The sequence below is a fragment of the Heterodontus francisci genome, chromosome 8, assembly GCF_036365525.1.
Source record: "Heterodontus francisci isolate sHetFra1 chromosome 8, sHetFra1.hap1, whole genome shotgun sequence".
NCBI lineage: Eukaryota > Metazoa > Chordata > Chondrichthyes > Heterodontiformes > Heterodontidae > Heterodontus > Heterodontus francisci.
Genome location: NC_090378.1, coordinates 25,931,969 through 26,076,147, shown reverse-complemented (window position 1 = coordinate 26,076,147; position 144,179 = coordinate 25,931,969). Strand labels below are relative to the sequence as shown.

General features: G+C 42.6%; 2 protein-coding genes and 2 long non-coding RNA genes across 20 annotated transcripts; 1 reads left to right on the top strand and 3 right to left on the bottom strand.

Moving 5' to 3' along the window:
• Nucleotides 1-15,812: 15,812 nt before the first annotated feature.
• hccsb (holocytochrome c synthase b) lies at nucleotides 15,813-40,534 on the bottom strand. Of its 4 annotated transcripts, none has more exons than XM_068036850.1 (7): nucleotides 40,442-40,534; nucleotides 34,443-34,588; nucleotides 33,768-33,925; nucleotides 32,487-32,635; nucleotides 31,631-31,750; nucleotides 26,491-26,577; nucleotides 15,813-17,099 (listed from the first exon to the last, which is right to left on the bottom strand). In XM_068036850.1, exons 2-7 carry the CDS (start codon nucleotides 34,555-34,557, stop codon nucleotides 16,898-16,900), a joined length of 831 nt encoding a protein of 276 aa, XP_067892951.1. In that variant the 5' UTR covers nucleotides 34,558-34,588; nucleotides 40,442-40,534; the 3' UTR covers nucleotides 15,813-16,897. The 4 variants fall into 4 exon arrangements, with proteins under 4 accessions (XP_067892951.1, XP_067892952.1, XP_067892953.1 ...); XM_068036851.1 differs by having other exon boundaries at nucleotides 34,443-34,585; XM_068036852.1 differs by having other exon boundaries at nucleotides 40,448-40,534.
• An 18,281-nt stretch (nucleotides 40,535-58,815) lies between these two features.
• Nucleotides 58,816-127,379, bottom strand: tlcd4a (TLC domain containing 4a). Of its 13 annotated transcripts, none has more exons than XR_010975481.1 (11): nucleotides 127,013-127,224; nucleotides 126,499-126,580; nucleotides 124,767-124,855; nucleotides 124,318-124,463; nucleotides 111,743-111,904; nucleotides 108,939-109,028; nucleotides 107,182-107,240; nucleotides 93,898-93,992; nucleotides 72,503-72,576; nucleotides 62,281-62,738; nucleotides 58,816-62,173 (listed from the first exon to the last, which is right to left on the bottom strand). XR_010975481.1 is itself a non-coding variant. In XM_068036836.1 (11 exons), the coding sequence occupies exons 6-11, from the start codon at nucleotides 111,889-111,891 to the stop codon at nucleotides 62,423-62,425; spliced, it is 783 nt and encodes a 260-aa protein (XP_067892937.1). In that variant the 5' UTR covers nucleotides 111,892-111,904; nucleotides 124,318-124,463; nucleotides 124,767-124,855; nucleotides 126,499-126,580; nucleotides 127,013-127,128; nucleotides 127,232-127,379; the 3' UTR covers nucleotides 58,816-62,422. The 13 variants fall into 13 exon arrangements, 12 of the variants coding, with proteins under 12 accessions (XP_067892937.1, XP_067892943.1, XP_067892941.1 ...); XM_068036836.1 differs by adding an exon at nucleotides 127,232-127,379 and having other exon boundaries at nucleotides 58,816-62,738; nucleotides 127,013-127,128; XM_068036842.1 differs by lacking the exon at nucleotides 127,013-127,224 and adding an exon at nucleotides 127,232-127,379 and having other exon boundaries at nucleotides 58,816-62,738.
• On the bottom strand, nucleotides 72,584-93,891 carry LOC137372715 (uncharacterized). Its single transcript, XR_010975484.1, has 3 exons — nucleotides 86,242-93,891; nucleotides 85,452-85,984; nucleotides 72,584-73,126 (listed from the first exon to the last, which is right to left on the bottom strand). It is a non-coding gene; the product is annotated as an uncharacterized lncRNA (long non-coding RNA).
• Nucleotides 126,575-129,598, top strand: LOC137372714 (uncharacterized). 2 transcript variants are annotated; one of them, XR_010975482.1, is made up of 5 exons: nucleotides 126,575-126,646; nucleotides 127,016-127,145; nucleotides 127,297-127,352; nucleotides 127,560-127,641; nucleotides 128,851-129,598. It is a non-coding gene; the product is annotated as an uncharacterized lncRNA (long non-coding RNA). The 2 variants fall into 2 exon arrangements; XR_010975483.1 differs by lacking the exon at nucleotides 127,297-127,352.
• Nucleotides 129,599-144,179: the final 14,581 nt, after the last annotated feature.

Below are 144,179 nucleotides of genomic sequence, written 5' to 3'. Positions count from 1 at the left end.
AGTCAACCATGTAGGTGTGAAACTGGAATCGCATATAGGCCAGACCAGGTAAGGATGGCAGATTTCCTTCCTTAAGGGAACAAGTTGGGTTTTTACAACAATCCGGCATCATCATGGTCACTTTCAGTGATACCAGTTTTTTATTTCCAGATTTTTTAATTGAGTTTAAATCCTCAAACTGCCAGGGTGAGAATTTAATTGAATTTACTTTCTCTGGATCATAAATCCAGTAACATAATTCCTGCACCTGTGTACCAGTCAGAACAGGCATCTTTCCACCTGTCAAGGACTGATCATAGTCTAGGTGATGCAAACAACAACTTATAGTTATAGTGCACCTTTAGCATAATAAATCGTCCCAAGGAACGTTATAAAGTAAACTATATCACCAAGCCACATGAGGCAATATTAGGGCATATGGTCAAAGAGGTAGATTTTAAGGAGCGTTTTAAAGGAGGAGAGAGAGGCAGAGAGACGAGGGGGTTAGAGACGGAATTCCAGAACTTGGGGCCATGGCAGCTGAAGGCATGGCCACGAATGATGGAGCAATTAAAGTCAGGAATGCTCCAGAGGCCAGAATTAGACAGGCGCAGAAAACTCTGTGGGGCTGGAGGAGATTGCAGAAATAGGGAGAGGTGAGGCCATGGAAGGATTTGAAAACAAGGATGGGAATTTTAAAATTGAGGCATTGCTTTTGTGGGAGCCAGTGTAGATCAATGAGAACAGGAGTGATGGGTGAACGGGATTTGGTGCAAGTTAGGACACAGGCAACAAAAGGACAATTTTTTTTATTCATTCATGCGATGTGGGCATCGTTCTCTATGCCAGCATTTATTGCCCATCCCTAATTGCCCTTGAGAAGGCGGTGGTGAGCTGCCTTCTTGAACCGCTGCAGTCCAGCTTGGAGCTTGGAGGGGAACTTGCAAGTGGTGGTATTCCCATGCATCTGCTACCCTTGTCCTTCTAGGTGGTAGAGGTTGTGGGTTTGGAAGACGCTTTCTGAGGAGCCTTGGTGCATTACTGCAGTGCTTCTTGAAGATGGTACACACTGCTGCCACTGTGCATCGGTGGTGGAAGGAGTGAATGTTTGTAGATGAGGTGTCAGTCAAGTGGGCTACTTTGTCCTGGATGGTGTTGAGCTTCTTGAGTGTTGTTGGAGCTGCACCCATCCAGGCTAGTGGAGAGTATACCATCACACTCCTGACTTGTGCCTTGTAGATGGCTGACAGGCTTTGGGAAGTCAGGAGGTGAGTTACTCGCCACAGGATTCCTAGCCTCTGACCTGCTCTTGTAGCCATGGTATTTATATGGCTACTACAGTTCAGTTTCTAATCAATGGTAACTCCCAGGATGTTGATAGTGGGGGATTCAGCAATCGTAATGCCATTGAACGTCAAGGGGAGATGATTAGATTCTCTCTTGTTGGAGATAGTCATTGCCTGGCACTTGTGTGGCGCGAATGTTACTTGCCACTTATCAGCCCAAGCCTGAATATCACCCAGGTCTTGCTGCATTTCTACACGAACTGCTTCAGTATCTGAGGAGTCATGAATGGTGCTGAACATTGTGCAATCATCAGCAAACATCCCCACTTCTGACCTTATGATTGAAGGAAAGTCATAGATGAAGCAGCTGAAGATAGTTGGGCCTAGGACACTACCCTGAGGAACTCGCAGTAATGACCTGGAACTGAGGTGGTTGACCTCCAACAACCACAACCACCTTCCTTTGCACGAGGTATGACTCCAACCAGTGGTGTGTTTTCCCCCGATTCCCATTGACTCCAGTTTTGCTCGGGCTCCTCGATGCCATACTCGGTCAAATGCTGCCTTGATGTCAAGGGCAGTCACTCTCACCTCATCTCCTGAGTTCAGCTCTTTTGTCCATGTTTGAACCAAGGCTTTAAAGAGGTCAGGAGCTGAGTGGCCCTGCCGGAACCTAAACTGAGCGTCACTGAGCAGGTTGTTGCTAAGTGCTACTTGATAGCACCGTCGACGACACTTTCCATCACTTTATTGATGATTGAGAGTAGATTGATGGGGCGGTAATTGGCCGGGTTGGACTTGTCCTGCACATACCTGAGCAATTTTTCACATTGCCGGGTAATGCCAGTGGTGTGGCTGTACTGGAACAGCTTGGCTAATGGCACGACAAGTTCTGGAGCACAGGTTTTCAGTACTATTGCCGGAATATTGTCAGGGCCCCATAGCTTTTGCAGTATCCAATGCCTTTAGTAACCATTTTTGAGAACCCTTCAGGTTAAGGCCATACCTTGAATTTACACTGGAGCAACATGGTAAATCTTATGCATGTATTAAAAATATGTTTATATATTAACACCACGCTTGCTTCACAAAATTCATATAAAGGTATGGTACACTTTAGGAACCCTAGTTTTGATGAGACTACCATGAGCAGACAGTGGCTGCAACTCACACGGCCCGATGAAACTTTTGCTTGTGAGCATTGTAACAACCTCATGAGTACTACATGTGTTTGTTGTGTATTGATTTGATAAATAAAGGTATTGATCAGACAACTCTGTCTTTTGACTCCATGAGCCTGCATTAAAAGTCTGTCCTAACAATTGCTTACAAGTGCTGAGAAAAAGCTGTGCACATGACAATCTTGAGAAGAACCTCCATATAGATAACAGCCTCCAGAAGAAAGTAATATGCTACAAGACACAAGACAGTGCTTTCCTGGTCTTATAGCAACTGAGTTGCCAACATTTAACTGACAGCACAGAAAGCAGGCACTACTCACTAATTGTTAAATCAGAATCTGCTGCACGATACAGAGTAAATTAGAATTTACCTAATACCATTTTTTTTTATTCATTTATGGGATGTGGGCTTCGCTGGCTAGGCCAGCATTTATTGCCCATCCCTAATTTCCCTTGAGAAGGTGGTGCTGAGCTGCCTTCTTGAATCGCTGCAGTCCATGTGAGGTAGGTACACCCACAGTGCTGTTAGGAAGGGAGTTCAGGATTTTGACCCAGCGACAGTGAAGGAACGGCGACATAGTTCCAAGTCAGGACGGTGTGTGACTTGAAGGGGAACTTGCAGGTGGTGGTGTTCTCATGCATTTGCTGCCCTTGTCCTTCTAGGTGGTAGAAGGGTTTGGAAGGTGCTGTCTAAAGAGCCTTAGTGCGTTTCTGCAGTGCTTCTTGTAGATGATACACACTGCTACCACTCTGCATCGGTGGTGGAGGGAGTGAATGTTTGTAGATGGGGTGCCAATCAAGTAGACTGCTTTGTCCTGGATGGTGTCGAGCTTCTTGAGTGTTGTTGGAGCTGCACCCATCCAGGCAAGTGGAGAGTATTCCATCACACTCCTGACTTGTGCCTTATAGATGGTGGACAGGCTTTGAGGAGTCAGGAGGTGAGTTACTCACTGCAGGATTCCTAGCCTCTGACCTGCTCTTGTAGCCATGGTATTTATATGGCTTCTCCAGTTCAGTTTCTGGTCAATGGTAACCCCCAGGATGTTGATAGTGGGGGATTCAGCGATAGTAATGCCATTGAATGTCAAGGGGAGATGGTTAGATTCTCTCTTGTTGGAGATGGTCATTGCCTGGCATTTGTGTGGCGCGAATGTTACTTGCCACTTATCAGCCCAAGCCTGGATATTGTCCAGGTCTTGCTGCATTTCTACACAGACTGCTTCAGTATCTGAGGAGTCATGAATGGTACTGAACATTGTGCAATCATCAGAGAACATCCCCACTTCTGACCTTATGATTGAAGGAAGGTCATTGATGAAGCAGCTGAAGATGGTTGGGCCGAGGATACTACCCTGAGGAACTCCTGCAATGATGTCCTGGAGCTGAGATGATTGACCTCCAACAACCACAACCACAGTCCTTTGCGCTCGGTATGACTGCAACCAGCAGAGTGTTTTCCCCGATTCCCACTGACTCCAGTTTTGCTCGGGTTCCTTGATGCCATAATTGGTCAAATGCTGCCTTGATCTACATTCTCTACCACCTGTGCTACAGCTACTGGCTGACTGTGCTCACAGTCATAATACCTCTTCAGTACATTCACATGACATACCATTTGACTTTTCCATCCATCTGGGGTACTAAGCAAGTAGTTCACCTCACTGAGTTTTCTTTTGATACAGTACAGTCCACAAAACTGAAGTTTTCAATGGTTCACCAGGCAAAGGCAACAAAACTAACACCTTATCTCCGGGTTGAAAACCATGTACCTTAGCTATTCTATCCCCTTGGGTTTTCATCACTGGCTGAGAAATGTTAAGATGTTCTCTGGCCATCTCATAAGCTTTTGAGAGTCTTCCTTGGAACTCTGACACATGGTCTAACAGGGTAGTTTCCTCCTCAATAAGTTTAAAGGGACCCCTAACCTCATGTCCATAGACAAATTTGAATGGACTGAAACCGGTACTCACTTGGCCTGTCCCTGGTTGCAAACAGAAATGGGGATATTCAAAACAATAGGCCTTAATTTTACCCTTTAGGGGTTAGTGATACCTCTCTAAAGTACCGTGGGACTGAGTGTTAAGCGGGCAAACTGAGCTGCTTCATTCCCAAACTACACATGACCTCCTGAAATACACCTGACATGAAATTTGACCCCTGGTCAGACTGAATTTCTTCTGACAACCCATAATGAGTCAAAAATTGTACCAACTCCGCAATCACAACTTTCACTGTGACCTTTTTCAAGGGTATTGCCTCTGGAAATTGAGCGGATAAATTCATGATGGTCAGGTGATACTAATGACTCAACTTAGTCATAGGTAAGGGTCAAACACAATCCACGAGAACGGTACTAAACAGTTCGTCAAATGCAGGTATCGGTATTAATGGGGGCTGGCTTAATTTAAGGCTGTGGCTTCCAACCATCTGACATGTCTTACAGAAGTCAACCACATCCCTGTGCAGTTTCGGCCAATAAAAATGCATCTTTACCCTAGCCTGAGTGTTCAGAATACCCAGATGACCTGCAACTAGAATCTAATGGGCAATTCTCACAATTTCACAGCAGTAGCAAGGAGGGACAACAATTTTATGAACTACAGCCCAATCCTCATCTGCAGGCCTCTGGGCGGGCTCCACTTCCTCATCAAAGTGTCATTCTTACCTTAATAACACTCTGGGACCTTTTCAGCCTCTGCCTCAAAACACACCATCAGAGACAAGCTTCTTAAGTCAGGGTCTGCCTGTTGTGCCTCAATCAAAGAGGATCTGTAAACAATTCACCATTGTTAGCCTTGGAATTTTTATTACCAACTTCCCCATACAAATCCTTGAAAAAGGTTTCAGCCAACGAAGCACACGAATTGTTCTCCACAACAACTGATTCCTTCGCATCTTGTTTAACCCTCTGGGTTAAAGTCTGGGATCTTGTCACAACACAGTCTGGGAATATTCTGGGAAATTCCTCCTGCAAAACCTCAGTTCCAGCAACCTCAACTGGCTTTTCCGAAACTACTGGAGACGCCACTACCTTATCTCCAGGCAAGTCATTTCCGAGCAGAAAATCTATACCCTCAATAGGCAAACTAGGAACGACACTGACAATAACAGGACCAGTGAGCAACTCACGTTTTAAATTAACCCCATATAAGGGAACGGATAAATGGGTTTCATCTGTCCCTTGGATTAACACTTTCACATTCAGCAAACTACTGGAGAAAAAGGTTATGTCACCTGCCAACATCAGTAACTGTGCCGCCTCTGTATCTCTAAGGATAACAATTGGTTTGCCTGCCTCACCAGACAACTGTGGAGATACTTTACCCTTAAACAGAAAACTTCTATAGTTTTCTGAAACCTGATTCACTGTATCAGTGAACGTGGGAGAAACTACCTGCTTATCATGAAGGTTACCCATCAAGCAAGTAAATCCTGGGGAACACCCTTTGACTGTACACATGCAACGGGCTTGTTTTTCCACTTCCAACACTCAGACTTCACATGTTCTTTCTTATGACAGAAATAGTATGCTGGCCACCTCGAACAAAACTTTTCCTCCTGGATTTCTCTCTTTTTAACCTGAGGTGTGTCTGTCTCTTTACCTTTGCCCTCTTTCTCAATAGAATCAGATCTTTTCTCCTTATCAAATTTGCTATCAAACTGGGGCCTGTGACTGCTGCTTTTGTGGGTTAATTCGTAATCATCTGCCATTATTTTACCAACTTTATGTTCTTCCAGGTGGGACCTTATTCCTGAAGGAATACTATTTTTTAATTTTTCCATCAGAATTGCTTCCCTAAGGTTCTCAAAATCTTGTGAAATCTTCATCAATCTATATCACCTATCAAACACCATTTCCTTCGCTCCAGTAAATTCCATATCTATTTGTCCCTTTTTTAATTCATAAAATGTTATCTGTAGGCCTCTGGTACCAATTCATAGGCATTGAGAACAGCAGTCTTTACTCTGTCATAGGCTCATGAGTGTTCATCTGAAAGAGAAGAGTATATCTCCAAAGCTTTCCCTACAAAAACACTCTGTAGGACTATTTGCCAAGATGATTTAGGCCAATCCGGATTCATGACTATTTTCTCAAATGACACAAAGAACATTTCTACTCCCTCTTCACTAAATTTAGGTACCAAATCTATATTCTTTGCCAAATCAGAACTACAAGGAGTTTCGTCTGGGTCATCCTCATCTTTCACTTCCAATTCACGACCCTGGCTTTGAGCCTTTCCATTTTCAATTCATGGTCTAATGCCCATTTTCACACTTCTTGTTCTCTTTCTTTGTCTTTCTCTCCCTATCCCTTTCTCTTCTGAATTCAAGTTTTCTCATTTCAAATTGTCTTTCTTTTTCTTCTTCCCTTTTTGCTCTGCCTTTTTCTCTTTTTCTTTCCACTCTTAGCTTCTCTAGTTCAAATTGCCTCCTTTCCCTTTCTTTTTCTGATTCAATTTTGGCTATTTCTACTTGAATACTAGCAGAAACATCCTTTTCTTCCTCAAGCTTCAATGAGGAACCAGTTCTTGGATCATCTCTGCTTTCCTAGACCCTGTTTTTAAGCTGACCCTTAGGTTCCTGCTGTAGCCTTCAGATTTTCTTTTGTCAACTGTTTCAAGGCACTAAGAGACAAATCCCCTTTCTTCACAAAGGCCTGAGCATCAAAGGTACTCATGTTGAATTCCCACTGAGCACAGCCAAAGTAAGTGTGAAATCTTGTTCATTAAAACTCCAGAATATTCCAGCAAAACCCCCATTTCACAGCCAAATCAATCAGATCCCGGACAAGCCCCCAATTTTGTTATGATCTCCATAGAGACAACCAACAAACCAAAATAATCAAATCCACCAACTGACCCCAATTTAGGAAACAAAAACCAAACAGACAAGATCTCACTTTTGTAAATTTAATTTTAACACCCAAACCAAAACCAACATATATTAAACAAAAACAAGAAATGCTGGAATCACTCAGCAGGTCTGGCAGCATCTGTGGAAAGAGAAGCAGAGTTAACGTTTCAGGTCAGTGACCCTTCTTCGGAACTGACAAATATATATATTAAACCTGAACTAACGGTTAAATCATAGTGGATATCTTAAAGGTTACACGTTAATTATCAGATGCAACAGGGATCTATCTCACAAGTCATTTGGCAGTCCTATCAGCAGGATGATGCCAAACCAACATAAAGTCTTTCAGGTATTTGAATTTTTCAAGTAGATCTCAGATTCTGTCTCTCAAGATGCAAACACCAGTTTCCATTCGATGGCAGTTTCTCTGCAATCCAAACCCCACTGATACCATCTCCACTAGAACTGCGCACCCTCTGGAACTTCCATAATTTTGCTCACAACAATCCTGGTGTTGTAGCTTCACTGGTCACACCTTACGTAACTCTTTAAGGCATCGAAAACAACGTTGACAACTTGTATTTTCCAAGGGTCAACTTCCAGAAAACAGGTTCCAATTCAAAGAGCTTGTTCTTTTCTTAAAACCAACAGCTCCCAGCTTGTTTCAGTTCAGCAGCTCTAGGAAACTTTTAAATACAGTTCCCAGCTTTTCAGCTAGCTTCCACCCTCCAGAGTCTTCTCATAAAACTGAAGCCTAAGCTCCAATCACATGTCTCTGATTTTAAAAAAAAACTATTTGGTTAACCTGGTTCTGCTGAAAGGTCATCAATCTGAAACATTAACTCTATTTTTCTCTCCACAGATGCTACCTGACTTGCTGAGTATTTCCAGCATTTTCTGTTTTTGTTTGTTTTGTTAACCTGGTTCTGACCTCCCAGAATATTGAAGGTTTTAGTTTCATTTTCATCTCAGGATCTGTCTTAAAAACACACTTTGAATCCAAAGTCATAGCACCCAACAGGTCAGCTGCACAGAACACAGTCTGTACACGTGGATTCCAGCATAAATGACAGTGGCAAAATATAGTAAACAGAATTGACTTCAACAATTCATTATAGCCTCGGAAATGCTAATGACAAGCAGCAGGTTAAGTTTCAAAAAAAGTATAAAGTGTTGGAATATTATGCGCCACTGCTTTTTTTTTTGTTTCCAAATGGAAAATTTTAAAAACAAACCTTTGTTATTTGTCAGAGAAAATGTTCCTTTTAATTGCTTCCCTGCCACCTATGCAATGTCAGCTGTGGCTCAGTTGGTAACACTTCTGCCTCTAAGTCTCTGGGTTCAAGTCCCACTTCACGACCTGAGTACAAAAATCAAGGCTGACACTCTGGTGAGGGAGTGCTGCACTGCTGGAGGTGCGGTCTTTTGGATAAAACGTTAAACCAAGGCCCCATTTGCCCTCTCACGTGTATGTAAAAGATCCCCTGGCACTATTTCGAAGAAGAACAGGAGAGTTATCCCTGGTGTTCTGGTCAATATTTATCCCTCAATCAACATCACAAAACCAGATTATCTGATCATTACCACACTGCTGTTGTGGGAGTTTGCTGTGTGCAAATTGGCTGCCACATTTCCAACATTACAACAATGACTACACTTCAAAAAATACTTCATTGGCTGTAAAGTGCTTTGAAATATCCGGTGATCGTGAAAAGCATTATATAAATGCAAGTCTTTCTTTTCTTTTTGTTGAGACCTGACCTTTCAGATTGGGAAGTGATCAGCTGGCATCAGTCACAGGCTGAGTAAATGAGAAGTTTTTGTTGAATAATTACTCAAAACTCCTTTTTACGCTCAACCTGTACTTAATTTTCAAAATAACTGCCAGCTTCAGGTCTGAAAAGGATGACCTTGTCTGAGCTGCCCTCTGCTGAGTTCCCAAATGTCAGGTCTTCACAAGGGTATAACGAAAGCAATTAAAAATAATGATTTAAGTGGGTGAGGTTTAACTTTTAGATGGAAGACCTAAAAGATAGGAATGGGCATAATCCAACCGTGATGTTCTTCTTTAGGTTAAAATCAGGACCACCTCAGTGAAACTGGAACCATGAAACATGCCTTTCCTCTCATTTACAGAAATCATGCAGCTCGTCATTTACAGAAAGGTTTTTAATGACTTTACTGCCATCTAGAGTTTGAATGTTTGCCTAATTTATTTCCAACCATGAGGTTTCAGCTCCCCCTGCTGATCTAGTGGATAATTGCACCTAATTATATGATACAGCCCAGGAAGGTCACATGTTGAATCCCTGGCCTTTGCTAATAAGTTTTTCAGTCACATTTAGGGTATTACAGTTGGCTTCAACATTTCTGAGATAAGAGAGAAAATAAAATCAAGTATAGCTCCTGCTGCTGTACATTAATCAGTAACCCCTATTGGAAGAGCATGTAAATTCAAGATTGGGCTCAGATGTGATGACCCCCATGGTAGAGCAGTTTGGCTATGCTCGCTTTCACACAAAAGCACACAAAGCAGCTATTTAGACAATGTACACAAGCAAGATACTGCAGATGCTGGAAATCTGTAATAAAAACAAAAGGTCATTGACCTGAAACGTTAACTCTGTTTCTCTCTCCACAGATGGTTTCCTGAACCGCTGAGTATTTCCAGCATTTTCTTTTTTTATTTAGACGACATATTGGACACTTAGTAATGCTTATGGATTTATTTACATGAGTCCCCAAATTGTGGAAGGAAGAATAAGGGATAATTTTTTAAAATTCACAGCAGAGGCTGATCGCTCACTGATTGTGGCCTCTATGTTTGTAACAGTTCCAAAGCTAAATTCTGCATTCTATCAATTAATCTCAGTTCCAAACACCTCCCAAGTTACTCCATTGAAAAGTCAGGGTACAGCCTTAACCTGAAGGCCTCTCAAAAATATTTCACCTGTCCTTTTCACACAAGCTATGTGATGCTTTAAGGAACTCAGGCAGCCTAGTCCACCTTCCACTCCCAAGCTGTAAATTAGGTTGACAGGTGGAAAATAGATCTGTTCTGAGGCCTTTGGCAAGATACTAGGTGAGAGAGCAAATGCTGGTATACTCACCTTCACCTCTGGGAAAGGACCTCTCTTCCCCCAAGAGTTTCTTGTGAAATGAAACCAGTTATGGCCCATTACCAGCTCAAAAATTGTTTTCATTATGTGGCATTTGAGGAGGCTGTCCAGTCCAGCACCAGCATGTCATACCGTTTCTGTTCAAAGATCTATACAACTTTTTAAAACAACTGTAGGATGTGTGGCTATTTGTTGATGATCAATGGCAGGTGCACCTCATGCATCTTCACTGCAGCTAGCTCTATTGCTGAGAAATGAAAATTTTACATGACAAAATTGCATTAACAAAAGGAAGCAACTGTTACAGTATATATTTTAAAAATGCTGTCATTTTTAACATAGCAAAATGATTAAGTGATAGCACCCTTCAATACCAACTAAGTATTTTATCAGATTGAATGGAATTAATTATGTAGACTAATGTCTCACTTTCCATTTGATCTGATATTTATAATGTTAAATTACCTAAGGTGGGTAAGGTCTTGTCAGTTATCGCCACATACAAATAGAGTTTTCCATCATCCCGTCAGTGGGAAGGGAAAAATCACCCAGGAAGAAAGAATGTGATGCTTTAAGGAACTCAGGCAGCCTAGTCCACCTTCCACTCCCAAGCTGTAAATTAGGCCTTAAGCTGGTATTGATTCTTTCCACTTTGACCAAAAGAAACAGCACTGAAACATAGACAACAAACATTGGGTCAGAAGGAAAAACAAAGTGTAGGCTAGGTGGGAACTTGATTTGTGGAAGCTGAATTACATGCAAAGCATGAAGAGAAAAGCCAAAGTAGCAAAACAAATGTTCTTCCCCACTGAATGAAATAGTATTGCAGGAGCTGGCAGTGAGCTACTGAAGATCTGAACTTGAAACAAAGTAATACTTTCTTCCAATGGAATAAACATGAGGAGATAGATTTTTTAAAAATTGGTACTGTAAGAGCCTGTCAGAGGTTTGTGATTTCAAGCTCCTTTACAGATCACGAGCATAGTCTAGGCTGACTGAGGGGCTGCTTTATTGTTAGAGCTGGTGTCCTTTAGATGAGAGGTTAAAAGTAAGGTCTGGTTCCACTGGTTTAGGTTTATGTTTAAAGATCCCTGGACAATATCTAATGAAGAACTGGGAGTTCCTCAACAACAACAACTTGTATAGCACCTTTAATGTAAGAAAACATCCCAACACATTTCACAGGAGCATTATAAAGCAAAATGTGACACCGATCCAAAAAAGGCGATATTAGGTCAAATGGTCAAAAGCTTGGTCAAAGAGATAATTTTTAAGGAGTGACTTTAAATAAGAAAGAGAGGAAGAGAGACAGAGAGGTTTACAGATGGAATTTACACAGGAGTTTTGGATTTTTTTTATTTGTTTCATGGGATCTGGGCATCGCTGTTTAGGCCAACATTTGTTGCCCATCCCTAATTGCCCTTGAGAAGGTGGTGGTGAGCTGTCTTCTTGAACTGTTGCAGTTCATCTGATGTGGAACACCCACAGTGCCGTTAGGGAGGGAGCTCCAGGATTTTGATCCAGTGACAGTGAAGGAATCGCGATAAATGTCTAAGTCAGGACGATGTGTGGCTTAGAGGAGAACTTGCAGATGGAAGTGCTCCCATGCGTGTGTTGCCCTCGTCCTTCTAGGTGGAACAGGTCATGGGTTTGAAAGGTGCTGTCGAAGGAGGCGAGGTGAGTTGCTGTAGTGCATCTTGTACATAGTACACACTGCTGCCACTGTGCATCAATAGTGGAGGGAAAGAATGTTGAAGGTGGTGGACGTGGTGCCAATTAAGCAGGCTGCTTTGTCCTGGATAGTGTCGAACTTCCTGAGTGTTGGAGTCGCACTCATCAAGGCAAGTGGAGAGTATTCCATCACACTCCTGACTTGTAGCTTGTAGATGGTGGACAGGCTTTGGGGAGTCAGGAGGTGACTTACTCATCACAGAGTTCCAAGCCTCTGACCTGGCTACTCCAGTTCAGTTTCTGGTCAATGGTGACCACCAGAATGTTGATAGTGGGGGAATCAGCAATAGTAATGCCATTGCACATCAAGGGGAGATGGTTAGATTCTCTTTTGTTTGAGATGGTCATTGTCTGACACTTGTGTGGTGCGAATATTCCTTGCTACTTATCAGCCCAAGCCTGGATGTAGTCCAGGTCTTGCTGCATATGGACACAGGCTGCTTCAGTATCAGAGGAGTCGCAAATGGTGCTGAAAATTGTGCAATCATCAGCGATGACCTTATGATGGAGGGAAGGTCATTGATGAAGCAGCTGAAGATAGTTGGGCCTAGGACACTACCCTGAGAAACTCCTGCAATGATGTTCTGGGACTGAGATGATTGACCTCCAACAACCACAACCTTTGCACAAGGTATGAATATTGTCAGGGCCCATAGCCTTTGCTGTATCCAGTGCCTTCAACCCTTTCTTGATATCACATGGAGTGAATTAGATTGACTGAAGACTGGCATCTTTGATACTGGGGTCCTCAGGAGGAGGCCAAGATGGGTCATCCACAGCACTTCTGGCTGAAGATGGATGCAAATGCTTCGGCTTTGTTTTTTGCACTGATGTGCTGGGCTTCCCCATTGTTGAGGAGCCTCCTCCTCCTGTCAGTTGTTTAATTGGCCACCGCCATTCACAACTGGGTGTGGCAGCACAGCTTAGATCTGATCTGTTGATGTTGGGATCGCATAGCCCTATTGCATGCTCCTTCCGCTGTTTGGCATGTTAGTCCTGTGTTGTAGCTTCATTTTGAGGTATGCCTGGTGCTGTTCCTGGCATGCCCTCCTGCACTCTTCATCGAGCCAGGGTTGGTCCCCTGGCTTGATGGTAATGGTAGAGCAGGAGATCTGCCAGGCCATGAAGTTACAGATTATGGTTGAATATAGTTCTGCTGCTGCTAATGGCCCACAGCACCTCATGGATGCCGTTTTGAATTTCTAGATCTGTTCAAAATCTATCCCATTTAGCAGTGGTAGTGCCACACACAATGGTGCATACCCTCAGTGTGAAGACAGAACTTCGTTTCGACAAAGACTGTGCAGTCACTCCTACCAATACTGTCATGGACAGATGCATCTTTGACAGGTAGATTGGTGAAGATGAGGTCAAGTAGGTTTTCCCTCTTGGTTCCCTCACCACCTGCCGCAGACCCAGTCCTTACCTGGTCTGGGACACAGGTGACTCCAAACCCACAGCATCGTACTTGACACTGGAACACAAACAAGAAATGTTGGAAATACATCAGCAGGTCTGGCAGCATCTGTGGAGAGAGAAACAGAGTTAACGTTTCAGCTCAGTGACCCTTCATCAGAACTGGCAGGTATTAGAAATGTAAAAGGCTTTAAGCAAGTGGGGGTGGGGCAAGAGATAACAAAAGAGGTGTCGATAGGATAAGGTCACAGAATAACTGACCAGAACATCATGGAGCAAAAGTAAATAGTATGTTAATAGTGTGCTGGAAGACAAAGCATTAGTACAGAGGGTGTTAATGGACAGAAAATTGAGCAGCCTGGCCCCAAGCACAAAAATGAAAAAAACTGGGTAGGCACATTAGAAACAAAGTAAACAAACTAAAATAAAATAAACACAAACAAGAAAAAAATAACTAAAAATAAAAAAGGGGGGGGGGTCTGTTATGCTCTGAAATTATTGAACTCAATGTTCGGTCTAGCAGGCCAAATCGGTAAGGGAGGTGCAGTTCCTCAAGCTTACGTTGATGTTCACTGGAACACTGCAGCAATCCCAGGACAGAGATGTGAGCACGAGGGAAAGTGTTGAGATGGCCAGCAACTGGAAGCTCGGGGTTATGCTTTCGGGCTGAGCAGAGGTGTTCTGCAAAGCAGTCACCCAGTCTGCATTTGTACACTGAAATGGATCAGCAAGCACGTAGTTCAAGGGTAATTAGGGGTGGGCAACAAATACTGGCCTGGAGCGACACTCACATCCCCCATGAAAGAATAAAAACAAAATGACTACACCATGATGCCAAAAGAGGCCAGCAATAACTGAGAAAAAATTTAATTCAAAAACTCATTACGTTAGATCAAATACAAATCTCCACTACGAACAGAGGATAGGACAGTCACACTTTCTTAAATTTCACAAAAGCAGAGTATACAAATAAGTTGTTCTCCACCAGCCATCCCAAGAAGCTGGTGATAGTAAGAAATAGCTGATCAATGAAAAGAGGTTTCTGCTCTGGCACCCCCTGACTTCTATCTAGGATAATTGCTAGAGTTAACAAAGGTTGCACTTGTGGAATAAGAGAATATTTTTTATTAAGATCGTCAGGGTCGCCCATCTATAAGTGCCTTTACACCAGGTGTATTGCCTGCAAGACCATCAAGTTAAGGATCATGAACTCAGATTATCTTCTGAAACTAGGATGGTGTGCTGATTACATTGAGCTATAGAAGTTTACTGTACTGGAGGCAATATTCCCTTGAATTGCTCTTTGGCCCATATGCTCCACTGCGCAGTCCCTTTAAGATTGCTACGCATGCACGCATCTTAAAGGGAACAGTGTTTGTCTTCTGCATGGTAGTCTCCTGCATGATGCATTCCAAATTGCTGCGTGGCCGCACATCCATGCAGCTTTGAGGGAATATTGGCTGGAGGCTATTCAGCCAATCATGTCTGCATTAATACAATCAGTAATAAAAGATTGGTGGAGAGAGATTAAATAGTAATTTTCTACAGGGAATTGGATACATACTTGAAAAGGGAAAATTTGCATTCTGCAGGGAAAGAGCAGGGTAGTGGAACCCAGGGTCTCCTTTCAGAATTGTCCTTCAACTGGATAGCAGAGGTAAAAGACAATTGTCACATGTCCAATTTTTAAAAGTCTATGCAATTTTGAAAGAAATCAAAATTATGAATCAGGCAAAACCCTGGCCTGTGCTCATGTACTATGCAATTTTACATCAAAATGCAAGCACACAGATGTGGGTGTGTGGTTAGCAGGCCATAAGAGATTACAGTTCTAGACATTGTAAGGTGGAAAAAAAAGAGGCTGGTTAAGTTTGTTTGCCAGTACCATTTATTGCAAAGACTCAAACCTCAGGAGTTGACGGCACTCGAGTAAACATACTTTGAAAGCATTCAAGCCAAACTGCTGAGGAACCGACCTAGGTAAAATTTCTGTATGCTCAATATGAATTGCACGCGCTTTTTCTCCACAAGGTCACACCCACTTACTCAAGCCTAGAGCACTCGGAAGTTGGCAGTGAAGGCTTAGGCCAAACCCCAGTATGCATCTTTCTGGCTCAGATATCCAGAATCTCCATAACTGACTGAAGGATAGGATAACGATTAAATGCCAGTACTTTAATCTTAAACTCAGTGGGAAGAACTCATGAAAGTTTTCATGGAGAATGCACATATAATCATTACAGTACTTCAGAAAAAAAAGGCTTTTATTTCAGCTGTACAAGTTTGTTACACAACTCAAATCGGGATTGCCAACACTCCAGAACATGAATCCCCCAGCAAATAAATTTGGGCAATAATGAAAAGTAAAAACTTCAGCATAATTACAATCTCGACAGATTGCTGACAGAATGTTGATGGTGTACGGAATGCAAAAATTAGAACTTTGGCTATCACCTCATGCTTTTGACTAGTTTGGGCCCAGATTCTAGTTCAGACTAGTTACCCTCCCATCCTGTAACCTCTACAATAGCCACCATAGTTAAACAAGTCATGAGAAAATCTATTAAAGAGATACCAAGTCTGCCATTAAGATGATACTGAGAATTCCAAAAAGATTACAACACATCAATGAAGAATAACAAAGTAGTTTTTTGGAACAGTTAATGCGTATCTCCCAATCTAATGGGGAAGCTAATGTAAGATCTAGCTATTGTATCTTTTATTTTCAGAGCTCATTCAGCTCTCTGGTACATCAGGAAAATTACACTAATTAGTCCATTCCCCACTTCATTTTAGAGTGCTGCAGCTCAGCTATGAAGTCAAGAGAAAACACGGGGCTCACACCTAGCATTGCACCATAATTTTCAAACACTATTCCACTCAAAGCACAAGAACAGTCTAATGGCTGCAATCATCCCAGTATTCCATCTAGCCACTCAGACTCAAAAAAAATTAAATACAGTCAAGTTGAACAGTTTTTGAAACTAATAAATTGGATCATTTAGAAGTAAGGTCTCATGAAAGTAATTCCCTGGATGTGTTTTCAATATCTTCACAATAAATGATTGATTATTACTAATCAGCAATTATAAGTACTAAATGTATCAAATACAGCACATGAATAATACAAGCCAAATACCTGGTATTATATCAAACTGTATGCACAAATGATCAGAATTATTTTAAATAGTCAAGAACTTTTAACCATGTGATGTCTGGTCAATGGCATTGCCAGTTGCTATTTACAGGTAATTCAGTTTTAATTTTAAAATATTTAAAGATATGATAACTATAAGTTCGTGTGCAGTAAATACTGCACTTCAAATAGAGTTTATGAAGTCCAGCGCCACCATGCCACTTTCATTCTGTCCAAAACTGCAGTAAAGGAATCCAGAGCTGGACGCACATCTAGAGCAGTGAACTGGTATGTTGACTTGTCAACTTCGCCTCCATCATAGTAATCAATGACATATCGTACTTCTCTTCCACAACGGTTTACAATCCAGTCATGTCGATCAAAAGGAAGTTCATATCTAGTGGGGTTTTAAAATAATCAACTGAGATACATCGGTCACCTTACAAAACCAAGTTAATTTTAAATACATCCACATTTCAACAATTTAAATTTTGTCACTAGGCTCAAGTAGAGGTGTCCAGACTCTCTCTTCGTGGCTCACTTATCTGCATGCCATAGGTCCTCAATATAAAACACAAATTCATGGTACACTTCAAAACATTAAGTCAAATGCATAATAAAAGCAAAATAGTGCAGATGCTGAAAATCTGAAATAAAAACACTGCTGGAAACACTCAGCAGGTCAGGCAGCATCTGTGGAGCGAGAAGCAGAGTTAACTTTTCAGGTCTGTAACCTTTCATCAAAACTGGCAAAGGTTAGAAAATAATTAAGTTTTAAGTAAGTGAAGGGGATGGGTGGGGGTGGGAAAGAGAACAAAAGGGGAGGTGTGTGATATGGCAGAGCACAGGAGAGATTAAATAACAAAGCTGTCTTGGGACAAAGGCAAAGAGTGTGTTAATGCATATGGTGAAAGACAAAGCATCAGCCCAGAGAGAGCATCAATAGCAGAATAATGAGCAGCTCTGACTACATGAAAAACAGGCACATGGTGAAAAATAAAATAAAAATGTTTTTAAAAAGGCCAGTCATGCTCTGAAGTTATTGAATTCAGTTAGGTCAAAAGCATGTATTTTGGTTAATTTCTTCTCATTTTCTAGAAGAATTGCTCAGTCATTTATATTAAGTTGTTCCTTTTTGGCAGCAATCCTTAGTTTTCTACTTCGTCATACAAAGCAAAAAACTAAGATTTTATATACCACCTTTCACAACCATCGGATATCCCAAAGCTTTACAGCAAATGAAGTATTTTTGAAGTGTAGTCACGGTTGTAATGTAGGAAATGCGGTAGCCAAGTTGCACACAGCAATCTACCACAAACAGCAATGTGATAACGACCAGATAATCTGTTTTTGTGATGTTGATTGAGGGATAACTACTGAACAGGAATTCAGGGATAACTCCCCTGCTCTTCTTTGAAAGAGTGCCATGGGATCTTTAAGATCAACCAGAAAAGGCAGGCGGAGCCTCAGTTTAAATTCTCATCTGAAAGACATCACCTCTGACAATGCAGCAATCTCTCAGTACTGCACTGGAGTGCCAAGATTGTTGTGCTCAAGTTTTGGAGTGGGACCCAAACCCACAACCTCAGACTCAAGAGACGGGAGTTCTACCAACTGAGTCATGGCCGAAACATAATAGCATTATACAAATATACATACTTACTGATATATTCAAGATCATTTCCAAACATTCCTTAATGCTAAAACTGCTATGCTGCCTCCTCCCCCTCCTTGTAGTACTCTCCCTCTTTAATGTACTGATCCATAAGAACATGAAAAATAGGAGCAGGAGTAGACCATACGGCCCGTCGAGCCTGCTCTGCTATTCAATATGGTCAAGGCTGATCTCGGACTTCAACTCCACTTTCCCGCCCAGCCTTAAATATATTCAATGATGGCGCATCCACAACCATCTGGGGTAGAGAACTCCAAAGATTCACAACCTTTTGAGTGAAGAACTTTTTCCTCATCTCAGTCCTAAATGATCAGCCCCTTATCTTGAAACTGTGCCCCTTTGTTCTAGATTCCCCAGCCAGGGGAAACAATACATCAGTATCTACCCTATCAAGCCCCTTCATAATTTGAAGGTTTCAATGAGATCACCTCTCATTCTTCTAAACTCCAGAGAATATAGACCCAATTTACTCAGCCTCTCATCATAGGACAACCCTCTCATCCCAGGGACCAATCTAGTGAACTTTCACTGTACTGCCTCCAGTGCAAGCATCTCCTTCCTTAAATATGGAGACCAAAATTGCACACAGTATTCCAGGCGTGGTCTCACCCCATACAATTGTAGCAAGACTTCCTTATTCCTGAATTCCAAACCCCTTGCAAGTAAGGCCAATATGCCATTTGCTTTCCCAATTGCTTGCTGTACCTGCATGCTTTTTGTGTTCCTTGTACGAGTACACCCATCTCTCCCTGAAAGTCATAATTTACAAGTTTCATGCCTTTTAAAAAATATTCTGCTTTTCTATTCTTACAGCCAGTGAAAAACCTCACATTTCCCCACATTATACTTCACCTGCCACCTTGTTGTCCACTCACTTCTGTGTCCTCCTCACAGCTTGCATTCCCACCTAGCTTTGTTTAGTCAGAAAACTTAGATACGTTACTCTCTGCCTCTTCGTCTAAGTCATTAATATAGATTGCAAATAGCTGAAGGCCCAGCAATGATCCCTGTGGCACTCTACTAGTCACAGTCAGCCAACATGCAAACGCCCCATTTATCCTTACTCTCTACTTCCTGTCTGTTAGCAAATCCTCTATCCATGCTAATCTATCACCCCCAACTCCATGAGCCTTTATCTTGTGTATTCTTGTGTGTGCGTATTGGAAATCGTTTCACTTTATCTACCCAACTAGTCACATCCTCAAAATTTTAACAAACTTGTCTAGCAGGATTTTCCTTTCATAAAACCATGTTGATTTGTTCTAATCATACTATGCTTTTCTAAATGCATTGTTCCTTATTAATAGATTCCAGCATTTTCCCAATGATTGTTGTCAGGCTAACTGGCCCATAGTTCCCTGTTTTCTCCTTTATTGAATAGCAGTGTTATATTTACTAACTTAAATTCACTGGAGTTCAGAAGGGTGAGGGGGATCTCATAGAAACCCAAACAATTCTAACAGGAATTGACAGGGTAGATGCAGGAAGGATCTTCCCAATGGTAGGGGAGTCCAGAATCAGGGGTCCTAGTCTAAGGATACAGGGTAAACCTTTCAGGACTGAGATGAGAAGAAAATACTTCACCCAGCGTGGCGAGCCTGTGGAATTTGCTACCACAGAAAGCAGGTGAGGCCAAAACATAGTAAGTTTTCAAGAAGGAGTTAGATATAGCTCTTGGGGCAAAAGGGATCAAAAGGATATGGGGAGAAAGCAGGAACAGGTTACTGAGTTGGATGATCAGCCATGATCATGATGAATGGCAGGGCAGGCTCAATGGGCAGAATGGCCTACGCCTATTCCTATTTTTTATGTTTCTATGTTAACTTCCAACCTGCTGGGACCGTTACAGAATCTAGGGAATTTTGCAAAATCATAGCCAGCGCATCTGCTACCTCTGCAGCTATCTCTTTTAGAGCCCTAGGATATAGGCCATCAGGTCCTGGGGATTTGTTGGACTTTAGTCCCTTGAGTTTCTCCAATACTTTTTCTCTGCTGATATTAATTACCTTAAGTTCCTTACTCTTATTAACCCTTAGGTTAGTCTCCATTTCTCATCTGCAACTTGTGTCTTCTACTATGAAAATAGCCACAAATTATTTGTTCAATGACTCTGCCAATTCCTTATTCCCATGATAATTTCTCCTGTCTCCGCTTGCAAAGGGCCAATGTTTACTTTAGCTACTTTCTTCCTTTTTATATACATCTAAAAGCTCTTACAATCGGTTTTTATATTCCTGGCTAGTTTACTGTCGTATCTATTTTTTCCCTTCTAATCAACTTTTTGGTGGCCCTTTGATGATTTCTAAAAGACACTCCCAACCCTAAGGCTTACTCCTATTCTTTGCAACATTATAAGCCTTTTCTTTGATTTACTCACCCTCTCTGATTTGCCAACTTCTACTCAGCCTCTCTGGATGCATCAGTCTCTGAACTGTTCCTAGGACCTCAACTATTTACTATCTATACCACTGACTTGGAGGGAGGGACAGAGTGTAGAGTATCCAAATTTGCTGACAATACTAAAATAGGTGGGAAGGCATATTGTGATGAGGACACAAAGAATCTGCAAAGGGATCTTCTTTGGCCTCCTTATCTCGAGAGACAATGGATAAGCGCCTGGAGGTGGTCAGTGGTTTGTGAAGCAGCGCCTGGAGTGGCTATAAAGGCCAATTCTAGAGGGACAGGCTGTTCCACAGGTGCTGCAGAGAAATCTGTTTGTCGGGGCTGTTACACAGTTGGCTCTCCCCTTGCGCCTCTGTCTTTTTTCCTGCCAACTACTAAGTCTCTTCGACTCGCCACATTTTAACCCCGTCTTTATGGCTGCCGGCCAGCTCTGGCGAACACTGGCAACTGACTCCCACGACTTGTGATCAATGTCGCAGGATTTCATGTTGCGTTTGCAGACGTCTTTAAAGCGGAGACATGGACGGCCGGTGGGTTTGATACCAGTGGCGAGTTCACTGTACAATGTGTCTTTGGGGATCCTGCCATCTTCCATGCGGCTCACATGGCCAAGCCATTTCAAGCGCCGCTGACTCAGTAGTGTGTATAAGCTGGGGATGTTGGCCGCCTCGAGGACTTCTGTGTTGGAGATACGGTCCTGCCACCTGATGCCAAGTATTCTCCGGAGGCAGCGAAGATGGAATGAATTGAGACGTCGCTCTTGGCTGACATACGTTGTCTAGGCCTCGCTGCCATAGAGCAAGGTACCAAGGACACAGGCCTGATACACTCGGACTTTTGTGTTCCGTGTCAGTGCGCCATTTTCCCACACTCTCTTGGCCAGTCTGGACATAGCAGTGGAAGCCTTTCCCACGCGCTTGTTGATTTCTGCATCTAGAGACAGGTTACTGCAAAGGGATATAGGTAGGTTAAGTGAGTGAGCAAAAGCTTGGCAGATGGAGTTCAATGTGGGAAAGTGTGAGGTCATCCACTTTGGTAGGAAGAATAAAAACAGATTATTTAGGTGGAGAAAACCTGCAAAATACTGCAGTAGAGGGATCTGGGTGTTCTTGTACATGAAACACAAAAAGTTAGCATGCAGGTGCAGCAAGTAATTAGGAAAGCAAATGGAATTTTGGCCTTTACTGTTTGGGGTTGGAGTTTAAAAAAAGGAAATCTTGTTACAACTGTACAGGGTGTCGGTGAAGCTGCACCTGGAGTACTGCATAGAGTTTTGGTCCACGTACTTAAGGAAGGATATACTAGCATTGGAGGCAGTTCAGAAAAGGTTCACTAGGCTGATTCCTGGGATGAAGGGGTTGTCTTATCAAGAACGGCTAAACCGGTTAGGCCTTTATTCATTCGAGTTTAGAAAAATGAGAGATGATCTTATTGAAACATAAGATTCTAAGGCTTGACAGGATAGATGTTGAGAATGTTTCCACTGGTGGAGGAATCTCAAACTAGGGGACATAGCTACAGAATAAGGGGGCACACATTCAAAACAGAGATGCAAAGGAATTTCTTTTGTCAGAGGGTGGTGAATCTCTGAAATTCTCTACCTCAGAGTTGTGGAGGCTAGGTCACTAAATGTATTTAAAGGAGGAGGTAGATAGATTTTTGAAATCTCGGGAGGTCAAGGGGTATGTAGAGCAGGCCCGAAAGGGGAGTTGAGGCCTGGGACAGATCATCCATGATCTTACTGAATGGCAGGGCAGGCTTGAGGGGCTGAATGGCCTGCTCCTGCTCCTATTTCTTGTGTTCTCCCCCTATGATGTGCAGCTCCCAATCTGCCAGTTTCTGATCTGTTTCCCATTCTCCTTGATTTACTCATCCAATCAAATTGCTTTCTTCATTTTGAAAGCCATATTTTTGGTCAGACCCAACTGATACAAGCCACAGTTTCAAAGGCAAAATGTACTCGCTCGCCTGGTTCCCATCCAAATGTTTCCGGCTTATATCTCTTGTTCTGCTAGTTTCTACTGCCAGAGTTACCCAAGTCTGGTGGTTGGGAAAGGATTTTTCAGCAGTGCTCAGTCATAGGTGGACATAATACATTACCATTGAACAAACAGCATTTAAGAAGGCCTTTGCAAACCACAAAGCCTGTGAAATTGAAAGGGGAGAAAAATGCTTCATTAAAAAATAAAATAGAAAATGTGGTCTGGGGGCATATGAGGTCATGGTTTAGATACCACTTCGCAATGATGTATCACATCTTTTGATGCCAGAATTTCTTATCTGACATCTGATGAAATTAAGCCAGTTTTGCAATTTGATTCAATGCTTTATCAAATTATATGTAAACTAACACAAAATTAACTACTGTAAATAGCAGCCACTGATTAGATCTGATTTTATTTTTAAATGTAGACAGCCCATATTTTGCTGTCAATGGTGAAGTGATGGGACTCATCGCTGACTTCAAAGAAAGCTGCCCACAAAGATTTAGCAATCTATGTGGCGTGGATTTCCCCTTTCCCGATGTTAATTTGAATCTAGCAACAGGTTAAGGGGATCTCCAGCAACAATGACGTCTTCAAGCAAGGCAAGCAGCTATTCACATTGAAGAATTCTCAGATAGAAAACGAGGAAGTAAAATAAAGGAAGTTCATCCTTTACATTTTAATTACAGAGAGCGAAATAAAGATTGGATATACCTACAGGATGAAGGTACAAGTTAAAATATCAAACATTGAAAAAAATTTACATGTGGAATTTATCATAATGGAGAAATCTGACCTTTCACAAATATATTAGTTTTATTTAGGGCTAGAAAGGCAGTTCAACAGTAATTATAAACTTGGTATGCTGCTAAAAACAGTTACACCTCATTCAGCAAGACAACCTTTTCAAAGGTTTTTACAGGGAGACTAATAGCATAAAAGTGGAAGTTCTCATCAGGTCAGTGATTTCTAATTGATTGCAGTCTGTGGGGTCTTAACAGTGCATCCGATGGAGAAGCAGAGATTCACTAACAGCAACTCCCAGATTTCCATGTTTAAATGCGCATGCTTGGTCTCCAGGAGCTGCCGTCAGTTTCAGAGTAATGACAGTGAACGTTGATAGTTTTGCAGTCAATATTACCGCAAATTCCAGGCTAATATAAATATATCTTTCAATGCCAATATAATGCCATTTTTAACAATCGTAAGTGGTGAAGCAACAGTCACTGCAACTCCCCCCTCCCTTAAACCCTTTTGTCTTTCCACCTTTCTCCTTTTAAAACCTTCTCAAAGCCAGTTCTTCAACCAGACTTTTGTTCACTTTGCTAATCTATTCCTCTATAGTTCAGTGTCCATTTCCCTATTTTTCATTTGCAAAGTGCCTTGTGGACTTTTTGTGTTATAAAGGAGCTACATAGAAACAGAAAATGCTGGAATACTCAGCAGGTCTGGCAGTATCCGTGAAGAGAGAAGCAGAGTTAACGTTTCAGGTCTGATGAAAGGTCACAACCTAAAACGTTAACTCTCTTTCTCTTGCCACAAATGCTGCATGACCTGCTGCGTATTTCCAGCATCCACAGTATTTTGCTTTTCTGCAAGTTGTTCTTGAAGTATGTAAAATAATGCAAACTTGCATTAATTTAAGAATATATGCAATCATTTTTGCAGTGAAATGCAAAAAATATTGGCATGAAAGGACAGTTCTATTAAGTTTTCAAAAACTTTTCCCCAATGCAGTGTATTCAGAATTCCAGCAGATGGTAGTCACTGCATATTGAAAGGGAGGAATCGGTTAGATTAAAAAAACTGCACAGTGTACCTGATTCCCAGGCCTTTAGCTCACTCACATTTACTATAACATGATCAAATTAGGTTGATGAATGTTCTACAATGGTCATACATGTCCCACACAATGGTAAAACAATGGTTTATGTATACTATACCCTCAGACCTCGTCAGCAGACGTGGTCTCTTCAGACTACTAGAAAAGATCGGATGTCCACCAAAGCTACTAAGTATCATCACCTCATTCCATGACAATATGAAAGGCACAATTCAACATGGTGGCTCCTCATCAGAGCCCTTTCCTATCCTGAGTGGTGTGAAACAGGGCTGTGTTCTCGCACCCACACTTTTTGGGATTTTCTTCTCCCTGCTGCTTTCACATGCGTTCAAATCCTCTGAAGAAGGAATTTTCCTCCACACAAGATCAGGGGGCAGGTTGTTCAACCTTGCCCGTCTAAGAGCGAAGTCCAAAGTACGGAAAGTCCTCATCAGAGAACTCCTCTTTGCTGACGATGCTGCTTTAACATCTCACACTGAAGAATGCCTGCAGAGTCTCATCGACAGGTTTGCGTCTGCCTGCAATGAATTTGGCCTAACCATCAGCCTCAAGAAAACGAACATCATGGGGCAGGATGTCAGAAATGCTCCATCCATCAATATTGGCGACCACGCTCTGGAAGTGGTTCAAGAGTTCACCTACCTAGGCTCAACTATCACCAGTAACCTGTCTCTAGATGCAGAAATCAACAAGCGCATGGGTAAGGCTTCCACTGCTATGTTCAGACTGGCCAAGAGAGTGTGGGAAAATGGCGCACTGACACGGAACACAAAAGTCCGAGTGTATCAGGCCTGTGTCCTCAGTACCTTGCTCTACGGCAGCGAGGCCTGGACAACGTATGCCAGCCAAGAGCGACGTCTCAATTCATTCCATCTTCGCTGCCTTCGGAGAATACTTGGCATCAGGTGGCAGGACTATATCTCCAACACAGAAGTCCTTGAAGCGGCCAACATCCCCAGCTTATACACACTACTGAGTCAGCGGCGCTTGAGATGGCTTGGCCATGTGAGCCGCATGGAAGATGGCAGGATCCCCAAAGACACATTGTACAGCGAGCTCGCCACTGGTATCAGACCCACCGGCCGTCCATGTCTCCGTTATAAAGACGTCTGCAAACGCGACATGAAATCGTGTGACATTGATCACAAGTCGTGGGAGTCAGTTGCCAGCATTCGCCAGAGCTGGCGGGCAGCCATAAAGACAGGGCTAAATTGTGGCGAGTCGAAGAGACTTAGTAGTTGGCAGGAAAAAAGACAGAGGCGCAAGGGGAGAGCCAACTGTGCAACAGCCCCAACAAACAAATTTCTCTGCAGCACCTGTGGAAGAGCCTGTCACTCCAGAATTGGCCTTTATAGCCACTCCAGGCGCTGCTTCACAAACCACTGACCACCTCCAGGCGCGTATCCATTGTCTCTCGAGATAAGGAGGCCCAAAAGAAAAAAGAAACCCTCAGACTCAGAGTTCTTAACCACAGAGTCTAATTCAGAGGAGTCACAGGCAGATTAAAAAGGTCACCAGCCAGATCTATGGTATCACTGGTGGAGGACTAGGGACAGCATTTGAGCAAGTATAACTGGCAGTGCAACTGGTCTGAATTCAAGGAAATTGACTTTGAACTATACTGCAGCATGAAGGGATTTAGACCAGTTAGTTACCAGTTCTCTTTCGCTTGCATGCCTTCTCTTCTGCACCCCCACACACAAAGCATTTAGGATGGCCTTTTTTCTCCCAAAAAACCATGGCACAATTTTACATCCTCAAAAAGAGCATGCAGTCTATGACAATCTGACAGTTTTTTAAAAAAGTATTCAATACATCGAATGAGGCAAAATAAAATGTGCTGCATTACATTAATACTTTCAAAGAAGAGTTCAATACATACCCCATTAAAGAACGAATCCGAGCTCTTGGCGAATATTCCTTAGCTTTTCCCCCAAAGCGGATTAGTGAAGGCCCACAGGGACATTCCCTAAAATACCAAAAGCAAAGGTGCATCGAATATCTTTAATGTATCTCAATTGGCATTTAAGCCCAATACTGATCCTATAGCTTTATTATGTAAGTGTGACTGAATTCATGCTTTGTGAACCTGAAGTTTATTGTATATGAAGATTTCACATTAGAGACAAAACCACGAGGAAGAACACCAGACAGTTAAAGGAGACAACAAAGATAAAGACTGGAGTATATTTTAAAGATGTGAAAAGTTAATATTGGAGCTCCTCCCCATATGACACCACCATGTATTGCAATGCACCACAAATTCAGCCAAACAATTGGTTTTAAAAGATGACAAGTAGCGTAAAGGAGCTATGAAAATTCAGGAAGTCTACAGATCAGAAGTGGGGATGTTCACTGATGATTGCCCAGTGTTCAGTCCCATTCGTAACTCCTCAGATAATGAAGCAATCCATGGCCACATGCAGCAAGGCTCAGACAAAATTTAGGCCTGGGCTGAACTGATGAGTTCTGCAAAAGGTCATCGACCTGAAACTTTAACACTCTCTCCACTGATGCTGCCAGACCTGCTGAGTATTTACAATTTTTATTTCAAATTTCTTGCATCTGCATATTTCAATCTTAAATATTCAACAATTCAATCTAAAAAGATCCAAGATATGAAAGTTCGCAGACAACACGAAAACTGGTGGTGTCGTAAATAGTGAGGTGGAAAACAGGACGACATGCAGGAACACTCACGACATTCAAGTAGTATTTGGATGAGCACTTGAAACACCATAACATACAAGGCTACGGGCCAAGTGCGGGGAAATGGGATTAGTTAGGATGGGTGCTTGATGGTCAGCGCAGGCGCATTGGGCCAAAGGGCCTGCTTCTGTGCTGTAATACTCTATGACTCTAAAGTATCGAAGCAATTATTTGTAAATATTAAAAACTAGATTCAAAAATGAAAACCCAATCTAACATAAAATGCTGTGCCTTAGATCAGATGAAGTGAATGAATGGAAAGTGCTTTGGTATTGGCAAATGATATCCAGGTCTAGCATGATTTACATCATAGTGACTGTATGTGGGAAAATCTATTTACATAGATTGGGACAGACAAAACAGCCTATGTATTTTTAAAGTTGCTGGACAGAGGTGCAAACTACTACTACAAGCGATATGGACAGGTTATATGGACAGGTTAAATGGATGGGCAAGAACAATGCAAATGGAATATAATGTGGGGAAGCGTGAAGTTATCCACTTTGGTAGGAAAAACAGAAAAGCGTTTTTTTTTAATAAATGGAGCACGTCTGGGAAATGTTTGTATTCAGAGGGATCTGGCTGTCTTCATACATGAATCGTAGAAAGTAAACATGCAGCTACAGCAAGGAATTAGGAAAGCAAACAGTACGTTATACTCCAATCCCTTTGTAATAAAGGCTAAGTGTGAAGAAGTCTTACTGCAATTATATAGGGCCTTGGTGAGAACACACCTGGAGAACTGTGTACAGTTTTGGTCTCCTTACCCAAGGTAGGATATACTTGTCTTAGAGGATGTGCAGCAAAGGTTTGCTAAACTGATTCTTCAGATGAGGGGATTGTCCTATGAGTAGTCAAAGTTTATATTCCCTAGAATTTGGAAGACTAGGAGGTGATCTCATTGAAACGTATAGAATTTTTAAGGGGCTTGATAGGTTAGATGCTTGGAGGATGTTTCCCCCAACTGGGGAGCATAGAGCTAGGGGTCATAATCTCAGAATAAGGAGTCAGCCATTTAGGACTGAGATGAGGAGAAATTTCTTCAAAGGGTTGTGGGTCTTTGGATTTCTCTACCCCAGAGAGCTGTAAATGCTCAGAGTATATTCATGAAGGAGACTGCTAGATTTTTAGATACTAAGGGAATTGAAGGATTCGGGGATAGTGCAGGAAAGTGGAGTTGAGACAGATCAACCATGATCATATTGAACGGAGGAGCACACTCGAAGGGCCAAATGGTCTACTCCTGCTCCTATTTTTTAATGTTATGACACAATAAGTAGTAACAGTATATCTTGGAATGAGTATTACAAATGAATCTTTCGATTGCAGTACTAAATTTGTAAGTATTTATGGTTTTGAATAATTTGACACTACCAATGTTGCAAACACTGCAAAGGCATTTGAAGAAACTATTACATTGGATCCTGTTTAAATAAGTAAGCCATTTGTCAGCAAAATGGATTAAGACTATGTTCTTCCCATTTTTATTTTGCTTCTACTACCCAAATTATTTTACACCAGCAATTTTCAACATCACAACTGACTAAAGTGTACCTGGGTAGCTGGAAAAGAGCAAGATGAATAAATCGAGTGTGGGATGAATGCGTGCCTGCAGAACATAGTTGACATAGTTGACTGGAAAACCAATTTCAGTCTTTGCCAAGATTGTAGCTTCCAGACAGGATTCAATAGCTCAACTGAATTACAGACGGTAGTATTTTAGTTCACTTAAAATATTCTGGAAAACAGAGGCAATCATATAAGAATTGCTGCATGGAGAATTCACTCAAAGCAGCAAGGGAAATATCAAGGCTCTAAAGCAGAGCAGCGTTTTGAGTAAAATTAAGCAGAGTGGTTCTAGAAGAGACAGAGATAGTAACTAAGGTAACAGGGCACTGTTACTTAGACACTAGTGGTTAAAGCGATGTCAGGGAAAATTAGGAAAAAGTCAGAGCTAAAGGAACTAAAACTGAATGAGCGAAGCATTTGCAACTAGTTGAATGAATAGGTTTGATGTAAGCCATTAGGGAGAGGTCGTTAAAAGGTGAGCAAGGTTGTGAACTAAATATTCCAGGGTACTTAACTTTTAGAAGAGATGGGCAAAAAAAGGAGTAGCCCTGATAATGATGGATTTGATAAAGACAAGAGAGAAGATCTTCGCTCAGCAAATCACAAAGTAGCATCAGTTTGGGTGGAGCGAAGAAACAGCAAGGGGCAGAAAACATTGGTGGGGGTTGTTTATAGACCCCCCCCTAACAGTAGCTGTAGTGTAGGGCACAGTATAAACCAGAACATTACAGGCACCTGTAACAAGAGTAATACAGTAATCATGGGGGCCTTTACTCTACATATAGATTGGGCAAACCAAATTTGTAGTAGTATGGAGGACGAGTTCATAGAATGTATACAAGATAGTTTTCTAGATCAGTAGGTCAAGGAACCAACTAGAGAACAGGTTATTTTGGATCTCGTATTGTGCAATGAGCAATTATTAATTAATAACCTTGTCGTAAAGGGGCCTCTAGGTAACAGTAGCCCTAATATAATAGAATTTTAGGGGGAAAAGAAAAAATGGGAGCTACAGGGCAGACAAAATGCTAGAGTCTATTAGGGACATGGTAACAGGGCACTTAGAAAATCATAACATGATTAAGCAGAGTCAACACGGATTTATGAAAGAGAAATCACGTTTGACAAATGTTAGTTTTTTGAGGATGTAACTAGGATAGATAAGGGGGAAACCAGGAGTGTAGTTTATTTGGATTTTCAAAAAGCATTTGCTAAGGTGCCACGTAAGAGGTTATAACACAAAATTAGGACTCATGGAATTGGGGGTAATATATTAGTATGAAATGAGGATTGGTTAATGGACAGAAAATTGAGTACGGATAAACTGGACATTTTCGGGTTGGCAGGTTGTAACGAGCAGGGTACCACAAGGATCACAGCCTGGGCCACAGCTATTTACAACTGATATTAAATGACTTAGATGAGGAGACTGAGTGTCACATTTCAAAGTAGGGCTGTGTGGGGGGGGGAAAAAAGAGAAGCAAGACGGGAAACACCAAACAAAGTTGCGGGGGGGAGCAAGCGGTGAGGAGGACACAAAGAGGGATACAGACAGGTTGGAGGAGTGGGCAAAAACACGGCAGATGTGGAAAAATGTAAAGTTATCCACTTTGGTAGGAAAAATAAAAATGAAAAATATTTTTTGAATGGCGAGATACTGGGAAAAGTTTGTCTTCAGAGGGACCTGGGTACACTTGTACATGATGCAGCTCCAGCCAACAATTATGAAGGCAAATGTCCATTAGCTTTTGTTACAAAGGAATTGGCGTCTAAGATTAAAGAAGTCTTACTACAATTGTACAGGGTATTGTTAAGGCCACACTTGGAGTACTGTGTATAGTTTTGGTCTCTTTACCCAAGGAAGGACATACTTTCCCAAGAGGGAGGGCAACAAAGGTTCATTAGACTGATTTCTGGGATGAGTGGATTGTCCTAGGAGGAATGAATAGACCAAACCTATATTCCCTGGAGTTTAAAAGAATGAGCGGTGATCCAATTGAAACATTTAAAATTCTTGAGGCTTGACAGTGTAGATGCTGAGAAAATGTTTCCCCTAGCTGGGGAATCTAGAACACAGGGTCACAGTCTCAGCAGAAGGGGTTAGCTATCCAGGACTAAGATAAAGGGAATTTTTTTCACTCAAAGGTTGCGAATCTTGGGAATTCACTACCCCAGAGAACTGTGGATGCTCAGTCATTGAGCATATTCAAGACAGGGATCAATAGATTTTTGGGTACTAAGGGATATGGGGGTAATGCAGAAAGGAGGAATTGAGACACAAGATCAGCCACCATTTTGTTGAATGGCACAGCAGGCTCGAAGGGCCAAATGGCCTACTCCAGCTCCTTTCCCCATGTTCTTATGTGGTCAATTCAATCATGCAGCCTCCACCGTACTGACATTAGTATCACTGTCTTGTCCACAAAATGAAATTCTACAGATTTTATGTAAGTTCCCTGTACTAATGCTTCAAAGAAGAAATTAAATATCTTATTACAGGCGAGTGGGAGTAATTAACAAGCACAGAATTTGTATGAACTTTCAAAACCAAAAATACCGCAAACCTTCTGATGAGATCGGTGTATATTTAGCCTTCGAAGTGTTCATTTTAATTAAATGAAAGAGCAATGCAATAAATCAGAACTTAATACATTACAAGGTCAATTTCATTTCATAACCCTAGCAACAGACAGCCCCCATTGTGCTGTTCAATAGATGCATCTGCTTTCAGTAGTTGAACTAACTTGGCATGGAGCGCTTCCCATTTGAGTATTTCATTCCAGGCCTGTTCATTGTTCTGATTATGGATCTTAATAATGTTTGACATATCATTAGCTGTAATGTCTTCAGTCCGCCAGCGCCACCTGTAAAATTATAGAACTATAATTAGAATTATAGGAATATAACTTTAAACCAAGGCACTGAATGCATTGTCACTGCTCAAATTATCCATTTTCTTGAGCAAAAGACAAATAATCATACTGAGTGAAATGAATGTTGAACTACGGAATATTCAATATTCAACTAAACATTGGTATTTGAGACATCTTAGCAATGGTTAGTAATGGTACAAAGAAAACGGTTTTCATTTATTTATAACAAAAAAATCATATTTCCATTTTTTTTTTTTAATTTTCCTTTCTGAAAGTCCGGCTGGGGTACAGTACTCAGAGTGCCAGCAATCTTCAGTAACTTGCTTCTGACAGTACAGACAATGATTGTCAAGAGACTATTGCCCACGAAGGCATCGCAGCTCAGCCCAATCCCGTCTTCACAGCTCCACCTCCTAGCAGAGATAACTGGATGGCAATCAAGAACAGGAATCTTGCTGTTGCCCCATACTGTGTCAGATTTAATCCTTCCATCAGCATTCTCTTCCTTTAGAGTTCTTCAGAGAAACTACAAATCTTTTTTTATTTAAATAATTTATGCATCTGCATGATTCAAACTAGAGAGAATCAGAATTTAACCTACAAGCATCAATGACCGAGCAGCAATTGTTTGTTTCACCCACGCCTGATAGGAATGGAGTCCAGTACTCAAGTTCCATAACTTTATACTACTGGTGCCTATGGTAACAATAGGTCTTCATCTGCTTACCCTTTCCTGACCATTGCATTCCAAAACATTTGTTCAGATGGGTATACCCAATGCTTGTCTGAATGAGTCCTTGGAATGGAAGACTCCTCCCGGACTAGAGAAAGGGGGTATGGCTGATTTGGTGATGGCTTCTGGTTAGGTGGTGGCATCTACAAAACAAAGTTGTAAGACTTTTATACATACAAATACCAACTCTGCCCACCCTCAAAAAATAAAGTTACAGGATATCATATAGCTTTTTCTAAAGAGGTAAATACAGCTCCGTCAAAACAATTGATTTCACGGCACTGAATCTTAGAAGGGAAAATTTTGAAACCACTGCCTACACTTTGTTTTAATGTTAATTTTAGTTGAAATGAAACTTATTTTCCCGAAAACACAAACTGTTTCAGTACAGCTAAGTTACGCAGTCTACCTTCGCTGTAACATGTGGCAAGCATTCTATTACTTCATTTCCAAGAAAGACATACAAGAAATAATTTATTAGAAGGAACAACATGCTGCATTCATAAATAAATAAAATTAAGTAAAATAAAATGTAACATCCCTTTGATATGCCTAGCAAGGCCAAATATCTTGGGTTCAAGCTTCAACTACTCAACCAATACAGTTGGAGTACTGCGTACAGTTCTGGTCACCACATTATAGAAAAGGACATAATTGCTCTGGAGAGTGCACAGAGGAGATTTACAAGAACGTTGCCAGGGCTCGAAAGTTGCAGCTATGAAGACAGATCGGATAGGCTAGGGTTGTTTTCTTTAGAATAAGGAGGCTGAGAGGTGACTTAATTGAGGTGTACAAATTTTATGAGGGGCCTAGATACAGTAGACAGGAAGGACCTGTTTCCTCTAGCGGAGAGGTCAAATCCCAGGGGGCACAGATTTAAGGTGATGGGGAGAAGGATTAGAGGGGATATGAGGAAAAACCTTTTTATCCAGAGTGTGGTGGGTGTCTGGAATTCACTGCCAGGAATGGTGGTGGAGGCAGAAACCCTCAATTCTTTTAAAAGGTACCTGAACATGCATCTGAAGTGCTGTAACCTGCAAGGCTATGGACCAGGTGCTGGAAGGTGGAATTAGATCGCGTGGCTAGTTTCTTTTTTTTCTTCGCAGCCAGCATGGACACGATAGGCTGAACAGCTTCCTTTTGTGCCGTAATTTTTGTCTGGTTCTATGGTTCTAACTTAGTAAGGATAGCTGTAAAACACACTGATTTACAAAGTGGAAAAAACCCAGAAGACGTTAGCATTTGAAAGATTAAGGTGAATCCTGTCCTACTTACCATATTACTGGGATCAATATCATCTCCTGTTTGAGGTCTGTCAGCTGCTTTCATAGGACACTCCACATATTCATATGCCCTCTCCTGGTGTGTTGGCACAGGATAAGATGCATTCTCTATTGAAGTAGAGGTTACATTTGCCTGATGCATTGGACAACCTGATGGAATGTAGGTTGCAAGAAGATGAACAATTCACATAAATTAATTAACTATATCAATGATATTTTGCAGCGACAGCCTTGAAATTCTGTTGTTTTGTGTTTTGAGTATAATCACTAAATTCCTTTGTTAGGTTAAAAGAGCCACAAAAACAGCAAAGTAACAAAAACATTAAGCCCATGTACACCAATATTCACAGTGTAACCGAGGCCAGTAAGTTTAAAATACTTGTTCGTGTATGATTCAAATAGTCACATTTCTAAAATACCCCCACAGAGAACATCAGTACCTTCTAATGTGCTAAACTTTGGAGCAACTAAATTAGCTGCCGCCATTCTGAAGGGACTCTACAGTGAACCAAGGCATACCTTAAACTTCTCAATAATGATGAGATCTTTTATCCTCAAAACTTGCTCAATATAAAATACAGTTTTTACTAGCTGCCTGCAGAGCACATTCCTATGCTTCAGGTAAAGCACACCAGGATTCAGGGTCCAACAATTTTAAAATGTTTACCTTCTTTCTTGGCTTGATGCATCGGGCATTCTGACACCGGGGATGTTGCCTGTGGTGTAGCAGTAGCAGAAGCTGTTTGCACATTGTTGGGTAGCGTTGATGTGGATGTTCCCATCCTTTGAATGACTTAAGGCCTCAAGTATCTGCTGTGGAAAATGGCAAGCCCTTTAAACTTATAACAAGGGCAACAATCCTATTACAGGCTGAATGCCATTCTAGTTCTACAGTAATGGCAATGTTTAAAGCATCAAAATGTCAACACTTACACAATTCGGGGCTATAATTAATAAACACACAAACCAGACCATCTGGTCATGTGCAAATTCAGAAGAACATGTAATTAAGAGGAAATAAACCTAACAAGATTCCAACCTTTTTTGTTAAACAATTCCCATACTTAAATTCTTGTGTTTTTATATTCAACAGGTGACAAATAAATATGCAAATAGACATCAGTTCCCATTAGCTTAAATAATTATAGCTTCCACAATCTCAGTAGGCATCTAATAGTTAAGTCGTCAGCCTACACTCAGTGCTATGTCGTTAGCCTCTATCAGAAGCCAGTGCGTTCAAGCCCCATTCCAGATTTGAGCAATCTAGGCAAACATTGCAGTGCAGTGAGGGAATGCTGCATTGTCAAAGGTGTCATCTTTCCAATGAGCTGTTAAATTGAGGCCTCATTTGGCCCAAGTGGACATAAAATATCCATAGATATATCTGAACAGCAGGTGAGTTCCCCCTTTGGCATGACCAACATTTATCCTTCAATCAACAGCAGTAAATACAGATTATCCAGTCATTTATATCAGCACGGGACCTTGCTGTATGCAAGCTAGAAACCACATCTGTTGACATTACAACAGTGAGGTCAGTGAAATGTACATCAGTGGCTTTGGGACATCCCGAGGACATAAAAGGTGCTGGATGAATGCAAGTTCTTTCTTACATAATCATGATTCAGTGGGAAGATTTCAGTCACTGCATAGCAACTTGCAACTGCACAGACCATTGTAAATTTTAAAAAGTGCAAAAGTTCTAACTCATGGGATTAGTTCTTCCAGTAAATCTTGGTCACAATTAAAATTTACATTCTCCAGGCATTAAGAAATAGTCATTCTAACCCTGTTGAATACAACAACTTTCAACTGGATACTGCAAGGCTATGGGCCCTGACAATATTCCGGCAATAGTACTGAAGACCTGTGCTCCAGAACTTGCCGTGCCCCTAGCCAAGCTGTTGCAGTACAGCTACAACACTGGCATCTAGCCTGCAATGTGGAAAATTGCCCAGGTATGTCCTGTACACAAAAAGCAGGACAAATCAAACCCGGCCAACTACCGCCTCATCAGCCTACTCTCAATCATCAGTAAAGTGATGGAAGCTGTCATCAACAGTGCCATCAAGCGGCACTTGCTTAGCAATAACCTGCTCAGTGACGCTCAGCTTGGGTTCCGCCAAGTCCACTCAGCTCCTGACCTCATTACAGCTTTGGTTCAAACATGGACAAAAGAGCTGAACTCAAGAGGTGAGGTGAGAGTGACTGCCCTTGACATCAAGGCAGCATTTGACCGAGTATGGCATCAAGGAGCCCTCGCAAAACTGAGGTCAATGGGAATCAGGGGGAAAAGCCTCCGCTTGCTGGAGTCATACCTATCACAAAGGAAGATGGTTGTGGTGGTTGGAGGTCAATCATCTGAGCTCCAGGACATCACTGCAGGAGTTCCTCAGGGTAGAGTCCTAGGCCCAACTATCTTCAGCTGCTTCATCAATGACATTCCTTCAATCATAAGGTCAGAAATGGGGATGTTCGCTGATGATTGCACAATGTTCAGCACCATTCGTGACTCCTCAGTTACTGAAGCAGACCATGTAGAAATGCAGCAAGAGCTGGACAATATCCAGGCTTGGGCTGAGAAGTGGCAAGTAACATTCACGCCACACAAGTGCCAGGCAATGACCATCTCCAACAAGAGAGAATCTAACCATCTCCTCTTGACATTCAACGGCATTACCATCGCTGAATCCCTCACTAACAACATCCTCGGGGCTACCATTGACCAGAAACTGAACTGGAGTAGCCATATAAATCCCGTGGCTACAAGAGCAGGTCAGAGGCTAGGAATCCTGAGGCGAGTAACTCACCTCCTGACTCCCCAAAGCCTGTCCACCATCTACAAGGCACAAATCAGGAGTGTGATGGAATACTCTCCACTTGCCTGGATGGGTGCAGCTCCAACAACACTCAAGACGCTCGCCACCATCCAGGGCAAAGCAGCCCACTTGATTGGCCCCCCATCTACAAACATTCACTCCCTCAGTCACCGACACACAGTGGCAGCAGTATGTACCATCTACAAGATGCACTGCAGCAATGCACCAAGGCTCCTTAGACGGCACCTTCCAAACCCGCGACCTCTACCAACTAGAAGGACGAGGGCAGCAAATATATGGGAATACCACCACCTGCAAGTTCCTCTCCAAGTCACACACCATCCTGATTTGGAACTATATCGCCGTTCCTTCAAAATTCTGGAACTCCCTTCCTAACAGCACTGTGGGTATACCTACCCCAAATGGACTGCAGTGGTTCAAGAAGGCAACTCACCACCACCTTCTCAAGGGCAATTAGGGATGGACAATAAACGCTGGCCTGGCCAGTGACACCCACATCCCATGAATGAATTTTTAAAAAAAATTTATCAGTGCGTCATTAACAAAAACACATAAGGTGCTTCAATAACCAAATGGCAGTCTTGGTGCTAATGCCGTAAGTGTGAGGGGAGCCTAATCTTTCAGCACATCATAAATAATGTCAACTATTGAATAAAAAAGGCTGTTGAAATTATCCAAGAATCATACAGCTTCCAAAGCCTTATTGGTTAACTAATTATACAACTTTTAAACACAGTCTACATTTGCGTTTGGGGGCGATGGGGGGGAGGAGAAAGAGAGAAGATCCACTTCATCATGAATAAGTGCAGAAAAGTAATAGTCCCTGAAATGACTGAGTATAAAACTCCAAACCAAAGTAAACTGCCCCACCCCATTTATGCAAGAGTGAATTGTTTTGCATATTTAAACCAAATCTAAAGTAATTACATATTTCAGCCACTTGTACCAGATGGTAAAGGCAAATAGCCTGCAATACATGTAACTTGAGATATATTTATTGCAATTTACATGTGTTGAACAGTTTGCGATATCAGCATCTACAGATGAGAGCATAATGTATTCCAAGAATATCAACATGTGGGTCACGAGTGTTTTCTCAATGTCAGAAGAGACAGCTTTCACTCCCGGGGTGGGGGGGGGGGGGGGGGAAGGATGAGGGAGGGAGGGAGGGAGGGGGGAGAAGGATGAGGGAGAAGTGGGGGGGGGGGGGAGAAGGATGAGGGAGAAGTGGGGGGGGGGGGGAGAAGGATGAGGGAGAAGTGGGGGGGGGGGGGGAGAAGGATGAGGGAGAAGTGGGGGGGGGGGGGAGAAGGATGAGGGAGAAGTGGGGGGGGGGGGGGGAGAAGGATGAGGGAGAAGTGGGGGGGGGGAAGGATGAGGGAGAAGTGGGGGGGGGGGAAGGATGAGGGAGAAGTGGGGGGGGGGGGAAGGATGAGGGAGAAGTGGGGGGGGGGAAGGATGAGGGAGAAGTGGGGGGGGGGGAAGGATGAGGGAGAAGTGGGGGGGGGGGGAAGGATGAGGGAGAAGTGGGGGGGGGGGGAAGGATGAGGGAGAAGTGGGGGGGGGGGGAAGGATGAGGGAGAAGTGGGGGGGGGGGAAGGATGAGGGAGAAGTGGGGGGGGGGGGAAGGATGAGGGAGAAGTGGGGGGGGGGGGAAGGATGAGGGAGAAGTGGGGGGGGGGGGAAGGATGAGGGAGAAGTGGGGGGGGGGAAGGATGAGGGAGAAGTGGGGGGGGGGGGAAGGATGAGGGAGAAGTGGGGGGGGGGGGAAGGATGAGGGAGAAGTGGGGGGGGGGGAAGGATGAGGGAGAAGTGGGGGGGGGGGAAGGATGAGGGAGAAGTGGGGGGGGGGGAAGGATGAGGGAGAAGTGGGGGGGGGAAGGATGAGGGAGAAGTGGGGGGGGAAGGATGAGGGAGAAGTGGGGGGGAAGGATGAGGGAGAAGTGGGGGGGGAAGGATGAGGGAGAAGTGGGGGGGGAAGGATGAGGGAGAAGTGGGGGGGGAAGGATGAGGGAGAAGTGGGGGGGGAAGGATGAGGGAGAAGTGGGGGGGGGAAGGATGAGGGAGAAGTGGGGGGGGGAAGGATGAGGGAGAAGTGGGGGGGGGAAGGATGAGGGAGAAGTGGGGGGGGGAAGGATGAGGGAGAAGTGGGGGGGGGAAGGATGAGGGAGAAGTGGGGGGGGGAAGGATGAGGGAGAAGTGGGGGGGGGAAGGATGAGGGAGAAGTGGGGGGGGAAGGATGAGGGAGAAGTGGGGGGGGAAGGATGAGGGAGAAGTGGGGGGGGAAGGATGAGGGAGAAGTGGGGGGGGAAGGATGAGGGAGAAGTGGGGGGGGGGGGGAGAAGGATGAGGGAGAAGTGGGGGGGGGGGGGAGAAGGATGAGGGAGAAGTGGGGGGGGGGGAGAAGGATGAGGGAGAAGTGGGGGGGGGAGAAGGATGAGGGAGAAGTGGGGGGGGGGAGAAGGATGAGGGAGAAGTGGGGGGGGGGGAAGGATGAGGGAGAAGTGGGGGGGGGGAGAAGGATGAGGGAGAAGTGGGGGGGGGGGAAGGATGAGGGAGAAGTGGGGGGGGGGAGAAGGATGAGGGAGAAGTGGGGGGGGGGGAGAAGGATGAGGGAGAAGTGGGGGGGGGGGAAGGATGAGGGAGAAGTGGGGGGGGGGAAGGATGAGGGAGAAGTGGGGGGGGGGAAGGATGAGGGAGAAGTGGGGGGGGGGAAGGATGAGGGAGAAGTGGGGGGGGGGAAGGATGAGGGAGAAGTGGGGGGGGGGAAGGATGAGGGAGAAGTGGGGGGGGGAAGGATGAGGGAGAAGTGGGGGGGGGAAGGATGAGGGAGAAGTGGGGGGGGGGGAAGGATGAGGGAGAAGTGGGGGGGGGGAAGGATGAGGGAGAAGTGGGGGGGGGGAAGGATGAGGGAGAAGTGGGGGGGGGGAAGGATGAGGGAGAAGTGGGGGGGGGGAAGGATGAGGGAGAAGTGGGGGGGGGGAAGGATGAGGGAGAAGTGGGGGGGGGAAGGATGAGGGAGAAGTGGGGGGGGGAAGGATGAGGGAGAAGTGGGGGGGGGGGGAAGGATGAGGGAGAAGTGGGGGGGGGGGAAGGATGAGGGAGAAGTGGGGGGGGGGGAAGGATGAGGGAGAAGTGGGGGGGGGGGAAGGATGAGGGAGAAGTGGGGGGGGGAAGGATGAGGGAGAAGTGGGGGGGGGAAGGATGAGGGAGAAGTGGGGGGGGAAGGATGAGGGAGAAGTGGGGGGGGGAAGGATGAGGGAGAAGTGGGGGGGGGGGAAGGATGAGGGAGAAGTGGGGGGGGGGGAAGGATGAGGGAGAAGTGGGGGGGGGGGAAGGATGAGGGAGAAGTGGGGGGGGGGGAAGGATGAGGGAGAAGTGGGGGGGGGGGAAGGATGAGGGAGAAGTGGGGGGGGGGGGAAGGATGAGGGAGAAGTGGGGGGGGGGGAAGGATGAGGGAGAAGTGGGGGGGGGGGAAGGATGAGGGAGAAGTGGGGGGGGGAAGGATGAGGGAGAAGTGGGGGGGGGGGAGGATGAGGGAGAAGTGGGGGGGGGGGAGGATGAGGGAGAAGTGGGGGGGGGAAGGATGAGGGAGAAGTGGGGGGGGGGGAAGGATGAGGGAGAAGTGGGGGGGGGGGGAAGGATGAGGGAGAAGTGGGGGGGGGGGCCTCCTCTCCTTGGCCCTGATGGCCAGTCCACACAGCCCAGGGAGGAGGCCTAATAGCGGCCGCGGGACCCAAGCCGCTGTAACCCATGAGGAAGGGAAAAGTGAAAGCCGCCTTACTCCACGAAATAAAGACTCCAACCAGCCCCACTACACTCTCACCTTTACCTCCTCCTGCGCTGCTTCTCGAACTCTCTTCAAGGATAAACACAACGTCGCCCCCACAAACCCCCGCGCCAACCTCGTTGCTTCAATAGACCGCTCTCCTCTGACGTCACTTCCTGACCACAGACCACGCCTCTTTTCATGGAAGAACAGTTCTGAAGAAGGGTCACTGACCTGAAACGTTAACTCTGTTTCTCTCTGCACGTATTCTGCCAGACCTGCTGAGTATTTCCAGTATTTGCTGCTTTTATTCTCTTTTAATGTCACAGCCTCCAGCCTTGGGGAGAGGGAGAGGGAGAGGGACAGGCACAAGGTAGCACCAAGCAATTGCTCTTGTTTAGTGTGACCCTTCTCCGCCACTATCCACGCAACTTCATAACGATAGAAAAAGTAATTGTCCTGAAAGATACGAGATATGCATTTATATAGCGCACTTCCCGACCTCAGGAGGTCCCAAAGCGCTTTAAAGCCAATGAAGTACTTTGGAAATAGAAGCAAACACTGCGGATGCTGAAAATGTGGGAAAAAAACACTGTTGGAAATCCGCAGCAGATCTGGCAGCATCTCTGGAGAGAGAAACAGCCTTTTGAAGTACTTTTAAAATGGAGTCACTGATGCAATGTAGGAAACACAGCAGATAATCTGTTTTTGTGATGTTAGTTGAGGGATAAATATTGGCCAGGACACTGATTTTCTTCAAAATAATGCCATGCTATCTTTTAGGCCCACTTGAGACGGCAGGTGGAGCCTTGGTTTAGTGTGTCATCCAAAAGATGGCACCTCTGACAGTGCAGCACTCCATTGAGTGTCAGCCTTGATTTTTGTGCTGAAATCCTGGAGTGGGACTTGGGCGCAGAGCCTTCTAATGTCGAGATGAGAGTACTATCATCTGAGCCACAGCTGACACACAAATGTTAATGTTTCAAATCACTCTGCAGATACAACACTGGGATTTTATTGGGCCCCCAACGTTGGGCTGCGTATTGCGAGGTGCCAGTAGATGGTTCTGGCAGAGGCCCGCCATGAAGCACGATGCCAGGAGGGCCAGGCCTGATCCTCCCGGCGGCAGCAAGGCACCTTGACAGACACCCTGCTGCTGGGCGATGGGGCCTGCACCTACATATGTAAATGAAAAAAATAAATACATTTAAATACACTCACTTTGAATCTCCTGGGCCCACCACAATCTTCAGAGTGGCAGCCAGCACTCCAGCCCCTTCACTTCCCCATCTAGGGAAAGCAGGCATGACACTGGGTTGTGGGGGGGTGGGGGGAGGATGTTAAGATTTTTAGTGCCGGGGAGACGAAGAATGGAGTTAAATAGTTATAATGAGTGTAGGGGAAGGTGGAAAGGGGTGAACTTTAAACTTTGTACAGTCTGGCGGGGGGAAGGTCATATTTCAAAAGTAAGTGTTTTGGGCGGGGTATGGGTAAATACTTAATATAATTGTTATTGTGGGGGTAGGAAAGGGGCGTTAGAATTTTATTTTGTACATTTTGCAGGGTGGGGGGGGATGTCTCTTTAAAAATTTAAGTTTTCCGGCAGGGCTGGCTGCCCTTTAAAAAGGGCGCCAGCACCTGTGCACAGGCAGCTGATGCCATTGCCGGCGTTGGTCAGCCCGCTCCCTCCATGTAATTGTGGTGGGGGGGGTGCAGCCAATACAGCTATTTAAATGAGCCGCCACATGGAAGATGGTGGCGGCTCTGCACCATGCGGGCCACCATTTTTTCTGCCCGCTTCCAGGACCAGCTCTGAAAATCCAGCCCTTTGTGTGGAGAGTTCCAAATTTTCTCTACCCTTTGTGTGATAAAGTGCTTTCTGATTTCATTCCTAAATAACAGTTCTAATTTTAAGATTGATCTGAATTCCCCTACAAGGGGAAATAGTGGGGTGAATTTTACAGCCCCCCCCCCACCCCCCAATGTCGGGGGCCATGGCATGGGGGGGGGGCGCCAGAAAATTCCTCCGGCAAAACCCCGCCACCAGCCTCGACGCCGGGAAGGCCCAGCCTGATATTGCCAGTGGCAGCGAGGCCTCGTGGTGGCACCCCCGCCACTTGGTGATGGGAGCCCCATTTCAATATTTAAATGTATTTAAATAATTGAATTGATTACTTACCCGCTCCCGACATCTGTCCCGGAGCGATATAGGTGCTGGTGGCAGGCACTCCTGCACCTTTGGATCCCCATCCGGGATCCGAGGTGGAACATTGGTGGGGAGGGGGAAGCAGATAAGTTTTTCAGTGCAGGAGGGTGGAGGGAGCAGGCTCAGAGTAATATCATTGGTCTAGGGGGTGGTGGCAAGGGGTAAAGTTTATGAACTTTGGGGGAGGAAGAGGGCAAGTAATGCATTTTATGGTTATTGTGAGGTGTGGGAGAGGGGCAATTTACATGGATTTAAATTTTTTCATTCTCTTTTCTTTGGCCTCCTTGTCTCGGGAGACAATGGGTAAGTGCCTGGAGGTGGTCAGTGGTTTGTGAAGCAGCGCCTGGAGCGGCTATAAAGGCCAATTCTAGAGTGACAGACTCTTCCACAGGTGCTACAGATAAGATTGGTTGTTGGGGCTGTTACACAGTTGGCTCTCCCCTTATGCTTCTGTCTTTTTTCCTGCCAACTGCTAAGTCTCTTTGACTCGCCACACTTTAGCCCCGCCTTTATGGCTGCCTGCCAGCTCTGGCGATCGCTGGCAACTGACTCCCACGACTTGAGATCAATGTCACAGGACTTCATGTCGTGTTTGCAGACGTCTTTAAAGCGGAGACATGGACGGCCGGTGGGTCTGATACCAGTGACGAGCTCGCTGCACAATGTGTCTTTGGGGATCCTGCCATCTTCCATGCGGCTCACATGGCCAAGCCATCTCAAGCGCCGCTGGTTCAGTAGGGTGTATATGCTGGGGATGTTGGCCGCCTCGAGGGCTTCTTTGTTGGAGATACGGTCCTGCCACCTGATGCCAAGGATTCTCCGGAGGCAGCGAAGATGGAATGAATTGAAACGTCGCTCTTGGCTGGCATACGTTGTCCAGGCCTCGCTGCCGTAGAGCAAGGTACTCATTACAGCTTCCTTAAAATAGTTAAATTGCAAGTTGGGGCTCGAAGCCCTTTAAAAATGACATCAGCGCATACACAGCAGCTGCTGACGCCATTGCCGGGGACGGACCGCCCGCTCCATCCATGTCATCAGGTTAGGGGTGGGGGGGACGTCCACCCTGGCCATTTGAATGAGCCACAGCATTGCGGCAGCTCTGTGATGTGCAGTCCATGCGGGCGGACCGCCTTTGGTTATGTCTGCCGCCAAAATCGATGGTGGAAATGTAAAATGCAGCCCAGTTTTTTTACATACCCCACTGAATCCATTTATCATTTTAAATGCTTTAATTAGGTTACCCTTCAACCTCCTAAACTCAAGGGAATCCAACTGAACTTGGAACTGGCTATGAATTGTGGAAGAGATGGATTTGGATGTCTGTGCACACAAATAGCTACTATCTAATGAGATAACTAAAAATAATCAAAAAGGCTAATGCAAGGTTGGTCTTTTTCTCAAAGCAGCTGGGATATAGAGGAATGCTTGCTCCCATTGTACAGTGCATTGGTCAGACCCTATTCAGAGTACTGCACTCAGTTTTCGACACTGAACTTCATGAACAATATATTGGTCTTGGTGGGAGTACAGTGCAGACTCACTAGAACGACACTCGTTCTTAGAGTCACAGAGCCATTTACAGCACAGGAGCAGGCTATTCAGCCTATTAAGTCCATGCCGGTTCTCCATGGACCAGGGTAACCAGGGAAAGGGTTGGCCCACTCAAGGACAGAGATGGGAATCTATGTGTGGAGCCAGAGGAAATGGGCGAGGAACTAAATGAATACATTGCATCAGTATTCGCCAAAGAGAAGGACTTGGTGGATGATGAGCCTCGGGAAGGGAGTGCAGATAGTCTCAGTTATCTCATTATCAAAAAGGAGGAGGTGTTGGGTGTCTTGCAAAGCATTAAGGTAGATAAGTCCCCAGGGCCTGATGGGATCTACCCTAGAATACTGAGGGAGGCAAGGGAAGAAATTGTTGGGGCCTTGACAGAAATCTTTGCATCCTCATTGGCTACAGGTGAGGTCCCAGAGGACTGGAGAATAACCAATGTTGTGCCTTTGTTTAAGAAGGGTGGCAAGGATAATCCAGGAAATTATAGGCCGGTGAGCCTTACGTCAGTGGTAGGGAAACTATTAGAGAGGATTATTCGGGACAGGATTTACTCCCATTTGGAAACAAACGAACTTATTAGCGAGAGACAGCATGGTTTTGTGAAGGGGAGGTCGTGTCTTACTAATTTGATTGAGTTTTTTGATGAAGTGACGAAGATGATTGATGAAGGAAGGGCAGTGGATGTTATCTATATGGACTTTAGTAAAGCCTTTGACAAGGTCCCGCATGGCAGACTGGTACAAAACATGAAGTCACACGGGATTACAGGTGAGCGGGCAAGATGGATACAGAACTGGCTCAGTCATAGAAGACAGAAGGTATCAGTGGATGGGTGTTTTTCTGAATGGAGGGATGTGACTAGTGGTGTTCCGCAGGGATCAGTGCTGGGACCTTTGCTCTTTGTAGTTTATATAAATGATTTGGAGGAAAATGTAGTTGGTCTGATTAGTAAGTTTGCGGACGACACTAAAGTTGGTGGAGTTGCGGATAATGATGAGGATTGTCAGAGGATACAGCAGGATATAGATCGGTTGGAGACTTGGGCGGAGAAATGGCAGATGGAGTTTAATCCGGACAAATGTGAGGTAATGCATTTTGGAAGGTACAATGCAGGTGGGAGGTATACAGTAAATGGCAGAACCCTTAGGAGTATTGACAGGCAGAGAGATCTAGGCGTACAGGTCCACAGGTCACTGAAAGTGGCAACGCAGGTGGATAAGGTAGTCAAGAAGGCATACGGCATGCTTGCCTTCATCAGTCGGGGCATAGAGTATAAAAATTGGCAAGTCATGTTGCAGCTGTACAGAACCTTAGTTAGACCACACTTAGAATATTGCGTGCAATTCTGGTCGCCACACTACCAGAAGGACGTGGAGGCTTTGGAGAGGGTACAGAGGAGGTTTACCAGGACGTTGCCTGGTCTGGAGGGCATTAGCTATGAGGAGAGGTTGGAAAAACTCGGATTGTTTTCACTGGTACGACGGAGGTGGAGGGGCGACATGATAGAGGTTTACAAAGTTATGAGTGGCATGGACAGAGTGGATAGTCAGAAGCTTTTTCCCAGGGTGGAAGAGTCAGTTACTAGGGGACATAGGTTTAAGGTGCGAGGGGCAAAGTTTAGATGGGATGCGCAAGGCAAGTTTTTTACGCAGAGGGTGGTGAGTGCCTGGAACTTGCTGCCAGGGGAGGTGGTGGAAGCAGATACGATAGCGACGTTTAAGAGACATCTTGACAAATATATGAATAGGAAGGGAATAGAGGGATATGGGCCCCGGAAGTGCAGAAGCTGTTAGTTTAGGCAGGCATCAAGATCGGCGCAGGCTTGGAGGGCCGAATGGCCTGTTCCTGTGCTGTACTGTTCTTTGACCTATTCAGTCAGTCCCTTCATCGTTACAGTATGGGAGGCCATTTGACCCATCATGTCCATGCTGGCTCTCCTAAGGAGCAATTCATGTACTGCCACTCGCTTGCCCTCGCCCCACATCCCTGCACATTCCTCCTCTTCAGATATTTAGAACATTTAGAGAATATAGAAAAATTTATGGCACCGAAAGAGGCCACTCTGCCCATTGTGTCTGTGCCTACCAGAAAACGAACAACCCAGCCTAATCCCATTTTCCAGCACTTGGTCCGTATCTCTGAAGGTTACCGGACTTCAGGTACATATCCAGACACTTTTTAAATGAGTTGAGGGTTTCTACCTCTACTACCATTTCAGGCAGTGAGTTCCAGACCCCTACCACCCAATGGGTGAAAAAAGTTTTCCTCAACTCCCCTCTAATCTTTCTAATAATTACTTTAAATCTGTGGCCCCCTAGTCACTGACCCCTCTATCCAGGCCCCTCACAACCTTGTTCACCTCAATCAAATCTCCTCTCAGCCTCCTCTGTTCTCAGGAGAACAACCCCAACCTATCCAATCTTTCCTCATAGCTGCAGTTTTCCAGTCCTGGCAACATTCTCGTAAATCTCCTCTGCACTCTCTAGTGCAATTACTTCCTTTCTGTAACGAGGTGACCAGAACTGCATGCTGCAGTTAAGTTGTGGTCTAACTATGCCCCCTACATTTAAGTCAAAATCATTAATATATACCACAAAAAGCAGAGGGCCTAGTACTGGGCCCTGCAGAACCCCACTGCAAAAAACCACTTCCAGTCACAAAAATACCTGTCAACCATTACCCTTTGTTTCCTGCCACTGAACCAATTTTTTATCCAGCTTGCTACATTCCCCTGGATCCCATGGGATTTTATTTTTTTAACCAGTCTGCCATGTGGGTCCTTGTCAAAAGCCTTGCTAAAATCCATGTAGACCATATTAACTGCACTACTCTCATCAATCTTCATTGTTACCCTCAAAAAATTCAACCAAATTGGTCAGACACAATCTTCCCTTTACAAATCCATGCCGACTGCTCCCACTCCCCTACTTGATCCCTGTAGCCCTGAAAGTCTATTTTCTTCAAGTGGCCATCCAACTTCCTTTTGAAGTCATTGATTGTCTCCGTTTCCACCACCCTTGTGGGCAGCAAGTTCTAGGTCAGTACCACCCACTGCCATAAAATAGCTCTTCCTCATATTCCCCCTGCATCTCTTGCCTAAAACCTTCAATCTCGGTCCCCTAGTCCTTGTACCATTAGTTAATGGTGTCCTAAGAGTTTTGTTTTTCTTCAAAAACCTTTGAGACTGATAAATAAGACTTTCTGTGAATAATAACTGCAGCGGCTTACTGTTTGAAAAGTGCAGGCTGCAGGGCAATTTATATCCAAGCAACTTGAAGATTTTATGATTGTCTTGTGAATTTTGGTTGCTGATTGAAAAGCTAGTCACTTTTGGGTTGTTCAGTTACTGATGGAGACTGGCCAGGAATACAGCCCAGAGAAAACTTTCTCTTGAAAAATAATTCCTGTATAAAGTAAAATTCTAAACTCTTCATGAAGTCAAAATAACTTTGAAGGAGTTGTAAATCTAATGTATAAAACCCTTGTTGCTGTTTATGCCTGAAGAGAGGAAGAGACCCAGAGAAAAGAGGAATTACAATACACTGTGGAGAAACACAGCTTTGCAGAAAGGGAGTCTGTGTTTCGGGTGTGGCAGGTTGCTGTTGCCTCCAGTCAAGAAGCTCTGCCTGAAGAGTGAGTTCTGTAGTTGCTGTGCTCTGTGGAGAAGGCTCCTTTGTTGAGAGTAAGCCATGTTGACTTTTGTGTTTTGGAAGTTCCTGAACTCTCAAGAAAGTTTCTACTGATAGACTGCTACTTTAAAATTTAAATAGACCCGTTGCTACAAACTGTTGCTGAAAGATCTGTGTGACACCTGCTGCAGATGATCTACCTTGAACACAGACTGTACATTAATTTCACCTGGAGACTTTGAGTGGCATCTGACTATTTGACTTTGGGACACCGAACCAGAAAATACGACCAGAGGTTACAACACAGTTATTTTATTATTCCTAAGAAACTGCCATAAAGTCAATATTCCCATTTTCCCCCAGTTAACCGTTGGTAATTGAATGTATGTATGTGCATGAGGGCTAGGAAGATTAAGGAGTTGTAAAATCTTATCATAATTTCATGCAGGCCCCCACCTGCCAAAAATGAGGCACATTGGTTTTGTCATTTGAACATTGATTTTTAACTGTTGCTGGAGTGAGGAAATGACTTGTTGAACTTATTAGCCGTGACTGGAAAAAACATTTGTATACAAACAGAGGGTGCTTGTGTAGACAAAGGATCATTCCCTGACACATTTAACCCACAATGGATGTTGATCACTGAACAATGAAGGGGTAGGAAAGTGCATTCCAGGGCCTGCTGGGGTGATGCAATCCACAGGGGCCAGGACTGGTTGGACCAGCTGGTCACATGACTAACTGGCTGTTCCAGGGGTTTTTTGAACTAGCCACAGAGAGTTTGAATGCAGAAAGATTGTTTGCTGCTGGACTGCAAAGATCTCTCCTGTCTGCTCCACATCTCTTTCTCACAGGCCTCTGAATCCACTGAAGCCACATGAACCCAAAGAGAGAAAAGTCTCCGACAGTGAACAAGGTTTAGGAAGAATACTGGGCCCCAACGAAAAGCAAGATCTACCGACAATCAAGGACTCTACAGTGAGCTCGAAGAACCATAACAACAACTCTTCAGATATTGCCTCAAACTTTTCACTTAATTTTTTCCTTCTGCTCTTTTCTGTCTCTATTTGCATATGTGCATCGCATATACATGCTAGTGTGGGCACCTCGTGTATCTGTAGGCGTTAACCGAATTAGAGTTTAAGTTTAAGTTTAATAAATTCCAATCTTTCTTCTTTAACCCTAAGAAAGCCTGTTTGTGCTGGTTTATTTGCTTTATAATTGGAAAGCGGTGAACGAGGATTCACCAAGGTGGAGCTAAAAACATAGTGTTTTTAAAATTAAACCCTGTTACGGTATGACCAGGTGAAGGCTGAGAGGGAACCCTAGACAGCTTTCTCATCTGGTCGTAACAATACATATAGATTCATCTCATCATTTAAACCTTGGTTTATTAATAAATAGTTAATTTTGTTGTTTAAAGAAACCTGGTTTGGCATGTTTTATTCTGAGGATAAATAAAGTGATTAGTTGGGCTATTTTTTCCAGTAGGTGGGAATCTTTACTAATATGCTGTGACCTGTGGAGTAATGGGACTGAATTAACAGTGCATTACTCCTGCCACGGTTGTAACAGTGGGAAGTTTTTTCCTTGTCTTCCTTATCTAAGCCTGTCATAATCTTGTACATTTCTATTAAATCTCCCCTCAATCTCCTTAGTTCTAAGGAGAACATCCCCAGTTTTTCCAACCTAACCTTGTAACTAAAATCCCTCATCCCTGGAGTCATTCTGGTTAATCTCCTCTGCATTCTCTCAAGGACCCTCACATCCTTCCTAAAGTGTGGTGACCAGAAGTGGAAGCAATACTCCAGTTGGGGCCTAACCAGAGCGTTATAAAGGTTCAGCATAACTTCCCTGCTTTTGTACTCAATGCCTCTGTTTATGAAGCCTACGATCCCAAATGCTTTGCTAACCACACTCTCAACATGTCCTGCCACCTTCAAAGATTGATGCACATGTACCCCAAGTCCCTCTGTTCCTGCACTCTCTTTTGAACTGTCATTAAGTATATATTGCCTCTCCCTATTCCTTATGCCAAAATGCATCACCTCGCACTTGTATCTGCCACCCCTCTGCCCATTCCGCGAGCCTATCTATGTCCTGTTTCAGGCGATTCATATCATTCTCACTGTTTGCCACACCTCCAAGTTTGGTGTCATTGGCAAATTTTGAGATTCTGCTCTGTATTCTAAGATCCAAGTCATTTATATATAGCAAAAAACACAGTGGTCCCAGCACTGACCCTTGGGGCATATGACTGTCTACAATCCTCCAATCTGAAAACAACCATATACTACAACTCGTTGTTTTCTGTCCTTAAGCCAATTTTCTATCCAGTTAGACACTGAACCTCCTATTAATGAGCCTCAATTTTGTTAACCAGCCTTTTATGTGATACCTTATCAAATGCTTTCTTAAAATCCATATAAACAACATCCACCGCATTCCTTCATTCCTTCTCTGATACTTCATCAAAAAATTCAATTAGATTACTCAAGCATGATCTGCCTTTTACAAATCCATGCTGGCTATCCTTAGTTAACCTGAATCTTTCCAAGCATGTGTTGATTTTTTCCCCTGATTATTGTTTCTAAAACCTTACCCACCACTGATGTTAAACTAACTGGCCTGTGGTTGCTAGGACTGTCCTTACACCCTTTCTTGAATAAGGGTATTTCACATTTGCCATTCTCCAATTCTCTGGCACCTCCCCCATATCCAGGGAAGATTGAAAGAATATGGCGAGCCCGTCTGCTATCTCCATCCCCACTTCCTTTAGTAACCTGGGATGCAAGGCATCCAGACTAGATGACTTTTCTACCTTAAGCATAGCCAGCCTTTTTAGTACCTCCCCCCTCTCAATTTTTACCCTATCCATTGCCTTTACTTTCTCCGCTTCTACCGATATTTTGTCAGATTCCATTTCCTCAGTGAACACTGATACAAAGTACTCATTAAATATATTAGCCTTCCCCTGCACCTCCAAGCATATATTACCCTCTTTGTCCGTAATAGGCCCCACTCCACCTCTTATTACCATCTTATTATTTACATGCCAGTAGAAGATTTTTGGGTTCCCTTTTATGTTGACTGCTATTCTATTCCCATATTCTCTCTTTTCCAGTCTAATTTTCCTCTTCACCTTCCCTCTCAACTTATTGTAAATGGCCTGGTTCTCATTTGAACAATTCACCTGATATGCATCATACACCCTCTATTTTTGTTTCATCATAATCTCTATCTCCCTCATCATCCAAGCCCTGTTATTGGTTCCCCTACCTTTCGCCTTTGTTGGAATGTTACTAGCCTGTACCTGAGACATCTCTTCCTTAAAGATAACCTATTGTTCCAAAACAGCTCTTCCTGTCAGTCTTCGGTTCCATTCTACCGTGGCTGGATCCCTTCTCATCGCATTGAAATCAACCCCCATCCAATCTACCTTATTTTGTTCCTTGCTTTTCTGCATAACGCATCTAAATCTAATAATAAAATGATCACTCTTACCCATGTGCTCTCCACAGATGCCTGGTTCACTTGGCCCACCTCATTTCCCAGCACCAGATCCAGCAATGCCTCCTTTCTAATTGGGCTGAGAACATACTGATTGAGGAAGTTCTCCTGAACACATTTTAGAAATTCCTCCCCCTCTTTACCCTTCACTCTAGAATTATCCCAATAAATATTTGGATAAATAAATAAATAAACAAATCTTTGAGAATTCTTCGAGGATGTAACTAGTAGAGTTGATGAGGGGGAACCAGTGGATGTGGTTTATTTAGACTCTCAGAAGGCTTTCAACAAAGACCCACATAAGAGATTAGCCTGTAGAATTAAAGCGCATGGGATTGGGCTAGTGTATTGCGATGGATAGAAAATTGGTTGGCAGACAGGAAACAAACAGTAGGAATAAACAGGTCTTTTTCCAAATGGCAGGTAGTAACTAGTGGGGTACCGCAGGGATCAGTGCTAGGACCCCAGCTATTCACAATATACATTAATGATTTAGATGAGGTAACTAAATGTAATATCTCCAAATTTGCAGATAATACAAAACTGGGTGGGAGGATGAGTTGTGAGGAGGATGCAGAGAGGCTTCAGGATGATTTGGACAAATTGGGTGAGTGGGCTAATGCATGGCAGATGCAGTATAATGTGAATAAATGTGAGGTTATCCACTTTGATAGCAAAAACAGGAAGGCAGATTATTATCTGAACGGCTATAAACTGAGAGAGGGGAATATGCAACGAGACCTGGGTGTTCTCGTACACCAGTCGCTGAAGGTTTACATGCAGGTGCAACAGGCGGTAAAAAAGACAAATGGTATGTTGGGCTTCATAGCAAAAGGATTCGAGTACAGGAGCAGGGATGTCTTGCTGCAATTATACAGGGCTTTGGTGAGGCCACACCTGAAATATTGTGCAGTTTTGGTCTCCTTATCTGAGGAAGGATGTTCTTGCTATAGAGGGAGTGCAGCGAAGGTTTGCCAGACTGATTCCTGGGATGGCGGGACTGACGTATGAGGAGAGATTGAGTCAGTTAGGATTATATTCGCTGGAGAGTGAGGGGGTGGGGGGAGGATCTCATAGAAACCTATAAAATTCTAACATGACTTAACAGGGTAGATGCAGGAAGGATGTTCCCAGTGGTGGGGGAGTCCAGAACCAGGGGTCTAGGTCTAAGGATACGGGGTAAACCTTTCAGGACTGAGATGAGGATAAATGTCTTCACCCAGAGAGTGGTGAACCTGTGGAATTCACTACCACAGAAAGCAGTTGAGGCCAAAACATTGTATGTTTTCAAGGAGTTAGATATAGCTCTTGGGGCGAAAGGGATCAAAGGATATGGGGGGAAAGCAGGAGCAGGTTACTGAGTTGGATGATCAGCCATGATCATAATGAATGGTGGAGCAGGCTTGAAGAGCCGAATGGCCTACTCCTGCTCCTATTTTTTATGTTTCTATGTAACTAAAGTCTCCCAATATCACCGCTCTATAGTTCTTGCACATCTCTGTGATTTCCCTGCAGATTTGCTCACCTATCTCTCTCTCACTATTTGGAAGCCTCTTGAATATCCCTAGTAACGTGGTCACACCCATTTTGCTTCTCAACTCTAACCAAATGGATTCTGTCCTTGCTACCTCCGAACTTGTCTATTCCAATGCTTTGCTGACCAGTCTTCTACCTTGTGACCACTCTAAACTGGAGCTCATCCAAAACTCTGGTGTGTATCCTAACATGCACAAAGTCCCATTCACCCATCACCCCTGTGCTGCCTGATGTACATTGTCTCCCAGTCCGGCAATGCCTTGACTTTAAAATTCTCATCCTTGTTTTCAAATCCCTCTATGGCCTCACCTCTTTCCATCTCTGTAACCACCTCTAGTCCTACAACGCTCCAAAATCTCTGTGTTCCTTCAATTCAGCCACTTGTACACCGCCGATCTTCTTTTCCCCACTGTTTGCAGTCGTAGCTTCAGCTTCCTGGGCCCCAAGCTCTGGAATTCCAAACCCCACTACCTCTCCACCTTTAAGATGCTCCTTAAAACCTACCTCTTTGACCAAGCTTTTGGTCACCTGTCCTAATATCTCCTTGTGTGGCTTAGTGTCAAATATTGTTTGATAATTGTTCCTTTGAAACACCTCAGGGTGATGATGCTATATAAATATAAGTTGTTATTGTTAACCAGTCCCAACAAAAAAGATATATAAACTGACGATTTATCTCATTGCACTGCAGAATAACTGTCGCCTATCTGCAAAGCATAGTTATTGTACACTAAAAGTATTGTGTGAAGCACTGAGGTGCTTTAACAGAATAAGGCACAATATAAATGATGCATATGTTTATTTTTAATTCATTCACAGGATGTGGGCATCGCTGGCAAGCCCAGCATTCATTGTCCATTCCTAATTGCCCTTTAGAAGGCGCTGGTGAGCCACCTTCTTAAACTACTGCAGTCCATTTGGTGAATGTACTCCCACAGTGCTGCTCGGCAGGGAGTTCCAGGATTTTGACCGAGTGACAATGAAGGAATGATATATTTCCAAGCGGTGGTGTTCTCATGCACCTGCCGCCCTTGTCCTTCTTAGTGGTAGAGGTGTGGGAGGTGCTGTCAAAGACGCCTTGGTGGGTTTAGTTTAGTTTAGTTTAGAGATACAGCACTGAAACAGGCCCTTCGGCCCACCGAGTCTGTGCCGACCATCAACCACCCAGTTATACTAATCCTACACTAATCCCATATTCCTACCACATCCCCACCTGTCCCTATATTTACCTACCACCTACCTATACTAGGGGCAATTTATAATGGCCAATTTACCTACCAACCTGCAAGTCTTTTGGCTGTGGGAGGAAACCGGAGCACCCGGAGAAAACCCACGCAGACACAGGGAGAACTTGCAAACTCCACACAGGCAGTACCCAGAATTGAACCCGGGTCGCTGGAGCTGTGAGGCTGCGGTGCTAACCACTGCGCCACTGTGCAATGCAATCCTGTGGAAGGCATCCTGCAGCGGTGGTGGTCAGTGAATGTTAAAGGTGGCACTTTGTCCTAGATGATGCTGAGCTTCTTGAGTGTAGCTAGAACTGCACTCATACAGACAAGTGCAAAATAGTCACACCCCTGATGTGTCTGGTAGATAATTGAAAGGCTTTGGGTGTCAGCTGGTGTCACGGTGCAGAATACCCAGCCTCTGACCTGCTCTTGTAGCCAGGTTATTTCTATGGCTGCTCCAGTTAAGTATCTGGTCAATAGTGACACCCAGGATGTTGATGGTGGGAGATTCAACAATGATAATGCCTTTGAATGTAGAGGGGAGATGGTCAGATTCTCTTGTTGAAAATAGTCATTGCTTGGCACTTGTGTGGCATAAATGTTACTTGCCCCTTATCACCCCAAGATTGAGTGCTGTCCAGGTCTTGCTGCATGCAAGCATGGACTGTTTCATTATCTGAGGAGTTACAAATGGTACTGAACACTGTTCAACCATCCCAGCACTACCACTTCAGATCATATAATGGAGCCAAGGTTATTGTTTAAGCAGCTGAAGATGGTTAGGCCCAGAACAGTGACCTGTGGTACTTTTTTTTTTGGGGGGGGGGGGAGGGGGGTCGGGGGGAGTGCAGAGGGAGATTTACTCTGGATCTAACTCATTTTTTCAAAGGTGGCCTTTATATCCAGGCCACTTTATTTTTGTCAAGGGGGCCTTTATATGTATCTTAAATAAATAACTATTAAAATCAAATAGATACAACAAAAACTCAAATTAAAATGCCATTTTTGGCACTTGAGGTACTCTTGCATTGATGTCCTGGGGCTGGATGATTGGCCACCAACCATCCTCTTTTGAGCTAGTTATGACTCCAGCCAGCAATGAGTTTTCCATCTTATTCCTATTGCTGTCAATTTTGCTAGGGCTCCTTGATAGCACATAGAATGAAATGCTGTTCTGATGTAACAGGCAGTAACTCTTACATCACATTTTCTAAATGATTAACTATTCATAAAGTTACATAAGTAAAATTATCTCATGTATGGTTGTAAATAAATTGTATTTCCCAAGAAAAGTGTATGTCATAAATGTGCAATAAATAATGTACTACTTGTGATGAGAACATAAAAGTAGGCCATACGGCCCCTCAAGCCTAGTCTGCCATTTAATATCATGGCTGATGTATATAACTCCACTTTCTCACCATATCCCTGGATTTCATTAGTGGTTAAAAGTCGACTGCTCTTAATCTGAGGTAGCCAATTCCAAAGATTAGTCTGTCCTGTTTACTCAGCTTTAAATTTATGAAAGGACAAAAAAAATCTAAAAAAATAATGCATTCAGAAAGTATTCATGGGTTAATGTTCCATCCAATCAAATACTGTACTGAGCTTTGTAAACCAGAAGGTTCCAGCTTTGATTCTTGTTTGTGTCGAGTCAGGACAACAGTTGCAGGCCACTGTAATCTTGGACTGGGCAGAAAAAAACACTCCCAATCAGAATGCAGTAAACCTTCCCCCTGCCCCCCCCACAGGTGTATATGCATGGATGTTCGGTGAGAACAGAATGAGACACACCCCATCACGCACCATCTAGGCTTGCATATAAACGAAAGTGGACAAGGAATGCCAGGGCTGAGAAGATGGGAAAGATAAACTTATGGAAAACCAAAGTACTCTTCAGCAAAGTCAATGACCAGAACACATGCTTTATTGTCATTTTTAATATGATCTTTCAGCAAACTGTCCAAGTTCTAAGCAAAAGCCTCTTGGCATCTGTGGACATGGTTGGATACTTTTAGTTAGAAAAAAATTGCAAACAAGTTGATCTAGCACAGCATCAAAAGCTTCCAATGCATAGGTATACTTTTCAGCAGCATGAGAAATGCAAAATTTGATGTACAGTGATATTTATATGACATTTGATTCATGTAACTTGAACTTGTACTTATTAATGGCATTGTGTGAACATCCAATTTTCAATGTAAAACCCTCTGCTATATCAGAAAAGGCCATTTGGCCAATTGTGTCAGCTCTTTGGATGGTTCTTTCAATCAGTTCCGCTCCCTTGTTCTTTTCCTATTTCCCTACAAATGTTTCCCTTTAAATTATTTATCTAATTCCCTTTTGAAAGTTACTATCAAATCCATTTTCACCATGCTGTCAGACAGTGCATTCCAGATCATAACTTGATGTATGTTTTTTTCCTCTCATGTTGCTTTTGGTCCTTTTGCCAATTAACTTAAATCTGTGTCCTCTGGTTACCGATCCTTCTGGCACTGGAAACAGTTTCTCCTTAATTACTCAGTCAAAACCCTTTTATAACAATTTAATAAATTGTTATGGATTTAAAATAGCAAACAAATTGATTCTATCATATTGTGTTATGAAATGGATAAAAGATTATATAATTATATAACTAATTCACGAATGTTCTCTGCAGGCAGTTTTGCCTATTATATTAATTTTCCTCAGGATCCTTTCGTCGTTTTGCTACACTGCAAAAACTATTGACAATCGTGCTGGGAATCTGAGTGCAACCTTAACTCTCCTTCAAAACATCACATGTTAAAAACAATAAGTGATTAAGGGTCATATAAAATTAAATCATCACTTAAAATAATTCACAAAGAAACAACCTTCAGATTCACGAACTAAACATTTATAGGTAATACAGGTGAAAAGCAAAAAAAAAAATGCACAAATACACCTACAACAATCCCTTCTAAAAATTATTTTTCAAGTAAAATTGAGTCAATTTTATAATATTTTAAGGCCAAATGAATTTACATCCTAGCATGTATAAACACAATATACATATTAAATAAAAATATTGCTTCATGTAAAAAGAATATCTTATATATGATACTATATCTGTAGCAGCCAGCAGACAAGCTTTCCACACACTTAGAAATTACCTTGGAAGTTTGGAAAATTCAGAGTCTGCTTGCATAACTAACGTAATTTTTTTAAAGCAATTATCTGCATCATGAAGATGCTGACTCTTGCTAGGGTACAGTTATAAATGGTAAAAGGTAGCACCCAGTACCTCACATCAGTAGTAATTCTCCATGAGCTTAAGACAGCGAATCTCAACTGGCAATTTGACCACAGAGGACATCACAGCCAAGTCTGATACTGCCATCCCCAGACATCCACATATGGACACTTCTCAGTAGAGGACACCAGTTAGGAATAGGAACTCTTATAGGTTTTTTCCTTCCTCATTGGGAGGGGAGGGGGTCGGGGTTGGTAGAGGGGTGCTGAAACCAAATCTAATAACCCAATTGCTGCACCTGGCTGGGATTAATGAACTCACAGAATAGGAATCAAACCTGGTACCTTCTGGGTCAAATGAATTAGTGCTACACCAGTCTTTACTGTATCCCAGTAAGCATCAACAGCTTCAGGGAACCCCCAAGATCTTCTTACATTTGCACTAAATTTCAATTTGAAAATCAATGGAAAAGTAAAATGGATGGAATGTAAAACACACTATCACCAAGATTAATTTCTATCCTTAAATATCCATCACCAAGACTAACATAAAACAAGAGATAAATTAACTATAAAATATTGCAAAAAACCAAGTCAGTTTTTCCCAAGCTCAAATTTCTCTATTTGATCTATAACTTTTATAATTACCATAAAAATGTTATAAGTATGCACACACAACCCCACAGCTAAGTTTAAATAATTAACTACAAAATAGGATATTTATTGTGGAACTCAAGAATTCCTAGTTAAGTATTGCTGAAAATAGAGATATGTTGTCGAAGCTTTTCGTCTTGCACTCATCAGGACAATCTGCAAGAATACCAATGTAAGGGAAAGCAACAACTTTTCTGGTATGAGAAGAGAGTGCTGATTGGTTGGCAAGTGTACTCTGATTGGTAGAGGCGTTGCCATGGAGAATGCACCAGTTTAACTGCCAAGCTTTGTTTGAAATTTAAACCAGGCAGCTTGACTGATTCCTCAGGGCAATGCCTTGACCAATGAACCAGCAAATGGCTGTCACTTATTTTGTTTAGCTGAAACAAACACAGTGTGCGTACATGTTCTTTCTGTCTGCATAGAACAGGGCCCTGTGTATTAATATATTAGCTTCCAGTATGCGCAAATGTACCACACTGTGAGCCCTACTGACAATCTTAAATTGGTTGTCAGCATAATTCTTAGCACACTAAGCATTTGCGTGTACTGGAAGTTACATATGTTAATATACAGGGCCCTGTTCTATGCAGACAGAAAGAACATGTACACATATTATGCCTGTTTCAGCTAAACAAAATAAGTGACAGCCATTTGCTGGTTCATTCCTCAGAGTAATGCTTTGACCAGAGTCAAGCTCCCTGGTTAAAATTCAAACAAAGCTTGGCAGTTAACTGTCAGTCACCATAAACTGGTGCATTCTCCATGGCAATGCCTCTACCAAAGTTCACCTGCCAACCAATCAGCACTCTCTTCTCATACAGTATAAAGTTGTTGCTGCCCCTTACATTGGTATTCTTGCAGATTGTCCTGATGAGTGCAAGATGAAAAGCTTCGACAACATGTCTCTATTTTCAGCAATACTCAAGTTCTGTACTACCAAACGACCATTTGAATTCCTAGTTAATTTGACAGATAATTATGGTAACATATACGCACAATATAGGAAAGCCTTATGCTGTTTTATATGATTACAACTTATTAGTTTCGCTATAAAGAGATTTGGATTTTGGTATAAACTAATCGAAACTAAAATGGCCTTCTATACTAAGTATTTTATTCATGCCATTAGGAATAAGATAAAAAATATAATTTAAGTTTAAAACATTTCTATTAACGGCACAATAGTTAGGGCATGCTTTTTCAAAAATACAAAGACAGCCAAATTACACACATGAAACAGCAGGTATTTGCATTTACTGGATAATATAACTGTGGCTCAGCAGCTTTAAATGATGTAGTTCATCTACAATGCTCTCAACTCACTAATACACAATTATAACTGCAATAAACATGAGCTTCCAATATATATTAAGATTTTATACAAATTTTGGCCTTTATTTCTCCTACTGTGTTAAAATAGAGTGTATTGTATTCAATAAATAACAACATAAAGCATAGTTTAATGATAGTAAATGTTAAGGCAATTCATCCCTCCGAATGGCTTATATATGAGATCATGGTGAAAAATATACTTATAAGATATACAAACACATGCCACTGATGACTGCACAATGTTGAGCACCATTCGCGACTCTTTAGATACTGAAGCAGTCCGTATAGAAATGCAGCACAACCTGGACAACATTCAGACTTGGGCTGATAAGTGGCAAGTAACATTCGCACCACACAAGTGCCAGGCAATGACCATCTCCAACAAGACAGAATCTAACCATCTCCCCTTGACGTTCAACAGCATTACGATCGCTGAATCCACCACTATCAACATCCTGGGGGCTTACCATTGAGCACAAACTAAGCTGAGGAAGCCCTATAAATAACGTGGCAACAAGAGCAGGTCAGAGGCTAGGAATCCTATGGCGAGTAACTCACCTCCTGACTCCCCAAAGCCTGTCCACCATCTACAAGGCACAAATCAGGAGTGTGATGGAATACTCTCCACTTCTCTGGATGGGTGCAGCTCCAACAACACTCAAAAACCAGGACAAAGCAGCCCGCTTGATTGGCATTCACAAACAAACATTCACTCCCTCCACCACCGATGCAGTGGCAGCAGTGTGTACCATCTACAAGATGCACTGCAGCAATGCACCAAGGCTACTCAGGCAGCATCTTCCAAACCCGCGACCTCTACCATCTAGAAGGGCAAGGGCAGATGTATGGGAACACCACCACGTGAAAATTCCCCTCCAAGCCACACATCATCCCGAATTGGAACTATATTGCCGTTCCTTCACTGTCGCTGGGTCAAAATCCTGGAATTCTCTTCCTATTAGCACTGTGGGTGTACCTACCCCACATGGACTGCAGCAGTTCAAGAAGGCAGCTCACCACCACCTTCTCATGGGTAATTAGGGATAGGCAATAAATGCTGGCCTGGCCTGCAACGCCCACATCCCATGAAACGAATTTTTAAAAAATGCCAAATAACTGGATGTGTAGGAAAAATACTTTAGTTAAGAGTTTTTAGAAACCTTTATCTCATTAATAGTTTAAAGATACATGTCACAGGAGTGAGTTTGGAATTGGTGTGCAGGTGATTAAGCAAACTCAGTAGGTTTGAACAACAGGCTGGATCAATTGTCTGAAATTTGTTTTAGCTTAGACTAGAGAACTTAGAGACAAGTACAATATAGCTACCCTATTTTAGTACTTAAGTGCTTCATATGACCACCATACAGCGTAGCAGAACCATTGATAAGCATGTAATAATGCATATAAAATACAAATAAAACAATTCCATAAACATTATCTACCCATGTGGTTAAGTGGTGATTTGACTCAGGCATTAATGAAGCATTCCAGGACTCGCAACTTTAGCTGCTCACTTAGCTCTGTATATTCAATCTTTTCACCTCGGTGATCTAATGAAGTATAACTGAGGTACAACGTGAACTCAGATTTTCAGATAGGTACTTAATCGAGGAATATGTACTGATTTTAACCAACTTCCTGCACAGAACTTCTATTCAAACAATTAAACTTGAATAAGAAAGTACCATTGGATGTTGCCATTCAGGAACACAACTGCTAACAGAATAGGGTTTTTGACATCATGTGATCTACTATTGTTGGGACAGTTCAACCAACCAATTTTCCAATCCTACGTGACTATGTAACAACCATTGCACAAGAGGCCTGCAAAGTTTCAAATGAACCTGCACAATGAAGAAGTATTACAGCAGAGAAAATCTCATGATCAATTCCTTATTGTAAACATGGAAATAACATTGCATTGGAGGGCTTTAAGGTCATGATGTAAGGAGTGTTGGACAACACTAAATGTGAGCACTACAAGACCAATAAAGACCATACATTGGATGTTATTGCTAATACTCAAAAAATCAAACCATTATAGCTTCATTTTATCTCGAATGAATTAAGATCTTAATGGCTGTTACTTGTTGCTACAAGATACAGAATTCACTAGTCTATTAAAATCTACAATATATTTTCTACACAAGTACATATTCAGTCTAAAATACTCAAAACCAGAAATAAAAGATATGACAAGTAGCTGTATGCAACCCCCTTCATCATTAATTATTCTACAAGACTGAATTATAAAATTACATAGCATTGATTGCTCACTGCAAGTCTTGTGAATATGAGCTATAGAACTATATTTTTAGGTTCAACAGAAAAAGTTTTCCTATTGTCTACATGCCTAGTAGTTAATAATTCCTAAAACAGCAAAGGTCAGGCAACCTCTTTCATACAGTAACTTATGTCCTGGGCAGTCAACAGATCACATTATCTGACTTCTCATAATGAAACCTCTTAATATTTATGCATTTTAAAAACACTACTGATGAATTTTGATAGTAAAATTCAGATAAAAGATATTTAAAAAGTCTGCTTATACATGCAGATAGACAGGTTGGTCCTCCAGTCCTACAGGAACATGACCCTCACAGCTGTTCCTTGGAACTTTTTCCTATGTTAAAGGCACTATATGAATGCAAGTTATTCTTGCTAGTATCCAGTGAAGAAGAATTTGTTGGACATGGTTGATGTGAACATCCTTGAAGCCGCTGTTTCCAAGTATTCTAAAAATAACTTCCCTCATGGCAAGAAAAGGTCTTGTTGCATGCATACAATTAGCTTGCAATGTTCAAAGCATTACAATGTGTTCCAAAATAAATACTACAAACCTAGAACAGTGCTTAATGGAGAAGATTCCTCAGAGTTGGATGTAACTGGCATGCAGTTTGAGTGCTTCCACTTATTACTTCTAAATATGAAAAAGCAAGTGACAGTTATTCAGTGCATACTCGATTTGTACGCTTTACCATTGCAAATTCATAAATGTTATAGGTTTATAAGTTCCAAAATGGTCACCTGCATTAGTGCAAACAGTTCTTTGAAGTGATAACAGTACATTGTTGGTTTATACAACTAAGCTCCACCAGTGTACAAAACACCAGTTAGAAATGCTCTCATCCAAAAAAATTTTTAAAATCACTCCAAGCAAAGTATATCTCTACTGTCGTTTTCCGTTTTCCTGAATGTCTGCTTGTTTCTTCTTGCAGGCAAGCAAAACTTTGTAGCATCCCTTTCCAATCTTATACATCCACATTATATTCATAACATCTAAGCAAATGCTGGCAACGATCCAAGCAAATTGTGCTCGTAGTCCAAGCTTGTAAAAAGCCTCCGTTCCAAATGTGGAAATCATTTTGTGATAATATGGAGGCATGACGGCAATTCTAACCAGGAAGAATACAATCATCATCAGAAGCCCATTAATAATGTTTGGCATGGAAGTTTTTGGATAACCTAATGCTTCAAAAAACCACCTGAAAAGCAAAGGGCAGTAATGAGAAACACTTCCAATGCAATACCACAATGAAAATACCATTTATGTACTTGCATTCTAATCTGTGGCAATTTAAACATAAATTGACAACCAGATTATATGACAATTCTGATGACCAAGAGGGTTTTAACAAAATTAAAAGTGCACTTGCCTCAGTCTCAAGTTCAACCGTCTCCTCCCCAGCCATGTCAGAAGTTAAAACTTCTGAAAGTTCAAATCTCATGTAAAGATGAGTAAATGCATTATTAAAGATGGATACCTCAAATTTGACTTTGTTGGCTGCTGGAAACACAAATATTCTTGTACTGGGGTATCAGCCAGAATACCCATCTTTTCCAATTTTACTTTCAAACTTTTACATGCAAGAGGCAGAATTTTGGATTACTGGGAGAGTGTTCCAGAGACCAAGACAATCGGCGTGGAAAGCATAATTGCTGGCAATACATGCAGCTTTTTTTTTTTAAAGAATCAATACAGAATTCTAATATCAAACTAGAACAGCTGGCATAAATATGGAATCACAAGGTCCTACACAATTTTGTCACAATCTTCCTGATGTTATTGAGGGTGGAATCGGATATGCTATTAACAGTGATTAGCGACAAGCTTTGAGGATCCCCACAGATTTTACCATGTTCTTCATCACCATGGATCTAGTTAGAAACCCACAGAGCTTATAAATGCTTATAAATAAAAAAGACTGGTTTCTTTACAGATTAGAGACTAGTAAGCAACATCACAGCCAATCTTTCTTCGTAGTTTTTAGGCAATATTTAAAAAACTGCACAATTTGACATCCAATTATGTCTACAATTGCTTGCACTGATTTGGTTGCTGCTCATTTTTCAGATGGAGCATTAAGCACCCTATAGAAAATGACCTTGATATTTAACATCATTCAATTCTGATTACATCCAGTAGGGCATTAAAGAGACAAACAACTAATTGTTATAACCCTTTTTTTTTGGAAAAAAAGGTCATTATGGATGAAGAAGGTCATTTGCCCTGCCTTAGTTCATCCATCGATAAAGACTCTACAATCCCCCCTAATGTGGCATCCACTTGTTTTTCTTTTTAATTATCTGAGGGAGTCAAACATCCAGAGCAACATCTATCAAAATCAGCCAGATCATGGGTACTGCTGTCAGCTGTGGCTCAGTTGGTAGCACTCTATTTTTTCAACTCATTCATGGGATGTGGGCATCGCTGGCTAGGCCAGCATTTATTGCACATCCCTAATTGCCCTACAGAAGGTGGTGGTGAGCTGCCTTCTTGAACCGCTGCAGTCCTTGGGGTGTAGATACACCCACAGTGCTGTTGGGAAGGGAATTCCAGGTTTTTGACCCAGCGACAGTGAAGGAACAGCGATATAGTTCCAGGTTAGGATGGTGTGTGGCTTGAAGGGGAACTTGCAGGTGGCGGTGTTCCCATGCATCTGCTGCCCTTGTCCTTCTAGGTGGTAGAGGTCGTGGGTTTGGAAGGTGCTGTCTAAGCAGCCTTGGTGCGTTGCTGCAGTGCATCCTGTAGATGGTACACACTGCTGCCACTGTGCGTCAGTGGTGGAGGGAGTGAATGTTGAAGGTGGTAGATGGGGTGCCAATCAAGCAGGCTGCTTTGTCCTGAATGGTGTCAAGCTTCTTGAGTGTTGTTGGAACTGCACCCATCCAGGCAAGTGGAGAGCATTCCATCACACTCCTGACTTGTGCCTTGTAGATGGTGGATAGGCTTTGGGGAGTCAGGAGGTGAGTTACTCGCCGCAGGATTCCTAGCCTCTGACATGCTCATGTAGCTATGCTATTTATGTGGCAACTCCAGTTTAGTTTCTGGTCAATGGTAAGCCCTAGGATGCTGATAGTGGGGGATTTATCAACCATAATGCCATTGAATGTCAAGGGGAGATGGTTAGATTCTCTCTTGTTTTGAGTTGGTCATTGCCTGGCACTTGTGTGGCGCAAATGTTACTCACCACTTATCAGCCCAAGCCTGGATGTTGTCCAGGTCTTACTGCATATGGACATGGGCTGCTTCAGTACCTGAGGAGTCACGAATGGTGCTGAACATTGTGCAAACATTAGCAAATATCCCCACTTCTGACCTTACGATTGAAGGAAGATCATTGATGTAGCAGCTGAAGATGGTTGGGCCTAGGACACTAACCTGTGGAACTCGTGCAGTGATGTCCTGCAGCTGAGATGATTGAACTCCAACACTACAACCATCTTCCTTTGCACTAGGTATGACTCCAACCAGCAGAGTGTTTTCCCCGATTCCCATTTACTCCAATTTTGCTCGGGCTCCTTGATGCCATACTAGGTCAAATGCTGCCTTGATGTCAAGGGCAGTCACTCTCACCTCACCTCTTGAGTTCAGCTTTTTTGTCCATGTTTGAACCAAGGCTGTGATGAGGTCAGGAGCTGAGTGGGCCTGGCAGAACTCAAACTGAGCGTCACTGAGCAGGTTATTGCTAAGCAAGTGCCACTTGATAGCACTGTCGACAACACCTTCCATCACTTTACTGATGATCAGGAGTAGACTGATGGGATGGTAATTGGCCAGGTTGGATTTGTCCTGCTTTGTGTACAGGACATACCTGAGCAATTTTCCAATTTGCCCGGTAGATGCCAGTGTTGTAGCGGTACTGGAACACTTGGCTGGACCGTGGCTCATTCTGGAGCACAAGTCTGCAGTACTATTGTTGGAATGTTGTCAGGGCCCAAACCCTTTGCAGTATCCAGTGCCTTCGGTCGTTTCTCGTTATCACGTGGAGTGAATCGGATTGGCTGAAGACTGGCATCTGTGATGCTCGGGGACTTCAGAAGGAGGCCGAGGTGGATCATCCACTCAGCACTTATGGCTGAAAATTGTTGCAAATGCTTCACCCTTGTCTTTTGTACTGATGTGCTGGACTCCCCCATCATTGAGGATGGGGTTATTTGTGGAGCCACCTCCTCCAGTTAGTTGTTTAATTGTCCACCACCATTCACAGCTGGATGTGGCAGGACAGCAGAGCTTAGGTCTGATCTGTTGCTTGTGGGATTGCTTAGCTCTGTCTATTGCTTCCTGCTTACACTGTTTGGCAAGGAAGTAGTCCTGGGTTGTAGCTTCACCAGGTTGACACCTCATTTTGAGATATGCCTGGTGCTGCTACTGGCATGCCCTCTTGCACTCTTCATTGAAGCAGGGCAGATCCCTCTTACCACGAAATCACAAGGTTATGGGTTCAAGACCCACTCCAGGACACAAAAATCAAGGCTGCCACTCTAGTGCAGTACTGAGGAAATGCTGCACTGTTGGAGGTGCCATCTTGCAGATGAGATATTAAACCAAGACCCTGCTTCTCTTCTTAGGTAGATGTAAAAGATCCCAAAAAATAGATTATCTGGTTTGTGGGAGCTTGCATTGCACAAATTGGCTGCTATAATACAACAGTGTCTACACTTCAAAGTAATTTTTTGGCTGTAAGGTGCTTTGAGATGCGAAAGTGCTGGATAAATTCAAGTCTTTCTTTGCTCAGAGGCCAATATGAGTCTGAGGGAAATTCAGGAACACTGCTCTAACTTTGTGATGGTAATTGACAGAGGTGGACCAATTTACAACTGAGCTTTTTTTTTCTTTCATGGGATGTGGGTGTCAATGGCAAGGACAGCATTTGTTGCTAATCCCTAATTGTCCTTGACAACTGAGTGGCTTGCTAGGCCATTTCAGAGGGAAGTTAAGAGTCAACCATGTTGCTGTGGGTATCAGGTCCCATGTCGGCCAGACCAGGAAAGGTCATTAAGGAACCAGATGGGTTATACAACAATCAATGATAGTTTCATAGCATCATTACTGAGACTACCTTTCAATTCCAGATTTATGAATTTATTGAATACTCAAAGAGCAGGCTCATGTGATTCAGATGTAGAAATAACTTCCTAATCACAATAGATTCCTTGAGTTTTACACAACTGGTTTGTCATTAATTGACCCTCACTCTTTTTTGTCACCACGTATGGCATCCTATTTAGATGAAAAACAGCAAACCCTTGCTATAGGTAGCAAATAGATGAAATAGTCAAGTGCAATAATTGATTTCATTAAAGTTATTTTCCTGTTGTTACTTGGTCTTCATTTTTTCATTCATCACCTCCCCATTCTTCAGCAAGTATCCACCGTTCTCTGCTGTGGTCCTTGTGGCGATGGTGCTCCTACAATGGTGTTAGGCAGGGAATTCCAGGATATTGACCAAATAATAATGAACTGTGACATATGTTCAAGTGGAGATGCTGTGTGATGGTGTCACCAATATATTACTGCTCTTGTCCTTTTCAATGGTAGAGGTCACAAAACTGGGTGAATTGTTGCAATGCAGCCTGGGGGAGACAGTAGTGTAGTGGTTATGGTACTGAACTAGTAGGCAAGAGGTCCAAGCTAATGCCCCAGAGACATGGGGCTGGATTTTAAGGAGCCCTTGACGTCAGGATCCGTGGCAGGAGTGGCCTGGAAATGGTCCCAGATGAAGCCCGCCACGGACCTCGACGCCAACAGGGCCTGGCCCGATCCTGTCATGGCGGAAGCCCCACTGCTGGGTTAGGGGACCAGAATTTGAATAATCAATGAAAATAATTAATTTAAATAGACTCACACCTCATCTTGTTGACCCGCCACGATCTTCGGCCATGCTGCTGGCACTGCTGCGCCTTTGGATCCCCGTCCGGGGAAACAAGGCACAACACTGGTGAGGAGGAGGGGGGGGAAGGTAAGTTTATCAGTGTGGGGGGGTGGTGGGGGGGGGGGGGGGGAGGAAGACGGTTTCAAATTATCATGGGTGTAGGGAAAGGATTGTAGTTTAAAGTTTGTGCAGTTCGGAGGGGGGGGCGGGATTGTAAAGTTAAGTTTTTTTGGGGGGGGGGGGATAGGGCAAATAATTAAATTAATTGTTATTGGGGGGGGTGGGAGAGGGGCAAAAGAATGTACTTATTTAATTTAATTAAATCTATCTTAAATATTTAAATAAGCCGGTAGGGCTAACAGCCCTTTAGAAATGGCATCAGCGCCTGCGCACAGGCAGCTGACGCCATTGCCGCAGATGGACAGCCCACCCCCTCCCTCCACATGATCGTGGGGGGGGGTGGGGGGGGGAGGGGAGTGGCCCTCCCCAACTATTTAAATGAACTGTCGCACTGCGGCGGCACTTCTGGTGTGTGGCCCGCGCGGGCGGGCTGCTATTTTTGAAGCTCGCCGCCACATCCAGCCGATGGGTTCAAATCCCACCACAGCAGCTAGTAGAACTTAAGATTCAATTATTTAATAAACATCTGGAATTGAAAACTAGTCTCAGTAATGTTGACCATGAAACTATCACCAATTGTCGTAAAAACCCATCTGGTTCACTAATGTCCTTTTTAGGGAAGGAAATCTGCCATCCTTATCTGGTCTGGCCTACATGTGACTCCAAACCCACAGCGCTGACTCTTATTTGCCCTCTGAAACTGCCTTGGAAGCCACTCAGTTGTCAAGGGCAATTAGAGCCGGGCAACAAATGCTGGCCTGCCAGTGACGCCCACATCCCATGAAAGAATATTAAAAAAATAGTGCTCACTGCAGCTACAGCATGCCAGTGATGTAAGCAGTGGATATTGAATGCAGTCGCAAGAGCACAAAAGAAGATGATGGTTTTCTCCTCAACAATGTCATGCTTCCCAAGTGTTGTTGCAGCGACATCCATTCAGTCCTGTGCTGAGTACTCCATCACATTCCTGACTTTATGCTTACAGATGGTGAAGAGGCTTTCAAGGGTCAGGGGGTGAGTCACTCATTGCAAATTACTCAGCCACTGCCCTGACCTATTAGCCATGGCTCATCCAATTGAGCTTCTGGTCAATGGTGGCCTCGGAATGTTGATTGTGGGAGACTCAGCGATAGCAGTGTCATTAAAGGTCAAAGAACAAAAAGAACAAAGAACAAAGAAAATTACAGCACAGGAACAGGCCCTTCGGCCCTCCAAGCCTACGCCAATCCAAATCCTCTATCTAAACCTGTCGCCTATTTTCTAAGGGTCTGTATCTCTTTACTTCCTGCCCATTCATGTATCTGTCTAGATACATCTTAAAAGACGCTATCGTGCCCGCATCTACCACCTCCGCTGGTAATGCGTTCCATGCACCGACCACCCTCTGCGTAAAGAACTTTCCACGCATATCCCCCCTAAACTTTTCCCCTTTCACTTTGAACTCGTGTCCCCTTGTAATTGAATCCCCCACTCTGGGAAAAAGCTTCTTGCTATCCACCCTGTCTATACCTCTCATGATTTTGTACACCTCAATCAGGTCCCCCCTCAACCTCCGTCTTTCTAATGAAAATAATCCTAATCTACTCAACCTCTCTTCATAGCTAGCGCCCTCCATACCAGGCAACATCCTGGTGAACCTCCTCTGCACCCTCTCCAAAGCATCCACATCCTTTTGGTAATGTGGTCAAGTGGAGGTGGTCCTCCCTGGTGCCTATGTAGTGCAAAATATTGTCAACTGAAAGTAATTAGTATCAATAAAGAGGTAGTACTCGAAAAATTAATTGGATTGAAAGTTGATAAATCCCCTGGACCAGACGAGCAACATCCTAGAGTATTGAAGGAGGTGGCTATAGAGATAGTAGATGCATTGATGGTTATCTTTCAAAATTCTACAGAATCTGGAAGGGTTCCTGCAGACTGGCAAGTAACAAACGTTTTAGAAGGGAGCGAGAGAGAAAACGGAGAACTAAAGACCTGTTAGTTTGACGTCAGTAGTAGGTAAAATGTTAGAATCTATTATAAATGATGAGATAACTGGACACTCGGAAAATAATGATATAATTGGGCAGAATCAACATGGATTTGTGAAATGGAAATCATGTATGACAAACCTGTTGGAGTTTTTTGAGAATGTTACTTGTAGCATAGATAAAGGAGAACCAATGGATGTGGTGTATTTGAATTTTCAGAAGACTTTTGATAAGGTCCCACACAGGAGGTTAGTAAACAAAATTAGAGAACATGGGATTGGGGGTAATATACTGCAATGGATTGAGAATTGGTTAACAGACAGAAAGGAATTAATGGGTCATTCTCAGGATGGCAGGCTGTTACTAGTGGGGTACCGCAAGGATCAGTGCTTGGGCCACAGCTGTTAACAATCTACATAAATGATTTGGATATGGGGACCAATTGTAACATTTCCAAATTTGCTGATGACTCAAAACTAGGAGGGAATGTACCTTGTGAGGAGGATGCAAGGAGGCTTCAAGTGGATTTGGACAGGATAAGTGAATGGGCAAGAACATGGCAGATGGAATATAATGTGAATATGTGTGTAGTGATCCACTTAGGTAGAAAAAACAGAAAGGCAGAGTGTTTCTTAAATGGTGAGAGGTTGGGAAGTGTTGATGCCCAAATAGATCAGGGTGTCCTTGTTCATGAGTCATTAAAAGCTAGTATTCAGGTGCAGCAAGCAATTAAGAAGGCAAATAGTATGCTGGCCTTCATTGCAAGGGAGTAATGATGTATTGCTTCAATTGTATAAAGCGTTGGTGAGACCGCACCTGGAGTATTGTGCACAGTTTTGGTCTCCTTATCTGAGGAATGATATACTTGCCACAGAGGGAGTGCAACGGAGGTTCTCCAGACTGATCCCTAGGATAGCGGGATTGTGCTATGAGGAGAGGTTGCAGAAACTGGGCCTGTATTCTTGAGTCTCGAAGAATGAGAGGTGATCTCATTGAAATTTACAAAATTCTTATCGGGCGTGACAGGGTGGATGTGGATGTTTCCTCTGGCTGGGGAGTTTAGAACAAGGGGACACAGTCTCAGAATAGGGGGCAGGCCATTAAGACTGAGATGAGGAGGAATTTCTTTACTCAGTGGGTAGTGAATCTGTGGAAATTTCTACCCCAGAGGGCTGTGGAAGCTCAATCATTGAACATGTTCAAAACAGAAATCGATAGATTTCTGAATACTAACATCATCAAGGAATTTGGGGATAGTGGGGAAAAATGGCGCAGAGGTAGATACCAGCCATGATCTGTTTGAATGGTGGAGCAGGCTCAACAGGCCGAATGGCCTACTCCTGCTCCTATTTCCTATGAAGTTGTCAGCCCAAGCCTAGATGTCATACAGATCCCAGCATAATATGTTTCATAGGATATACAGCACAGAAGCAGGCCATTCGGCCCAACCAATCCATGCCAGTGCTTATGCTCCACTCAAGCCTCCTTCCATATTGTTCTCATCTAACTATCAGCATAATCCTTCATTCCCATCTCCCTCATATGCTTATCCTCCTCTTAAATACATCAATACTATTTGCTTCATTATCAAGAGTTAGGAATGGAAGTGAACACTATGGAATCGTGCCACGAGGGTGTTTGATCATTCACTCATTACTGACTATAGATAGAAACAGTTTGCATCATTCATACATATCAAATTTCTATTAGCGTGACCGCTGCCCATTCTGCTCTCTGCCAGTCTTTCCTCTGACTCAAACACCAGGAAAAAACCCAACGCTTCCAATTGGAAAGCTGGAGCTGGCCCAGTCACCATTTGGAATGATGCAGGGGCAAGACCTGGCATCTTGGTCAGTTTGCACCCTGGCCAGGTGCTTGCACAGTCAATTAGCTACTACAGACAAGATGCAAGATCATTACGACAACTGGCAGAGAACAGAAATAGAGGGCAGCAGGAGAGAAACAAAAGAAAAAAAATTACACAGGACCACATAGTTAACCTGAACAATTAAACCAGCTCCTAGCAAGTCTAAATGTAAAATATTGAATAAATTATGATATTTAGCATTAACTTTTGGTTTTAACTTTTCCTCAAAGGCAAACTGGATAGCTTTGAAACACATAAGCCCAGATTTTGCTGGAGTGGGACATGTCACAGCGTGCCCCATTAGTTAAGACTTTTTCCTCTCAGCCTTTAGCTCAAATTTTTTTGCCCTGTAAGTTGCTGGAAGTACGAGCTGATAATGGCAAGATGAGGGCAAGGGATCATCTGAGACCTTGATGAATCATAGAATAGAATAGAATTGATTAATAAAATAGAATAAAATAAAATGAATGACAGGACTAACAGTATGTCTTCTTAACCAATGAGATTTAAGGATCGAGAATGAAACAGGGAAACAACAAAAAAGGAAATAGAGTGAATTAGTCAAATCAGGTACAGAAAAAAGGGATTGAAAGTTTGGACTAAGAGAAAAAGGAAACAAAGGAAAAGCAAGAAAAACACAATTAAATAATCTAACAATATACTGCATGTTGGAATGAGACTGCAGTTTAAATTGTTCCCTTTCTGGGCCTGTCAATCACCTTATTAAAAAAAGTAGTTGCAGTGTTAAATAGCAGCCCTAACCTTCTATGGTGAGTTTAATTGGAAATTAAAGTGAAAATGCAGCAATTCCTTGAAATACACTGGGAGATGCCTCTCCCCACCCACACCAGGCCTAATGGCAGAGCAGCAAAAACGGTCCAGCCATTTGGCGATTCTCAATTCACTGAGTATCTCTTCCTCATCACAAGTCTCTGGATGATTTACACACAAATAACAGCATCCGCATTAAACTCAGCATTATTTTGGCAGCAAAAGCTGTGGGTTTTTTTTTAAGACTGTAACCAGATTTCAAAACCAAGTGAGGAAGAACTAAAGAAGAAGAGCTATTTCTTTGTCACCCCCAAAATCTTACAGATTACATCTGTCGGTTTGTTCATAAATACTAATATACCTACCGCTGGTTAACAAAAGGAGTTGAAAATTCCGCAACCAGACGGAAGTTAGCAAAATAAGGCAGCATTCCTTGGCCCTAAAAGAGTAAGTTAAAAATTCAATGTTTACCTATCATCCATATCAAACAAATCTCTCAGCAAAAATGAATAGGGTTGCCCAAAGCATCATTGTGTTGAGAAACTATAAAATTGATTAAAAAAGATACTTTGGTCATTTATTTTCCACCAATAATTGACAGTAATAACCATGCTTGGGGGCATAAACAGAATAAAATACAGATAGTATATTGTGCTATATATTGTGCAAGTGTGAAGGTTAATTCTAAAGATAAACAAAACTGTTAATGCACGTATTACATTAAGTTTGAATATTTGTATCAAATACCAACCAGGACCTAACTTAAAAAAAAATAGCTGCACATTTAAATTCATTGCACAAACACACTTAGCTCACAGGTTATTCCACCTGCATGTTCTATCCAGCCATATCGAATACAGCACGTTGACCAACGTCCTTATGAAGACCTGCTTATTTTCAGGATAAAGAACTCCAGAATTAAGTGTGGAAAATGGAACTCCATTTCTGTTCTTTCATTTTTGATCATAAACCCTTTAAGAATTGTTGAACTATAGAGAAAATGGGAAGAGGACACATTTATTTTCATGCGATATATAGATAAAGAATTTACATAGTTAGAGGATAATGAATGTTCACCCATTCCAGTCCTTAATAACGAACTAGCTTACACAACACAGTTGAAATGCAAGATTACAAGTCTTTAGTGGAAAATAGTAAGCAATATGTTGCATTGTTGTTTTTATAATTCTGAACATTTAATCCAGTGTAAAAATATGGACTTGGCAGTTCAATTGTATATTACTTCACAAGTTCCAATCTGTTGAGGCCCAAAGTATAAAAAAAGCCATTAACTTACAAATTGGGCCATGCATATAGTGCAGAATTTATATTATTCTGTCCTTATTCACAAGAAATCACTGCAGTGAAAATAAAAATAATTCACTCTCATGTAAATTCCTACTCCGTAAGCTACAATTAGGGTTCCACCACCCTCAAAAAGGAAACCTTTTTCTCTCCATCTTTAAACCCCTTTTTTCCATTTCAAGATCCTGATCAAGCTGCAGGCGACATCAGACATCTACTAATGCCAGTCTGACTAGTTGCAAAATGATGATAACTAGTGCTGACAAACTTTCAAATAAAGCTTCCAGAAATTATAGGTTTCATCAAGACAACTATTGGCACTAACTCGAAAATTAAAAAAGAAATGGGATTTATTTGTCTGCTATTCTGTTCAACAAAATAAATGTGGAAATGCATTTAGGGGGACAAAAATATAGAAACTTTTTTTTAAAAACTTCAGTTAAACAATGGGGAAATTGTTTAAAAATATCAAAGGAAGTCAAAATTCTTTCAATATGTGTTACATATTCAGTGACATCATCCAAAAAAAATGTCAGGTTCCATATCCACCTGTATCTTATCAGGCTTCTTGTCAGACATCCAGTACTGGATAAGCAGAATTTTCCTCCAATTAAACATTGGGAGGACCAAAGCTACTGGCTGCAATCCCACCACAAACTCCCATTCCCTGGCCACCAATTCCATCATGCTCTGCGGCCACTGTCTCAGACTAAAACAGACTTTGCAACAGCAACATTCTATTTGACCCACAGCTCAGCGTCCACTCCAAATAGTCTCCTCCACCAAGTCCTGCTACTCTCACTTCTGTAATATCAGCCATCTCTACCCCTGCCTCAGCCCATCTTCTGCCTACAACCCCAAGAGCTCTGCATTCCTCTAATTCTGAGTTCTTGTGCATCCTGGATTTCCTTCACCTCACCGTTGGCGGTTGTGCCTTCAGCTGTCCAGGTCCAAAGCTCTGTAACTGCTTCCCTAAACACCTCTGCCTTTCTACCCACTCTCCTCCTTTTCAGAAGGTCCTTAAAGCCTACCTCTTCGATCAAGTTTTTGATCACCTGTCATAATATCTCCTATGCAGCTAGGTATCAAAGTTTGTCCTGTTATTCTCCTGTGGAGCGCTTTGTGTTTTACCATGTAAAGGCACTGATAAATGCAAGTTGCTGCTGTTGATAACCAATAAACTGTAAACATGGAAGTAAAGTGTACACAACAATCAAAAGACACTAGCATGCTCTACTTTTCATCTTATTTTACCAAACATACACCTTGTAAGTTTGAGTTTTGAATTCACATGCCCAATGACGGTGTCTTTCTCAATTTTTAAATTTAGGAACATTGGACTTAGGAGCAGGAGTAGGCCATTCAGCCCTTCGAGCCTGCTCTGCCATTTGATAAGATTATGGCTGATCTGGTTGTGATCTCAACTCCACTTTCCTGTCTGCCCCCTTAACCCCTCGACTCCCTTGTCTATCAAAAATCTATCTAACTCAGTCTTAAATAAATTCAATGACCCAGCCTCCACTGCTTTCTGGGAAAGAGAATTCCAAAGACTAATGACCCTCAGAGAAAAAATTTCTCACCTCCGTCTTAATAGGGAGACCTCTTATTTTTCAAGTGTCCCCTAGTTCTAGTCTCAAGAGGAAACATCTTCCCGGTATCCACTCTATCAAGTCCCCTCAGGATCTTATATATGTTTCAATATGCATCATTCTTCTAAACCCCAATGGGTATAGGCCCAACCTGCTCAACCTTTCTTCATAAGATAAGCCCTTTGTCCCCAGAATGAGTCACATGAACCTTTTCTAAACTGCTTCTAATGCAATTATATCCTTTTTCAAATAAGGAGACCAAAACTGTACACTGTACTCTAGATGTGGTCTCACCAAAGCCCTGTACAGCTGCAGTAAAACTTGCCTACTTTTATACTCCATTCCCCTTGCAATAAACACCAACATTCCATTTGCCTTCCTAATCACTTACTGAACCTGCATACTAATCTTTTGTGATTCATGTACCAGGACACCCAGATCCCTCTGTACCACTGAGTTCTGCAATCTCTCTCCTTTCAAATAGTATACAGCTTTCTATTCTTCCTGCCAAAGTGGACAAGTTCACATTTCCCACATTATACTCCATGTGCCAAAGTTTTGCCCACTCAACCTATCTATAATTTACTAATCAAAATGGTAATCATCTGCCTCTGGGCTGCCAAAAAGCCACATGTGGTTAATGCATTGGACAATTATGCTTGACACTTGCATGTTGAATTCTATCTGCTACCTCTTCGCCCATTGATCTGGCCTTTTGTATTATTGCAAATTGGTTGGTATTAACCAGGGTTGTCCAACATTTGGCCCGCGGGCCAGGATCTGGCCGGCCAAAAGTTTCCATCAGGCCCGCGGATATATTTCAAAGATGAGAAATTTTCCATTGTCTTCTTCTTTCAGACCGGCTTTTAAAAAAAATTCATGCTGTCAGTTTCACAGCCGACAGATGCTCAGAGCGGGAACAGCAGTTTCTGAACTTTGGACAGATTGGGGGTTTTCCGGTGGGTTCCAACTTTTTTTTTTAAAAAGCCTGCCGGAAAATCCTGAATCGGTCCAAAGTTCTGAAACCTCTGTCCCCTAAGTCAGCTGTAAAATGGACAGTGTGATGATATAAAAATCTGACCAATCACAAAGCTGCTGTGTGAAATGCTCCCTCTTCCTGCAACTAGCAGAGAGAGAGAGGTGGGGGGGGGGGGGGGGGGGGGTGGTGGCGTGGAGATAGACGGCCAGAGAGACCGAGTGAGACAGAGAGAGAGACAGAGAGAGAAAGAGAGAGGAGACGACGACGACACGGGGAAGGGAAGGGGAAGGACACGAGGGAAGGGAAGGGGAAGGACACGAGGGAGGGGAAGGACACGGGGGAGGGGAAGGACACGGGGGAGGGGAAGGACACGGGGGAGGGGAAGGACACGGGGGAGGGGAAGGGAAACCACTTAGGGCAGAGATAAGGAGTAATTTATTTCTCAGAGTATGGTGAATCTTTGGAATTCTCTACACAGAGGGCTGTGGAAACTCATTCATAGAGAATGTTTAAAGCAGAGATTGACAGATTTCTAAATACCAATGACAAAGGGATATGGGGATAGTGTGGGGAAAAGGCATTGAAGTGGATGATCAGCCATGATCATATTGAATGGCGGAGCAGGCTCAATGGGCTGAATGGCCTACTCCTACTCCTATGTTCCATTGTTCAAGTCGAATAAAAGTGAAAAACAGCATCTCCAGCAACAACCCCTGAAAGATTCCAATGGCAGTACATTTCCATTTGGATATCTTTCCACACACCATCGCCCTTTACAGTCCACCTTCCAGCCATCTATCTCATGTGTATGAATCTCTGAAAATCAGTCAATTATGTGGGACAGTGTCAACTCCTCAGTCAACTTGGCTAGCACCCTGGATTGAACTTCTCACAGCCATTAGCCTTGGTCACCTTAAGCTTCCTAATCCCTTCTAATTTTACTTCTCAATAAGATACTGAAAGGTCAAATCTGTTCTCTCCTTTATATTTACCCCTCTAGTCAGCCATATCTTCCTTCTTTCAATGGTAAATATCTCATGGGTACAGTAGTGTAGTGGTTATGGTACTAGGCTAGTAATCCAGAGGCTTGAATTAAAAGTCTAGGGAACACAAGTTCAAATCCCAGCAAGAAGGTTTGAGATTTTGAATTGAAATGTAAAACAAAAAAGGAAATAAGAAATCAGTAAAAGTGACACCTAAACAGTTGGATTGTTATAAAAGCCCACCTGGATCACCAATGTTACTTAAGGAAGTTCTGGCCTGTGTGTGGCTCCAATACCATACCAAGCTGATTAACTGTCCTTTGAAGTGGTTAGCAAGTCACTCAGTTATATCAAGCGCCTACAAGAAAAAGGCCCAACAGCACTTTTTCAGGGCATTTAGGGTTGGTCAGTACATCCAAAGAATGAATTTTCAAGAAGTCACAAAACGATTTAGTAATTCAGTCTTTTTCCTGTCCTCAGACACCATCACTGCCACTGTACCCTTCTCTCACTCCAAATATACTTAAAGAGCACATTGTTATCATTCTTTATACTTTTCACTATATTCCATTCAAGTTCCTTCTTTGCCGTTCATTAGTTTCTTGACATCACAGTTCTTCCTATTCTGTTCTTTCCTTGTAGATTTCACAATGTTATACAACCCTAATTTCTCTCTACTGACTTCCCTAATAATCTATTACAACTGAAGCTTTTGCACAAATCAGTATGACCTTCCAAAAGCAGAGCCTCCACTTTTTTTGTTCTGGGGTGGCCTGTAATACATTCCTATAGGGAAATTTTTCCCCTTTTTAAATTTCAGATGCACCCATAAATTCTCTGCCAGTTTTTCTCCCCCCCCACCCTCCCCCCACTCAGCAACGTATGAACCTTCCTTGATAAAATATACCACATGACCTCCTTTCTCACACTCATCTTCCTTTAGCCAAGTTTCAGCAACTCCCATATTTGAAATAATACATAACATTATTGACACAAGGTAAACATATAACACACCTTACTGATACAAGATATAGATCTCACTTGTATATTTGTAATACTATTGATAATTTTGGTCTGGTTACGCTCACATGAAGCACCTTGAGATGTTTTCCTATATTAAAGCTGCCTTATCAATGCAAGTTGTTGATTGCTTTACGAAACTAGGTTAAGATGCAAGAAAAACAACCAGAAGAGTCTGCAGTCATTCTAGGCTGACCCCAAAAATTAACATCCCTCAATCATCCACCAATCATCTATGACACACTCCTTTAAATTGTCCATAACTTAGGTAGATAACCAAGTAACCTGGTTTATTCTTTTCGCTGTAAAACAACTTATTCACAATTATTTAATCATAATGATGCATGGGCCAAGTGTCCACATTTTGTGCTGTTAGCATTCTATAATTCTATGATTTGCAGTACTCGATTAAGATGCAAGTAGTTCCCTCCTTTCCCAATACATCCTTCACTCCCACTTCCCCTGAAGATGCGTGAATATAATTCTCTCTCCACTCCACCATGTTCAGTTTTCAATGAACGCGGCTACTGGAATAGGAGGGTATTTGCTGTGATCCAGCCCTGACCAGCATCCGCCATAATATCAGAGCTCAGTAACAAACCGCCTCTTGAACATCCCCTCCTCGGCAAAATGTAAAAAAAAAAGAAAAAAATTAAATCTAATTAAATTTGGCACATATACTCTACAATTGTTTATATATTTTCTGCCAAATGACATAGGTTGTCATGGAGTTTTATAGGTATCAGTTACAGAGCAGGAGAATGAAAACAACAATTTCCATAATGTATTTCTCTCACACCTTCCGAAAATGTCAACAAGAGCTATAAATTCCTATTCCCAGGTAAAATGGCCAATTCAGAATGAGGCAGGACTCAATCCTGGATTGCAGAGAGAAGAGACGATCTGTGCCTGGAGAACTTGCAGAGAGTTTGAATATTGAATGTTAATTATGGGTAATTTTAGTGATGTTTTTCATAATTGTGCTGTTCTTGCTTGCATGTGATTATTTTAGCTGTATCTATACTAGTTTGTGAGATGGGAAATGTTGGTAAAAAGCAACTTGAATTAAATACTTATACAACATCACAGTATTTATAAAGAGACTTGTATGTTTCAACTCAATGTATAAAAAAGTTTTTTTTTAGTAAAGTCCATCCCACTTGCAAAATAGTCATAATTAATAACTATTTTCCTCACAAATGAAAGAAACTTGATACTTCATTGTTCTTTATATATTTGGCTTCTACAACAGATATGGGGACAATTTCATTTGAAGTCGGTCAAAAGAAAGTGGGTTACAGGAGATTAGTCTGCAACACCCTCCAGGGTTATAAATTAGAACAGTGTCCATTTCAATTGATAGTATTGCACCCACATTCTAAAAAATTCTACATTTTCATGTCTCTTTGGTTGCATCAATCATTTACACTAATTCCTGGTCCACACCAAAACTAAACAACTTGGTCTTGATTCTGAAGCAAACAGAGTGAGACTTCCTCTTTCGGAGAATCACACACCACTTCACTTTGGAGTTAAGTATGGTCCTGACTCTAGATTAACGTTAACCTTCACTGATGTTCCACTCCACATATACAGCCCAGTTACAGCATAAATTCAGCCTTAAAAGAAAGTGTTGTTCAGTGAGTTGACATCTAACTACATGTGGCTCACTGGCATCCAGATGTGGCTAATTACATTTTTGATAAATAATTAAAAATGAGTAATAGATCCATTGGGTATATGATCCCAATGCTCATTTACATGTCATATGCATTTGTGTGCATTGTTCATAAACTGTTCAGACAAAAAGCAGAGTATGGACATTTTTTTTGATCATTGTGAATACTTCACTTTCTTGGTAACTGCTTAAATTGCATGCAACAAGGATGAAAACACTAGACTTCTGCATCATGAAAATACTAATTACATGGACAGGGAAGTGGTTATCATGTTCAACGTGACCAATCAGAATAACCGTTCCAGGCCAGTAGTAGCAAGCCCAACCAATAACGAGTACTGTTTTCTTTAAGCTCCATCAAGAAGCATCTTAGCAAAGGACATGCAGCTTCCAACCACATTCTGGATGGAGAGCAGGGACAAGTCATTGCTGAGAATGTGGACTCGCACAATCACTCTGATGAAGTCGAAGTGCTGCTCACAACTGCTGAATAAAATGCAGTGTCTGATAATTTCATGCTAGAATTCCAAACTGACAAGTTCTGCAACTCTGAAAGCAGTTTTCAACTTGTTTACCATACAGGAAGGTGTAAAGGAGACTGCATCATCCAGATTAGAAGTCAACTACCACAAGAGCAACGTTAACAATTTAAAGAGCATAATAGATTGCAAACACCAGACTAGAATCACAATGTTCAAACACTGGCAATCTCACAAGTGTAGTGACAGCATTGATCAAATAAAGCCAGTACCTGGACTTCATTTTTATTTAAATATTATTCTGCAATGTGGAATGATATTTATTTTCAATACAATAAAATATGCCTTTGACAAGATCAAAAGAAAATAGGTTAAAATTACCATTGGTATTAATATGGGAAACTCAACATGTTTGTACAATATTCCTCAGCCCACCATTTTAACAGAATGAATGGATTAAAATCACAATTAAATACAGTGGATGAAGGAAGGTGATAACACCTGGTTAAGCATTTGGCTGCAATTACTCTTGTGTTTTAAAGCTTTAAAAACAGTTTAACATTTTGATTTACACAGCAAGGTGATCGGCACTTAAGAAAAGAATTGATCAGTTTAATGTTTTAGTATCAACCCTGCATTAGGACTCAATCGAAGATTTTGTTTTGATAATATTGACTCACCCTTAACCCTGTTGAAGTGATTTAAAAGTTTATTTGTAATAGTAAAATCTGCTTGCCCTCAATCCAGCTAATTCCCAGCCTGCCTCTGGGCTGCCAGGGTGTCTGGGACAGGCAGCCAGTTTTGTCTAATAAATGTGGAATATACAGCTGGTTGGAACAGCTGATTATTCTGATAGAGGAGGGGTATTGTAAAAGATTTCAGTGCATGATTTAATATGATTCTGGGGTTAGATTCCAAGTAAAGTAGCTGAACCCTCTGATGTCCACAGAATACTTCCATCTGCAAATTTAAAATATGTGTAGCCTTTCCAGGGTAAATTATTTTTAAAATTAGGGCAAATAAGAGTGGGAGTGGACATTTCCCAGACACCGCTAGGAAATAAACCTTCTCTTTCAGTAATTTCTAAATCCACAATCACTACAAATATCATTCCTTTGTATTTCATATTTGACCCCTTCCAAGAAAGCTATTTCTGCAACTTAAGTTTAATAAGTCTGTGCCGCACTGCACTTTAAGTTTAATTCTGTCTTTGTGTGCTTCAGGCCTATAAATCAGGGCTGTTTTGCTTTCTCAGAACTTTCATTATACTGATATGTAAAAAACATTTAGAAATGACAATCTCAGCAAATTGAGCTACAAGTACAATTAGAAGTCTTGTAACTTGGCAGGCATGGCATGTAACTTCTTAACCCCGTTCAAAATATGAACCTTTAATTTCACAAATCAACTGAGTGTTGTGCATAATTCACTCAATTAGCTGCAGCAGCTACTGATGTACTGCAATGGGCATTGGTTGGGGTGAAGATTGAAAACTCAGTGTGCTCTCCATTGCTATCTAGTGACCCCTCTATTGATCTTATGTTTAAAATTACCAGAAGGGAAAAGAAGGACCTCAAGACTATTGGCACCATTATGCTCTTGCCCACCAGAAAGAATCTTACTCATATCTCTAATGGTTCCAAAATCAGCTGTTCGGTCCAGGAGGGAAACCTTGTAATGAAGCAGAAATTTCTGTTCTAACCATTCCATAGGACCAGTCATGTCTATGCTGGCTCTTTGACAAAAGAAATCCCACTGGCCTGCTCTCTCCCCATTGCCCTGAATTTTCCTCTGCTTTGATTATGATTGGACTGTTTATCTGCAGTTGTAATTTGTACAAAACCTAGCTTAAAGAAATCATTACTTAACTCTTGTACTCTGTCTCTATTTATAACACCAAATACACGGTGCACTTTTTATGGCTTTCTCTACTTACACTCATACTTGCAGCGAATTATGAGAACTCCTAAGTTCTTTGAATATCTTTCCATTCCTTGTTTTGCCAACCCGAAAACTCCCTCATCAAGAGGAGAATATTAAATTCACCTTGGATACAACCACTACTACACACACCAACAAATTATACTCCGGCAATTGAATTGTCTTTAGCAGATCCAAGTTTGATACAGCTGCCATGATGTGCCTAAGAATAATAGATTTGCTCTCATAGTCTGATGAGGTTAGGGTAATGTTGCAATTCTGGGCCTATATAGGAGAACAGTATCCATCACAAAGTTCGACAGACAGACAAAAGAGAAAACATATCCTCTGACTTACTGTGATCAATGCCACTGGAGAACCACTAATAAATCCGAATAAAAATCACTGGACAGGGTCCCAAAACACCTTTTTAACAAAGATATACCTCATCCAGTTCACTGAGACAGCAGGTCATTTTCCAGGTGGGGAAGTACTGAAAACCAAGATCTCCTAGGCCTGCACAATCCAACTGGAAACATATCAATTTGTTTCCACTTGCACTTGCTATCACTTGGAAAACAGTACAAAATATATAAAAGTTTCTTTTACCAGGGGCAGTACCTATCTAGACTGAATTTATGGAGCAAAAAGATCAAATAAGACACTCACTCAGGACAAATAGTTCTACTCATCTATTATTTTGTACTTGATTTTCCATGAATCCCAGGTGGTGAACAATCAGATTAACCTCATGCTTTCTACATTTATCTTTAGCTATCTGAGCAAAAGGTCTTTGACAGTAATTGTCCGTAGCACGCACGCACACACACACGCACACCTCTCAGAATATGAGTAATGCCATGGTCAGTTGATTCCACTATCAGGTTAAACCATTTTCAAACTCAGTCCAATACATTCTATTTTTGTCTGTAATCATGCAGATTGTTGCTCAAGTCTCTCTGAAAGGCAACAGCTTCCCTCAACAGAGTGAATACCAGCAAAATGATAAATTTTGTTGATGACATTTGCTATTTATTCACGAGGACGAGGGACAGATTGGAGGAGGGCACATTTCGTAGAAAGCCTGACATAATGATAAATACAGCTGCCTATTTAGCAGGATCCAATGTTTACAACTCTTTAAAGAAACAACATAGCATTTCATTAAATAGATCAAAATAGATCAAGATTCGGGCTTTCTCATTTCCAACCTCCTCAGATAAATGTGACAGAAGAGAAAAAAAGAGACTTTCAATGAGGACGGGGTAAGAACGCAAAACATCTCAAAACCTTAACCTAGGTGGATGAAACCATCAGTGGATATGGTTATATGCATTGACATTTATTTTATCAAGAAACTCAATAAGGCTCCTTTGGTTATTTTCCCTTTTCCATGATAGTATTCCACTTCTACCTGTTCTAATTTGGCAGAGGTGGGAACTGGGGCTGGTTTTTTAATGAATCCACAATAGCCGTCGAAAGGGATGCACACCCAATGGTTCAAAATTAATTTGACGGTGATCTGTCATCAGTATTGCCCAGTAATGGGTTCAAAGACAAGGTGGATCCTAATCCCACTGTACAGAAAAATTGAGGCATTTTCGGGTTGTGTGGTGGTGTCAGAATTTTTGTGCGCTTCAAGAAGTAATGGCAAATATTTTTTCTGAAAGAAAATAATCAAGCAGTACCTTTTGTCGATAAATACTCTCTTTTTAAAAAAAAAAAATCATAATGGCTCGAGAGGAATGATTGCCCATTTTCCAGTGACAAAGCTGCCTACTGAAGACTTGGCACAACTAGCCTCCCAACCAAAAAAGATCTGCTCAAGTAACATGCACAGCGCCGAATGTCCTTAATACTGACCCCAACATTCCAGCACGATTCTAAAGTTCAGTAAAAAAGCAAAGTTTGAAGTGACAACTTAAAAGGCAGAGCGCTGCCTCCAAAAGCCTTTTCTTTTTAGCCTCTAAAAAGTCAAACTGTCGAGGATAAGCCACAGGAAGAGGAAAATTTACAAACTAACCAATTGTTTGGTCTGCTTTAAGAGGTTTCTTTCTCCAAATTGGCATCCAATATTTTAGTGTTAATAACTGAATTCAAGGTGTGTCATCTGTAACTTCTGCTGATTATGCTCAAGGGAAGGTACAGTAGATGAAGGAATGGCAACTACTGGTGGGAAAGGGTTTTTGGAACTTTAGGAAAGGATAAAGACTAGCATGCTGCAAAATTCAAATACTGGAACTACGAAAATAAATGTAAACCTCCACCTAGAATACACATGTTAACACTCTCTCTGGACTAATGCTTTATCATTTACCCACCATTAACATGCTCTTTGCCTTTGTCCCATGACATCTTTGTTATTTAATCTCTCCTGCCCTTTGCCCCATCACACACCTTCCTTTTTGTTCCCTTCCCTGCCACCACCATCCCCCCGCCACCCCCCCACTTGCTTAAAACCGAATACTTTCTTACCTTTGCCAGTTCTGATGAAAGGTCACAGACCTGAAACATTAACTCTGTTTCTCTCTCCAGATGCTGCCCGACCTGCACTTTCTATTTTAATACACACTGTGTGCTACTGGTTGAGAAAAGGTAATTCAGATAATTGGAGTATATGGATTCCAATGATGGGGAAAAGATTTGAAAATATCTTTCTGCAGATGTACTTAAATTCAGAAGATAAATGGTCTAGTCTAGAATTCTTAAAAAGATCAGCATGCCAGTTATATTGCCAATAGCTTTGGCAAACTTATGAAATGTACAGTGTTAGAAATAAGTAATTATCACTTTTCTAATGCTACTAACCACATTTTAATCATATTAAAATAGCTAGGAAACATTTAAGAATTACGATCGCAGCAAAAATATTGCTTTGCTTGGTATGCTATTTTTCTGCTACCTGACTGTGCTTTTCCTTCAAAGGGTTTCAGAAAAACTCACATTTAAATGTTCGGAGGCATTTATTCTTCCGCAACAAGAACAAAAACAATTAAGATTACGGCTCCATCTGTGACAAGATCCTCTTGGTATAACACAGTGATAAGACTTCACATTTCATTAATTTTGTAGGAAGCGTAGCAAAAGGAGTAGGCCATTCAGCCCATTGATATTGCTTTACTATAGTTAACCATGGCAACTCACCTCTTCAATTCCCTGCTCCCTCAATACTAATACTTCCCAATAAGTACCTCCCTTTTAAAAACCTCAATACATTTTGCAGCTATGGCTTTCCACTGACTCTTTGTGTGAAGCATTATTGTTTTTACTTCTATTCTGGAATTTACAGTGCAATCGTGGGCATTGAACATTTTAAGCTTTACAAAGACAAATACCAATGATTTGGATACCGATGACCTACTTTAGGAAATTTATTTCATTTGGGCCGCATTATCCAAAAGCAGAAATTCATGAACAGCTTCAACTAAGTGGCAAAATATGTTGGCACAAATTGTACAGTTATTCAGGGTGGCAAGACTAGCATGTTCCAGCTTCCGGGTCCTGGGAGAGAAAGAGAGAGTGCGTGTGAGCAGTAAGAGGGAGCAGATCTAGACTGGCATCAATTGTTTCTGGGAGCAGGTCATTATGCACCAGACAGCTGGAGGTGTGAACAAGGTATAAGAAAATTCACGCAGCAGGAAAATACAGATGTAAAAATAATCACTGGTGGCAAAGCAGATTGATGTGATGCACCACAGACTCGCAGGACGTGGGCTCCTACTCCTCTCCCCATCGCCACAAATGAGATTAGTAATCTCAGAGAAGATTCATGCATTTCATTGTTGGGGACACCTCAGGCAAGTAACATGTGGCTAGCTGCTCCTGCACAATTCTCAGCAGCTAATTACAAGGTAGTTGTGGCAAATATTAGGATCCACCCTTTCACTCTCCGAACTAGAAATAGTGCAAAGGAATAAAAAAAAGAAAAAGAGATGACTAAATTAAAAAAAAGCATGCATCATGCAAATTGCAGTACTATTAGATATATGCTTTAGAATGCTGACATTCTTTACATTGTATCTGATGGATATTGACCAATATTACTTGTTCTTAACAAAGACACTTTTACTGTCATCTGGGGAAAAACATCTTGTTAGCTTACCAAATAGCTCTACAGAAAGAGAAAAAGAAAAGATTAAAAGCATACTTACAGCGTTATGAATGCATAAACTCATGAAATGTACAATGGCAAAAAAAGGGAAAAAAAGCCCATTCAAAACCGAGGTTGAAAGCATTGTATACTAATACCACTACATTCTGATAAGTCCATATTATTACTAGGCAATACAATTGCTCAGTATAAAGCAATAGCATTTAAATGCAGACAAGACAGGTATAGAAGCTCACTAGGTAAATTGATTCTCTCATCATTTTGTAATTTTGCAGTTTCTCATTTTTTAGCTTGGACTGGTAAACGGAGTGGGGTTGCAGGATATAATTAGGTAAGTTAGAAAAAGAAAGGACAAAGTTAGACAGCTACACAGCATCTACACAGATATGACTACAGCTAGCAGCAGAGAAGCAAAAAACTCATGCATTCCAGCACTGTGAAAGGAAAGACATATAATGTTAGGTGTTGACAAATGCACGCATTTCAGACAATCCAGAAAGACAGAAGCTGTTGTCATCAGATAGTCAGTGGCAGTAAGACCAATTCTAAAAAAAAAGCTTTTCACACAAGTATGTTGTCCTCTGAGAGATTCACTTTTTTAATGTATAGTGCCAAATGGAGGGAGGAAAAAAAGGAGCATCCTTTCAATAATTTACAGGAAAGCAGTTACCAATCTTCTGTAGCCAAGGTAAATGAAAAAATGTCAGTATTTTACATTAGATGGTTAAGATAACACAGGTGGCCTCATTTTAAAAAAAATATTCTGGAAGTTTCATGCAAATTAACCATTTTATGTTTGACTAAGTAAACTCTGACCTCCAGAAGAATTCATTAATATTGTTAACAATTTAGTTACATTATCAAAAAAGATACAATATTGTACAATTTTCCATTTAGAACATATAGGCATTCCTTGCATGCTCAAAAACATATAAATAAATTTAAACCTCCAATTGTTCCTCCTCTGTAAAGCTCACTTTAAACTTCAGACTTATTATGCCAAACTTTAGTTCACTTAAAGTTTTCAGCATTCAAAATGGGTTTTACCCTGCCACTAAAAGCAGTAACCAAGAGGTTTGTTTGCATTATGTTGAAAATAAACCACAAAGAAAAAGAAAAAATAGACTCGTTTCAAATGGTTACTTTTGTTCATAAAGATTACTTATTGTGGAAAGAATGTTTGGAAAGCCATATGTGCCAGCACACGAGTGATGCAAATAAATTTAGGGCGCTCTGTCAGGAAACGAATGAGCTGTGAGCATTTTCCTTTATTAGCAAGAAAGAATATCACTGATTGTTCTACCAAACTAATGGAAAGTGCAAAATATGATTCAGTCAGCGAGGCCTTTTTGAAATGTCTGTCTGCAGGTTCCACTCTTTCTGCCAGGAAAGACTGCAGAGACATATTGCCTTATTTGTGTTGCTGCAAAGCAGAAATTTTTCCAGTAGCAGTGCAACTGCATCCTGAAGTGAAATTATGGTTCACATTTTTGGATGGATAATTTAAAATAAGTAGACACCTGCATTGGGTCTGCAGTGTCTAACTGCAAATAGTTTTAAATGTCGGAAAAGTATTCAAAAAAATCAAAATGGAGTACTACTTCATGCTGAATTATGACAGTGATTAATTGGCATAATTCATACTAAATTGGTGGTGGGCCTCTACTCAAATTTATTAGTTTGGGATCATTTAGAACAGTATTTTGGTTATGCACAAAATGATACAGCAATATACCCATGCATCAAAAAATCAACAGGTCAGCATTAAAGTTGATTAGTAGGATTGCATTTCAATGTCCCTATATTTATATTGACTAACAAATGGTAGAGTGTGTTTCCTGCCTGTCCTATTCTGGGATAAATTTTGTACAGAGGTCACAAAAATTAAATAATAAGGCAAAACAAATCTTTAAAGCAAGATTCACACTGGCTCAACTGATAAATTCATCATTCAGTGTGGTACCAAACAGGTCTGGGAGATCTTCGGTTTCACCTGACTACTGAGTTAACTGGTCTCTGCTGGAACACTGACAGGAATATTTCAATTAACATAAATAGCTCAGGTTCAGGGAAGGAAGGGAGCAGAAATTCTAAATCTGTTCAGTGACCCTTGAAGCATGCACAGAAGTCAGAAGCATGCACAGAAGTCAGAATCCCCCTGAATTAACAACCTGCTAAAACAAACAGCTTAGGCTCACTTAGATCAGGCCCACGATGAATACCTCCCCCCTCCCCCCGCAATCCTGTGGAACTATAATTTAGCATGGGTCATAAATTTCAGAAGAGAAGCAAGGGAATAGAAATTAGGAGGAAACGGGGATTTCTTAAACTCGGAACTGCCTTAATTTAGTCAAAATGTTGCTCGAAGCAAAATTGAACCCTTGGATGAAACAGAAAGATACATGCAATACTGACGACACAAATGCAAAAACATGCACACTTATAATAGGTAAAGATAGAGAAGAAGTTGGTTAATTTACATCCCACTTACGATAAAACACTGCATGCAAAAATACCAAAATATTGAGAAAAATCAGCTAACCCAGTGATGCAAATCTCTGAAATCTTTGGACCAAGGGTGAACAGCCAGAGACAAGTCTAAAGCCATAGCGACTTCCCACAATTCAATATGGCAAGACATTTTAAAATATTGAACTGCCAATAAAAGGTTTCATCTACAAGATGCATTATTTATAATTATAGCACACCAAGTTTTAAAATCAGAGAAGTTAGTTTTAAGGAAGAATTACAGATTTGTATGCAAGTATGGCACAAAACTCCTGTAAGTTGTCATTAATAGACATCAAGAGTACATGTTTTACTTACCTTACTCCACAAAATTGTACTCCCAACATTCTTCTATCCCGTTTTCCCTCAAATTTTCCTCCCACTTAACTGTTCAACTTTTGTCTGAATTCCATTACCATTAGGCTCTCTGCACTTCAACATATTAGTCGTTTCCCTGCATCTCAGGATCTCTGCCCTTTAGCTTTTTTCAGGTTTTCTCCCCCCTCTTCCACCTCTGGTTTGTAAAAAGAGAAGTGAAGACGAAAGTCCTAAACCCCCATTTTTGTTTCAGTTGCAGCTTTTAAATACGAAGACACTCAGATAATGACATCTAGCACTCACTTTTACATATAGTGCTTCTTCTTCTTCTTTGGCCTCCTTATCTCGGGAGACAATGGGTAAGTGCCTGGAGGTGGTCAGTGGTTTGTGGAGCAGCGCCTGGAGTGGCTATAAAGGCCAATACTAGAGTGGCAGACTCTTCCACAGGTGCTGCAGATAAAATTGGTTGTCAGGGCTGTTTCGCAGTTGGTTCTCCCCTTGCGCTTCTGTCTTTTTTCCTGCCAACTGCTAAGTCTCTTCGACTCGCCACACTTTAGCCCCGTCTTTATGGCTGCCCGCCAGCTCTGGCGATCGCTGGCAACTGAGTGCTTATATAGCTTGAAATCATGGAATGATTGTGTCCCCTTCTCCATATTTGTATCAAAAAATAGTTTAGCAACACAAAACAGCAGAATCGTAGACCCATCTTTCACAAGTACATGATTCTGCCACTGTAATAAGAAGTTGTTCTTAGCACATAAATGGGGGTGAGGGAACAAGCGAAGGGGGCAGTCAGAAAATAATTTTCTGCAATCCAAATTATCTAACTGTTAAAATGTAAAAGACACCCTAAGTTCATCCATTCTTCTAGATCTCTGTAAGTCTACAGACTCCAAGCAGTAGGATTTTGAAATTCAAAATAAAAAAGCTGCAGTGTATTTAGTAAATAACTATGATGGTCTCAGTGGGTAAGTATACCAGGAATTTCCCAGGTTCAAAACACTGGCCTGCACGGAGTTAGCTAAACTTGGCCAGCAGCGAGAATGTTACACAACGCAATCACAATGCACGGTGGTGGATAGAGTGGATGCTTAAGGTGGTGGATGGGTCGCTGATCAAGCAGACTACTCTTATAATAAGCTTCGAGTGTCATTGGAGCTGCACCCATTCAGGCAAGGAAAGAGTATTTCATCACACCACACTTGTGCCTTGCAAGTAGTGGAAAAGCTTTGGGGAATCAGGTGGTGAGTCACTTGCTGCAGAATACCCAGCTCTTGACTGTCTCTTTTAGCCAAGGTATTTATGTGGCAAGTTCAGTTGAATCGCTGGTCAGTGGTGACCCCCCAGAATATTGGTGTTTGGGGATTCACCAATGGTAATGCCATTAAATGTCAAGGGAAAGTGGTTAGGCTCTCTTGTCGGAAATGGTCATTGCCTGGCACTTGTGCAGTACAAATGTTTTTTGTCACTTAACAGCCCAAGCCTGAATGTTGACTAGGCCCGTTTCAGTCATGGATTGCTTTATTATCAGAGGAATTGTGAATGGAACTGAATAGTATGCAATCATGAGCGAGCAGTCCCATTTTTAACTTTTTGATGAAGGGAAGGTCATTGATGAAGCATCTAAGATGGTTGAGGCTAGGACACTATCCTGAGGAACTCTTGCAGCAATGGCTTGGATCTGAGAAAATTGGCCTTCAACAAACACAACCATCTTCCTTTGTGCTGGACACATCTCCAGCCAGTGGAGAGTTTTGACCAGTTCCCAGTGACATCAGTTTTACTTCAGCTGCACAGTGCCACACTCAGTCAAATGCTGCTTTGATGTCAAGGACGGTCACTCCCACCTCACTTCTGGAATTCAGCTCTTTTGTCCATGTTTGGACCAAGGCTGTATGGAGGTCTGGAGCTGAGTTGTCCAGGTAGATCCCGAACTGAGCACTGATGAGTAAGTGCCACTTAATCACACCATTGACAACCTCTTTCATCACTTTGTGATGATCAAGTGTAGGCTGATGAGGTGGTAATTAGCCAGGTTGGATTTGTCCTTTTTTGTGGACAGGACATGCCTGGGCAATTTTTCACAATGTTGGATGGATGCCAGTGTTGTAGCTATACTGGAATAGTTTGGCTGGAGGCATAGCTAGTTCTAGAGCACAAGTCTTCAGCACTGGAGCCGGGATGTTGTTGGGGCCCATAACCTTTGCAGAGTCCAGTGCGCTCAGCTATTTCTTGATAGCATGTAAACTGACTGAATACTGGTGTTTGTAATGATGGGATCCTCAGAAGGAAGCTGAGAAGGATCATCCACTCAGCATTTCTGGCTGAAGATGATCACAAAAGCTTCAGCCTAGCCTTCTGCACTCATTGCCTGGGCATCTCCATCATTGGGATGGGGATGTTCATGAAGCCTCCTCCTCCTGTTTGTTGCTAAATTATCCACCACAATTTGCAACTGAATGTGGCAGAACTGTAGAGCTTTGATCTGATCTGCTGGTTCTGAGATCGCTTAACTTGGTCTTCCACTGTTTGACATGTCTGCAAGTCCTACATAGTAGCTTCACCAGGCTGTCACCTTCATGTACATTTGATGCTACTCTTGGCATGCTATTCTGCACTCCTCATTGTACCAAAGTTGGCCATTTGGCTTGATAGTGATGAAGGAGTGAGGGATATGCCAGGCAATGAGGTTATAGATTGTGGTGCAATGAATTTCTCCTGGCGCCGATGGCCCACATGGCCTCATCAATATCCAGTTTTGAGCTACCACATCTGCTCTTAATTTATCCCACTTAGCACAGAGGTAGTGTCACACAGCATGATGGATGGTGTCCTCAGTATGAAGACAGAACTTGGTCCACAATGACTGTATGGTGGTCACTCCGATCAATGCAACTGTGACAGGTAGATTATTCTATCAGGTTTGTTCTCTCACCATCTCCTGCAAGCCCATTCTGGCAGCTACATCTCTTCAGGACTCAGCCAGCTTGGTCAGTAGTGGTACTACCAAGGCATTCTTGGTGATGGATATTGAAGTCCCCCACCCAGAGTAAATTCTGTACCCTTGCTATCCTGAGTGCTTCCTCCAGGTGGTGTGCAACATGGATGCACACTTCATCAGCTAGGGGAGGGTGGCAGGCAGTAATCAGCAGGGGGTTTCCTTGTCCATGTTTCACCTGAACCCATGAGACTTCATAGGGTCTGAAGTCAATGTTGAGGACTTTCAGGGCCACTCCCACTGACTGTATACTACAGATAAACACACAAATTAGGCACAGTAGGCCACTCGGTCCCTCGTGCTGCTCCGCCATTCAACAAGATCATGGCTGATCTAACTGTAACTTCAACACATTCCCGCCTACCCCGATAACCTTTCACCCCCGATAACCTTTCACCCCCTTGCTTATCAAGATCTATCTACTTCTGCCTTAAAAATATTCAAAGACTCTGCTTCAACTACTATTTGAGGAAGGGAGTTGCAAAGAGTCATGACCCTCAGAGAAAAAATGTCTCCTCATCTCTGTCTTAAATGGGCAACCTCGTATTTTTAAACAGTGACCTCTAGTTCTAGCTTCTCCCACAAGAGGAAACACCCTTTCCACATCCACCCTGTCAAGACCCCGCAGGGCTTGCTCTACTTTTGGTGGATAAATCTTGCCAGCGGGGCAGGACATATCCTGGGAGAGGGATGGAGGAGTCTGGAACATTGGCTGATAGTCATACAGAATCAACTTTATGTCAGACTGTTGCTTGATTAGTCTGTGAGACAGCACTCCCAAATTTGGCATCAATCCCTAGGTGTTCAAGAGGATGACTTTGCAGGGTCGATTGGGCTGGATGTGCCTTTGTTAGATCTGAATCTGATGCCTTGGTCAAAGCTAAGTAGGGGAATCTCATTCGGTAACACCACATCAACACCCCCAATGTACTGCACTACCACATCCACCACAAGCCTATTGCTGTTTCCCCTTGGTCTGATGAAAGGGCATCAATCTGATGCATTCACCTTTTTCCTCTCTCCACAGATTCTGCCTGACCTGCTGAGTATTTTCTGTTTAACTTCAATTTAGATTTTGGTTACAGGAATTTCCTCAATGAGAACTAATTCCCGTCAGATAGGCAGGATGTACTTTTACAGGAATATCACACACTAATACTATGGAATTCTGAAGTCAAACAGGAAAAGCAGTTAACATGTAAATCTTTGCCCTATATTACAATGGCAAATTAAAAAGTGATGGCGACATCTCAGTCCATTGGCTCAGAAATGAGAAATTATTTATAAAAAAACTTTTGATTGATTTTCAGCTCTATAAGTTTCACTGAATGTTCAAACTTAAAATTTACAATTAGGACCCAATTTCACACCTGTATTGTTAGTCCACTGGGTAGAGTAATGAAAAAGTAGAAATGCACAAGTGGAAGTAATATGTTGTCAAAACATATTTCAGACTACAAGGCATTTATGATATTTTTTCACATTGGCCACCGATTGGCTTCTGACTTTAACCTCATTGCCTGTGAAGTGCTTTGGGATGTTTGAGACATCTGATAAAGAAATGCAAGTTCTTTGTTCACAGCTAACAAAACTGTAAAGTATGCTCGCATATTAATCCAAGTTCAATTCCATGACGGTCATTTTTAGGAAGTCACCAAGTACTCACTGAATTGTCACTCTGAACACAATTCAAATGGTGAGTCACAAAATTTGTTAATTCAACCATTATTTGGTTATTTCCTCATTTTCGGCCCAATAAACTGAACTTGTAAGCGACTAATAGAATCTACTGGCTAAAGCACAAGTCTGTTGCTGTTTCCCCTTGGTCCTTTCTTGCCCACAAATACTGCTATTGTCTAATATGGCACTCACCAGTACATAGTAGTAAGCATACAGCGCAGTCGAATGGTGGATAATAAAGTATATGTCTCCAATTGCTTTCCAATACCATAAAATAAGCAGGAAATCTAGAAAAGCAATACAAAACAAAAATTAGAAAGGGATTAGGTATAATCTGGAGGTTTATTCAAGCAAAGCCATAGCAATTTTTCCAACAGTATCAGCTGAACTGCTGCAAACAGCCTACGACAAAAAATATTGAAAAGATAATACTACTTAAATCTACCAGGTTCTCAACGCAGCAACATTTAAACTGGAAAAGTAACACTAATTTTTTTTAAACTTCCAAAACAGTGAAATTTATGAATAATTTTAGTTAAAAAAGCATAACATGCTCAGGTTAACTTCATTGAAATTATTGATAATAGGAGTTTACCACCCATTTTCCTAAACATGGCTTTAAATATAATGTAGTGCAATGAATTTCTGTGTTGGATAATACAGCTTGAAGAATAAATAAATAAATATATATATATTATACATAAAATATATTATATACATAAATAACCCATCAGGTAGCTACATAAAGGTTTTAGATACTTCAAATGAAGTATTACACATGTTACTGAAGCATATTTGAACAAGAGGGCACATCTACATGGAAGCAAAATTGGCAGCAAGTACTTAATATACAATTTAAAAAAAACATTTATGCAAAAACTAAAGGACTCCTCCGCGCATCTCTGTATGCCCTCCAATAAAGTTCTGTTAATTGAGTGGACCCAAGTGATATCAAAGGGCTCCCTTTGCAAGCACAGTAACTCCATAATATTGGCGTCAGTGGCATTCAATCGGATTAATCTCAAAACAAATTCTCCAAATTCCCGTTGCATATTCAAGTACGAATAGCTGTTAGTTTTAGTCAATTATCTAAATGTTTTGAATGTGTAACAGTGCTAAAATTCTTTCATGATAAAGCAAAAATGTGTTACATTGAAAACACTTCCCCCGATGGTTTACTTAGATGGTCACATTTTGACAAAGTCAAATCAAGAGTCAACTACAAATACTGGAAGTACAAGGCTGCATCTGTAGAGAAGTAAGTTAACATTTCAAGTAGAAGCAGTCTTCCAAACTCAGCTCTGACAATAAAAGTACTTTTTGGCTCTTTGCTTTTGGAATCCACAAAAGCTGTTCACTGACCTGAAATGCTCCCTAACCTGAAAAGCCAAGCCTTGAGCGGACTGCTAACAAGTAATATTTGGTGTTACCTTGTAACGAGTAGTAAAACATATACATAATTGCTTTTAATTATATGGACAGTGTTACGACCAGGTGAGAAAGATGTCTAGGGGGTCTCTTTCAGCCTTCACCTGGTCTTACTGTAACAGGGTTTATGTTTTTAAACACACTGTGTTTTGAGCTCCCCCTTGGTGAATCCTTGTTCACCGCTTTCCAATTAAAAGTGTCAGGCAAGCCCCCACCTGCCAAGAATGAGGAACATTAACTCTGCCACATGAACATTGATTTTAAACTGCTGATGAAGAAAGAACTTGCTTTAAAAAACAACTGGAGACTTTGGCTGGAGAGACACATTGACATATCAACAGACGACTACTTCAAAGGACAAAGGAGCTATTCCCTGCTCCTATTTAATCCACAATGGACTTTTGATTACCAGACGTTGAAGCATTCTAGGTTAACTAGTAAGATGGCCGAATACACAAACAGACGTAAATAAAAACAGAAAGTGCTGGAAAAACTCAGCAGGTCTGGCAGCATCTGTGGAGAGAGAAACAGAGTTAACGTTTCAGGTCAGTGGCTTTTCTTCAGAACTGGTAGATATAAGAAATGTAAAAGTTTTTAAGCAAGTAAAGCGGGGATGGGACAAGAGATAACAAAAGATAAGGTATTGATAGGACAAGGTCACAGAAAAGCTGACCAGAAGGTCATGGAGCAAAGGCAAACAATATGTTAATGGTGTGCTAAAGACAAAGCATTAGTACAGATAGGGTGTTAATGGACTGAAAACTGAACAGCCACAAGCACAAACATGAAAAAAAAGTGGATAGGCACTGTAGAAACAAACTGAACAAACTAAAATAAAATAAACACAAAAAATAAAAGAAAAAAGAAATAATAACCCAAGATAAAAGTAAAACGGGGGGCCTGTCATGCTCTGAAATTACTGAACTCAATGTTTAGCCCGGCAGGCCGTAGTGTGCCTAATCGGTAAATGAGATGCTGTTCCTCGAGTTTGCGTTGATGTTCACTGGAACATTGCAGCAATCCCAGGACAGAGATGTGAGCATGAGAGCAAGGGAGTGTGTTGAAATGGCCAGCAACCAGAAGCTCGGGTCATGCTTTCGGACTGAGCGGAGGTGTTCCGCAAAGCAGTCACCCAGTCTCCGTATGGTCTCCCCAGTGTAGAGGAGACCACATTGTGAGCAGCTAATACAGTATACTAAATTGAAAGAAGTACAAGTAAATCGCTGCTTCACCTGAAAGGAGTGTTTGGGGCCTTGGACAGTGAGGACAGAGGAGGTAAATGGGCAGATGTGGTCGGGCCAGTTTGGTCACATGAGTGACTATTGGAGTTTTTTGAATTTGAGCTTCCAACAGGGAATTTAGTTTTTTTTTTAAGTTTTAGAGATACAGCACTGAAACAGGCCCTTCGGCCCACCGAGTCTGTGCCGAACATCAACCACCCATTTATACTAATCCTACACTAATTCCATATTCCTACCACATCCCCACCTGTCCCTATATTTTCCCTACCACCTACCTATACTAGGGGCAATTTATAATGGTCAATTTACCTATCAACCTGCAAGTCTTTGGCATGTGGGAGGAAACCAGAGCACCCGGAGGAAACCCACGCAGACACAGGGAGAACTTGCAAACTCCACACAGGCAGTACCCAGAATTGAACCCGGGTCGCTGGAGCTGTGAGGCTGCGGTGCTAACCACTGCGCCACTGTGAAATCAGAAGGCTGGTTTCTCCTGGACTGAGAACACCTCTCTCCTGTCTGCTCTCATGTCACTCTCTCCAGCTTCGGAAACCATTGAAGACACATGAACCCAAGACAGAAAAGTCTCCTACAGTAAACAAGGTTTAATAAGAATACTGGGCCCCAACGAAAAGTAAGAGCAGTCAACAATCAAGGACTCTACGGCAAGCTGGAAACACAGAAACAGTAAAAGGAAACCCCTTTAGAGACTGCCTCAAACCTCTCCATTTTATTTTTCTTCTGCTCTTTTCTGTCCCTATTTGCATGTATCACGTATGCTTGCTAGGGTGGGCACATCGTATATCTGTAGGCATTAACCATATTAGAGTTTAAGTTTAAGGTTTAATAAATTTTACTTTTCTTCCTTAAACCTAAGAAAGCCTGTTTGTGCTCATTTCTTATAATTGGAAAGCTGTGAACAAGGATTCACCAAAGGGGGAGCTCAAAACAGTGTGTTTAAAGATTAAACCCTGTTACAATAAGACCAGGTGAAGACATCAAAAGACCCCTAGATACCTTTCTCACCTGGCCATCACAGAAATTTGGGTGCTAGCATCCGGAATTTTACCCACAGACAAACGAGTGAAATTGGAAGTGGGAAGCCAAATTGTTCACAAACAAAAAGAGCAAAATTTCAATACAGGTTTTCTTGTGGTTGTGTGGGATTGAATACTAGCATGTCTGCAACTGAAACTAGCAGCTCTCCAAGCAAGGGTGAAGTAACTTAGGTTAAGTTAAAAGCACTGTCTATGGAGGAGTTGAGGAAAATGGCTGAGCAGTGTGAGATTACTGTACACGGCGAGGCTAGGAAGTCTGAACTCCTAAGGCTAGTGGCCTTATTTTTCCCTTGAATCTGAAGAAGCAGAAGCAGGGTTAGAAGCAGACCAGACAGGGTATTGCGAGCAAAGATACAACTGGAACAAAAGAAACTTGAATTAGAAGACAGGGAAAGAGGAAGAGAAAGGGAGAGACGGAAAAAGAGAGACAGGAGAGGGAGAAAGAGAGAACCTTCCAAAAGGAGCGTGAAGAAACAAAAAGACAGGAGAAGGAAACAGAGAGAGAGAGAAAGAATATTCCAGAAAGAATGCGAAGACAGAGTGTTGAAGCAGCTTCAGTTAACTAGGGGGCAACAGAGTAACCCTAGTGAAAGCATGGTCAATATGGAGGAGCATAATTTAGGGCTGGGTCACTCAATTAATTCCAAAATTTAATGAGGAAGATGTGGAAGAGTTTTTCATGTCTTTTGAGAAACTGGCAAGGCAGCTAAAATGGCCATCTGAGTCCTGGTCCCTTTTAATACAAAGCAAACAAACTGGAAAAGCTCATGAGGTTTATTCCTTGTTGCCAAATGAGAGTTCATCATATTATGAACTGACCAAAAATACTATCCTCAAGGCATACGAAGTAGTACCTGAAGCCTATCACCAAAAGTTTAGAACCCTCAAAAAGCAAGCCAATCAAACTTATCTGGAGTTTGAAAGAAGCAAGCAGCTGGCTTTTGACCAGTGGCTGAGGGCTTTTAAAATACAGCTCAGTTATGAGACTCTCACAGAAATAATCCTGTTCGAGGAATTTAAAAAGCCTCTCCCATTCTCAATAAAGACCCATGTCCAGGAACAGTGAGTTCAGGGAGCCTGGCAAGCGGCCGTTCTGGCCGATGAGTTTGCTTTAATTTATAAGTTGGTTTCCCAGGGGACAACCTTTCCTAATCACTCCCACAAAGCCAAAAAGGACAAAGGTTGGGAAGGTGGTATCCGCCCAGGCATTCCTGGAAGAGAAAGGAAAGCAGGAGACACAGGGGGCCCTCCTCCAGTCAAAAAGGAAGGTGCTGTGAGCAAGAGTGAGACCGGGAGACCTGTGTGCTTCCATTGTAATAAGGCAGGGTATTTAAAAGCAGATTGCTGGAAACTACAGGGAAAACCAGCAGGGTTAATCAGTGCACACCCGCAGATGGGACCTTGGTGGAAAACACAGAACAAGCTGTGGCTTTACTGCAGTAAGAGTGCAAACCAGGAAGCTTACTACGGCCATTGCAGGAAAATTTAATAGGATTCCTGAAGGTTATCAGGGATTTGTGTCTGAAGGGAAAGTAACCCCATACCCCTCAAGTGGGGCAAGCAAGCCCATAGTGATTCTCAGGGACACAGGGGCGACGAGATCCCTTTTACTGGGAAAAGGCCTGGCCTTTCCCCCAGACAGTGCAGTGAACACCAACATGGTGGTGAATGGTATTGGAGCGGAGTATATGCCTGTACCTGTACACCGGGTGCACCTGGTGTGCAACCTAGTTTCAGGATCGGTGACCGTAGGCATTGTCCCTAGTTTGCCTGTGGACGGGGTTGACCTGCTCCGAGGTAATGATCTGGCAGGGATGAAGGTGGTAGCACACCAGTAGTGAAAGAAAGACTGCAGGAGGTCAGAGAGACAGGGCAGTGGCAGGAGACGGTTCCCTGCAAAGTCCCTGAATGTGTAGTGGATCAGGCCATGATCAAACCAGCTCTCCCAGAGGAGACTGCATTGGCACTGCAGGCAAATGACTATGAGGTCTGCCTGTCCGAGTCTTCCTTTGGAAAGTTAAGAGACCCAGAGAATAAATTAAATGGATTTTCCCTAGCTGAGGCTCAGCGAGCCGACCCAGTATTGCAAGAGTTAGCACAGGCTGCCCAGTCTGAAAGGAAAGCAGAGGGAGTCCTTGACTGCTACGATTTAAAGGATGAGGTACTGATGAGGAAATGGAGTTCTCCTCACAGACCCGAGGGCACGGAGTGAACAGTAGTTCACCAGTTAGTGGTGCCAGAGAGGTACCGGGGAGAAATATGAAGCAGCACCCACGAGACGACAGTGGCTTTACATGCCGGTATACAAAAGACCAAAGCCCTCAGAAGACAGCAGTTTGACTGACCAAAACTCCATAAAGATGTGGTGGAGGACTGCAGGAGTTGCCACCTGTGCCAGGTTCAGGGGAAACCCCAACCTGCAGGGAAACCTGCACCCCTAAGTCCTGTACCGGTGTTAGGAAGATCCTCCAACAGAGGGCTGCTAAACTGTAAGGGACCCCCGCTGAGAACAAAAGGGGACAGGCAAGCACACGGCTGGCAAAAGGTTAGAACAAAGACCAAAGAACAGTACAGCACAGGAACAGACCATTCGGCCCTCCAAGCCTGCGCCGATCTTGATGCCTGCCTAAACTAAAACCTTCTGCACTTCCGGGGACCGTATCCCTCTATTCTCATCCTATTCATGTATTTGTCAAGATACCTCTTAAACGTCGCTATCGTAACTGCTTCCACCATCTCCCCCGGCAGCAAGTTCCGCGCACTCACCACCCTCTGTGTAAAGAACTTGCCTCGCACATCCCCTCTAAACTTTGCCCCTCTCACCTTAAATCTATGTCCCCTAGTAACTGACTCTTCCACCCTGGGAAAAAGCTTCTGACTATCAACTCTGTCCATGCCGCTCATAACTTTGTAAACCTCTATCATGTCGCCCCTCCACCTCCGTCGTTCCAGTGAAAACAATCCGAGTTTATCCAACCTCTCCTCATAGCTAATGCCCTCCAGACCAGGCAACAACCTGGTAAACCTCCTCTGTACCCTCTCCAAAGCCTCCACGTCCTTCTGGTAGTGTGGCAACCAGAATTGCACGCAATATTCTAAGTGTGGCCTAACTAAAGTTCTGTACAGCTGCAGCATGACTTGCCAATTTTTATACTCTATGCCCCGACCGATGAAGGCAAGCATGCCGTATGCCTTCTTGACTACCTTATCCACCTGCGTTGCCACTTTCAGTGACCTGTGGACCTGTACGCCCAGATCTCTCTGCCTGTCAATACTCCTAAGGGTTCTGCCATTTACTGTATACTTCCCACCTGCATTAGACCTTCCAAAATGCATTACCTCACATTTGTCCGGATTAAACTCCATCTGCCATTTCTCCGCCCAAGTCTCCAACCAATCTATATCCTGCTGTATCCTCTGACAATCCTCATCACTATCCGCAACTCCACCAACCTTTGTGGTGTCCGCAAACTTACTAATCAAACCAGCTACATTTTCCTCCAAATCATTTATATAAACTACAAAGATCAAAGGTCCCAGCACTGATCCCTGCGGAACACCACTAGCCACATCCCTCCATTCAGAAAAGCACCCTTCCACTGCTACCCTCTGTCTTCTATGACTGAGCCAGTTCTGTATCCATCTTGCCAGCTCACCTCTGATCCCTTGTGATTTCACCTTTTGTACCAGTCTGCCATGAGGGACCTTGTCAAAGGCTTTACTGAAGTCCATATAGATAACATCCACTGCCCTTCCTTCATCAATCATCTTTGTCAATTCCTCAAAAAACTCAATCAAATTAGTGAGACACGACCTCCCCTTCACAAAATCATGCTGCCTCCCGCCAATGAGTTTGTTTGTTTCCAAATGGGAGTAAATCCTGTCCCGAGGAATCCTCTAATAATTTCCCTACCACTGATGTAAGGCTCACCGGCCTATAATTTCCTGGATTATCCTTGCTACCCTTCTTAAACAAAAGAACAACATTGGCTATTCACCAGTCCTCTGGGACCTCACCTGTAGCCAATGAGGATGCAAAGATTTCTGTCAAGGCCCCAGCAATTTCTTCCCTTGCCTCCCTTAGTATTCTGGGGTCGATCCCATCAGGCCCTGGGGACTTATCTACCTTAATGCTTTGCAAGACACCCAACACCTCCTCCTTTTTGATAATGAGATGACTGAGACTATCTACACTCCCTTCCCTCGGTTCATCATCCACCAAGTCCTTCTCTCTGGTGAATACTGATGCAGAGTACTCATTTAGTACCTCACCCATTTCCTTTGGCTCCACACATAGATTCCTTTCTCTGTCCTTGAGTGGGCCAACCCTTTCCCTAGTTACCCTCTTGCTCTTTATATAGGTATAAAAAGCCTTGGGATTATCCTTAATCCTGTTTGCCAATGACTTTTCATGACCCCTTTTAGCCCTCCTGACTCCTTGCTTAAGTTCCTTTCTACTGTCTTTCTATTCCTCAAGGGATTCGTCTGTTCCTAGCCTTCCAGCCCTTACGAATGCTTCCTTTTTCTTTTTGACTGGGCTCACAATATCCCGCGTTATCCAAGGTTCCCGAAACTTGCCAAACTTATCCTTCTTCCTCACAGGAACATGCTGCTCCTGGATTCTAACAACTGACATTTGAAAGACTCCCACATGTCAGATGTTGATTCACCCTCAAACAGCCGCCCCAATCTAAATTCTTCAGTTCCTGCCTAATATTGTTATAATTAGCCTTCCCCCGAGGACTACTCTTATCCTTATCCACCCTAGCACTAAGTGAGTCCCAGTCAATATAGGGGAAGTTAAAATCACCCACCACTACAACCCTATTACCTTTACATCTTTCCAAAATCTTTCTACATATCTGCTCCTCTACCTCCCGCTGGCTGTTGGGAGGCCTGTAGAAAACCCCCAACATCGTGACTGCACCCTTCCTATTCCTGAGGTCCACCCATATTGCCTCGCTGCACGACCCCTCCGAGGTGTCCTCACGCAATACAGCTGTGATATTCTCCTTAACAAGTAATGCAACTCCCCCACCCCTTTTACATCCTCCTCTATCCCGCCTGAAGCTTCTAAATCCTGGAACATTTAGCTGCCAATCCTGTCCTTCCCTCAACCAAGTCTCTGTAATAGCAACAACATCATAGTTCCAAGTACTAATCCAAGCTCTAAGTTCATCTGCCTTACCTGTTATACTTCTCGCATTGAAACAAATGCACCAGACCACCAGTCCCGCTGTGCTCCGCAACATCTCCCTGCCTGCTCTTCCTCTTAGTCTTACTGGCCTTATTAACTAGTTCCCCCTCATTTATTTTACTTGCTGTCCTACTGCTCTGGTTCCCACCCCCCTGCCACACTAGTTTAAACCCTCCCGAGTGACGCCAGCAAATCTCGCAGCCAGGATATTTGTGCCCCTCCAGTTTAGATGCAACCCGTCCTTCTTGTACAGGTCCCATCTGTCCCTGAAGAGATCCCAATGGTCCAGATATCTGAAACCCTCCCTTCTACACCAGCTGTTCAGCCACGTGTTTAGCTGCACTTTCTTCCTATTTCTAGCCTCACTGGCACGTGGCACAGGGAGCAATCCCGAGATTACAACCCTAGAGATCCTGTCTTTTAACTTTCTACCTAACTCTCTAAACTCCCCCTGCAGGACCTCGTCACTCTTCCTGCCTATGTCGTTGATACCGATGTGTACCACAACCTCTGGCTGTTCACCCTCCCCCTTCAGAATGTCCCCTGTCCGTTCAGAGACATCCTTGACCCTGGCACCAGGGAGGCAACATACCATCCTGGAGTCTCTTTCACGTCCAGAGATGGGCCTATCTGTGCCCCTGACTATAGAGTCCCCTATAACTATTGCTCTTCTGCGCTTTGTTAGATAGAGAAGGGGAAAAAGTGGCCAAGAGGAAGTCCGTGAGAAATCCCCGATGAAAGCCCCTACTGTCTGGTCAACCAACCCCGGAAAATGTGAAAAGTTAGACCCCACATCCTCCTATGTAAATACAGACTCGATAAGCACTCCACCACAGTTGCTAACAGCATTTACAGGAACCTGCAGAGACAAACAGAGACCTCGAGGGGGCAGAGAAACCATGAGGGTGATGCCTCACCTAGTCGAAGTGCCACAGAAGAGCACAATAAAGTGTGCACACAAACCTGCAGGCAGGAATGTCCCAGAGAACAAAGGAGAGAGTAACGACTCCTCCCCCACAGTCAGAGGAAAAGAGAACCACCCATCCCCTGAAGTCAAAAGTCTTTGCATGACTCAGAGTTCAGGAGAGACCCACCCACTACTAACTCTCCTGAGGAAAAAAAAGGAAATTAAAACAGCCATGGCACCCAGAAAAGATCATTTTTAATATGTTTTAAGATTGGTGAATGAAGGGAAATGAATGAGAGAAATGCATGGTTTTTCTTTCTGTATCTTATATTTCTCTCAAATATCAGAAGAGTTTCTTGTTACTGTGCTTCGAGCTCACTGTAGTCCTTTTGTAGGTAGTTCTTGCTTTTCGTTGGGGCTCAGTATTCTTCTTAAATCTTGTAGGAGACTTTTCTTTCTTGGGGTTCCAATGTTTTCACTGGTTTCCGAAGATGGTGAGAGCGAGATGAGAGTAGACAGGAGAGAGGTCTTTTCAGTCCAGGAGCAAACAGCCTTTTGAGTTCAAATTTTCTGTGGCAAGTTTAAATTAAAAAAAACTCCAACAGCCAGTTAGTCATATGACTAAACTGGTCTGACCACGTCTTCTGTGCATCAGGGAAGCAGGGCCTGGTTCCTTTGTTCCAACACTGTCTGCTAGTATCCAAAAAAGGTCTTTCCGGCGAGGGGCCTGGCAATTCCTTGTGACAGGTTTCTTCCCAACAACAATTTTAAGTCTTAATGTTCATGTGGAAAAATTAAAGTCTCATTCTTGGCAGGTGGGGGCCTGCCTGACAGACAGCAACAAGTGAAGTACTTTACTTTGAAAGTAGTACCCCAAAGTCATTGTGCCCCTTTAGTTGCAGGCCTGGAATAGTGCGGCAATAGTATGTTGATCAGTCATTTAAATCGTTACGGACTGCAGTAACATTTCCTTAACCTAATCACATGACTCAAAACCCTTCTGAAGCTAAAAGGCTCACTGAAAAATACCACCTCCGTCATAACATCATGGAGTCATATCAGCAAAAAAGAGGCCATTCGGCCCATTCAGTCCATGCCGGCTCTCCATGGAGAGCTATGCAGCCAGTCCCACTCCCCCACTTAATCCCCGTAACCCTGTAAGTCTATTTCTCTCAGGTGGCCATCCAACTTCCTCTTGAAGAGAAAAGTATTTTTTTAATTAATCATCTCTGCTCCAACACCCTTGTGGGCAGCGTGTTCCAGGTCATTACCACCCACTGCAAAAAAGTGCTTCCTCAGATCCTGCTTCGTTTGCACAAAACTTTCAATCTCTGTCCCCTAATCCTTGTATTATTTGTTAATGGGAACAATTTTTCCTTTTCTAACATATCTAAGCCTGTCATAATCGTGGATACATTTATTAAAGCTCCTCTCAATCTCCTTTGTTCTAAGGAGAACAAACTCGGTTTTTCCAACTTCATCTTGTAACTAAAATCCTCCATCCCTGGAACCATTCTGATAATTCTCCTCTGCACCTTCAAGGACCCTCACATCTTTCCTGAAGTGTAGTGAACAGACTGGACACAATACACCAGTTGGGGCCTAACCAGAGCTTTATAAAGGCTCAACATAACTTCCCTACTTTTGTATTCAATGCCTGCATTCATGAAACCCAAGAGCCCATATGCTTTACTAATCACTCTCCTAATATGTCCTGCCACCTTCAAAGATCAATGCATATGCACCCCCGCATCTCTCTGTTCCTGCACAATCTTTAGAACTGTGCCATTAAGTATATATTGCCTCTCCCTATTCCTTCTACCAAAATGCATCACTTCACACTTGTCAGTATTAAATTCCATCTGCCACCTCTCTGCCCATTCTGCTAACCTATCTATGTCCTATTGAAGGTGGCTCATATCATCTTCACTATTTACCACACCCCCAAGTTTGGTGTCACAGAAACTTTTGAGATTCTACTCTGTATTTCAATATCCAAGTCATTTATATATAGCAAGAAAACAGTGGTCCCAGCAGTGACCCTTGGGAACACCACGGTCTACCATCCTCCAGTCCAATAAATAACCATTTCCTACAACTCGCTGTTTTTTGTCCTTAAGCCAATTTTATTTTATCCTATTGGACACTAACCCTCCTATTCCATGAGTGTCAATTTTGTTAACCAGCCTTTTTTGTGGAATATTATCAAATGCTTTCTTAAAATGCATATAAACAACATCCACCGCATTCCCTTCATCAACCTTCTCTGTTACTTCATCAAAAAATTCAATTAGATTAGTCAAGCATGATCTGCCTTTTACAAATCTGTGCTCATTATCCTTAATTAACCCAAACCTCTCTAAGTGTCCATTGATATTTTCCCTGATTATTGTTTCTAAAATCTTACCTACCACTGATGTTAAACAAACTGGCCTGTAAATGCTAGGACTGTCCTTATGCCCTTTCTTGAATAAGGGTGTCACATCTGCCATTCTCCAATGCTCTGGCACCTACCCCTTATCCAAGGAAGATTATAGCAAGCCCTTCCACTATCTCCATCTTTACTTCCTTTTAGCAACATGGGATGCAAGCCAACCGGACCAAGTGACTTATCTACCCTAAGAATAGCCAACCTTTTTAGTATCTCCCCCCTCAATTTTTATCCTATCCATTGCCTCTACTCTCTCTGCTTCTACTGATATTTTGTGAGCTCCATTTCTTTAGTGAACACCCTCTCCCATCCCCCTCATAAAAACTACCTCGAACTAAAACAAATTTCTGAAGATAAAAACAAAATGCTTTTTCTCACAGGACTTCTGTCAGAGAGAAAAAAGATCAGAGTAAGATTGAGGCATCAAGTTACTCCAGTTACAGCTTTTTAGCATAGACAAATGACTAGAGAAGCCCAGTACTCATAAGGGTTCAATCTGAATCTATTCAAAAACTATTGCATTGAAATTTCCAATGCAGAAATCTCTATGCAAATATGATTCATAGAAAAAGCAAATAGGTGATGTTCCTGTCAGGGGATATCACTGCAAAAAAATTAATGTCCAAATGATTATAACTTTCAACATTTCTATTAGTCAACAAACATTTCATGTCATTACAAAAAAGGCATTTTTTTAACAAAAGTTGAAGGGATTTTTTTCAGAAAGAGTAATTTTTGTACAAATAAAGTCAGAAGTACACAGCACGTTCATCAGAAACTGAAGAGAGACAGATTAATATTTTGGGATCCTTCATCAGACATCCAGTCAGCCTAAAATATCAACCTCTTTATTTTCCCCTCTTTTACAAGTACTGATGGAGCGTTTTGTATCTTCATGACATTAATGTTCTACTTAGAAACATTAACCCAGTAATAGCAATATTGCCATACAAGATTCCAGTTTAGATTGCTTATAATGTACTCGCCAAAGCCTTTCACCTCCATTGGGTTCTTTCAAGAAGAGAAAGATGATTATACCAGAGATTTCCACATCCACCAATATCGCAGTCCATATCTGGCCTAATCATGAAACAAGGGCCCATCATTACCTAGTCCCTAACCAAATTCAGATATTTCTGTGCTACAGAGTAACTACAATCCAGTTAAATAAAAGATTTGACAGAAGAAAATGTTTTGGATGAAAACGAACTCACCTGATATGAGGTAGCCTGCAGTTAAACCAACATTTAATTTTACCAGTGTAGGGTCCCCCCTGTAAATATTAAAAAACAGGTTTATTTTTGTGAAACGTAACCTGTGTTTAATAATTGTGCTCTTGGTACAGAATCTCTATGCTACTGAGTCACAATAGACCAGGATGGTCCCAGGTTTGGGCAGTGGTCAGAGTGGCTTCAGCAACCCATGCTGGAAGGGCATGTGTGCGCATATTGGGCCAAGCTGTGATGCCCTTGCACTTGAATAGCCTGCCAAAGCGCACATATGAATAACTGCCATTTGGGTGAAGAACTTAAGGGAAAATATCAACAAGAAACTCTACCCCAACAAGGAATCAGTGCCTGGATAAATGGGGACAGGGGGAAATTGAAGAGGGAAAAAAAAAAGTGGTTAAGGAGCATATGGCAAACATAATGGAAGTTTATTTTTTCCCCTTTTTTTCTCCACCTATAATCAATATTTTCATGACAAAATTAGTCATTTTCAATTTGATATTGTAATATTGAGATTTCATGGTCAATTCTGTGCTGATTCAACATTCTTTATCATCATCAAAATAAATGTACTTTCTAAGCAAACAACACTGGTAATTGTTCCTTAATTTGTCATTCAAGCCCAAAGTTCAACAATGCAAAAGGATAAAGAAGTTCCAAGGTTTTATGTTACAATTGTTTAGTTCGAAGGTGAACAAGCATGAAGCAGGAATTAGTCAAATGATCTGACTGTCTAGTGTTCAGGGTCCTAAAAGATTTAGATCAAGTTCTATGCTTAAAGGGAAATGGCAGAAAATTTAAAACATTTACTATTCTCAACTGTAAAATAAAACTTCAATGGTTTAATAAAACAGAAAATTATCTCCCACGCCCAGTCTCACAAGCAAATTTGGCCTCACTGCTGGATATAGTTTGCGATTTTGTTAAGTACGGACACTTAAAATAAATAAGTACTCATTCATGTCAACTGAAGAATGCTGCAAAATAAAGTTAAAATATCCATTTATTTTCTAATATAGAAATAGGAGTAGACCATTCAGTCCTTCAAAGACTGTTCCAACAGATCATGACTGATCTGTACCATAACTCAATCCACCCACCTTGGCTCCATATCCCTTAATGCCTTTGGCTAGCAGAAATCTATTGATCAGAGATTTAAAACTATTAATTGAGCCACCACCTTTTGTGTATAAAAGTTTCATAAATGACCTGGCTGTGATTTTAAGGTCATGTTCCCTTGTCCTAGACTCTCCCACTGACAGAAAAAGTTTCTATCTACCATATCAATTCCTTTCAAAAAACCTCAATTGAATCATCCGCTCAACCTTCTATAGTTCAGGGAATACAAGCTGAGTTTTTGCAATCTGTCTTCATAATCGGCACTGCACTCCTTCCTAGGCCAATATATCCTAAGGTGCAGTGTTCAAAATTGTACACAGCACTCCAGATATGGTCTATGATTAGCTGTAGCAAAGCTTTCTCTCTTTATAATATAGTCCTCTAGTTATAAAGGCTAACATTCAATTAGCCTTTTTGTGATCTGTGTGCACTACATTGTCATGATAGGAACATTGTCACTAAACCAGCATAATGCTTATTACAATCAGATAAGAATGCAGTAAGTTGTCAGTGTGTTTCCCTTAAAAGGTGCAGTGCATCATTTTACAACAGACTTCTGACCACAGAAATTAAGAGACACAAGCAGCCATGCCTAGTTTAACGAGGCCGAGTAGGTATCTTACCAGATAGGATCTGCATTTACAGCATCATCAAACCACAACAAGTAGAGACACAGCAGCCCAACCACCAGAGCATGGAATGTGGACACCACCCTAAAAAGACAAAAGTGTAAACACAGATTGGGCATGATTGATGTATTCTGTACAGCCTAGTCAGTTTAATAGGGAAGCTGTTGTCATCATTAATAGTGAAATCACATGCATCTTTAGAGCATTCATTAACAATTTCAGCGAAATGAGGCCAGCAGAGGTATCCTTCCCCTTAATTCTATAATTATTACATTGTCAAGTATAGCAGCTTTCTTTAAAACAGAGCAAAACAATTGTTTTATAAAACAATGCATAGCAGGGAACAGGCCATTCGACTTACGCCAGTATGACACTCCACACAAGCCTCCTCCTACTACTCCAATTACCATGTCCTAACTCTAAATCTCTATTCCTTTCTCCCTCAAATATGCAAGTCTCCCCTTAAATGTGTCAATGCTACCTACTTCAAACATTATGCGGCAGCGGGTTTCACATTCTACCACTTTTCAAAATTCCTCCTAAATTGTTTATTTGTTGTTAGTGGCTATTTTATATTTCTGTCCCCTTGTTGTAGACTCACCTACAAGTAGGGTCAATTTCTCCACACCCGTAATTACAAAGATCTCCATCAGCTCTGCTCTTACTCATCTATACTCCAATGGAAAGAGCCCCAACCTGCTCAAGCTGTCTTCTTATTTCTAGTAAGATACCGAATTGGGTTCAAAATTACTCTATTGTAACACTATGTTGAAAATCTTTTAATTCTGTAAACTTTACACAAACACCCAAACAAAAATTTGATTTAAGTCACTCATTTGTACTACCTAAAGTGTGAAAAAAAACCCACTGGTACCTGAACTTCTCTGCGCACAAAAATTTAAATATTTACAAATGCACAACATAAGCAATATGAAACATCTAATGGTGTGCTCCAGGAGATAGAATCATGTACTTCTTAGAAGCTCAACAATTCAAAGAATGGAAGTCTACTTTCCCCAGTCAATGGGAGACAATTTAAAACTTCTGAAAGGCAGAGTAGGGAACACCAACTCTGTAGAATAAACACCACGCAACTTCTAGTTCTGAACTCTAAGCAGAGTATATTCCACACCATACAGTGCATTCTTCAATAGACTATGTACACATGAACTTCCGTATATCATCACAAATCCTGTGATTAACAGCATTCCAGAAACCTGTTTTATAAAACAATGAACATCCAATTAAAAAAAACAGTGCCTGTTAAAAGTGTTCTGTTTTCTTTTGTTTACGATGCATGTCTCTACCAAAGTTCTTTGCACTGTTCCCCTCAGATTTGCAATTTAGTAAATTCCACTCTTTTTTTAAAAAAAAGTAATTGGTCATTAATAGTGGGTACGCTGGTGCAGTGTTTGTTAATGAACTTGTAACCTTAAGGTTGTGAATTGAAACCTCACCATGGCAAGTGAAATCAAATTCATTAAATCTGCTCATTTGTACATTAGCAGCAGGAAAAAAAACCATAACAACTCTCAGATTATTGTAAAACCCAACTAGCTTTCTCGTCTTCATCAGGGATGGGAATCTGCCACTCCTACCTAGTCTAGCCTACACGCAACTTCCATCCATACCACATGGTCGACTCTAATTTCCCTCAAATAGACAAGGAAGACACTCAGCTGCAAACAAGATTATCACATCTAAGGGCGGAACAATAAAGCCAGCCTTGCCAGAATTGTCAACATCCCAAAAATAAAAACGTTAAAAGCAACGCAAGCTTGCTTTATTTCTATTCCCTACCCACCCTGTACATTTTAGAGCATAAAGGTTTTATGAAAAATTATACAGTGCAACCTTGAAACGAAGCTTGGTTTTATGAGTATGTCTGGTTGTACCATTATGCAACTCCACCTTGAAAATTGCAGTTTATTAGATATTCTTTATTATACCTTTAAACCAAACTACTATATAAAATTGTCTGAAAATACATTATACATCAGAGAAACTGTCCCATCCCAACAGTTTGCCATTTTAAAAGATTAGACAACATAATGAGTGACAGAAAATAAATTTTCATCTGATACCAATCATTAGATCATGAGCAGGGAACAAATCAAAACAAACAGTCATCCACCCAGGCCATACACCCCATTCCATTTTAAGGGGAGACAGTGATGTAGTAATGTCACTGAACTAGTAATCCAGAGGCCCAGGCTTTCCCTAGTGACCTGGGTTCAAATCCCATCACGGCAGCTGGTGGAATTTAAATTCAATTAATTAATAAAAATCTGGAATTAAATGCTAGTCTCAGTAATGATGCCATGATTGTTGTAAAACCCATCTGGTTCACTAATGTCCTTTAGTGAAGGAAATGTGCCATCCTTACCTGGTCTGGCCTTCATGTGACTCCAGACCCAAAGCAATGTGGTTGACTCTTAACTGCCCTCTGAAATGGCCTAGCAAGCTACTCAGTTGTCAAGGCCAATTAGAGTTGGGCAACAAATGTTGGCCTTGCCAGCAATGCCCACATCCCATGAAAGAATAAAAAAAACTCGTGAACTTTCAAGTGGTAGGACACATAGAAGCGCTACTGGAGTCTCCGAGCAGGTCACCGGGCCATCCCATTAGATGCCTGATGGGGTGTCTCAAGGATAAGTTACATGAAAAAATTAGTTTTAAGTTTTAACAAAAAAAAAGACCATCTAGGCTATCATTATCAATGTTGTAAATGCGCCTTCATTTGAATTTGTCTATTCACATGCTGTATGTTTCCTGCAAATAATCTCAAGAAAGTATACCTGGAGTTCCATTCAGTCTTCTGATCATCAGTCAGTATGTAATACCCCTTGCAGAAAATTACAGATATCCTTGCACTTAAATAATGGAACATAATTTGAAACACAGTGAAACTAGTTACAGCAACAATCAGCCAATCAAGCGAAGCCATGACAACTGGAGCTCTGTAAGAAAACAAAAATTTAGTAAAATATTCCAAGTAAAATTAGGACAATTAATAATTCAATTCAATAACCCAATAGTACAGTACTAAGGACATATTTACTTTCACAATTTCAAACTAAATTAAACATTTGAAAATCTCCAATCTTTTTTTTTTAGAAACCAAAGAAGAGATAGCTACAAAGAAAATGCAACTAACTTTCTAAAAATGTATTTGGTATTCAACAATGGTCAGCAGATTTACAGCTTTAACAAAAATTACTGAAGGACCTGATAAATGCACAATTCAGGCCTGCAGTCAGAACTGATCAAATGACAACAGTTGCCAATGCGGTAAAATAAAGATTAGGATAAGTACACACACATTTTAAATAGCTTGATAAGTTCAGTTAATTTGGAAGGCATGCCAAAGGATTGGAAAGTGGTTTACATAACTCTATAAAAAAAAAAGGGTTATATGACTTGCTAGAAAACTACAGACCAGGGGCGGCACAGTGGCGCAGTGGTTAGCACCGCAGCCTCACAGCTCCAGCGACCCGGGTTCAATTCTGGGTACTGCCTGTGTGGAGTTTGAAAGTTCTCCCTGTGTCTGCGTGGGTTTCCTCCGGGTGCTCTGGTTTCCTCCCACAGCCAAAAGACTTGCGGGTTGATAGGGGCAATTTATAATGGCCAATTTATCTAGTATAGGTAGGTGGTAGGGTAATATAGGGACAGGTGGGGATGTGGTAGGAATATGGGATTAGTGTAGGATTAGTATAAATGGGTGGTTAATGGTCGGCACAGACTCGGTGGGCCGAAGGGCCTGTTTCAGTGCTGTATCTCTAAAAATAAAAAAAATAAAAATCAAACCAGCAAATCTAAAAGGCGTTGTGGGAAAATGATTTAGCAAGTTGAAACACTAAAGAAAAGCATTAGCTAATGAAAGGGCAAAATCAGCAGGGACTCAGGGAAGCAAGGACTGCGAATCTCCTCAGGGTTGCATGCGCTCTGCCACTGTAACGTTACTGGAAGTGCAGCAGAAACTCAGTTTACATGCAACAGCCAGGGTTGTCAGCTCTCCCAGAAATGAAGTTGCTCTGCCAGGCATTGCTGCCAGCAACCCGGGAGAAAAATACTTTGTGGCTCCAAGGTTTCTCTGCTGGGATATAAACGGTAACAGCAGCCGCCGCGTGAACATTTGTAACAACTTGACTGTACTGAAAGGACAGAAGAAATCTTCATCTCTCCGTTCCAACTCTGGGTAATTCACTATATCTCCCAGAACACCTGCAGTCTCAATATTGGCGTGTGGAACATCATCCTGCAGCCATAATTTCACTTGATTTAACATACAGCCGTTAATACCAACTTGCCTTTATACAATGCTGTTACGACCAGGTGAGAAGGGGTCTAAGGGTTCCCTCTCAGCCTTTGCCTGGTTTAACCGTAACAGAGTTTAATTTTAGAAACACTGTGTTTTTAGCTCCCCCCTTCAGTGAATCCTTGTTCACTGCTCCAATTGTAAGGCAAAGAAATCAGACAGGTTTCCTTAGATTTAAACAAGAAAGGTAGAAGTTTATTTATCTTAAACTCTAATCCGGTTAACGAGTACGAATATGTGACGTAACCATGCATACGCGATAAACACACGCAGATAGGGACAGAAAAAGAGGAAAGAATAAAGGGGAAAAGTTTGAAGCAATATCTGGGAGTTACTTACTGTCCTTTGAGTTCAATGTGGAGTCTTTGGTTGACTGTAAGTCCTGCTATTCATTGGGGCCCAGTTCACGCTTCAACTTGTTTCGATGTCAGAGGCTTTTCTCTCGAGGTGTACGTGTCTTCCGTGGGTCCGGTGGCTTGGGAGAAAGCGAGAGAGACAGCCAGGAGAGAGGCTTGCTTGTACCAGCTTCAATTGCAAAACTGCCTTCTGTTCCTTTCGGTGCGGCACAAATAAAAAACCAAGTTGGCCAGCAGGTCTGCCATGTGACTAACTTTCTTAACTACTTTTGCGTTTGTGGATTGTATTATCTTAGCAGGCCCTGGCATGCACTTCCTGCACCTTCAATGTCTGGTGATCAAAATCCATTTGGGTTAATTGGATCAGGGAATAGTCCTTTGTCTCCACAAGCAGCGTCTCTTAGTATGCAAATGTCCTTCCGGCCCAAATCTCTGGTGACCTCATTAACAAGTAATTTCTTCACTCCAGCAACAGTTTAAAATTGATGTTCAAATGATGAAATTAATATGCCTCATTTTTGGCAGGTAGGGGTCTGCATGACAATGCCTTGAGCATCACAAAGAAATATCCCAAGACTCTTCCCACAAAGCTTTAGACAGACTCAAGTGCATGTCCAAAAGCTTAGTTGACAAGATGGCCAGGGTCCCTCCTGGCTTTCAATTCTGATCATTTTAACTCTGTTCTTTGTCATTAACCCACCTTTTTTTTTCCTGCGTTTTTTGGGATGTGGGCGTCGCTGGCCAGGCCAGCATTTATTGTCCATCCCCAATTGCCCATGAGAAGGTGGTGGTGAGCTGCCCTCTTGAACCGCTGCAGTCCATGTGGGGTAGATACACCCACAGTGCCGGTAAGAAGGGAGTTCCAGGATTTTGACCCAGCAACAGTGAAGGAACGGCGATATAGTTCCGAGTCAGGATGGTGTGTGACTTGGACGGGAACTCGCAGGTGGTGGTGTTCCCATGCATCTGCTGCCCTTGTTCTTCTAGGTGGTAGAGGTCGTGGGTTTGGAAGGTGCTGCCTGAGCAGCCTTGGTGCGTTGCTGCAATGCATCTTGTAGACTACAGCCACTGTGCGTTGGTGGTGGAGGGAGTGAATGTTTGTGGACGGGATGGCAATCAAGCGGGTTGCTTTGTCCTGGATGGCATTGTGCTTCCTGAGTGTTGTTGGAGCTGCACCCATCCAGGCAAATGGAGAGTATTCCATCACACTCCTGATTTATGCCTTGTAGATGGTGGACAGGCTTTGGGGAGTCAGGAGGTGAGTTACTCGCCGCAGGATTCCTAGCCTCTGACCTGCTCTTGTAGCCACGGTATTTATAGAAACATAGAAACATAGGAAATAGGAGAAGGTGAAGGCTGTTCGGCCCTTCGAGCATGCTCCGCCATGCATTATGATCACGGCTGATCATCCAACTCACAACCTGTTCCCACCTTCGCCCCATAGCCTTTGATCCCTTTAGACCCAACAGCTATATATAACTGCTTCCTTGAAAACATACAATGTTTTGGCCTCAACTGCTTTCTGTGGTAGTGAATTCCATAGGCTCACCACTCTCTGGGTGAAGTAATTTCTCCTCATCTCAGTCTTGAAAGGTTTATCCCATATCCTTAGGCTATGACCCCTGGTTCTGGACTCCCCCACCATCGGGAACATCCTTCCTGCATCGACCATGTCAAGTCCTGTTAGGATTTTATAGGTTTCTATGAGATCCCCCCTCACTCTCCTGAACTCCAGCGAATATAATCCTAACTGACTCAATCTCTCCTCATATGTCAGTCCCGCCATCCCAGGAATCAGTTTGGTAAACCTTCGCTTCACTACCTCTATAGGAAGAACTTCCTTCCTCAGATAAGGAGACCAAAACTGCACAATATTCCAGGTGTGGCCTCACCAAGGCTCTGTATAATTGCAGCAAGACATCCCTGCTCCTGTACTTGAATCCTCTCGCTATGAAGGCCAACATACCATTTGCCTTTTTTACCGCCTGTTGGACCTGTATGAGAACACCCAGGTCTCGCTGCACATTCCCCTCTCTCAGTTTATAGCCGTTCAGATAATAATCTGCCTTCCTGTTTTTGCTACCAAAGTGGATAACCTCACATTTATCCACATTATATTGCATCTGCCATGCATTAGCCCACTCACTCAACTTGTCCAGATCACCCTGAACCCTCTCTACATACTCCTCACAACTCACCCTCCCACCCAGTTTTGTGTCATCTACAAATTTGGAGATATTACATTTAGTTCCCTCATCGAAATCATTAATATATATTGTGAATAGCTGGGGTCCCAGCACCGATCCCTGCAGCACCCCACTAATCACTGCCTGCCATTCGGAAAAAGACCCATCTATCCCTACTCTTTGTTTCCTGTCTACCAACCAATTTTCTATCCATCGCGATACACTACCCCAATCCCAGGCACTTTAATTTTACATGCTAGTCTCTTATGTGGGACTTTGTCGAAAGCCTTCTGAAAGTCCAAATAAACCACATCCAATGGCTCCCCCTCATCAACTCTAGTTGCATCCTCAAAGAATGCTAGTAGATTTGTCAAGCATGATTTCCCTTTCGTTATTCCAGGCTGACTCTGCCCGATTCTACCACTGTCCTCCAAGTGCTCTGCTATAAAATCTTTGATAATGGACTCTAGAATTTTCCCCACTACCGACGTCAGGCTGACTGGTCTATAATTCCCTGCTTTCTCTCTACCTCCCTTTTTAAATAGTGGGGTTACATTAGCTACCCTCCAATCTGTAGGAACTGTTCCAGAGTCTATAGAATCTTGGAAGATGACCACCAATGCATCCATTATTTCTAGGGCCACTTCCTTAAGTACTCTGGGATGCATACCATCAGGCCCTGGGGATTTATCAGCCCTCAATCCCATCAATTTCCCCAACGCCATTTCTACTAATACTGATTTCCTTCATTCCTCTCTCTCACTAAGCCCTGTGTTCCCCAACATTTCTGGGATGATATTTGTGTCCTCCTTTGTGAAGACAGAACCAAAGTATGCATTTAGTTGGTCAGCCATTTCTTTGTTCCCCATAATAAATTCCCCTGTTTCTGACTGTAAGGGACTTACATTTGTCTTCACCAATCTTTTCTCTTCACATACCTAAAGAAACTTTTACAGTCAGTTTTTATGTACCCCGCAAGCTTTCTCTCGTACTCTATTTTCCCCTTCTTAATCAATCCCTTGGTCCTCCTTTGCTGAATTCTAAACTGCTCCCAATCCTCAGGTCTGTTGTTTTTTCTGGCAGATTTATATGTCTCTTCCTTGGATCTAATGCTATCTCTAATTTCCCTTGAAAGCCATGCTTTGGTTACCTTTCCCGTTTTACTTTTGTGCCAGACAGGTATAACCAATTGTTGCAGTTCATCCATGTACTCTTTAAATGTTTGCCATTGCCTATCCACCATCATCCCTTTAAGTAACGTTTCTCAATCCGTCAAAGTCAACTCGCGCCTCATACCTTCGTAGTTTCCTTTACTAAAATTCAGGACCCTAGTCTCAGAATCAACTATGTCACTCTCCATCTTTATGAAGAATTCTATCATATTATGGTCGCTCATCCCCAAGGGGTCTCGCACCACTAGATTGTCAATTATTCCTCTCTCATTACACAATACCCAGACTAGGATGGCCTGTTCTCTAATTGGTTCCTCAACATTTTGGTCCAGAAAACCATCTCGTATACACTCCAAGAATTCCTCCTCTACAGTATTGTGACTAATTTGATTTGCCCAATCTATATGCAGATTAACGTCACCATAATTACAGATGTTCCTTTATCGCACGCGGCTCTAATTTCCTGTTTAATGCCATTCCCAACATCACCACTACAGTTTGGGGGTCTATATACAACCCTCACTAACGTTTTTTGCCCCTTAGTGTTTCTCAGCTCTACCCATACAGATCCCACATCGTCAGAGCTAATATCTTTCCTCACTATTGCATTAATTTCCTCTTTAACCAGCAATGCATCTCCACCGCCTTTTGCTTTTTGTCTGTCCTTCCTAAATACTGAATACCCCTGGATGTCCATTTCCCATCCCTGGTCACCTTGCAGCCATGTCTCTGTAATCCCAACTATATCACACCCGTTTACATCTATTTGCGCGATTAATTCATCCACTTTATTGCGAATGCTCCGCATGTTAAAGCACAAAGTCTTAAGGCTTGTCTTTCTAACATTACTTGTCCCCTTCCCACTATTTTTCACTGTGGTCCTGTTTGATTCTGGCCCTTCATTTCTCTGCCTATCACTTTTCTTATTCCCCTTTCTGTCTTTGATTCTCGTCTTTGATCCCCCTTCCTCTGACTCCTTGCAAAGGTTCCCATCCCCTGCCATTTCAGTTTAAACCCTCCCCAACCACTCTAGCAAATACTCCCCCTCGGACATCTGTCCCGGTCCTGCCCAGATGTAACCCGTCCAGTTTGTACTGGTCCCACCTCCCCCAGAACCGCTCCCAATGTCCCAGGAATCTAAAACCCTCCCCCTCACACCATCTCTTCAGCCACGTATTCATCCGATATATCCTGCTATTTCTACTGACTAGCACGTGGCACTGGTAGTAATCCTGAGATCACTACCTTTGAGGTCCTACTTTTCAACTTACTTCCTAGCTCCCTATATTCTGCTTTTAGGACCTCATCCTTTTTTTTTTACCTATGTCGTTTGCACCACATACCACGACCACTGGCATTTCACCCTCCCACTTCAGAATGTCCTGTAACTGCTCTGAGACATCCTTGACCCTAGCACTAGGCAGGCAACATACCATTCTGGAGTCTCTTTTGCGGCCACAGAAACATCTATCTATTCCCCTTACAATTGAATCCCCTATAACTATTGCATTCCCACACTTTTTACTCCTCCCCTGTGCAGCAGAGCCAACCGTGGTGCAATGAATTGGGCTGTCGCTGCTTTCCTCTGAGAGGTCATTCCCCCCAACAGTGTCCAAAGCAGTATATTTGTTTTGCAGGGGAATAGCCACAGGAGATTCCTAAACTGCCTGCATAGTCCTCTTGCTCTGCCTGGTGGTCACCCATTCCCTTCCTGCCTGTGGAGTCTGAGCCTGCAGTGTGACCACCTCTCTATACGTGCTATCAACGGTACTCTCTGCCTCGTGGATGCTCCACAGTGTTCCCAGCTGCCGAAACCCGGGCTTCCAGGAGCTGCAGCTGCAGACACTTCCTGCACACATGCCATACCTAGGAGATGGCATACCTGGGAGATCTGGGATCGGGATTGACATTTAAGTTGGTAAGAGCAGGGTGAGGGGAAGTGGACAATGTGTCCTTTAAATGTTGACAGCTGCCCACTGAGTTTTCACAGGCTTGAGCAGCAGCTGTCGATGGGCATCTTATCCAGCTCGGCACCCCCTATAGGGGATCTGCGACATGTGAGCAGATTGATAAGTAGCGTGGATCTTCAACCAGATTAAAGAATATTCACTGAAGCAGACAGTCTAAAACAGGAAAAATAAACCAGGAAGTTTCACTTCGATTTAATCATGCACAGAAAGTGAAATTGAGGAAAAGAAAGATGGGATTAAGAGGTGAAATACAGAAAATTTAAAAAAACTCCAACATTAATTGAATTCCAAGGGAATGAGACTCCATATTTGTAAAATTAAATTTTCAGGGCCAGAGATGACTGGCTGTAATTATACCATATAATTAAAATTTCACTAATACCTGAATGCACCAGCCCTAACTTTTCCTAGCATGTTTAATGGGCAGGTACTGCAACTTCACTCCCTTAGTTCAATGCTCAGTCTATTGGTCAGGTTGTTACAACTTGTGGAGGAGTAGGGCAACCTGGACCACAAACCCTACATTTAACAGCACCTGTGCAAACTCTAGAAATTGCTGCCCAATTTATTTCATTCTAACAGTGAGCATCGTTAGCCTCATCGTGATTCTTAATACAAAATCCAGGCTAATGCGCTTTATTACAGGAGTTAAGCAGCTTTGATGATTATCGGAGGATTGAGCCTCAACTCCCTGAAGCTGGATTCCCTCAATGGGGGGGAAGTCAGTGAATTAAATGTTTGTTTTTGTTTTATAAATTATTATTAGAACATATTGTGTATTGGCAAACATTGCATGCAAACTTTGGTTAGAATTTACTTTTTCTTTAAATATTACTGCTTCTTACCTTTCAAATTCACTTGTCTTCTTGCTTTGATTCATAAATTGATTCATAAATTCATACATCAGTGAAACTTTTGTAGTCCATAAAAACAAAATAGATTAAAATGTTTTGTCCAGCCCTTGCTGATGCCGAGGCAGTCAGTCAATGAAGGTAAATGCAGTAACATTTTCAAAGTGATTGAATGCCACCTGATCAAACTACAGAAATTAAAAGTTGCCAATCCTAGTTTCCGCCACACTTAATGTGATGGTATGGCAATGGCGCATGAGCACCTCAAAGGAATTTTATGGCCAAAGTCATGCTTAACTGTCCTGCTGGCGTTTTCAAAGAAACTTTTGCCGCAATGCACAATGGAACTGCACTTATCATATTTGGATTCCAAACTCAAAAGGAGGAAGAAACTGAGTTTATTTTCCTCCAAGCCTCACTGCCACCCAACTTTCTATACAACAGTGTTATGGCCACATGGTGTGAAGTGGGTAGTTCCCACTGTACAACTCCCCACCTGACCATAGCAAGTGTATTTTGTATTAGAGTTCAGCCCCTTGGTGTTTTATTTTTCAAATAACTAGACAGCAACAGGTTTTCTTGTACGTTTTAAAAGCAGAAAGTCAATTGTTTATTGACCAATATGCCTTATCCCAAAATTGTCGCAACCGCGCACGCATACGAAAAAACAGAGGAAAGTGAAAGGTATTTTTTAATGGGGGAGTAAGGTTACAATAAATCTGTTGAATTCTCCAGACTCAAGTTCTAGATGGCTGCAGGCCTGAAATGAGTGTAGATTTCTCTCTTGGTTGAAGGTTCTGTTGAACACAGTGTGTCACTTTCAGCTCTCTCTGCTGCATAATGTCCATGTCGGATTTTTTCAGTAGGGCATGTGCTTTCTGGCTAGCTGGAATGCCAGCTGTTACAAGTCGCTCCACCTTCTGGGTCAGTTTCTCTCTCTCCCTCTCCCTCTGGTTGTCTTTGTTTTAAGGTAAAACTGTATCACCTCTCAACACCTGTTCAAAGACACTCTCGTTTCTCTCCCATGGTGATCACACAATGACCCAGGATGTGGCTACTTCATACCGCCTTTGTTTTAGAAGATGACAATTCAATTCTCGAATTCTTTTCAGGATAGGTGCAAGATGGGTTTCATCAACACCTTTTGACTTTGAAGATTTGTCCTTTGTCAGACTGAATACACAAAAGGCTAACCCCCTTTTTCTTCAGCAGCCATTTTAGACCATTGTTCACTTTTTAAAATAAAGGTTCTTTTTTTTAAAAAGACAAAATGCATTTTTTCGTAACTCTTCAAAGTTAGTCCGTGAATGTTGTATCATTGCACTTCCAATGAGAGAGACACCTTCCCCAAAAAGGAAAAAAAATGAAATTCCTTGGATTTCATTTTTATCTTGCTTGTTTTTTGGGGGTTTAGAAAAAGGAATAAAGAAACAGTAAGACAGTTTCAGGTTACATCACTTTACACATTTATTTCATTCACTGCTCAGCCTTCCAGCCCACTTTTTTTTCTCAGCATCCTTCCTTAGATAAGGTACCATCAAAAAATTGCATTTCTTTTGGTTACATGTTGTCAACTGGGGTTGTAGTTTCTCATGCCAGTTTGTACTACTTTAGAGTTGTTAATCTCCAGGACCATGGGATTATTGGTGAAGCTTGTATTATGCAAATTTATGTTACTGCTTGTGGCAAGATTCTCTGTTTGCACAAGCTTTACTCTCTTGACTAATGCTTCCACAATACATGGTGTTAACCATTCAGGTTCTGGCACACTGATAGTTCTTATTTCTAGAGTGATAGTGGGTGATACATTGTTTTTTTTAGCCCCAGCAAGGCATCTGGGATTTCTTCCTGCCACTTATTCTGGCTGGGTTCTGACTAAATTGTCGGGTTTGATTAGTTTTGGAGTTGGAACCTGATTGTGTGATTCTTCAGTGGGTAGATCCATGCTGACCTCAATTTTAGTTCTCTTTTGATTTTCACAAGTGTGGTTCACTTTAGGGCATGTTACCTTCCCTTTTCCTTTTATTTCAGAGATAACTATTTCTCTAACCTGCCCCATGTCCTCTGAGACACCACTGCTCACAAGTGGTTGTCCAGCTTCCACTGCACTCCCCTGTGGCACTTCAACTAGGTGAAGCATCTCCTTCATTCTTGGCTTTCCTGTTTGGGGACTTTCCTCATCCCCATTTAAATCTTTAAAAAAGGTTTCAGCTAACCATGTCTCGATTGCTTTTCTTTTAGTTTTTTCTGCTTTTATCGTAGCTTCTTTAAACCTTTTTTGCTCTATCTGGGCCCTTTTAGATTATTCTGGCTCTACTGCCCTCTATGGCATTTTTGGGACTTTCCCAGCCCTCTGCAGTTGTACTGAGCACTTTTTTGTCCTCTCAGTTTCTCCAGTCTCCATGGACTGCTCTGGACCCTCTGGGTACAATAATGTGCTTCCTGCCTGGTCACTGCCCAGCAATAGGTCTCCCCTGCATGGGTAAGCTCAGAATGATTCCAACTGTCACCACCCCAGTGACCAACTTACTCTGCAAGTAGATTTTAACGAAGGGAACTTTCAAGCATTTGCCAGTAAGCCCTTTTACTAATAACCATGGTATTTGTTCTGCTTTCCAGTGGCATTTCTGTTGGTTTGGCTGCCAGTAGGATCTGAAAACAACCAGTATCCCCGAGGATGGTTATCTCCATATCTGGGATTTTCGGCAGTCATTTTGGACCATTGTTCACTTTTTAAAATAACGTTTTTTTTTTAAAGACAAAGTCCATCTTTTCATAACTCTTCAGAGTTAGTCTGTGAACGTTCAATGTGCGTGACAACAGTGACTACACTTCAAAAGTAGGTTATTGGCTGTAAAGCACTTTGAGACATCCTGAGGTTGTGAGAGACACTATATAAATGCAATTTATTTCTTTGTTTTTGTAGCAGACTGAAGTTTCCATCAGCAACCTTGAATTCTCCCGAGCCACAATTTACATGTTGTTGCATTCAGTGAATAGCAGTAGCATGCTTCTGCATTTACAATATACAATGTAATACTGGGTTATGTATTGAAAGTCTTATCAGCTGTCTGCTGTACACTTCTTATCTCTTCCACATGAGGAAAAGCATCACACTGTCAGTCCATGTAATTCCAGCTAAAACTACAAATATTTATTGCAAGAAACATGTTTACATCACAGGGCCATGTTAGCTCCAAAGCTAATTTAAATGTAAATAGGACTTAAAATTAATTAAAGTTGACCAGAATTCATTTACTTTGGTTAAAGTTAGGGCAATTAGTAGAAATAATTCAGACAAAAATTACAAGCAAATGCTGGTCAAGGACATTTACCTAACAAAGTTGATCATCCAAAAGGACATTCACATCACAACATATCCGCCCTCCAAAGTGGATAAGATATTCCTTCATTATGTGAAGCAATTGAGTACCCCACTTGTTTCGTTAAAAAAAAGTTCAATTTCTATTTACTTTTAGTCCATTATCCAATTAAAATTACACTGATATACTCCTTACTTTGACCCAGGAACAGCTATCTGGATTCCTTCCCCACAGTTGCTGTTAATATTTATCTCATGATAACTTTACAGTCAATGAACAGTTGTTAATCCTGCACACTGTAAGTCGCTCTGCCTCCATCCTACCATAGACTGAAAAACTTAATGCAGTTATATGACTTTTTTTCTCACACTCTAGATTTTGCATCAACTGCCCTACCAGCTGCAGTGCAACCATCTCTGGTGCGAAGCAAACTTAAAAAATGTTCCCAGTTGACACATTTTGGAAGTCAATTTAAGTTGGCTAACACAAGCAAAAATTTAACTGTTCAGTCAGCTCTGATCTAATATTAAAACATTTTTACTGGCAAGCAGGCCTGAGCACATTTATGCACAGAGAGCTACACATGCACATTATGCATGCACACCGGGCTCTGCTTGCTAATCAGGAACTGCCATTATAACTCAGCATTGCAAGCTCTTCAACATTCTATGGAGCAATCAGGATAAGAGTCCTATTAAAAAAAAACCAAGGCACTCCTTCATGCAATCGGTCAGTTCCTTATAATCTGGAACGAGTAAGCAACTGGCGCACAAAATTTTACAGTAACGGAGTGTAAATTACACAGCAAGATTCCATTGAGTCTAAAACTAGGTTTCACGTGTCACCACGAATCATAACGTGCTTTTAAAGTATTCATCAAAACTGTCAGTTTCTTCTCTTTACTACAGTAACTTAAAAAACTGTTCCAGAAGTAAATAGAGGAGGAAAGTGGTGCCTAATTTACATAGACTAAGCAGACCACAAAGGTCCAAAGCAAATCTCGTGAAAGGCCCATCTCTAGCGATCGTTATTTGTGGTGAATTGTTTTGAGCTGGATTACTGATCCAAGGGTGAAAATGGCAATTTTTTGAGAGGCTGGGCCTTGAGGCTAAGAAAGAACAGGGAACAGAGAAATTTAAATGCTTTGAATCTGTCATGCTAAAAAGTTAAAGTATTGTGTAATAGTAAACTTGTTACCTGAGTATTGATTAGTAGGAGTTGAACAGCTACACCGTTGTCCTGGAGATTGAGCAGGATAAAATAACCAAGACTTTGAATGCCACCAGTATCTCAGCAGTTCTGGTTCCGTATATCTCACCAGCTTTGAGTACACAAGTCAAGCTCTTCAAGACAAATAGGCAGGTGGAGAAAAAAAGCCATAGTAAGAAGAGACACACATAAACAAGCACCTTCCCAATCCCACTCACAGGGTATTAAAATGTCAGATTATGTTAAGCGGACCGATTTATAAATATCAAAAAAATCAGAGTGGTGCTCATACAGCGAATGGTAATCAAATGGAAAAATTTTAATTCTTCAGATTTCTGCATGTTTGATAAGAAAATCCAAACGTAGCTCAAGAAACATACAGCTAAATTCCTGTTACTACTTAATATCCTTCCAAAGACCCAATAACTATAGGTTACCTAGATTTCCAACCATCAAGACATGCCTCTTCTTCAAATGAACGCAACAGTAATTTTCAGCCTACTTTGACAGACCATTCATCAGAAATCTAGAGTGCAACATGATGACAGAAAACTTTAAAATCAATTAATAAAGCTTCCCATATTCCATCCCAGCAATATGCTTCAACTTGATCCTCAGAAAAGGTATCTACTACTATGTCATAGCAACAACCTCATGCTTTTAAAAAAAAAAAGTTTTGTACACAGGACTCAAACCCACTTGAAATTGGGTTGAAATTCCCAAATTCAATTCACTTTGCTGAACGATTGAGTGAAGAGATTTTCCTCCCATCCGTCGAGGTTGTGTTAGAATTCTGGTTTCCGAGATCTAATACAGTAGTCTTGACCCACTGTTAGGCTGTGAGGCTACCAAGCAATGCAGCCAACTAATACAGTAAATACATTACTATGTCAGGATTCATGTGGAACAGACTTGAAAAGGTACAAATTTGAAGACTCAGCCGAGTAAGCCTGCTACAATTACTCAGATTAAATACTAAAATCCTAATGTCTGCACGATAACTAGCAAAAATATAATACCAAAAATGTGAAGGGGAACTGAAATCTTGAACTGTACCAGCCCACCTACAAGTTGTCACTCTCTTATTCTTTCTTGTTCCCATTTGATGATGTACCATTAAGACATGCAGCCTGGCTAACAGCTACAGGGTAACTTCTAATGGCACAATTGTGGAAATGATACATTACATCATACAAGATAACTTTAACAACAGTTTCTTTGTTATCAGAGAGATACAGGAAACGTGCGCGCTATCTGAAAAAGGTGTGCAAACACAGCATTGATTTTTGATCTGTGTGCCAATTTTAAGAGTCTCGTGTGAACAAACTCGCTGAAATCAGGAAATTGCTACATTAGGAATCAGAGGCACGCAGTTGTATTCTAACGCTGTAGTCCACCATGTCAGCTGTCAGCAGTGCTTAGCCTGCAGGAGTGGTAATTAAACACGCAACTGATGCTGGTATGCATTATGAATAACCTCATACATTCTGCATCGCACACTAAACAGTTTTACCACACACACCTTCCAGCAGTGCAGCTGTACCTACACACGGACTGCAGCAGTTCAAGAAAGCTGTTCACCACCACCTTATCAAGGGCAATAAGGAATGTACAATAAATGTTCACCTTGCCAGTGGCACTCAAATCCCATTTTAAAAGATTCCAAAAGCAATGGAATTGTATAGCAAAAAGAGCTGATATCCATAATATATAAGAATGATACCAAAACAGATTGATGCCTCTACTGTTATGAGACAAGCCAGTACAGATAAAGCAATTAAAGTAGTCAAACCATGCTAAATTCAATTTAACTAAAAATGCCACCTTCCATATTTTGCACGTGATATTTATAATGAATATCTGCAACCTTCAGGGCGTTGAAGTCAACTCATTACTGTAGGTACCACGAAAGCAGTTTAACTCCTGCCCTCCCTCAATCTTTCCCTTCATCTACAATCTTTAGTCTACAATCCAGACTTGATTTGCTTTAAGATGATTAACTGATTTACCTACTCCCCTATGGTCCTTCACTTTAGCTTCCCATTTTTTTTTTAAAAAAGCTCCACAATCACTGGATAGTTCTGTTCGCGTCCTTAATTGCTAATTTAAAAAACCCCAACACATTAGCCTTTTCTCTTCTCAGTGTATTTCACCTCTCCACCAACCTACAGCAGCAAGACTTGATCCGATCGAAGTCACCTTCTCTCCCAAAAGCGAAAGAAAGCCCTTCTCCTTTCAGGGCTGGGTTTATCTGAAGGAGCAAAGGTTACAATTGACTGAGTAATAAACACTGGGGATGGGTTTAATCCCGGCAGCAGTGAGTACCTGTTTGATGCCCTGCCTCGGGGATTCTTTCCCTCCCTCAGGAGGCCCAGGTGTGCGTTTACCTGGGCCCAGGTGTGGGGTTGGGCGCGGGCTACCGGCTCTGGCCGGGCAGGATAGGGAGACCGGGTCTTACCGTGGGAAATGCACTGAGTGAAATGCCGCCGAGTGCGGATGCATCCGACGCGGAAATGCCTTCACCCCAGGCCGAGGCCTTGCCGCCCTCAGCGGGGCCTGGCCTTGGCCTCGTCACCCCGGCAACGGGGCCACTCCAGGGCACAGCAGCCTCTTAACATCGTTATTATTATTATTATTATTATTAATGTTATTATTGTTCCCTTTCTGTCCTCCATCTCCTCACCAGCGCCGGGACAATGCTGCCAGCTCCAGCCATCAGCAACCGCTGCTGCTTTCAAAGCCACATTCCAAACCTCCGCAACTTGGGATTCCTCCCACTTCTATTCTGCTTTTCTTCACCTTGATGCATAAAAAAGGTACGTTTTATTTCAAATAAATAATCCCCATCAGTTCAGAGACACATCAACCTTCCCTTCTCACCAGCTCCTAAGTGCTCACTCACCATATGTCTTGCAGGTTGAGTTTTTCTTTCTCTCTTTCAATATAGTTTTTTCCTTCCACCACCAGGGTCAATGTATTTCCTTCAACTACAAGTCACATCAAATGAATCCCTTCTGGTCTGAGTGAGTTTCAGCAAACACAAACTCTTTTGAACCTCCTTTTATAAACTCCACTTCCTCCTCCTCACAAACACAAGACTTAAGTTGAATTATAATTAAAATATATTTTTATATGTTATAATTAAAAATGTAGTCTATTTTCAGATTTGTGGCACACAAATTACTGTCTAATTTTCTATGTTATCTCTGTTAACCACTGACCACCTCCAGGCGCTTATCCATTGTCTCTCGAGATAAGGAGGCCAAAGAAGAATTCGCCAGTATTAGTGAATTATTCTGATGAAAGGTCCAGGTTTGAAGATTTATTTGTCTTCTATCTTTTCAGATGCCAATGGGTGCTCTGTGCGTTTTTTAGATTTTATTGGGTTTTAAAATACAAGTGAGTACTAAAAACTGTGGGCTGAATTTTACCAGCCCCTCGACGCCGTGGGTCGCGGCAGCGGGGAGAGGCCCGCCTCGACCTGGCAGTGAGGCCTTCATCTACATATTCAGATGAACAATAATGAGATTTAAATTAACTTACCTGCAGGCGGCGGCCGTCCCATGCCAATTTTACAGCTGCCGAACGCAGCTCGCGTTCCGTATGGAGTTCCAAGGCGAGGACCTGGTGGGGAGGGTGGGAGGGGTGGGGGAGCAAGAAAAACAGTTTGTATTGACTGTGGGATGGTGGGAAGGGGTCGAGGGTCAAAGGGAACAAATTTCGTGGAGGAAAGTTCAGGATAGTAATAAAAGTTTATTATGGTAGGGGGGGGAAGATCAAATTTATATATAAGTTACCCATTGACTGGCGGGAGACGTCGTTTAGAGTAGAAACAACATTTTATTTTTATTTCCTGGAGATCGGGACATTTAAATTTTAAAATGTTACTGAAGGACTTGAAGCCTTTTAAAAATGGTGCCGGCGCCTGCACAGTGGCACCCGACGCCATTGCCGGGGACATGTTGGCCACCCCCTCTATGGACAGTCGCTCCGCCCTCTCTATTTAAATCAGTCCTGCACGTAATAGCACGGGGGCTGTGCGGTGGCACTTCCATGTCGGAAGGCTGCCGCTCTCACAGCAAGCTGCCGTGGAGCGCTTGTATAATCCAGCCCTGTATCTTATTGTAACCTTGAACACAGAAAAACACACATACATGTGTGTTCCACGAGGGATGATTGTTAACTAGGATGGAAAGAATTTGTATGTAATTAATAAAAATATTCAATCACCTTCAAAGGAATTTAACTACCAGTTGAAATATTGGCCCAGATTTTGTAGTCAGCAGCGAAGTAATGGTGCTAGCCACTGACTTTGAAGAAAGCTGCCCACAATGATGTAGCAATTTCTGAGGCATAGTTTATGCTTCTCCCAATGGCAGTTTAAATCTGGTGCCAAGTCAATGGGATGTCTTGGTGTTCAGCAGCAGTTGTGTCAGCAATAAGGTAAGCAGCCAATCAATGTTGCATTTCTTCATGTTGGCTTTCAGCACATCCTTGAAGCGCTTCTTTTGTCCTTCTCAGGTGCGTCTGACCTGACTGAGCAGGGAGAAGAAGACCTGCTTTAGGAGCCTGGTAACTGATATTTGAATTATATGACCAACCAACAAAGCTGATGGCAGATAATCATATCCTCGATGCTTGTGGTACCTGCTTGTGAGAGAACACTGTCCTCCCACTTGATATGTAGGATCTTCCGCAGGCAGTGTTGATGAAATGACTCAGTATTTTGAGATGTCTCCTGTACGTTGTCCATGTTTCAGCCCCGTACTGTAAGGTAGGGATCATGACCGCATGATAGCTTGGCTTCAATTTTAAGAAGCACTTCAAAGGATGTGCTGAAGGTCAACATGAAGAAATGCAAGATTGATATCAACTCCTGGGAGACCATTGTCCTGGACCTAACTAGATGGAGGCAGAGTTTGTGGGAAGGATCCCAGCATTTTGAAACCCAACGACGACAAAATGAAGAGAAAAGGTGAGAGCGGTGCAAAGAACAAGCCATGACCCAGACTAATAATACATGATCAGACATCCCACATGGCAACAAACTCCTTACATGCCATAAAGTCTGTAGATCCCGAATCGGATTCATCAGCCATCTTCAGACTCACGGAGGACAATCATCCTCACCTGCAAGAGATAGCCAATAAGCAGTCAATCACATTGAAGCATTCACAGAAAGCAAAACAGGAATTTTAAAAGCACTTAATATACTTCACTTTTACTTTAAACTTTCAGATAACAAAATAAATGAGGATTAGATTAAGATGAAGCAAAAATAAAGAAACTTAAAACAACTTATTTTAAAAATATGTGGAATTTGTTCTATCATAATGGAGAAATTTGGCATTCCACAAATATATAATTATCTTCTCAGGACCAGTGAGGCGGGTGAGCGGTAACTATGAAGTCAGTGTACTGTTAAAATCCCAGTTACACCTCATTCATCAAGGTGCAACTTTTCAAGGGTTTTTACAGCGAGTCCAAAAGACGCTCTTGTCAATTCAATTGATTTCCCATTAATTGCAGTCTGAGGGGGTGCCTCAACAGCGCACTCTCTGGAGAAGCATAGAATCACTGACAGCAACTTCTGGATTTCTGCATTATTCTGCACAAGTGGATTCCCAAAGTCTCTTTTAGTGGAGTAATGACTGTGAATATTGATAGTTCCGCTGTCATTACTACTTCAAAATCCAGGCCCTATCGGTATTCAGTTTTCAGCATGTTCCTTCAGCTCACAAACATATTCCATATTCCGTCTTTCTTGTTCACTGGGAAGAATGACGTATCACAGGATATGAAATAAAGCTAATAAAATAAATGGACCCATCACATGACACAGAATGGAAAATATCTAAGATGGAGACATTTTGCTTCAGCTGCACAAACCCTGTGAAATTCATGAGTGATTGAATGAGAAATGGGTCCAACTGGGCAGTTAGCCCAGTGAGTGAGTTTTTTTTTAAGTAAGATTAAAATTAACATCTGACGTTGCTGTAACTGAGAAAATTCAAAGGTAAAGCTATTATTAGAGAATTAAGTGCTCACAAATAGATTTGGACCAAACATTTTTTGACCAATATAGAACAGTTTAGCTTTAAGTGCTAAATCTGTATGGTGGGAAACCCCACTGCAATAGAACAGAAGACTTGTGAAATTTAAGCAGTTTGTTTTTCATTAGTTGATCTAATTAGAACCTGATCTGCAGCCATGAATTAAACGTGCATCAGCTAGATTCAAATTGGCTTATGTTTTGACATGGTTATCTTTAGCAACAGAGAACATAAGAAATAGGAGCAGGAGTAGACCATTTGGCCCCAGGATACTGCTGCACCATTCAATAGGATCATGGCTGATCTGATTGTGGCCTCAACTGCACTTTTGGCCTGCCCCCCACAACTTACTTGTAGATCAAAAATCTGTCTAACTCAGCCTTGAATATATTCAATGACTCAGCCTCCACTGCTGTCTGGGGTAGAAAATTCCAACGATTAATGACCCCCTCAGAGAAGAAATTCCTCCTCATCTCTGATTTAAATGGGAGGCCCCTTATTCTAAAACTGTGCCCCCTAGTCCTAGATTCCCCCGCGAGCAGAAACATCTTCTAAGCATCTACCCCATAAAGATTCCTCAGAATCGTGTATGTTTCAATAAGATCATCTCTCATTCTTCTAGATTCCAATGAGTATAGGCCCAACCTGCTCAAACTTTCGTCATTAGGCAACTCCTTCATCTCAGGAATCAACCGAGTGAGCCTTCTCTGAATGCTTCCAATGCAAGTATATCCCTCCTTAAATTACGTTACGACCAGGTGAGAAAGGGATCTAGGGGGTTCCCTCTCAGCCTTTGCCTGGTTTAACCAGAACAGGATTTAATTATTTTAAAAACATGTTTTTTTAGTTCTCCCTTCGTGAATCCTTGTTCGCTGCTTTCCAATTGTAAGGCAAAGAAATCAATCAGACAGGTTTTCTTAGATTTAAACATAAAAGGTGGAAGTTTATTAGTCTTAAACTCTAATTCGGTTAACGACTGCGAATATGCGACACGACCACGCTAGCATGCATACGCGATAAACACAATGCAGATAGAGACAGAAAATGTAGAAAAAATGAAGGAGACAAGTTTGAGGCAATAGCAGGGTTTCTATTAACGGTCCTTTGAGTTCGATGTAGAGTCTTTGGTTGCCGGTAAGCCTTGCTGTCTCGTTGAGGCCCAGTACACGTCTTAAAACCTGTTTTGATGTTGGAGTCTTTTCTCTGTTGCGGTTTAAATAACTTCATTGGATCTGGAACTTAGTGGGAGAGAGAGAGCCAGACAGGAGAGAGGCTGTTGTTCTAAGTTTGGTTGCAATCTGCAGTCTCTGTCTTCAAACTGTCCTGTGAGCACAATTCAAAACTCTAAGTTGGCCAGCAGGTTAGTCATGTGACTAACCTCTTATTTGGGAACAACCGCTCCTGCGGTTTGTGACTTTCAAAGCTCTTGGTGGGTGTAGTCCTGTCTCTTACATGGACAGGACAGGATTAATATTCACTTGGAGAGGCAGGGATTAATCAGGGATAGTCAGCATAGCTTTGTCAGGGGAGATCGTGACTAACTAACTTGATTGAATTTTTCGAGGCGGTGGCTAGATGTGTAGATGAGGGTAAAGCAGTTGATGTAGTCTACATGGACTTCAGTAAGACTGCTGGGGGAGATTCTTTGCTAATCTTCCCTTTGTCCTTTGGGACACTCCTGCTTGCAGGTATTTGTCCAGATTCTACTGCATTCCCCTGCGACACTTCGACTAGGTGAGGCATCGCTAAGGGAGAATCAGTGGATGTGGTGTATTTGGACTTTCAGAAGGCTTTCAATAAGGTCCCGCATAAGAGATTAGAGTGAAAAATTAAAGCACATGGGATTGGGGGTAATATACTGGCATGGATTGAGAATTGGTTGACAGACAGGAAACAGAGAATAGGAATAAATGGGTCTTTTTCTGAGTGGCAGGCAGTGACTAGTGGGGTACCGCAGGGGTCGGTGCTAGACCCCCAGCTATTCACAATATATATTAATGATATAGATGAGGGAGTTAAATGTAATATATCCAAATTTGTAGATGACACAAAGCTGTGAGGAGGATGCAGAGAAGCTCCAGTGTGATTTGGACAGGTTGAGTGAGTGGGCAAATACATGGCAGATGCAGTATGATGTGGATAAATGTGAGGTTATCCACTTTGGCGGCAAAAACAGAAAGGCAGATTATCTGAATGGCAAAATATTCGGAAAAGGAGAGGTGCATGGCGACCTGGGTGTCCTTGTGCACCAGTCGCTGAAAGTAAGCATGCAGGTGCAGCAGGCAGTTAAGAAGGTGAATGGTATGTTGGCCTTCATAATTGGAGGATTCTAGTACAGCAGCAAGGATGTCTTGCTGCAATTATACAAGGCCTTGGTGAGACCACATCTGGAATATTGTGTGCAGTTTTGGTCTCCTTAGCTGAAGAAGGATATTCTTACTATGGAGGGAGTGCAGCAAAGGTTCACCAGACTGATTCCTGGGATGGCAGGACTGACGTATGAAGAGAGATTGGGTCGATTAGGTTTGTATTTGCTGGAGTTTAGAAGATTGAGACGGGATCTCATAGAAACCTGTAAAATTCTAACAGGACTGGACAGACTAGATGCCGGAAGGATGTTCCCGATGGTGGGGGAGTCCAGGACTAGGGGTCACAGTCTAAGGATAAAGGGGTAAGCCATTTAGGACTGAGATGAGGAGAGATTTCTTCACCCAGAGAGTGGTGAGCCTGTGGAATTCTCTACCACGGAAAGCAGTTGAGGCCAAATAATTAAATATATTCAAGAAAGAGTTAGATATAGTTCTTAGGGCTAATGGGATCAAAGGATACGGGGAGAAAGCGGGAACAGGTTACTGAGTTTGGATGATCAGCCATGAGCATATTGAATGGCGGAGCAGGCTCGAAGGGCTGAATGGCCTACTCCTGCTCCTATTTTTCTATGTTTCTATGTGGCAACTCCTACAGTACTCCACCGCATATTTGTGGAGTTTTGGCCAGTCAAACTGTTGTCTTATGCATGCACAGCCACTGCCACAGCCATTAAGAGTGGGGTGTTCTTAACATTTCTCTCCGGTACCTCTGTGGCACCACTAACTAGTGAACCACTCTCCACTCCTTGCTCTCAGGTCTGTGAGGAGAACTCCACTTCCTCCTCAGTACCTCATTATTTAGATAGTGGCAATCAGTGACTCCCTCTGCTTCAATTTCAGATTGGGCAGTCTGTGCTAACTCTCTCAGTACTGGGTCAGCTCGCTGAGCCTCAGCTAGGGAAGATCCATTTAACTCATTCCCTGGGTCTTCTAACTTTCCAAAGAAAGTCTCAGACAGACATATCTCATGGTCATCTACCTGCAGTGCCAATGCAGTCTCCTCTAGGGGAGCTGTTTGATCATGGCCTGATTCACTATACATTTAGGGAAACGGCAGAAGACTGTTTCCTGCCACGGCCCTGTCTCTCTGACATCCGGCACTCTCTCTTTCACTACTGGGGAAGCTACCACCTTCGTCCCCGCCAGATCATTACCTAGGAGCAGGCCAACCCTGTCCACAGGCAAACTAAGGACAATCCTTATAGTCACCAGTCCTGAAACTAGGTCGCGCTCCAAGCGGTGTAAAGGTACAGGCATACACTGCCCTCCAATACCATTCACCACCATTCTGGGGTTTACTGCACTCTCTGGGGGAAAGGTCAGGCCTTTTCCCAGTGAAACAGCAGTGGCCCCTGTGTCCCTGAGAATCACTATGGGCTTACTTGCCCCACTCGAGGGGTATGGGGTTACTCTCCCTTCAGACACAAAACCCCAGTAACCTTCAAGAATCCTATTAAATTTTTCTGCACTTGCTTGGGTAGGCTGCCAGGGTCTTACTCTTACTGCAGTTAAAGCCACAGCTTGTTCTGCTGTGCTTTCCATCAGGGTCCCTTCTTCACTGAGCAGGTGTGCCCTGATTGACCCTACAGGTTTTCCTTTAGTTTCCAGCAATCAGCTCTTAGATGCCCTGCTTTATTACAATGGAAGCACAGAGGCTTCTACTTACAGCACCTTCCTTTTTGGCTGGAGGAGAGCCCACTGTATCTCCTGATTTTCCCTCCCAGGACTGCTTGGGCTTCTATCACCTTCTCACTCTTTGTCGTTGTTGGATTTGTGGGGTTGACTTGGAAAGATTTACCCCTGGGGAACCAACTTATAAATGAGAGCAAACTGATTGGCCAGCACTGCTGCTTGCTGGGTTCTATGAACCTTCTGTTCCTCTACATGTGTCTTTATGGAGAGTGGGAGAGAACTTTTAAATTCCTCTAGCAAAACTCCAAGTTGGCCATTTTGGGAACAACCGCTCCCGCGGTTTGTGGCTTTCAAAGTTCTCAGTGAGGGGATGTAGTGCTGTCCCTTACACCGATAGGATGCGGATCACCATTGCCCAGATCAATCTCTGTTAATTGAATCAGTGAGCAGTTCCCATTATCTCTCCAAGCACTGTCTCTTAGTATGCAAATGCTTTCCAGTCACTGCTGATCTCTTTAAACAAGTCATCTCTTCACTCCAGGAACAGTTTAAAATTAATGTCCACGTGATGAAATTAATATGCCTCATTCTTGGTAGGTGTGGGTCTTCATGACAATAAGCAGACCAAATTGTACGCAGTGCTCTCGGTGTGGTCTCCCCAAAGTCCTGTACAGTTGTAGTAGCAATACAGATTTCCATTAAAGAACTTTTTCGATGACTTGGGTAATTAAGGCATTTGGGAAGCTGCAAATTTTTCCCTTACTAAGGGGAAGAGAAAAATATTTCAGGGATTCCCACTCAATTGGTGTCCAAAGATCCTTACTGGACAAAATTTAGCTCAGCTGTGATGCTGCCTGGAGTTCAATAATCTGAAGGGGGAGGGGGGGAGGGGGGGGGGGTCAGGCAAATGGATGTTTTTTTACAGATGTTCAGTGTTTTGTTTTTCTGCAGTTATTTTATTACTTTTGTTTTAGTACACCACATCTCTTTTTGTTTTTTCTCCTTTCTATTTCATTCTCTAAGTATTAGGCATGAGAGTCAGCTGCATGTTTTTTTTAATTATTTTTGCATAAAAGTCAAATCCAGCACACCATTACAGAAAGCAGACAATTTCAAATTAAGCAATTTTTCAGCAAACCAAAACACAAATAATCTGGTTTACAGTATAATTTATGGCCCCTGCACAGTTATAGTTTAAAAATACAATGTTTTGAGCAAATTTAATATAAATTATTTTCAATGCTTACCTGGAGAAAGATTAAATATAGCAAACTTAACTAAAATATTGAATAATCAGATAAACTGTGGGATTTTATAGTGAGGACTATAAACACAATACTTAAGAAAAACTTGCATCTTTCCTTCTTCAACAATATCTCAAGCAGCACCTATGCTATCCAAAAAACACCTGCTTAACCAACAGCCAGTGGCTTCTACATCTTGAGTGTCAGCTGTGGCTCAATTGGTGGCACTCATGCCTGTGAGTCACCAGGTTTGGGTTCAAGTCCCACTCTGGGGCTTGAGTACAAACATCAAGGCTGGCACACCAGTGCAGTACTGAGAGGGTGCTGCACTGTTGGAGGTGCTGTCTTTTGGATAAGACATTAAACCAAGGCCCCATCTGCCTGTTCATGTGGATATAAAAGATCCCATGGATTGATTTTGAAGAAGAGTTATCCCTGGTGTCCTGGCCAATATTTATTCCTCAATCAATATCATAAAAACAGATTACCTGGTCATCGTCACATCAGTGTTTGTGGGAGTTTGCTGTGCGCATACTAGCTGGCACGTTTCATACATGACATCAATGATTACATTTCAAAAAGTACTTAATTGGCCATAAATTGCTTTGAGATGTCCGGTGGTTGTGAAAAACGCTGTATAAATGGAAGTTTTTATTTTTCCGCACACACTCGCCTCCGTTTTTCCATTTATTGATTTTAATAGTCAGTGCGGACAGGCAAGCACAATAGTGAAAAACTCTATGCCTATATGTCTATAATTCAGAACTTTTAATCCAGAGCATCCCTCCTTCTTTGAATAACAGGACAGTCCTAGGATTTCCCTCTGTTAAGCATTTTTTCACTGTTCGTGTGCTTTCTCTCAAATGCATATCAATATAGGATATTCAACCATTCAGAATATGTTGCAAAACAAAGAACAAAGGTGAATTTCAACTGAAAAGTTTTACTTGTCACACTGGCACTCTCAGTCTAGACTCAGAACATGAAGGATGTCCTCTTGGGCAAGGCAGTGGAGGAGAACTGGTGCTGTTGAAATGTAGGTCAGCAAAACGCCAGCACCTGGTCACTCTCTCACTCTCTCTCTCTCTCTCTCTGTCTCTGTCTCTGTCTCTCTGTCTCTCACTCTCTCCCCAGAAAACATCAATGTTAAAACACCGTCTGCGACTGGGAGACCCTCCAAGCCTATAGACTGCTACAGCCAGCAACCAGGGGAAGAGAGCCAACTACAGATTCTGCCTTCAGGAAAATCCTGAGCAAAGCAAGCCAACCAAAATACACTTTGACCAACCAAGAACTTCAAGAATACAGCTTCAGCCAATGACCACTGGATCATCCATTTTACAGACTGTACTTAAGTTCCATTTATTCTGGACTTTAATCCAACCACCAAATCTATTTTCCCTCCTGGAATCTACTTGTGTGTGTGTGTGTGATTCTTGTGTGAATGTGTAGCGTATTTGTTAAATCGGGGTTAGGGTGTCAAGTATAATAAATGTATCTCTTTCTTGTTTAAACTCAAGCAAACCTGTCCAATTGGTTCTTTCACAATTACGGTAAAGGAAAAAGGTAAAACACTCACAGAGGTGGTAAGCACAACCACTGTTTAAAAGGAATAAACCCTGTTGTGGTCAAATAAGAGGAAGGGGAAAGAGGGGAGCCTGAGACCCTCTCCTCACCTGGCTGTAACACACTGTTGTGTACTCTATCAGTAAACTCGACTTTAACTGGAACCATTTGGGCACATTTGATACCAGTTGGCTTGCCGACTGGTTCATCTGGAACCAGTGGTAGGCAAAGTGGAACCAGTTGGAATTAAATGGAGCCAGTTAACATATAGCTGCTTCAACTGCAACTGGAATCCAACTGGATTGACTTAATCATACCAGTAAGACTGCCTGTAGCTTTAAAAAAAAGCCCCTGTGTCTCTGTCTCTGCCTGTGTTCTTAGGACCATGCTTCTGTATCTTTCTCTCAGAGCTTCCTACGTGATATCCATTGAATTGGACTGTATACTAAATTACTGCACCTAGCTCTGCAGGCAGGTGTAAAATATGTTTAAATTCATGTTCTGATTAAAAAGGTGTAAATGTATTTAAATTCATGTTTTGATTGGAAAGACTGCAAAATATGTTTAAAGTCATTTATGATAAAGGTTTTTATTGAAAGGATTGTTGTATTAGTTTTTAAAGATGTTGTTTTATGAAAGTGCTGTTGCAAGATGGTATAAGTCTGGGGTGCAACAGGGGAAGCCGATCAGGTTAGGAAAAAGTATCAATTGTTATAAGGTCAGAAAAGGCAAGCTGCATGGAATTTGCAATCTGGCACATAGGCAGCTCTGAAAAAAAAGATACAACAGTGAGATCCTAAGAAACACAGAACAGGCAGAGACAGAGACACAAGAACCACAGATGAAGAAGCCAGAGTAGAAGAAAATATCAAAGAAGGACCGAAGACGACAACATCTATGTCCAGGCAGCTTCGAGAAGCAAGGATTGAAAGCGGCTTGTCTACTATCGCCTATTGTTAAGTATTTTGTTTAAGCATTTATTCTGTTGACTTGTTGGAATGAAACCATTGTCTGAATGTAATTAATGTTTAAGTTTTGTATTTTGATTACAGCTGTAATTTAACTTTTTGCATGTTAACTGTTGTGTTCATTTATTTTTTGATTTCTGTACTGTGTTTAATTAGGTTTTTGCTATGTAAACTGTGTTTTGCTGCATCACAAAATTTGAAACGAACAGTCGAGAGTGGGTTTAGCTTCACTGCATGACCACAGCACATGGGCAATTTTCACTTGTTAGTGGTACTGGAGGTGAAGAAGGAGCAGCAGGACCCCAGGGAAGTCTTGAGAAAAGGTGCCCCGAACACCCAAAAAAATCCACGAACGGCTCCCCGGCTGCAACTTCAAAGTGCCTGCGGGAGACGGCTCGGAGAACATCTGCAGCGCACTGTCGGCAATGCTGTATGCCTTTATATGAACCACATCAAAAAACCCTTAATGAATATAATCACCTTTGTAAGCCTGCCAAAAGATGCTTCACCTCCCGAAGGACGTGGATGAGCTTTCCGGATGTCGATGGTGGGCACTGAGGAAATGGCTTATTACCTGCACCCGCTTCCCCCCCTTCCCCTCCCCCTTCCCCCCTTCCATCCCCCCCCCCCCCCCCGTCCCCTTCCCTGCTCCACCCTCTCAGCTCACCCCCTCACATCCCCGTCCCAGCCACCCCCCTGCACCATCTTCCCCCCCCCCGCACCCCCTTCCCCTGCACCCCCCCACCCCCTTATAGCCCCCTTCCCAGCTCCCCCTCGCACCCCCCCCTCGCATCCCCTCCTCCCACCGGCATCATCCGACACTTGTGTAGGGGCCCAAACAACCCCACTGCCTTGTGGGCGTCTCAGGAGAGACCAAGGTTAAGGGAGTAAACCCTAACAAATAATCCGGAGCGGAACCCCATAGGCGGTCATGTGTCACCTTTGGCATGTTTCCGGCAGTTCCTGCAGCCATACCGGTGCCAAACGTCGTGCTCTGCACTCCTTTGGACCCCACAAGAAAGGCCGAGAGAGGGGTTTTGACGACTGGGCAACTCTCAACCTCCATACATTCGCCCAGGCATGCGCCATGGAGAGGTCACTCCATAGTTGCCTCACAGCGACTGAAACAACATGGAAGGCAGCAGTTCTGGGTTATAAGTCCAGATAAATTGGCATAGAAACTCGGCACCACGGGTTGCCTTTGTCGGTGGGAGAGGTCATCGCACCTCACTGGACAGCTACCGCCCGCCTCAAACCGGGCAGCCCCCGGTCAATAAGGTTCTGTCCTGCCACAGTCTACCTGCTTCAATGGATGCTTGGAGCTCAGGGTCATTGCCCGAAAGGTGGACTGATACACCGCACCAAACAACACGAAAAAAGGAAAGAAGGTACCAGCCCTTCGCTTTGCAAGCTGGAACGTCAGAACTATGTGTCCTGGCCTGTCGGAAGACCTTACACAAATCAACGATTCTCGGATGACCGCCATCATTAACAACGAGCTCAGTAGACTCAATGTAGACATTGCAGCACTTCAGGAGACTCGCCTCCCCGCGAGTGGATCTCTAGCAGAGCAAGACTACACCTTCTTCTGGCAGGGCAGGGATCCTGAAGAACCAAGACAGCATGGAGTGGGCTTCGCCATCAGAAACTCCTTGCTCAGCATGATAGAGCCTCCCTCAAATGGCTCGGAACGCATACTGTCCATCCAACTGCTCACCACCTCTGGTCCAGTACACCTACTCAGCATCTATGCTCCAACACTCTGCTCCCCACCTGAAGCTAAAGACCAGTTCTACGAGGTACTCCACAACATCATTAGCAGCATCCCAACGCCGAACACCTATTCCTGCTGGGGGACTTTAATGCCAGGGTTGGGGCCGACCATGACTCATGGCCCTCCTGCCTTGGGCGCTATGGCGTTGGAAGGATGAAAAAGAACGGGTAGAGACTGCTTGAGTTGCGTACCTATCATAACCTCTGCATCACCAACTCGTTCTTTCACACTAAACCCTGCCATCAGGTTTCATGGAGGCACCCAAGATCGCGTCGTTGGCACCAGCTAGACCTCATTGTCACAAGGCGAGCCGCCTTAAACAGTGTTCAAATCACACACAGCTTCCACAGTGCGGACTGCGACACCGACCACTCCCTGGTGTGCAGCAAGGTTAGACTCAGACCAAAGAAGTTGCATCATTCCAAGCAGAAGGGCCACCCGCGCATCAACACGAGCAGAATTTCCCACCCACAGCTGTTACAAAAATTTCTAAATTCACTTGTAACAGCCCTTCAAAACACTCCCACAGGGGATGCTGAGACCAAGTGGGCCCACATCAGAGCCGCCATCTATGAGTCAGCTTTGACCACCTACGGCAAAAGTGCGAAGAGAAATGCAGACTGGTTTCAATCTCATAATGAAGAGCTGGAACCTGTCATAGCCGCTAAGCGCATTGCACTGTTGAACTACAAGAAAGCCCCCAGCGATTTAACATCCGCAGCACTTAAAGCAGCAAGAAGCACTGCACAAAGAACAGCCAGGCGCTGCACAAACGACTACTGGCAACACCTATGCAGTCATATTCAGCTGGCCTCAGACACCGGAAACATCAGAGGAATGTATGATGGCATTAAGAGAGCTCTTGGGCCAACCATCAAGAAGATCGCCCCCCTCAAATCTAAATCAGGGGACATAATCACTGACCAATGCAAACAAATGGACCGCTGGGTTGAGCATTACCTAGAACTGTACTCCAGGGAGAATGTTGTCACTGAGACTGCCCTCAATGCAGCCCAGCCTCTACCAGTCATGGATGAGCTGGACATACAGCCAACCAAATCGGAACTCAGTGATGCCATTGATTCTCTAGCCAGCGGAAAAGCCCCTGGGAAGGACAGCATTACCCCTGAAATAATCAAGAGTGCCAAGCCTGCTATACTCTCAGCACTACATGAACTGCTTTACCTGTGCTGGGACGAGGGAGCAGTACCCCAGGACATGCGCGATGCCAATATCATCACCCTCTATAAAAACAAAGGTGACCGCGGTGACTGCAACAACTACCATGGAATCTCCCAGCTCAGCATAGTGGGGAAAGTCTTTGCTCGAGTCGCTCTAAACAGGCTCCATAAGCTGGCCGAGCGCGTCTATCCTGAGGCACAGTGTGGCTTTCGTGCAGAGAGATCGACCGTTGACATGCTGTTCTCCCTTCGTCAGATACAGGAGAAATGCCATGAACAACAGATGCCCCTCTACATTGCTTTCATTGATCTCACCAAAGCCTTTGATCTCGTCAGCAGACGTGGTCTCTTCAGACTACTAGAAAAGATTGGATGCCCACCAAAGCTACTAAGTATCATCACCTCATTCCATGACAATATGAAAGGCACAATTAAACATGGTGGCTCCTCATCAGAGCCCTTTCCTATCCTGAGTGGCGTGAAACAGGGCTGTGTTCTCGCACCCACACTCTTTGGGATTTTCTTCTCCCTGCTGCTTTCACATGCGTTCAAGTCCTCTGAAGAAAGAATTTTCCTCCACACAAGATCAAGGGGCAGGTTGTTCAACCTTGCCCGTCTAAGAGCGAAGTCCAAAGTACGGAAAGTCCTCATCAGGGAACTCCTCTTTGCTGACGATGCTGCTTTAACATCTCACACTGAAGAGTGCCTGCAGAGTCTCATCGACAGGTTTGCAGCTGCCTGCAATGAATTTGGCCTAACCATCAGCCTCAAGAAAACGAACATCATGGGGCAGGACGTCAGAAATGCTCCATCCATCAATATTGGCGACCACGCTCTGGAAGTGGTTCAAGAGTTCACCTACCTAGGCTCAACTATCACCAGTAACCTGTCTCTCGATGCAGAAATCAACAAGCGCATGGGAAAGGCTTCCACTGCTATGTCCAGACTGGCCGAGAGAGTGTGGGAAAATGGCGCACTGACACGGAACACAAAAGTCCGAGTGTATCAGGCCTGTGTCCTCAGTACCTTGCTCTATGGCAGCGAGGCCTGGACAACGTATGTCAGCCAAAAGCGACGTCTCAATTCATTCCATCTTCGCTGCCTCCGGAGAATACTTGGCATCAGGTGGCAGGACCGTATCTCCAACACAGAAGTCCTCGAGGCGGCCAACATCCCCAGCTTATACACACTACTGAGTCAGCGGCGCTTGAAATGGCTTGGCCATGTGAGCCGCATGGAAGATGGCAGGATCCCCAAACACTCATTGTACAGCGAGCTTGCCACTGGTATCAGACCCACCGGCCGTCCATGTCTCCGCTTTAAAGACGTCTGCAAACGCGACATGAAATCCTGTGACATTGATCACAAGTCGTGGGAGTCAGTTGCCAGCGTTCGCCACAGCTGGCGGGCAGCCATAAAGACGGGGCTAAAGTGTGGCGAGTCGAAGAGACTTAGTAGTTGGCAGGAAAAAAGACAGAGGCGCAAGGGGAGAGCCAACTGTGTAACAGCCCCGACAAACAAATTTCTCTGCAGCACCTGTGGAAGAGCCTGTCACTCTAGAATTGGCCTTTATAGCCACTCCAGGCGCTGCTTCACAAACCACTGACCACCTCCAGGCACTTATCCATTGTCTCTCGAGATAAGGAGGCCAAAGAAGTGGTACTTATATGAACACTTTTTGCAAGTTAATATTCTGGTCTCAAATGGAATGAGTTGAGCCAGAAACCAGTCTAACTGGTCTCAATAGGAGCCAATATAATTTTAAACTGGAACAAGTACAATTGGTCAACTGAAACCAGTGTAACTGGTCCAGTTGTCCCAATTTCCATGGTCAGCTGGTGCAAGTGGACCAGTTACAACTGATTTGGAGCTGAAGACAAAACTTGGAAAGTTTCAGGAGGGCGAATGCACTGCTGCAGACTTTGTTTTGTTGTATCTCAGTCACAGTTCAATGTTGAAAACCCTGGTTTAATTTCTCACGTAGTTACTTCAAGGCCACTTCCAATCACTGCCCACTTGCAGTTTAAAGATGGTGTTCTTAGGCAGGGTCCTTCTTCTTCTGCTGGAGCAGACAGAATCTCACCCTCTCTCTCTCTCTGTCTCTGGCTGTGGCTGAGCAGAGCAAAAGGTAGTACCGTGTGTGTCTGACCTGGACCCGGCCCAACCCAACCCAAGCCTGAAAGCCAGAGCCAGAAGAGCGACCCGATCTGACCCGAACCCGACACATGTCGTCGGGTCCCATCAGGTTTGGGTCGGGTAGCAGGCTTTTATTTATTATCTCTCAACTCTTTAGCGTCATTGAGGTATACAGCACAGAAACAAGCCCTTCGGCCCATCGTGTCTGTGCCAGCCATCAAGCACCTAACTATTCTAATCACATTTTCCAGCACTTGGCCTGTAGCCTTGTATGCTATGGGGTTTCAAGTGCTCAACTAAATACTTCTTAAATGTTGTGAGGATTCCTGCCTCTACCACTTCTTCAGGCAGTGCGTTCCAGATTCCAACCACCCTCTGAGTGAAAAACTTTTTCCTCAAGTCCCCTCTAAACCCCTGCCCCTTACCTTAAATCTATCTTTAGGGATAATGACTTTGTACAAGATGCCATCTTGGGCTGTCAATTCATCTCTGTATGCCCAATACACTCTCATGATCACAGGAGTGTCCTTGATGCTGTCAGGCCATCCTTTCATCACTACTTTTTGCAACACTTGTAGAGTTGGATCTAGTTGGGCAGTTCGTTTGATTTGAGCAAGACTCGTTTCTGTCAGATTCAATGTCTCGCTGGGATGATGACTTCCAGAGCGTGTCGAGCTGCAGCTTCATGTTAGATCTGGAAGATTTCACATCTGTCATAGCATCCTCTACTTTCCTCATAAGGAGTGCTACTCTCGACAGCACGTTGGCAATGTACATCTGTTTCCCTTGCTTGTATGTCACGTCCAGATGATATCTCTGTAACCGGAGTAACATCCTTTGCAGACGCTTTCAAGCAGATAGTAGCAGCTTGAGTAAAATGCTTTGAAGTGGCTTGTGGTCAGACTCGACAGTCACTTTGTCTATTCC

Bases quoted from the DNA above. Each gene is read 5' to 3' on its own strand.
- hccsb (XM_068036850.1), bottom strand. From the start codon at position 34,557: ATGGGAACATCCACATCAACGCTACCCAACAATGTGCAAACAGCTTCT. The intron at 26,578-31,630 runs GTTAGTTCAACT...TTGGTATTTTAG, and splicing joins TGGGAAGCGCTCCATGCCAA to GGAATGTCCCTGTGGGCCTT. The intron at 17,100-26,490 runs GTATGTATTGAA...AAACCCCACTAG, and splicing joins CGGATTCGTTCTTTAATGGG to ATATGAACTTCCTTTTGATC.
- tlcd4a (XM_068036836.1), bottom strand. From the start codon at position 111,891: ATGGCTTCGCTTGATTGGCTGATTGTTGCTGTAACTAGTTTCACTGTG. The intron at 109,029-111,742 runs GTATACTTTCTT...TTGTCTTTTTAG, and splicing joins AAGACTGAATGGAACTCCAG to GGTGGTGTCCACATTCCATG. The intron at 93,993-107,181 runs GTGAGTTCGTTT...TTGCTTTTCTAG, and splicing joins TGCAGGCTACCTCATATCAG to ATTTCCTGCTTATTTTATGG.